General features: G+C 48.9%; 3 protein-coding genes and 1 long non-coding RNA gene across 5 annotated transcripts in view; 2 read left to right on the forward strand and 2 right to left on the reverse strand.

Moving 5' to 3' along the window:
* Positions 1 to 15,993: 15,993 nt before the first annotated feature.
* Positions 15,994 to 49,788, reverse strand: LOC132209599 (uncharacterized). The gene is made up of 3 exons (XR_009445796.1): positions 49,674 to 49,788; positions 18,819 to 18,891; positions 15,994 to 16,256 (listed from the first exon to the last, which is right to left on the reverse strand). It is a non-coding gene; the product is annotated as an uncharacterized LOC132209599 (long non-coding RNA).
* Positions 26,303 to 30,077, forward strand: LOC132209598 (actin-3-like). Its single transcript, XM_059646279.1, has 3 exons — positions 26,303 to 26,412; positions 26,533 to 26,681; positions 28,552 to 30,077. Exons 2-3 carry the CDS (start codon positions 26,556 to 26,558, stop codon positions 29,554 to 29,556), a joined length of 1,131 nt encoding a protein of 376 aa, XP_059502262.1. The 5' UTR covers positions 26,303 to 26,412; positions 26,533 to 26,555; the 3' UTR covers positions 29,557 to 30,077.
* A 1,019-nt stretch (positions 49,789 to 50,807) lies between the features above and the next one.
* Positions 50,808 to 112,947, forward strand: si:ch73-173p19.1 (uncharacterized). 2 transcript variants are annotated; one of them, XM_059646277.1, is made up of 17 exons: positions 50,808 to 50,924; positions 56,956 to 57,062; positions 60,667 to 60,836; positions 64,539 to 64,657; positions 65,613 to 65,762; positions 71,317 to 71,863; positions 72,947 to 73,069; positions 75,070 to 75,172; positions 76,222 to 76,433; positions 84,949 to 85,191; positions 93,900 to 93,998; positions 97,404 to 97,597; positions 98,933 to 99,107; positions 99,861 to 100,017; positions 100,926 to 101,079; positions 101,964 to 102,075; positions 110,074 to 112,947. In XM_059646277.1, the coding sequence occupies exons 1-17, from the start codon at positions 50,901 to 50,903 to the stop codon at positions 110,253 to 110,255; spliced, it is 2,871 nt and encodes a 956-aa protein (XP_059502260.1). In that variant the 5' UTR covers positions 50,808 to 50,900; the 3' UTR covers positions 110,256 to 112,947. The 2 variants fall into 2 exon arrangements, with proteins under 2 accessions (XP_059502260.1, XP_059502261.1); XM_059646278.1 differs by having other exon boundaries at positions 64,542 to 64,657.
* A 10,366-nt stretch (positions 112,948 to 123,313) lies between these two features.
* asic1c (acid-sensing (proton-gated) ion channel 1c) overlaps positions 123,314 to 144,179 on the reverse strand; it is a 101,260-nt gene continuing 80,394 nt past the window's right edge. The window contains exons 7-11 of the mRNA XM_059646282.1: positions 143,482 to 143,635; positions 142,469 to 142,560; positions 129,166 to 129,245; positions 128,994 to 129,065; positions 123,314 to 126,524 (exon numbers count right to left, since the gene is read on the reverse strand). Coding sequence (XP_059502265.1) covers positions 126,420 to 126,524; positions 128,994 to 129,065; positions 129,166 to 129,245; positions 142,469 to 142,560; positions 143,482 to 143,635 — 503 coding nt within the window. The 3' untranslated portion in view covers positions 123,314 to 126,419. The remainder of the gene's footprint in view (positions 126,525 to 128,993; positions 129,066 to 129,165; positions 129,246 to 142,468; positions 142,561 to 143,481; positions 143,636 to 144,179) is intronic.

Raw genomic sequence — 144,179 nt, forward strand, 5'->3', positions numbered from 1 at the left:
AGTTGAAAAAACCTACTTGACCCTGCCCTGACTCATCTACTTGTCATGGATGCTCCCATCCCTGACAGTACTGGTAGGGGTGAACACAATAATCCTTGTGGAGAAAAGCCCTGCTTTCACATCGAGGACAGCAAACTGTCCATCAGATTGTGCAGCACTAATTGCGAAGCATTTAGGACAGAATAGCAACTCGAAACGGGCATCCACGAGCCAATACCATGAACAATAGCAGAAATGTATTCAGTCATAATCTGTAACAACATAGTTTGACATAGTTCCCACTTTACCTTTACAATCAAGCCAGGCAAAGCTACAATACTGGACTACTTGTATGCCAAGAAGGAGATGCAGCCTGTGTTACACAGGCTGAGTAATTCCACATTTGAAATTCAAATTCAGTGTGAATCTGGTATTAAAATCTTGGAAACTATGTAGTGATATCAAAAGTTTCATCCCACCGTCAGACTGATAATGGGCTACTCTTTAAATCAGTCTCATGCTTGGACAAGCACATTCATCAAGGACGTACACCGCAGTATCTCACTCCACTGCAAGCCCACGGATAACCTCATGATGCTGCACCTCCCTAGCTTCCACCTTAAACAGATTAAGACAACCATCCCCTACAGACAAGCCCTATATATACGCAGGATCTGTTTGGATGAGGAGGAACACGACAGAAACCTGAAGGTATTGAAGGACGCTGTCCATAGGAACAGGATACGATGCTCAACTAATTGATCCCCAATTCCAACATGCCGCAGTGAAAAATCGTAATGAGCTCCTCACAAGACAGGCACGGGATGTGTCTGATAGGGTACCTTTTGTCATCCAGTACTTCCTGGGAGTGTAGAAACTGCGCCATGTTCTTCACTACCTTCAACACACTATCGATAACAATGAGCATTTCGCCAAGATCTTCCCTACGTCTCCAATTCTCGCCTTTAAACAACCTCCAAGCTTAAACAGACCATTGTCCACTGCAAACTACCCAGCCTTCAGGACAACATCAACCACAATATCACACAACCCTGTCATGGCAACGTCTGTAAGACATGTCAGATCATCGACGTGGACACTGCCATCACACGTGCGATCACCAAAGTATATGGCAAATACTCATGTGACTCAGCCAACACTGTCTATCTCATACACTGCAGGCAAGGATGCCCCGAGGCTTGTTATATTGTTGAGACCACGCCGACACTACGACGGCGGATAAACGGGTACCTCACAACAATCGCCAAGCAGGTATGTTCCCTCTCAGTGGGGGAACACTTCAGTGGTCAAGGACGTTCAGCCTCAGACCTTCAGATAATTGTCCTCCAAGGCAGACTTCAGGATACACAACAACAGAGTCGCTGAGCAGATGCTGATGGCCAAGTTTTGTACCCATGAGGAGGGCCTCAACTGGGATTTTGTGTTAACATCACACTACAGGTGATCCCACCGCAATACATACAGACACACACCATCTTAGGGTTTGTTTAATACATTGTCATCAGTGGTGTGATCCTTTGATCTTTTATATTGTAAATTCAGTGTCTGATAGTACCTCTCTCACTAACACCCGATGGAGTAAGGCTCGGAAATTTTGTGTTTTCAAATAAACCTGTTGGATTATGATGTGGTGTCACGTGATTTCTGACCTTGTCCACCCCAGTCCAACACTGGCACCTCCACATCATCAATAAAGTTGCCATAGTCCCAGAAAACTATGGCAAAACTTAGTTGAGCAACATGGTGGCTCAGTGGTTAGCACTGCTGCCTCACAGTGCCAGGGACCTGGGTGCAATTCCACCCTCGGACGACTGTCTGTGTGGAGATTTCACATTCTCCCCGTGTCTGCGTGGGTTTCCTCCGGGTGCTCTGGCTTCCCCCCACAGTCCGAAGATGTGCAAGCTTGGTGGATTGGCCATGGGAAATTGCTCGTAATGTTCAGGGATGTGTAGATGAGGTCAGTTAGGGAAATGGGTCTGGGTGGAATGCTCTAAGTGCCAGTGTGGACTTGTTGGGCTGAAGAGCCTGTTTCTGCACTGCAGGGTTTCTACGAAAACCATCGAAGTGGGGAATTTCAATGTCCACCCCCAGGAGTGGCTCAGCAGCAGTACTACTGATCGAGCTGGTCAGGTCCTAAAGGATGATAGCTGCTAGACTGGGCCTGCGGCAGGTGATGAGGTCTCCAACAAGAGGAAAAAACAGACTTAACCTCGCCCCTTACTAATCTCTTAATTGCAGATGTATCTATCCATGACAATATCAGTAAGTGTGGCTGCCACCTAGTCCTTGTAGACATGAAGTCTTGCCTTCACATTGAGAATAACTACCGGCATGTTGTGTGAGACTATCACCGTGCAGACTTTGAACAGATCCAGCAACATGAGACTGGGTATCCATGAGGTGCTGTGGACCATCAACAGCAGCAGAATTGCGCTCCATTACAATCTGTAACCTCATGGCCCAGCAGATCCCCAACTCAGCCACTACCATCAAACCAGGAGATCAACCCTGGTTCAATGCAGAGTGCAGGAGAGCATGCGAGGAGCTGAGGTGTCAACTGGTGAAGCTACCAAGTAGAACTACTTGTGTAAGTGAGAAACAGAGCTGAACGATCCTACAACCAATGGATCAGATCTAAGCTTTGCAGTCCTGCCACATCCAATTGTTAATGGTGGTAAGTCAATGAAACAGCTAACAAGGAATGTCTCAAAAAGTATCCCCACCCTCAATGATAGGGGGTGCAAAAGATAAGGCTGAAGCATTTGCATCTGTGTCCAGGCTCATAGAATCCCGACAGTGCCCAACAAGTCCACACCAACCCTTAGAGCATTCCACCCAGACCCAAAAATCTACACATCCCTTGATTGAGCAATTGAGCATGGCCAATCCACCTCGCCTGCACATCTTTGGACGCTGGCAAGAAACCAGAGCACCCGGAGGAGACCCACACAGACACGGTGAGAATGTGCAAACTCCACACAGTCAGTCGCCCGAGGGTGGACTCAAACCCGGGTCCCTGGTGCTGTCAGGCTGCAGCGTTAACCACTGAGCCACCGCGCCATCCCTAAACCCCCCTGAGGTTTCCAGCATCACAGGCGCCAGTCTTCAACAAATTCACCTTCAACATTCATCCCTCTAGCATCTCAGAAGCAGCATGGTGCATCATCCACATTTTGAACTGTGAATATTCACCAAGGCTGCTAAGATAAAATCTTCCAAATCCACAATCACACAGACAGACAAGAACAGCAACCACAGGAGAACCACTACCTGCAAGTTCCTGTTCAAGCTACTCATCATCCTCTGTTGGAAATATATCACACTCCTTCTCAAGGGAAATTAGGAATGGGTAATAAATGCCACTGGCAGTGGTGCCCATATCCTAAGAAATTATAAAAATAAAATGGCTGTCCTTGAAGCATAGGGTAGTTATCTCTGGTGTCCTGGTCAATATGTGTCCTTCCATCAATGTGGCTAAAAACATGGTATCTGCTCATTGTCACTTTATTGACTAATTTAATAGTGCTCAATAGAGCAATTAACAATTGGTAGAAGGGCCATCGTGGATAGTCGATTGGGGAGCTCACAGGAACCTGAGAGTGTGAACAGCAATCAAGGAGTCTACAATGTGACATAGCCATAGTCCCACCCTCTCACTGGAGAGCTACAATTTGATTTGATTTCATTTATTGTCACATGTGCCTAAATAAAGTGAAAAGCTTTTATTTGTGAGCAGTACTGCAGACCACAGTGAGTAAGGATATACAGATTATAGGGTAAAAAAAAATTTGGGCAGAACAAGGCATACAGTTTACACTGTATCAGAGATAATGGGAACTGCAGATGTTGGAGAATCCGAGATAACAAAGTGTGGAGCTGGATGAACACAGCAGGACAAGCAGCATCTCAGGAGCACAAAAGCTGACATTTCGGGCCTAGACCCTTCATCAGAGAGCTGCGATAGGGTTAGGGTTATTATACAGTTTACACTGCACTGGCATGCGCTAGACAAGATCAGCGGTAACAAAGTATGGAGCTGGATGAACACAGCAGGCCAAGCAGCATCTTAGGAGCACAAAAGCTGATGTTTCGGGCCTAGACCCCTCTTCAGAAAAGGGGTTAATAAAGTGTGAAGCTGGGTAAACACAGCAGGCCAAGCAGCATCCTTCAAGGGTCTAGGCCCGAAACATCAGCTTTTGTGCTCCTGAGATGCTGCTTGGCCTGCTGTGTTCATCCAGCTCCACACTTTATTATCTTGGATTCTCCAGAATCTGCAGTTCCCATCATCACTTCAGAAAAGGGGGATGGGGAGAGGGTTCTGAAATAAATAGGTAGAGATGGGGAGGTAGATAGAAGATGAATGGAGGGGAAGATAGGTGGAGAGGAGACAGACAAGTTAAAGGGGCGGGGATGGAGCCTGTAGAGGTGAGTGTAGGTGGGGAGATAGGGAGGGGATAGGTCAGTCCGGGGAGGACAGACACGTCAAGGAGCGGGATGAGGTTAGTAGATAGGAAATGGAGGTGTGGCTTGAGGTGGGAGGAGGGGATGGGTGAGAGGAAGAACAGGTTAGGCAGGCAGGAACGAGCTGGGCTGGTTTTGGGATGCAGTGGGGGAGGGGAGATTTTTAAGGTTGTGAAATCCACATTTTCACTGCATCCCAAAACTAGCCTGTAGATGCATGTAGATGGAGGTGTGTTTTTCTCCTTTCTTTCCGAAGCCAATAATCACTTCTTCAGTTTTGCTGATATTGAGAAAGAGGTTGTTCTCATTGCACCACGTCACAGGTCCTCCGTCTCTTTCCTGCATTCTGACTCGTTGCTGTTTGATATCTGTCCTACCACGGTAGTGTCATCAGCAAACTTGTAGCTGGTGTTTGCTTGGAATTTGGCAATACAGTTATGTGTGTACAGGGAGTACAGTAGGGGGCTGAGAATGCATCCTTGGGGGGCTCCAGTGCTGGCAGGTTTAACCTGAGGGTCATTACAAGTGAGTCAAGGGTGAGGCCAAGAAGGGGGGGAGCCTTCATGATGAACTCAGCTGGAGGAGGAATTGAACCCACACCACTGGTGTCACTCTGCATTGTAAACCAGCTGTCCAGCCGAGTGGGCTAGCCAAATGGCCTAGTCCTGTATCCAATTTATAGGTTTACTTGTGCTATTTGTGGGATCTTGCTGTGCATAAATTGCCACTGCATTTCCTACATTACAATAGTGGTGAGACTTCAAAAGACACCCTGAAGTGGACGGTGCTATAGAAATGCTATTCTTTCCACATTGAACAGATTAGGTGAAAATGGTGTGGCTGGTTGGCTGACAGTAAGTCTAGGTCGTCCCTCGTTATTTATAACCAGCACCCGTTATCGGTTAAGCCTTGCTATCTTTCTTTCTGTTTCCTGTTTGTGTTGTAGGCTCCTTTGTGTTCCCTGAAGCTAGTTAATTTTTTTGTAAACCCGAAATGTCGACTTTCCTGCTCCTCTGATGCTATCTTGCCTGGTGTGTTCCTCCAGCTCCACACTTGTATTGACTCTGACTCCAGCATCTGCAGTTTTTGCCATCTCTTAATTTTATTTCTAGCCTGGGCCATGGATTCTCCTTGACCCTGGCCATTTCTCCCAGTGTTCAATGCAAAAGGCTCACCAAGACCTGTCTTAGACAGGGAACTTTGACAGGTAGTTGAGATAACATGGTGTGAAGCTGGATAAACACAGCAGGTCAAGCAGCATCAGAGGAGCAGGGAAGCTGGCGTTTCGGGTCGAGACCCTTTTTCAGAAATGGGGGAGGGGAAGGGGATTCTGAAATAAATAAGGAGATGGGGAGGGGAATAGAAGATGGATAAAGGAGAAGATAGGTGGAGAGGAGATAGACAGGTCAAAGAGGCAGGGGAGGAGCCAGTGAAGGTGAATGTAGGTGGGGAGTTACAGAGGTGTGGGTCGGTCCAAGGAGGACAGACAGGTCAAGGAGGCGGGATGAGGTTGGTGGGTAGAGATGGGGATGGGGCTTAAAGTGGGAGGAATAGTTAGGGAGGCAGGACGAGCTGGGCTGGTTTTGGGATGCGGTCGGGGGAGGGGAGATTTTGAAGCTTGTGAAGCCCACATTGATACCATTGGGCTGCAGGGTTCCCAGGCGGAATATGAGTTGCTGTTCCTGCAGCTTTCGGGTGGCATCATTGTGGCAATGCAGGAGGCCCAGGATGGACATGTCGTCTGAGGAGTCCGGGGTGGGGGGGGGGGGGGGTACAGTTGAAATGGTTCGCGACTGGGAGGTGCAGTTGTTGGTTGTGAACTGAGTGACAGTGTTCCGCAAAGCAGTCCCCAAGCCTCCGTTTGGTTACCCCGATATACAGGAGGCCACAATAGGAATAGTAGATACAGTATATCACATTAACAAACATGCAGGTGAACATCTGTTTGATGTGAAAAGTCTTCTTAGGGCCTGGGATGGGTTGAGCGGGGAGGTATAGGGGCAGGTGTAGCACTTACTTCGGTTGCAGGGAAAAGTACCAGGGGTGGTGGAGCTGGAGGGGAGTGTGGAGCGGACAAGGGAGTGAGTGGTACGTGAGGATGAGGAGGACTCTGTTTTGGTTATTACTGCGGACAGGGAGCGTGAGGGATGAGTTGCGGGAAATGCGGGAGACATGGTCGAGGGTATTTTCGACCACTGTGGATGGGAAGTTGCGGTCCTTGAAAAAAGAGGACATCTGGGATGTCCAGGAGTGGAATACCTCATCTCGGGACCAGATGCGGCGGAGGAGAAGGAATTGGGAATAGGGTATGGCCTTTTAGCTATATTTTCCACAATACAGCATAACTGTATTTCAAAACTATTTCATTGACTGTGAACCACTTCCAGAGAAGAGGGAACGTGCTACAGTAACAAACACGTAAATTCTTTGTAATAAGTTCTGGTGGGGAGAACAAATTGCTCAGATTTAGATATGAAGTTTGGAAAAGGATATGCTACCCAGCCCAGCACGCAAACCTGGTTTGAAGAGCAGGAGGCTAACTTCCTCAAACCCCTGCCCTCACCATCTCCATTCTACAGACATACACTGATAGGGTGGAGATCGAAATGCAAAATGATTCCAAAAATGTGGGCGACTTGAAAACTACCTCAAACAGCACCAATGACAGGTGAACACAAGTTGCTACCTTTCACAGTGCCTCGGGGTAAAGAACCTGTCCTTGTGTAAGAAGCAGCTACATTCAGCATTCCATACCTTATATGGCAGAAAATGTAAGCCCAACGGATTATCGTTGTAAGAACGCCAGACGGGTATAGGGACTGATGGGATGCTCCAGGTAAAAGACTTAGTAAATGGGTGAATGCAATTCCAGCCTCTAAAGGAGATTAAGCACATTCTTCAGCTAGTCAGCTTCCTGAGGCTGTTCTACCATTCAATGGCTGATCTGTATCTAAATTCCATTTAGCTGCCTTTGCTCAAACCAAGCAAAAATCTATCAATCTTAATCTTAAAAGCTTTTATTTACTGTCAGCTGATTCCTGATATCCCCCCTGACCTGCCTGGCTCAATTTTTCATGTTGTGCCCCTTGTTATTGAGGTTGACACTGGGGAAGAGAGATTAATTCTGTCTACCCTATCGATGCTTTGAACACTTCCAGCATCTCAAATAGCTCTTCCAGCATCTCAAATACCTCATCCTTAATCTTCTAAGGGAATACCAACCTAGTGTCCTTAAACTCCTTCACAATTTAATCCTTTTATCCCCAGCATCATTTTGGGTGGACCAGTGCTACATCAATATATCCATCATTAAGTCAATATATTAATCATGAAGTCCGCAGGACTGACTGCAGGGATCACGCTGAGTCTGACCAGAACACTACATCAGGGTCCCAATAAGAAACAGGAGCAATGTTATGTGCTCTCTTTTGGACATGAACCTCAAAGGACAACACTCCATGAGCCATGTTGATTGCCTTTCATGGGTCAGCGCAATAAGAATTTACGGGACATTTTTACCTCTGACAGCCAGAAGGGAGTGGTGCAATTTATGGAGTGCCAGATTTCTCAATCTCTGTGGTTTGTTCTTGAGCAATGCCACAGAAAATCAAGGCATCCACACATGTCCACATGAAGGTGACAGATGTTGATACTGTATTACAAAGTTGCTGGTGCCCTCTAGAACACTTTGTGTTGCCAAAGTTTCAAGAAAATGCTGGCAAATGGGACAATGTCAGTTTAGGATATCCGGTCGACATGGAGGAGTTGGACCAAAAGGTCTGTTACCCTGCTGTATGGCTCTATGACTCAATAAAGTTTCACTTGGCTGATAATACATCAAAGAACTGCAAATGCCAGAGATCTCAAACACACATAGATACAAATTGCTGAAGAAACTTCAAAACACTTCTTCAGTTCTGAATAAGGAGCACTAGATTTCAAACATCATCTCTGTTTTCTCTCCACAGATGTTGCCAGAACTGCTGAGTTTGAAATACTTCCACAGAGACAGGTATCCCATCATCAAGTTATTCTTTATTAACATGTGGAGAGTCCTTGATACTGATCCAACTTCCTCAGAACCACTTCTCAGAGAGGGGGATGGGGTGAGGGTTTGCTTTCACTGGTGCATCTGTAGAAGCTGGTGAGGGATCTTATAGACATGCCACATTTCCTGAGCTGCCTGAGGAAGAAGAGATGTTGGAGATAATGGGAACTGCAGATGCTGGAGAATTCCAAGATAATAAAATGTGAGGCTGGATGAACACAGCAGGCCAAGCAGCATCTCAGGAGCACAAAAGCTGACGTTTTGGGCCTAGGCCCTTCATCAGAGAGGGGGATGGGGAGAGGGAACTGGAATAAATAGGGAGAGAGGGGGAGGCGGACCGAAGATGGAGAGTGAAGAAGATAGGTGGAGAGAGTATAGGTGGGGAGGTAGGGAGGGGATAGGTCAGTACAGGGAAGACGGACAGGTCACGGAGATGGGATGAGGTTAGTAGGTAGATGGGGGTGCGGCTTGGGGTGGGAGGAAGGGATGGGTGAGAGGAAGAACCGGTTAGGGAGGCAGAGACAGGTTGGACTGGTTTTGGGATGCAGTGGGTTGGGGGGAAGAGCTGGGCTGGTTGTGTGGTGCAGTCGGGGGAGGGGACGAACTGGGCTGGTTTAGGGATGCAGTAGGGGAAGGGGAGATTTTGAAACTGGTGAAGTCCACATTTATACCATATGGCTGCAGGGTTCCCAGGCGGAATATGAGTTGCTGTTCCTGCAACCTTCGGGTGGCATCATTGTGGCAGTGCAGGAGGCCCATGATGGACATGTCATCTAGAGAATGGGAGGGGGAGTGGAAATGGTTTGCGACTGGGAGGTGCAGTTGTTTGTTGCGAACTGAGCGGAGGTGTTCTGCAAAGCGGTCCCCAAGCCTCCGCTTGGTTACCCCAATGTAGAGGAAGCCGCACCGGGTACAGTGGATGCAGTATACCACATTGGCAGATGTGCAGGTGAACCTCTGCTTAATGTGGAATGTCATCTTGGGGCTTTTTGACTCCTCCCACTTCCTACAGACTAAGGGGGTGGCCATGGGCACCCGCATGGGCCCCAGCTATGCCTGCCTCTTTGTAGGTTACGTGGAACAGTCCCTCTTCCGCACCTACACAGGCCCCAAACCCCACCTCTTCCTCCGGTACATTGATGACTGTATCGGCGCCGCCTCTTGCTCCCCAGAGGAGCTCGAACACTTCATCCACTTCACCAACACCTTCCACCCCAACCTTCAGTTCACCTGGGCCATCTCCAGCACATCCCTCACCTTCCTGGACCTCTCAGTCTCCATCTCAGGCAACCAGCTTGTAACTGATGTCCATTTCAAGCCCACCGACTCCCACAGCTACCTAGAATACACCTCCTCCCACCCACCCTCCTGCAAAAATTCCATCCCCTATTCCCAATTCCTCCGCCTCCGCCGCATCTGCTCCCACGATAAGACATTCCACTCCCGCACATCGCAGATGTCCAAGTTCTTTAAGGACCGCAACTTTCCCCCCACAGTGATCGAGAACGCCCTAGACCGCGTCACCCGTATTTCCCGCAACACATCCCTAACACCCCGCCCCCGCCACAACCGCCCTAAGAGGATTCCCCTCGTTCTCACACACCACCCTACCAACCTCCGGATACAACGCATCATCCTCCGACACTTCCGCCATTTACAATCCAACCCCACCACCCAACACATTTTTCCATCCCCTCCCCTGTCTGCTTTCCAGAGAGACCACTCTCTCCGTGACTCCCTTGTTCGCTCCACACTGCCCTCCAACCCTACCACACCCGGCACCTTCCCCTGCAACCGCAGGAAATGCTACACTTGCCCCCACACCTCCTCCCTCACCCCTATCCCAGGCCCCAAGATGACATTCCACATTAAGCAGAGGTTCACCTGCACATCTGCCAATGTGGTATACTGCATCAGAGATAATGGGAACTGCAGATGCTGGAGATTCCAAGATAATAAAATGTGAGGCTGGATGAACACAGCAGGCCAAGCAGCATCTCAGGAGCACAAAAGCTGACGTTTCGGGCCTAGACCCTTCATCAGAGAGGGGGATGGGGGGAGGGAACTGGAATAAATAGGGAGAGAGGGGGAGGCGGACCGAAGATGGAGAGTAAAGAAGATAGGTGGAGAGGGTGTAGGTGGGGAGGTAGGGAGGGGATAGGTCAGTCCAGGGAAGACGGACAGGTCAAGGAGGTGGGATGAGGTTAGTAGGTAGCTGGGGGTGCGGCTTGGGGTGGGAGGAAGGGATGGGTGAGAGGAAGAACCGGTTAGGGAGGCAGAGACAGGTTGGACTGGTTTTGGGATGCGGTGGGTGGGGGGGAAGAGCTGGGCTGGTTGTGTGGTGCAGTGGGGGGAGGGGATGCACTGGGCTGGTTTAGGGATGCAGTAGGGGAAGGGGAGATTTTGAAACTGGTGAAGTCCACATTGATACCATATGGCTGCAGGGTTCCCAGGCGGAATATGAGTTGCTGTTCCTGCAACCTTCGGGTGGCATCATTGTGGCAGTGCAGGAGGCCCATGATGGACATGTCATCAAGAGAATGGGAGGGGGAGTGGAAATGGTTTGCGACTGGGAGGTGCAGTTGTTTGTTGCGAACTGAGCGGAGGTGTTCTGCAAAGCGGTCCCCAAGCCTCCGCTTGGTTTCCCCAATGTAGAGGAAGCCGCACCGGGTACAGTGGATGCAGTATACCACATTGGCAGATGTGCAGGTGAATCTCTGCTTAATGTGGAATGTCATCTTGGGGCCTGGGATGGGGGTGAGGGAGGAGGTGTGGGGACAAGTGTAGCATTTCCTGCGGTTGCAGGGGAAGGTGCCGGGTGTGGTGGGGTTGGAGGGCAGTGTGGAGCGAACAAGGGAGTCACGGAGAGAGTGGTCTCTCCGGAAAGCAGACAGGGGAGGGGATGGAAAAATGTCTTGGGTGGTGGGGTCGGATTGTAAATGGCGGAAGTGTCGGAGGATAATGCGTTGTATCCGGAGGTTGGTGGGCTGGTGTGTGAGAATGAGGGGGATCCTCTTGGGGTGGTTGTGGCGGGGGCGGGGTGTGAGGGATGTGTCGCGGGAAATGCGGGAGACGCGGTCAAGGGCGTTCTCAATCACCGTGGGGGGAAAGTTGCGGTCCTTAAAGAACTTGGACATCTGGGATGTGCGGGAGTGGAATGTCTTATCGTGGGAGCAGATGCGGCGGAGGCAGAGGAATTGGGAATAGGGGATGGAATTTTTGCAGGAGGGTGGGTGGGAGGAGGTGTATTCTAGGTAGCTGAGGGAGTCGGTGGGCTTGAAATGGACATCAGTTACAAGCTGGTTGCCTGAGATGGAGACTGAGAGGTCCAGGAAGGTGAGGGATGTGCTGGAGATGGCCCAGGTGAACTGAAGGTTGGGGTGGAAGGTGTTGGTGAAGTGGATGAACTGTTCGAGCTCCTCTGGGGAGCAAGAGGCAGCGCCGATACAGTCATCAATGTACCGGAGGAAGAGGTGGGGTTTGGGGCCTGTGTAGGTGCGGAAGAGGGACTGTTCCACGTAACCTACAAAGAGGCAGGCATAGCTGGGGCCCATGCGGGTGCCCATGGCCACCCCCTTAGCTACCTAGAATACACCTCCTCCCACCCACCCTCCTGCAAAAATTCTATCCCCTATTCCCAATTCCTCCGCCTCCGCCGCATCTGCTCCCACGATAAGACATTCCACTCCCGCACATCCCAGATGTCCAAGTTCTTTAAGGACCGCAACTTTCCCCCCACGGTGATTGAGAATGCCCTTGACCGCGTCTCCCGCGTTTCCCGCGACACATCCCTCACACCCCGCCCCCGCCACAACCACCCCAAGAGGATCCCCCTCGTTCTCACACACCACCCCACCAACCTCCGGATACAACGCATTATCCTCCGACACTTCCGCCATTTACAATCCGACCCCACCACCCAAGACATTTTTCCATCCCCTCCCCTGTCTGCTTTCCGGAGTGACCACTCTCTCCGTGACTCCCTTGTTCGCTCCACACTGCCCTCCAACCCCACCACACCCGGCACCTTCCCCTGCAACCGCAGGAAATGCTACACTTGTCCCCACACCTCCTCCCTCACCCCCATCCCAGGCCCCAAGATGACATTCCACATTAAGCAGAGATTCACCTGCACATCTGCCAATGTGGTATACTGCATCCACTGTACCCGGTGCGGCTTCCTCTACATTGGGGAAACCAAGCGGAGGCTTGGGGACCGCTTTGCAGAACACCTCCGCTCAGTTCGCAACAAACAACTGCACCTCCCAGTCGCAAACCATTTCCACTCCCCCTCCCATTCTCTTGATGACATGTCCATCATGGGCCTCCTGCACTGCCACAATGATGCCACCCGAAGGTTGCAGGAACAGCAACTCATATTCCGCCTGGGAACCCTGCAGCCATATGGTATCAATGTGGACTTCACCAGTTTCAAAATCTCCCCTTCCCCTACTGCATCCCTAAACCAGCCCAGTGCATCCCCTCCCCCCACTGCACCACACAACCAGCCCAGCTCTTCCCCCCACCCACCGCATCCCAAAACCAGTCCAACCTGTCTCTGCCTCCCTAACCGGTTCTTCCTCTCACCCATCCCTTCCTCCCACCCCAAGGCGCACCCCCAGCTACCTACTAACCTCATCCCACCTCCTTGACCTGTCCGTCTTCCCTGGACTGACCTATCCCCTCCCTACCTCCCCACCTACACCCTCTCCACCTATCTTCTTTACTCTACATCTTCGGTCCGCCTCCCCCTCTCTCCCTATTTATTCCAGTTCCCTCCCCCCATCCCCCTCTCTGATGAAGGGTCTAGGCCCGAAACGTCAGCTTTTGTGCTCCTGAGATGCTGCTTGGCCTGCTGTGTTCATCCAGCCTCACATTTTATTATCTTGGTATACTGCATCCACTGTACCCGGTGCGGCTTCCTCTACATTGGGAAAACCAAGTGGAGGCTTGGGGACCGCTTTGCAGAACACCTCCGCTCAGTTCGCAACAAACAACTGCACCTCCCAGTCTCAAACCATTTCCACTCCCCCTCCCATTCCCTAGATGACATGTCCATCATGGGCCTCCTGCACTGCCACAATGATGCCACCCGAAGGTTGCAGGAACAGCAACTCATATTCCACCTGGGAACCCTGCAGCCATATGGTATCAATGTGGACTTCACCAGTTTCAAAATCTCCCCTTCCCCTACTGCATCCCTAAACCAGCCCAGTTCGTCCCCTCCCCCCACTGCACCACACAACCAGCCCAGCTCTTCTCCCCCACCCACTGCATCCCAAAACCAGTCCAACCTGTCTCTGCCTCCCTAACCGGTTCTTCCTCTCACCCATCCCTTTCTCCCACCCCAAGCCGCACCCCCATCTACTTACTAACCTCATCCCACCTCCTTGACCTGTCCGTCTTCCCTGTACTGACCTATCCCCTCCCTACCTCCCCACCTATACTCTCTCCACCTATCTTCTTCACTCTCCATCTTCGGTCCGCCTCCCCCTCTCTCCCTATTTATTCCAGTTCCCTCTCTCCATCCCCCTCTCTGATGAAGGGTCTAGGCCCGAAACGTCAGCTTTTGTGCTCCTGAGATGCTGCTTGGCCTGCTGTGTTCATCCAGCCTCACATTTTATTATCGAAGAAGAGATGTTGTTGTGCCTTTTTGACTGTAGCATCTACGTGAGAAGTCCAGGACAGGTCAACAGTTATTGTCACTCTGAGGAACTTAACGTTCTCTACCCTCTCAATCTCAGTTCTGTTGATGTAGATGGGGACGTGTTCTCCTCGTTTCTTTCTGAAATCATTCAGCATTTGGCAATGCAGTTGTGGGTGTATAGGGAGCACCGTAGGGGGGCTGAGGACACATTCCTGGGGGTGCCAGTGTTGAGTGTTATTGTGAAGGAAGTGCGGTTATGTATTCTTACTGATTGCGATCTGTGGATCAGGAAGCTGGGGATCCAGTTGCAGAGGACAGAGCTGAGACCAAGGTCACGGAGTTTTGAGATCAGTCTGGAGGGAATAATGGTGTTGAAGGTGGAGCTGTAATCAATGAGCAGGAGTCTGATGTAGGTGTCGGTGTTGTCCATATGTTCCAGGGATGAGCACAGGGCTAGGGATATGGCATCCTCTGTGGACCTGTTAAGTCAGAGGCAAATCATAGGCGGTTGAGGCAGGTTGGGAGACAAGTTGAGAGATAATGGGAACTGCAGATGCTGGAGAATTCCAAGATAATAAAATGTGAGGCTGGATGAACACAGCAGGCCAAGCAGCATCTCAGGAGCTCAAAAGCTGACGTTTCGGGCCTAGACCCTTCATCAGAGAGCTCTCTGATGAAGGGTCTAGGCCCGAAACGTCAGCTTTTGTGCTCCTGAGATGCTGCTTGGCCTGCTGTGTTCATCCAGCCTCACATTTTATTATCTGGGAGACAAGTTGATGTGGGCTATGAACAGCCTTTCAAAACACTACACAATTATTGAGGTCAGAGCCACTGGGCAATAGTCATTAAGACATGTTTACATGTGCTTTCTTAGGTACAGGGATAATGGTGGTTTTCTGCTTGTAGGAGGGAGAGGTTGAAGATGTTGGTGAACGTGTCTGCTCGTTGGTCCACACAGGATCTGAGTGCTCAGTCGGGAACACCGTCCGGGTCTTTCACTTTTCTTGGGTTGACTCCTAGGAAGAGCAATCTGACATCTGCAGCAGTGACTAAGGGAATAGGTGTGTCTGGGGCTGTCAGGGCACGTGGCACCAGGGCCACTGGCATTCTGCTCAAACCGAGAACAGAAAGCATTGAGCGCATCAGGGAGGGATGTGTCTTTGTCTGTTATCTTAGTCTGTTTCATTTTTGTCTTCCTTTATTCATTCACAGGATGTGAGCATCACTGGCCAGGCAGCATTTATTGCCCATCCCTAAATGCCCAGAGGGCAGTTTAGAGTCAACCACATTGCTGTGGGTCTGGAGTCACATGTTGGCCAGACCAAGTAAGGATGGCAGTTTCCTTACCTCAAGGACATTTGTGAACCAGATGGGTTTTTCCAACTATCAACAATGGATTCACGGTCATCATTAGATTCTTAATTCCAGATACTTTTATTGAATTTAAATTCCACCATCTGTCATGGCAGGATTTCAACCTGGCTCCCCAGAATGTTTCTGGATTAACAGTCCAGCAAGAATACCACTAGACCATTGCCTCCCCTTTTTACCCTGTAATGTTGTTTAGCCTTTGCCATAGGTGGCAGGAGTTTGTTTGGTAGGTTTGGGCCTTTAACTTGGCTCGGTAATGCCTCTTGACATCCCTGATGGCTTTGCAGAGGTCATATCTGGATTTTCTGCATTGGTCTGGGTCTCCAACATGATTGCTGCATGTCTGGTCAGCGGATTTCCTGGTTCATCCAATGTTTCGGTTTGGGGAACACTCGGATTGGCCTGTTTGGTTCACAGTCCTCCATACATTTGCTAATGAAGTCCGTGATGGTGCTGGCATACTCGTCTAGGTTTTCCACTGACTGCTTGAACACCATCCGGTCCACTGATTACAAGCAGTCCCGGACACCGTCTTCCATGGCCTCGAACCAGCATTGTGGAGCAATGGCTTGCTGGAGTTGCTACATCTGAGCTACAGAGAGTGTTGATCAGGAAGCACACCCCACCACCTTTCAACTTACTCAATGTCACTGTGGGGTCCATGTGGTATACGGAGAACCTGTCAAATTGTAGGGCACAGTCAGGAATGGCAAGGGTGAACACACGTCTCTGTGAAGCAAAGCACACAACAATCTCTCAGTTCCCTTTGGTAGGTAAATCTAGGTCATTTCTGAGGAAGGGTCACCGGTCCCGAAATGTTAACTCTGATACTTTCTTCACAAAGGCTGCCAGACCTTTTCAGCTTTTCCAGAAACTTCCATTCTTGCTCCTCATTCACAGCATCCGCAGTTCTTTCGGTTTTTAAATCTAAATCTGAGTGCATCCATTCTGTGTCTAAAACCCTGAACATTTGCTAGGAGTATGCTGGGGAGGAGGGTCTTGGAACCTGTCTCAGAGGGTGGTGAATCTAAGGAATTCTTTACCACAGCTGTCGAGGCTGGGTCAGTAAATATATATTCAAAGCTGAGATAGGCAGGTTTTTAATTATTATGGGAATCAAGGGTTATGGGGAAAAAGCAGGAAAATGGACTGCAGATTATTAGATTAGCCGTGGTCTCATTCATTTGTGGAGCAGATTCAAAGGGCTGAGTGGCCTACTTGTGCTCCTATGTCTTATGGTCTTAATGTACGTTACAAATACAGTCTACATGACTAATGGACATCAACTTCAGGAAGTGTTGCATTGACACATGTACAACTACGCTACTGTAATGCCAGCTAGATTGATCACCTTCCCAAAGAGTTTCTGTTCACATGCAACCAGGATGATGTTTAGCTGAGATGCTGCTTGGCCTGCTGTGTTCATCCAGCCTCACATTTTATTATCTTGGAATCTCCAGCATCTGCAGTCCCCATTATCTCTGATGTTTAGCTGAGTGTACAATCTGCAATCTGAAGACCATTTTTAAATTGCAAGACAAGTAACCAGGGATATTTGGTAAAATGAAAGCAAACTAATGCCAATGCTGCAGATCTGAAATAGAAAATGAAAGTATTGGAGAACCTCAGGATCTGTGGAGCGAGAAACAAAGTTAATGTCTAAAGTCTAATACGGCTCTTCCTTGGAATTGGAAGGGGTTGGAAAATTATGTTTTTTTAATGCTGTTGACAAAGGGGACGAGTGGCTGGAACATATGGTCATGTGGCCAGGTGGTAATTTCACTGGACTAGCAATTCAGAGCCTAAAGTTAAGGTCTGGGTTCAAATCACACCATGACAGATGGTGAACTGTGAACTCAAAAAGAAAATTTGGAATGGTGACCGCGTATTCACTGTCAATTGTTGTAAAACAAAATCTGGTTCATGATTGCCCTTTAAGGAAGGAAATCTGTTCTGAGGAAGGGTCACTGGGCCCAAAATGTTAGCTCTGATTTCTCTCCACAGATGACACCTGAGCTTTTTTAGTAATTTCTGTTTTTGTCTCTGGCATCTGAGTTCTTTCATTTTTTACTTAATTTGCCATCCTTAACCTGGTCTGACCTACACGTGACTCCAGACTCACAGCAATGTGGTTGTCTCTTAACAGCACTCTAGGTGATTACAAATGGGCAATAATTGTGGGGCTAGCCAACGACACCCATGTCCCATTAACAGGTTGAAAAAAATTGCAGGTAGTAAGGGAGATGAAAGTGGGTGCCATAATTGTTACTTATTGCGCAGGTGGGGAAGTGACCCAAGTGAGTGAGTAGGCAGCATGGAGAGCATGACGCGTTAGTGCTGTTGCGGGTTGGGGTCGGTGACAGTGAGTCAGGGTAGATGTTAGTGAGAGTGATGGAGCGTGAGCTTTGGTGGGAGGTTGGCACTGTAGCAGATATATAGTGAGTGTGAGGTACTAGAGTATCTGTTCTATATTCTATGTTCTTAACTCAGTCAAAAAGATTAAGATTTAGCCCATAGTTGTAAAAATGTCGATCATGCCAGTGTAAATTGTCATTAAACCAGATGGTAAATCAGCAGTACTCTCACAGTCACCATTTGACTAGCTTTTAGTTTCAAGTTTATCAACTGGATTGAGAGTGCTCGAGTAGCTGTGGTGAGATTTGAACACAAATACCTAGGCCTCAGAACTAGAAATCCAGTGACAATGCCAGCTGTCAGTGTTGTGTCAGTCTGAGTGTGTGTGTGTAACTCGTATTTGAGAGAGTATGTATCTGAAGTATGTGTCAATGTGATTGTATATGTGTCTCATTATGTGTAAGTATGAGCTAACGTGTGAGAGTATGTGTCAGTGTGACTGTGCGTGAGTGTTCATGTGTGTCACAATGTGCGTGGGAGTGAATTTATGTGTATATGTGAGTGTGAGTGTGATTCTGTGAACGGGTGGTTGAATGTTAATTAGAGTGTGTGTATGTGTGTGCATGTATAAGGGAAGGCGAGTTAATGCATGACTGTGCCTGAGACCGTGGGTGACTGTGTGAATTAGAGTGTGTCTGTGAAGCGAAGAGGGTGGGAGATACAGTAACATTTTGACGTAAATTGTGAGGTCTCACAGTGCAGTTTGTACAGATTGCCCAGGGAACACTGCTCCCTGCAAGTTGAAAACAGCCCAGATAATAAAGTTTACACCTTGAGCATTCCCATCCCCCGTTATCATCCTATTTACCATCAGACATATGACATCCTGCTGTGCTTGAGGTTTTTTCCAAATAAGGTATGGAATGCTGAGTTTACCTGGTGCTTATGCTGGCAGGTTCCTCCCCTCCCTGCATTCTGCAGCCACACCTTCCCAACTCTCTGATTCATTCTGTCAAAAAAAAACAGGGAAGAAAAAATTAGTTTCAGAAACAGGAACCATGAAATATTGAAACAAAACCAGAAATTTCTGGAGTAACTCAGTACATCTGACAGCAACTACGGGAAGAAATCACAGTTAACCACTGTCACATAAGGTCCACTGGTTTTTCGAACATCGTTTAGGGAGGGAAACATACTGTCCTTACCCATTCTACCTGGTCCCAGAGCCACATCTGCTTGGCTTGCATTATAGTGTCTGAAGTGGCCCAACAATTTGCTGAACTGTATTGAAAACAGGGAAAGTAGGGACAGGCAACGTTGGCCTTTCCAGCAATACCTATCTCAGGCATGAATAAAAACACACAGACCAATTAGAAATAACAATACCTACGGACACTTGGGTTATGCTCCACAGTTTAATGCCCCCTTCTCACATCAGAAATGTAAACAGATCTAAGTTGGGGGTCCACATGAGCCTCCTTCCATCCCTCCTCATTAAGTCTACAGTCAAAGAGTCTTACAGCACAGAAAAGGCCCTTCTGTTCATTGAGTCTGCACCAACCTATCTATACTAATCCCACTTGCCAGCACTAAGCTCATTGCCGTGAATGTTGTGACATTCAGGTACTTGTCCAAGTAATCTTTAAAGGTTGTGAGGATTCCCTCTTCCACTACCATCCCTAGCAGCGCATTCCAGATTCACATCGCTGTCTGGATGAAAAAAGACCTTTCCTCAAATCCCCTCTAAACCTGCCCTTCATCTTAAAATTATGCCACTTCATTACTAACGCTTCAAGTAAGATGAACAGCTTCTTCCTATTCATACTGTATATGACCATTACAATCTACTTCTCAATCAGGTCTCTGCTCTAAAGACAAAAACCCAAATTTATCCATTCTCTTTTCATCACCACAATGCTCCAATCCAGGACGTAGCCTGGTGAATCTCGTCTGCAGCCCCTCCAGTGCAATCTCACCCTTCCTTTACTGCAGTGACGAGACCTGAACACAGTAGTCCAGTTGTGGCCTAAACAAAGTTTTGTACAGGAACAAAAACAAGATTGCTGGAAAAGTTCAGCAGGTCTGGCAGCATCTGTGAAGGAAAAAGCAGAAGGGTCACCGGACCCGAAATGTTAACTCTGTTTCCTTCCTTCACAGCTGCTGACAGGCCTGCCGAGCTTTTCCACCAAGTTTGTTTTTGTCCCCGACTTACAGTATCCACAGTTCTTTTGTTTTTTATAAAGTTTTGTACAGCTCTACATAATCTCCCTACTCCTACAATCTTTGCCTCGACTGGTAAACACAAGTGTCCTATATGCCTTCTTAATTACTTTATTAACCTTTCCTGCTGCCTTCAGAGATCAATGGACAAGTACCTCAAGATCCCTCTGTTCCTGTGAGCTTCCTAGTGTCCTACCATTCATTGAGTACTCCCTTGTCTTGTTAGTTCTCTCAAAGTACACCACCACACACTTGTTAGCATTAAATTCCATCTGCCACTGACCAACCCATTTACATCTTCCTGTAACGTAAGACCTTCTTCTTCACAATTAGTTGGCCAATTCTTGTGTCTGCTAATGGACTTATCATCCACCCATATTTTCTTCTGTATCTTTAATATATATTTCACAAACAATAAGGAACTCAGCATAGATCCCTGTGCTATGCCACTGGACACCAATCTCCAGTCACGCAAACAGCCTTCCACCACCACCCTCTGTCTCCTACTGTTAAGAAAATTTTGGATCCATCTCACCCAATAACCCTGAATCCAAGATAACAAAGTGTGGAGCTGGATGAACACAGCAGGCCAAGCAGCATCTCAGGAGCACAAAAGCTGACGTTTCAGGCCTAGACCCTTCATCAGAGCTGATGAAGGGTCTAGGCCCAAAACGTCAGCTTTTGTGCTCCTGAGTTGCTGCTTGCCCTGTTGTGTTCATCCAGCTCCACACTTTGTTATCTTGGATTCTCCAGCATCTGCAGTTCCTATTATTACCCTGGATCCAATGTGCTTTTACCTTCTTCATCAATCTTCCATGTGGGACCTTGTCAAAGGATTTGCTGAAACCCACATAAACTATGTAAAATGCCCTACCCTCATCTACACACTAGGTCACCTTCTCAAAAAATTCAATCAAATTTGTTAGGCATGTGACAAAGTCATGCAAATCATTTCTAACTATTGGCAAGTAAAATACAATTATCATCACATAGCTCTAACATTTTAACTTTATTTGTTTATTTTTCTATTTCTGTAACTAAGATTTTGTATCTAGACACTTCGTACCTAAGATGGCACTGTGTGGCAACACTGTGCACTTTGCCCTGTACTCTTGTACCCCAAGACAATAAAACCTAAATCCAAATCTAAATCTATTTCTGATGAAATCATGCCTCTCCCAGTAGAAAGTAATCACCTGCTTCAGAATTTAGTAGCTACCCTTCAAAATACATTTCAATGGTTACATTGTGCTGTGGGACTTTGGGAAGTCAAAAACCTGGGTCTTTGCAGAAGCTTTATTTACATAACAATGTGATTGCTATCAGGGTAGTTAATGACAAAAACAAAGTTGCTGGAAAGGCTCAGCAGGTCTGGCAGCATCTGTGGAGGAGAAAACGTTTCAGCTCCGGTGACCCTTCCTCAGAACTGATGCTACCAGACCTGCTGAGCTTTTCCAGCAACTTTGTTTTTGTTCCTGATTTACAGCATCTGCAGTTCTTTTGGTTTTTAATTACTTAATGAGCCAGGTGGGAGTTAAGGAAGAATGTTGTGATCTGGGATGTGCTGTATGAAAGGAAGGGGAAGGTTAGGGTATGTAGAAGCAAGTTGTGTTACAATTATCAAAAATAAATTGTCGAAATACAAGTGAAGAAGAAAACTCAAAAGGGCCATTGGGAACTCACACCAGCTGGACAGCTTTTCACAGAGCCGGCAAAGATGGTATGGCGTTCTTCTGAGGAGTAGGAAAGCTGACGTTTTGGGTTGGGACTCTTCTTTAGAAAATTCTGAAGAAGGGTCCCGACCTGAAACGTCAGCTTTCCTGCTCCTCTGATGCTGCCTGGCCTGCTTTGTTCATCCAGCTCTGCACTGTGTTATCTCTGACTCCAGCACTTACAGTTCTTACTATCTCATGGCATCCTTCTGAGCTGTACTCATCTGGATGTTTAAAACACTGACTTAAATGTGCCTTTATACAGCACTTATAATAAACTGAAATGTTGCAAGGAACTTCATAGGAGTGACTATCAGGATAAATTATATCCATCTAAGGCGATATTCTGTCAGATGTACACAGGTTGAGGCAAAGAGGCCAGTTTTAAGTATTATCTTAAAGCTGGAGTAAAGAGAGAGAACGTGAAAAGTTTAGGGATGGAAATCACATGTAAGGAGACAATCACCAAAGATGCAACAATTAAAATACAGAAGAGTGACCAGACTAGCCAAGTTCAGAGATCTTGGTGAGTTCAATTTGACTGATTACTTCAGATGGAAAGTCAAGAGTACACTGTGGTTAATGAAGAAGGGTCCTGACCCAAAACGTTGACTTTCCTGCTCCTCTGATGCTGCCCGGCCTGCTGTTTTCCTCCTGCCCCACACTGTGTTGACTCTGACTCCAACATTGGCAGTTCTTCCTACCTCTACACTGGTTAAGGCCTTCAGGGCTGACTGGTCAGGATGATATTGTGACTCCAGTCACTCACTGACAGCCTTTTGAAGTGGCACGCAAGGCCTTCAGTTGCAATAGGCTCATACAAGTATTAGCCACATTAGTTCAAAGTGCTTGGCCCACCACCAGCTTCTCCAGAGGGAACAGGGACAGTAGCTCAGTGGTTAGCATTGCAGCCTCACAGTGCCAGGGACCTGGGTTTGATTCCAGCTTCAGGTGACTGTCTGTGTGGAGTTTGCACATTCTCACTGCGTCTGTGTGGGTTTCCTCTGTGTGCTCCAATTTCCTCCCACAGTGCAAAGACGTGTAGGTTAGGTGATTTGGCGATGCTAAATCACCCATAGTATTCAGGGATGTGTAGGCTAGGTGGGTTAACCATAGGGAATGCTGGGTGGATGGGGTGGGATGCTTTTTGGAGGGTCAGTGTGGGCTCAATGGGCCCAATGGCCTGCTTCCACACTCCAGAAATTATCTGACTTCTAAATAAATGCTGCTCTCAGCAGCTACTGACAACCACAGCTGGGGAATGAATGAAAAAGAAACAGTGCTGCTGTGGAAACCAATTAGTTTGCCTCGTGTCCAGTTTCATTTAGGGATCTCATGAGCTGGAATCTCTCTAGAAACAGAGGACGTTGTGTAAAGTTAGCTAGGTGCTCTCTATTTAGCCTGTTCCTTTAAATATCAAGGTGTGGCTGAGCAAGTTCTGCAGGTAGATTACCATTTAAGGTAAATTCTGTACAGCTTGTGAGTCAGTGAGAGGAATGTGCGTACTTTAACCCGTTGTGTGCTGGAACACTTTGCTTTATAGCGATTGCCATTGCACTAACACTCACTGCTCCCCAGGTCTTTGGGACTAAAATTTGCTGGCTACAAGAACATATTGCCAGCCCACAGTGAACTGTCATTCTTTCCATCAAAATACACACAGTGAATAGTGAGCATGAGAGGAGCCCACTCTCTGGTGAGAATCACCACAGTCACCAATGAACAACACTATGTTCGATTTCCCCAGCTCTTATCTTGTTGAAGGAGACTGAAGATAATTTAAAGCTGGCTTACTCTTTCTTTGCTGGGTTTACTTAACACACAACAGGAATAAAAGATCAGGACTTATGATCCACATCTGTCAGCCCCAAGACAAGAGTATTCTTTAGCTCTTACAGACGGTGAATATGTGGCCAGATAAGCTGCTCCAAATTCCATTCTCCTAACACCATGCCCAGGCTCACAGCCAACACTGGGCCCAGATACACCAACACTTCACTTGTAACATTCTCACTTCTATTTTCAAGTCCCTCCACTCCTATGACTGTCCCCTATCTCTGTAACTTCTTTAGCACCACAACTCTCCACAGTATCTGCACTACAGCCAAATCTTGGACATCTCCCCAATGTTAATCAGTGCACCTTTGTCAGCCATGGGCACCCGCATGGGCCCCAGCTATGCCTGCCTCTTTGTAGGTTACGTGGAACAGTCCCTCTTCCGCACCTACACAGGCCCCAAACCCCACCTCTTCCTCCGTTACATTGATGACTGTATCGGCGCCGCCTCTTGCTCCCCAGGGGAGCTCGAAAACTTCATCCACTTCACCAACACCTTCCACCCCAACCTTCAGTTCACCTGGGCCATCTCCAGCACATCCCTCACCTTCCTGGACCTCTCAGTATCCATCTCAGGCAACCAGCTTGTAACTGATGTCCATTTCAAGCCCACCGACTCCCACAGCTACCTAGAATACACCTCCTCCCACCCACCCTCCTGCAAAAATTCCATCCCCTATTCCCAATTCCTCCGCCTCTGCCGCATCTGCTCCCACGATGAGGCATTCCACTCCTGCACATCCCATATGTCCAAGTTCTTCAAGGACCGCAACTTCCCCCCGCCACAGTGGTCGAGAACGCCCTTGACCGCATCTCCCGCATTTCCCGCAACACATCCCTCACACCCCGCCCCCGCCACAACCGCCCAAAGAGGATCCCCCTCATTCTCACACACCACCCCACCAACCTCCAGATACAACGCATCATCCTCCGACACTTCCGCCATCTACAATCCGACCCCACCACCCAAGACATTTTTCCATCCCCACCCCTGTCTGCTTTCCGGAGAGACCACTCTCTCCGTGACTCCCTTGTTCACTCCACACTGCCCTCCAACCCCACCACACCCGGCACCTTCCCCTGCAACCGCAGGAAATGCTACACTTGCCCCCATACCTCCTCCCTCACCCCCATCCCAGGCCCCAAGATGACTTTCCACATTAAGCAGAGGTTCACCTGCACATCTGCCAATGTGGTATACTGCATCCACTGTACCCAGTGTGGCCTCCTCTACATTGGGGAAACCAAGCGGAGGCTTGGGGACCGCTTTGCAGAACACCTCCGCTCGGTTCGAAATAAACAACTGCACCTCCCAGTCGCAAACCATTTCCACTCCCCCTCCCATTCTTTAGATGACATGTCCATCATGGGCCTCCTGCAGTGCCACAATGATGCCACCCGAAGGTTGCAGGAACAGCAACTCATATTCTGCTTGGGAACCCTGCAGCCCAATGGTATCAATGTGGACTTCACCAGCTTCAAAATCTCCCCTTCCCCCACCGCATCCCTAAACCAGCCCAGTTCGTCCCCTCCCCACACTGCACCACACAACCAGCCCAGCTCTTCCCCTCCACCCACTGCATCCCAAAACCAGCCCAGCCTGTCTCTGCCTCCCTAACCTGTTCTTCCTCTCACCCATCCCTTCCTCCCACCCCAAGCCGCACCTCCATCTCCTACCTACTAACCTCATCCCACCTCCTTGACCTGTCCATCTTCCCTGGACTGACCTATCCCCTCCCTACCTCCCCACCTATACTCTCCTCTCCACCTATCTTCTTTTCTCTCCATCTTCGGTCCGCCTCCCCCTTTCTCCCTATTTATTCCAGAACCCTCACCCCATCCCCCTCTCTGATGAAGGGTCTAGGCCTGAAACGTCAGCTTTTGTGCTCCTGAGATGCTGCTGGGCCTGCTGTATTCATCCAGCCTCACATTTCATTACCTTTGGCAGCCATGGATTTACTAGTCTTGAAATTCGCTCCCTACTCCACTCCTCCTTTGAGGTGCTCCTTCAAAAACCCACCTCTTTCACTAAGCTTTATGTGGCTGAGTATCTAATTCAGTTTGATAATCATTCCTGTGAAATATTTCAGTGTTTTAAATGCATGAACCAGCATCATTGCACGTTGCTGCTCATACCAGTGTCCAGGGGATGATTGGTGATAATGGGAACTGCAGATGCTGGAGAATCCAAGATAATAAAATGTGAGGCTGGATGAACACAGCAGGCCCAGTAGCATCTCAGGAGCACAAAAGCTGACGTTTCGGGCCTAGACCCTTCATCAGAGATCTAGGTCCGAAACGTCAGCTTTTGTGCTCCTGAGATGCTGCTGAGCCTGCTGTGTTCATCCAGCCTCACATTTTATTATCCAGGGGATGATTCCCGAGTTTAGCATCACCTTAGTGACACCAAGGGAATTGTGGATTTAGGGAGTCCTCCCACTAAATGGTTAAATCCAATTATAAATATTAATTCAAGTGGAAAATGAATACCAAATTAGGCTGGGGTAGGATGTTTTATGTTTCAAGGTGTGAATAATACCAGGAAGTCACAAAATAATTACATGATTGGATTCTTTCCCTGTGGCTGAATTGAGCTCCACCCACTTGTACATCAATGGCTGGTTTGTAACAATCACTGCATTTCATTGGTTGGTTGCTTCATGTGATGGGAATTTGGGTGGAGATTCATGCTCTTTAAAGAAAGTGGCTCAATAAAGAAGCACATCTGCTAGCCTGGAAGCAGTACAATCCTTTTCCAGAAGGTGATGTGAGGCTATTGTTAAGTTGTGCCAGTTGCTGGTATCCCTGAGAGTTGTAAACTCTGTAAATTGTTCTTAAGTGGGCATCAATTTGGTCTGTAATGGTTTTTTTTCCTCTTTCAGTCACCTCCTGCAGATTCTAAGCCATGGCTGAAGATGAGATTGCAGCTCTGGTGGTTGACAATGGGTCTGGGATGTGTAAAGCTGGCTTTGCAGGCGATGATGCTCCCAGGGCTGTGTTTCCCTCCATTGTGGGACGTCCCCGTCACCAGGTAACTTTCTTTTTAAGATGAAGTGCTTTGGAAAAGCTCCTCATTCAGTAAAACTAAAATGCCAACTGTCTACTGCTTATTCGAAGTCCTTGTAGTCACTAAAGCTATAGTGCTGAATGTTTACTGAAATAGGAAAGTGAGCAGAGCTGACTTGTACTTCCCAGTCAACTTCACTTCACCTGTTTAGTGATGGGAGACTTGTCTTTAAGTGTGGGATGTAACTGACTTGTATTTCTGGGGTGACTTGAGGGTGGGGGTGGTGGCAAGGGTTTGATTTGAGACTGTTAAGGTTTGTAATGGGACCAAGACTTTACCTCCCATCACTTTCAACATTGAATTACTTCATGAAGTGACTTGAGTCTGTCAAAGCTGTGACAAAAACACAAGATTTGTTTCTTGGTACCTTAATCCTTCTAAGCTTCAGTACCTGTTCCAAGTTTTAAAAACCAACCCTTCTGATGCTCCTTGCACCCTAGTCTATATCCCCAGAATGCTCAATGTTCCTTTGATAGCCATTCTATAACTGCCAAGATTGTGTCACTTTATATGGCACTTGGAATGGTGGGTGTTAATTGATGTTGGCATTAATTAGCTTTCCCCTTGGTGTAGGTGAGGGTTCCTCAGCTTGAGGAAACTGACAGGCAGTTTATTTTAGTAATGGTCTGTCCTATAGATAAGCTCCATTCTGTGCTGTCAGAGGTGCCTACTTTTCTTTATTAAGATTAAGTTGGAAGTTCTGAATCTCCACTGATACTAGACCTGCCTGGAGGTGTCAAGTATTCACCTGATTCTTAGTCAAAGTCCCTTTGAAGACATTCTGAACACTGGCTTGCTTACAGTTTGTGGGATGTTCTGACTGAAGTGGCTACACTTCAGTATACTTTCTACTGACTCTTAGTATACTTTAGAGGTATCATGTTGAATACAAATTTAAACTGTAGACATAATCAAGTCAGAACACCAGGTTAGTTCAACAGATTTTGAGCTCACAAGCTTCTAGAGCACTAACACACTCACTGGGGGAGTTCACCTAACAAAGGAGCAGTGATTTTTGGGGGGTGGAGTTGACAGCCAAATGGACTATAACCTGGTGTTCTGACTTTGTCCACCTCTAGTCCAATGCTACCACTTCTCCATCAGTGCAGAACATAATTAACTTAATCAGTTTACCACTGTAGGATTGGAACTCTTGGCTCTGTTTACAAGCTATTTTAGCAGTAATAAAATATGGCAAGTGTTATTACAGAATCTCTAGCTCACATACATGCAGTCCTATTTCTGAGCCTCAATCTAATTGCTAAGAATGGGCAAGGTTTGCCCAACTTCTGTGAATTTGCAGGGTTAGGGGAAAACTTGCACTTCTGGGTAACTGCCATAAATAAACTTAACAATTTATTGAACTTCCATCCCTCCAACATGAGGATAATAATACAACTCTGATGTAAAATGTGCATTGTCACAATACAAAAGACTACCTTGGTTAAACAGATTTGCTAATCCACTTCTTAGTGTAGAACTTTCTCACCAAATTTAAGTTATAACTAATCCCTGTACTAGGGAGGGAGATCTAGTTGGTCCTGTATCTAAGATCCTGTTACTTTACTTGGTGTAAAGTTGGATCCTGGCTAAACATTACTCACTTGTGAATTGTCTATTAATCTCTAGGTGTAATAACAAGCTACAACATGATCCTAATCCTATACAAATAAATTCATAAACAACTTTATAGCCCAAGACTAGCACTTTCAGTCAGACAGTTTGTACATTTTTAAACAAAATTCAAAAGTGATTGGATTTAAGAAACAGTAATAGGGTGTGAATTACTATAAGTGCCTTGAGTACTATCTGATTGTTTTATTTCTCCATCTAGGGTGTGATGGTGGGAATGGGTCAGAAAGACAGCTATGTTGGAGATGAAGCCCAGAGCAAGAGGGGCATTCTGACCCTGAAGTACCCCATTGAACACGGCATTGTCACCAACTGGGATGACATGGAGAAGATCTGGCACCACACCTTCTACAATGAACTGCGAGTGGCCCCAGAGGAGCATCCTGTTCTCCTCACAGAGGCACCCCTCAACCCCAAAGCCAACAGGGAGAAGATGACCCAGATCATGTTTGAGACCTTCAACACCCCAGCCATGTACGTTGCCATTCAGGCCGTGCTGTCCCTGTACGCTTCTGGCCGTACGACTGGCATTGTGCTAGATTCTGGTGACGGTGTGTCCCACACCGTGCCGATCTATGAAGGGTATGCCTTGCCTCATGCCATCCTGAGGCTGGACTTGGCTGGTCGGGATCTCACTGATTACATGATGAAGATCCTGACTGAACGCGGCTATTCCTTCACAACCACAGCCGAGAGGGAGATTGTGCGTGACATCAAGGAGAAACTTGCTTATGTGGCCCTGGACTTTGACTCTGAGATGCAGACAGCCAGCTCCTCTTCAGCCTTGGAGAAAAGTTACGAGCTCCCTGATGGCCAAGTCATCACCATTGGCAATGAGCGCTTCAGGTGTCCAGAAGCCTTGCTCCAGCCCTCCTTCATTGGTATGGAATCCCCTGGTATCCATGAGACCACATATAACAGCATCATGAAATGTGATGTGGATATCAGGAAGGATCTGTATGCTAATACTGTCCTGTCTGGTGGAACCACTATGTTCCCTGGTATTGCTGATCGGATGCAGAAGGAAATCACAGCCTTGGCTCCGAGCACAATGAAGATTAAGATCATAGCTCCACCAGAGAGGAAGTATTCAGTATGGATCGGAGGCTCCATCTTAGCTTCTCTGTCCACCTTCCAGCAAATGTGGATCAGTAAGCAGGAGTATGATGAGTCTGGTCCCTCTATTGTCCATCGCAAGTGCTTCTAACTTGCTGTAGGGACCAGAACTGTCTTGTGACCCTGCCTCATTCCTTAAACTTTTTTTGTCTGACAGGAATTCTATGGTCTAACTTTCACCTTGCCACAAACCTGCTTGTATCCAAGGTCCTCTTTGACCATCATATTTTCAGTAGCAAGTGTGAAACTTTGAAGCCTGCTTCCTGTCAAAAGACAAGACTATGGATTGTCAATTGTCTTGCATGAGTCATTCCAAACTATCCTCTTGATTACAATCAAGATAACTATAAAGCAGTGACTCTCTAACTGAGAATTTGAGACTCATTAAGGGCTTCCAATTGTTATACTGATAGTAACAGATGTATTACATTTGTGCTCCATTAAGACAAACTTGAATCTCCTGGAAGTTACAGCTATAACATATCAATAGCTCATGATCAGTTTGAAGTTTTTGGATGCTGGCAATTGGGAGTAAGTGTTAATTCCCTCAATGAAATATTACACTTGTTTATAACTGTTCAATTGTAGAATAATAAAATGGATTTTTGGTCACCAATGTCTTGTTTCAATCATTACTTGCTCTGGTTTCAATTGCTGAATGTCATTCTCTAGAATCTGGGCTTTCTTTGGAAGCAACGAGAATTGGCAAATTCAGCCCTTTGAGCATGCTCTGATCAGCTTGGCCTGACCCTGCTTTATCCCTATAATTCTTTTGATCCTCTAACTTTTTTGACATTCAGGTTTTTTCCATAAGTGCTTCTGGCAAAAATTCTACAAACTTGCTCACTGCTTTGGCTGAAATTTCTTCATTCAGCCTTGGGCCTTAAGTAGGGCCCATGTGGGTACAAGGATGACTCTCTCTCTCATCCACGAAGCCCATTAGGCTGACTAGCCTGGAATTCCTAGCTTCCTTCTCTTCTCTCCTTAACTGACACCCCCACCCCCACCAAAAAAACACCAATTATGTTAGCTACCTGTCACAGTGGAAGAGCTATTCTGAAGTCTATAGAATATCTTGGAAGATACCCCAACAATGCATTCACCCCTTTCCAGGGCCAGTAGGCACTGCAGATGCTTGAGAATCTGAGGTAAGGTTTAGAGCTGGATGAACACAACAAGCCAAACAGGAAGGTGGATTCTGAAGAAGGGTCTAGGCCTGAAATGTCAGCCTTCCTGCTCCTTGGCCTGCTGTGTTCATCCAGCTCTACACCTTGTTATCTCCCCTTCCAGGGCCACCTGCTTAAGGAAGCAACTGAAGAAGCCACCATGGTAAGTTAGTTACCCACATGTTCAGTCATGATATTGGTACCCTCCTCTTAACAAGGTAGATGAAAAACCCACCATGATAAAGTAGATTTTGGAATTAATGGCTTGATTCTCTTAGACAATAAAATACACGCCCTAAACAAGGAGGGAATTCATTTAGGAAAATTATCCAGAGTGCCTGGTTGCCTGCCACATCACACCACTGCTCTTGTTTGCCAATATTTCTCTTTCTGGCCTACCGCAGTGCTCAAGTGAGGCAGATGAGCTGGAGGAGCATCTCCCACAGGATTTGCATGTATGTCAAAAGGCATTGACTGATTAGAGATGGTCAATGTGGCTTTGTGCATGGGAAAGTAATCAAGTTGATTGAAAGGTTTTAGTTTGAAGCAGTAACAAAGACAATCAATCAATGGGAACAAAGTGGTAGATTTTTTTAAATTTGCTCATGGGATGAGGGTGATGCTGGCCAGGCAGCATTTATTGCCCATCCCTCTATATCCCTCTATCCCTGATTGCCTGGAGGGCAGTTGAGTAAACCACATTGCTGTGGGTTTGGAGTCCTATGTAGGCCAGACCAGGTAGGGATGGTAGTTTTCTGACAATCAGCAATGGATTCATGGATGGATTAGATGCTTGATTCCAGATATTTGTTGAATTCAAGTTCTACCCTCTGCTGTGGTGGGATTCAAACCAAAGTCATATTACCTGGGTTTCTGGATCAACAGTCTTGCGATAATACCACTAGGTCACTGCTTCCCCATGATCTGTTTGGAGTTCAGCAAGGCATTTGACAAAGCTTATCATGGTAGACTGGTTAACAGGGTTAGATCACATAGAATACAGGGAGAACTAGCCATTTGGATACAGAACTGGCTGGACAGTGGTTGCGGAGGCTTGCATTTCAGACTGGAGGCCTGTGACCAGTGGTGTGCCACAAGGATCAGTGATGGTCCTAGGTTGCCTCCAGTGCCACAACAATGCCACCCAAAGGTTGCAGGAACAGCACTTCATATTCTGCTTGGGAACCCTGCAGCCCAATGATCTCAATGTGGACTTCACAAGCTTCAAAATCTCCCCAACCCCGACCTCATCCCAAGACCAGCCCAGGTCATCCCTGTCTCCTTAACTTGTCCGTCTTTTCTCCCACCTACCCACCCCTCCCTCCTCACTGACCAACTCCTATCCCAACTCTCTACCTTCTAGCCTCATCCCTGCCTCCTTGATCTGTCTGTCCTCTCTCCACCTATCCGACCCTCTCTCCATCTTCCATTATTGCCTCCCTCTCTAGTTATTTCAGAGTCCACTTCCCTTCCCCTATTTCTGAAGAAGAATCCAGACACGAAACGTCAGCTTTCCTGCTCCTCTGATGCTGCCTGCCTTGCTGTGTTCATCCAGCTCTACACCTTGTCATCTTAGTGATGGGCCTGCTGCTTTTCTTCATTTACATAAATGATTTGGATGTGAACATAGGAGATATGGTTAGTAAGTTTACAGATGACACCAAAATTAGAGACGAAGTGGACAGTGTAGGTTACCTCTGTATAATGGGACCTCAATCAGATGGGCCAAGGTGTGGCAGATGGAGTTTAATTTAGATTAAATGCGAGCTGCTGCATTTTGGAAAGGCAAATCAGGGCAGAACTTATACACTTAATGTTAAGGACCTGGGGAGTGTCACTGAACAAAAAGACCTTGGAGTGCAGGTTCATAGTTCCTTGAAAGTGCAGTCACAGGCAGGTAGGATAGTGAAGAAGGTGTTTAGTATATTTGCCTTTATTGGTCAGTTTACTGAGTATATGAGTTGGGAGATCATGTTGCAGCCGTACAGGACATTAGAACATTTTTGGAATACTGCCCGCAATTTTGGTCTCCATCCTATAGGAAAGATGTTGTGAAACTTGAAAGGGTTAAGAAAAGATTTAGAAGGAGAGTTGAAGGCTTTGATCTATAGAGAGAGACTGAATAGCCTGGAGCTATTTTCCCTGGAGTGTTGGAAGCTGAGGGGTGACCTTATAGAAGTTTATAAAGTCATGAGAGATATGGATAGGGTAAACAGGCAAGATCATTTCGCTGGGGAGGGGATGTCCAAAACGAGAGGGCATAGGTTTAAGGTGAGAGGGAAAGGTTTAACAGGAACCTAAGGGGCAATGTTTTCACACAGAAGGTGGTGCATGTAAGGAATGAACTGCCAGAGGAAGTGGTGGAGGTCGGTACATTTACAACTTCTAAAAGGCATCTGATGGGTGCATGAATAGGAAGGGTTTAGAGGGATACAGGCCAAATGCTGCCAAATGGGACTGGATTAATTTAGGATATCTGGTCGGCATGAATGAGTTGGACTGAAGGGTCTGTTTCCATGCTGTACAGCTCTATGATTCTTCCGCCCAGGTACCTCACAGCTTCAGAAAAATATCAGAATGTGAATACCCTCTTCCTTGCTTTTAACTTTCCCCTCAAACCTCTAGGTTCTGTCCTGTATCAAGATAATAAAATGTGAGGCTGGTTGAACACAGCAGGCCAAGCAGCATCTCAGGAGCACAAAAGCTGACGTTTCGGGCCTGGACCCTCTCTGATGAAGGGTCCAGGCCCGAAACGTCAGCTTTTGTGCTCCTGAGATGCTGCTTGGCCTGCTGTGTTCAACCAGCCTCACATTTTATTATCTTGGAATCTCCAGCATCTGCAGTTCCCATTATCTCTGTCCTGTATCAGTTGTTTTGAGCACAGCCAGCCCATTTTCAACCATATACAATCATCATTACCACGTCCGGCAATTTTGTCTCCTTGATTTAAAAGGGAGCTGAGGGGTAACGTTTTTACAAACGGTGCTGTATGTCTGGAACAAGCTGCCAGGAGTAAGTGGTAGAGGCAGGTACAATTACAACATTTAAAAGAAACATAGAACATTACAGCACAGTATAGGCCCTTCGGCCCTTGATGTTGTGCTGACCTGTCATACCGATCTCAAGCCCATCTAACCTACACTATTCCATGTACGTCCATATGCTTGTCCAATGACGACTTAAATGTACCTAAAGTTGGCGAATCTACTACCGTTGCAGGCAAAGCGTTCCATTCCCTTACTACTCTGAATAAAGAAACTACCTCTGACATCTGTCCTATATCTTTCACCCCTTGAATTAAAGCTATGCCCCTTCGTGCTCGCCGTCACCATCCTAGGAAAAAGGCTCTCCCTATCCACCCTATCTAACCCTCTGATTATTTTATATGTTTCAATTAAGTCACTTCTCAACCTTCTTCTCTCTAACGAAAACAGCCTCAAGTCCCTCAGCCTTTCCTCGTAAGACCTTCCCTCCATACCAGGCAACATCCTAGTAAATCTCCTCTGCACCCTTTCCTGCTTCCACATCCTTCTTATAATGCGGTGACCAGAACTGTACGCAATACTCCAAATGCGGCCACACCAGAGTTTTGTACAGCTTCGCCATAACCTCTTGGTTCCGGAACTTGATCCCTCTATTAATAAAAGCTAAAACACTGTATGTCTTCTTAACAGCCCTGTCAACCTGGATGGCAACTTTCAAGGATCTGTGTACATGGACACCGAGATCTCCCTGCTCATCTACAGTACCAAGAATCTTACCATTAGCCCAGTACTTTGCATTCCGGTTACTCCTACCAAAGTGCATCACCTCACACTTGTCTGCATTAAACTCCATTTGCCACGTCTCAGCCCAGCTCTGCAGCTTATCTATGTCTCTCTGTAACCTACAGCATCCTTCATCACTATCCACAACTCCACTGACCTTAGTGATAATGGGAACTGCAGATGCTGGAGAATCCAAGATAATAAAGTGTGAAGCTGGATGAACACAGCAGGCCAAGCAGCATCTCAGAAGCACAAAAGCTGACGTTTCGGGCCTAGGCCCTTCACCCTCTGATGAAGGGTCTAGGCCCGAAACATCAGCTTTTGTGCTCCTGAGATGCTGCTTGGCCTGCTGTGTTCATCCAGCTTCACACTTTATTATCCACCGACCTTAGTGTCGTCTGCAAATTTACTAACCCATCCTTCTATGCCCTCATCCAGGTCGTTTATAAAAATGACAAACAGCAGTGGACCCAACACCGACCCTTGGGTACACCACTAGTAACTGGTCTCCAGGATGAACATTTCCCATCAACTACCACCCTCTGTCTTCTATCAGCAAGCCAATTTCCGATCCAAACTGCTATATCTCCCACAATCCCATTCCTCCACATTTTGTACAATAGCCTATTGTGGGGAACCTTATCAAACGCTTTGCTGAAATCCATATACACCATATCAACCGGTTTACTCTCATCTACCTATTTGGTCACCTTCTCAAAGAACACAATAAGGTTTTTGAGGCACGACCTACCCTTCACAAAACCGTGCTGGCTATCCCTAATCAAATTATTCTTTTCTAGATCATTATAAATCCTACCTCTCATAACCTTTTTCAACACTTTACCAACAACTGAAGTAAGGCTCACTGGTCTATAATTACCAGGGTTGTCTCTACTCCCCTTCTTGAACAGGGGAACCACATTTGCTATCCTCCAGTCTTCTGGCACTATTCCTGTAGACAATGACGAGTTAAAGATCAATGCCAAAGGCTCGGCAATCTCCTCCTTGGCTTCCCAGAGGATCCTAGGATAAATCCCATCCGGCCCAGGGGACTTATCTATTTTCACACTCTGTACATTTGGACAAGTACATGGATAGGCAATGTTTACAGCAATATTCAATATTGAGTCCAGAAGGCTATAGAGGACAAAGAGGGGGTGATGAACGGGGACCGTTCAGGCTGCTTTTCCTCCTCGGACCACCTCCCAGTCATGAACTACTTCAACTCCCCCTCCCACTCCTTGGACAAAATGCCCATCCTGGGCCTCGTCCAGTGCCACAATGATGCCACCTGAAGGCTGGAGAAACAGCACCTCATATTCCACCTGGGAACCCTGCAGCCCAATGGTCTTAATGTGGACTTCACAAGCTTCAAAATCTCCCCACCCCCTACCTTATCCCAAGGCCAGCCCATCTTGGGCCTGCCTCCTTGATCTGTCCGTCTTCCCTCCCACCTACCCACTCCTCCATCCTCACTAACAACCCCCATCCCAATTCCCTACCTACACTCACCCTTTACTGGCTTCATCCCCACCTCCTTGACCTGCCCGGCTTCTCTCCACCTATCTGCTCCTCTATCCACCTTCAATCATCGCCTCCCCCTCTCTCTATTTATTTCGGAATCCCCTTCCCCTCCCCCATTTCTTAAGAAGGGTTCAGAGCCGAAACATCAGCTTTCCTGCTCCTCCAATGCTGCCTGGCCTGTTGTGCTTACCCAGGTGTACACCTTGTTATCTCTTTCTTAGACCTGCTGCAGCGTTCCCGCGAGGCTTAGCACAAGCTGGAAAAACAGCACCTCATTTTTCGCATGGGAACCCTTCAACCTTCTGGGCTCAATATTGAGTTTAACAATTTTAGGGTTTGAAATACCTTCTCGCATGTCTTCACCCCAAACCCCACACACCAGGCCTTGTTATTATATGATCTGCTATTACACACAGCCTCTTGTTAGCCACTAATAGTCCTCATTAGCAGCCATTTGTTCTCCAACGCTAACCATTATCCATTCATTTCTCTGTCCAACTGTTCACTCTTTGAGCTCTATCTCCACCTATCATTTACTCTTTAGCCCCTCTCCCTACCCTATATTCTGCATTAAAACCAGCTTTCTCAGAGCTACCATCAGAGGAAGGGTGACTAGACCCAAAAATTAACTCTGATTTCTCTCCACAGATGCTGCCAGACCTGCTGAGTTTTTCCAGCAATTTCTATTTTTGTTTTTGATTTCCATCATCCGCAGTTCTCTTGGTTTTCCTATAGAAATTTATAGTCAGTTTGTATGTTCCTGGCAAGCTCACTCTCATAGTCTACTATTCCCCTTTTAATCAATCTTTTTGTCCTTTGCCAAAATCAGCTGTGAAACGGCAAAGAGGTGGCTCATGTAGAATGTACACGAGTTTAATATTGCCCTTACTCAGTCTGGCTTGTATGTGACTCCAGATCTGTAGCAATGTGGTTGAATTTTAACTATCCTTTAAATCAATTGAACAAGTCGTTCAGTTTCAGGGCATTTGGGAATGGATAATTCATGCTGGCTTTGCCCACATCCTGTGCGAAAAACACCATCACAGATGTCTGAATGTCCTTTTTTCCTGTTATAAATTCTATGCGCACCACAAATTGGCAAACAGTAGAAAACAAAACGTTTTGAGGCATACGATGAAAAGTTGGAGAGACTGAGACAGGCCTGAACATGGGCCAGTGACACATACAGGAAGGAAGAGTGTGTGAGACAGAGAGAACCCCGAGGGCAAGAACCTGCCCCAACGGAAACTGCAGAGACACTTCACATTCCTTACCTTATATGGAAGAAAACTCGAGCACACGAGAGTGTCGTTTATAGGTGTGGCATGCGAGAGAACGAGTAAATGACATGGTAATATCGGAAAGAGATCTCAATCAGGAGCCTCAATGTCCCTTCCAGAGAAGAGTTTCAATGGTCGAGAACTAGCAATTCCAATCTGGTGCGCTTAGATCCGTGTTACATTCACAACTGGTTGGAAACATTGAATTGGTCTTTGCAATCAATGAGTTTTAAAATTTAGACTCTGTTGTAATGTAGCCAATTTGCACACAGTGAGATTCGAAAAAAATGCAATGTGCCATATGTCCCGCATTTATGTTTTTTTAATGACTGAAATTCCCATTTTGGCCAGAACGCTGGGGCAAACATTGACCTCTTCTTCAACAGAAATATTGGCCTCAAATCAATTACATCCACTGGCATGAGACAGCAGACAGGGCCTTGGTATAACGTTCAGAAAATATAAGATGGTACCAATACAGCATTGCTTTCACAATTTACAAAATAGTGTGTTCGTACCTCAGCACTGACCACCAACAGTGCCCGCTCCCTCAGCACTGACCACCAACAGTGCCCGCTCCCTCAGCACTGACCACCAACAGTGCCCGCTCCCTCAGCACTGACCACCAACAGTGCCCGCTCCCTCAGCACTGACCACCAACAGTGCCCGGTCCCTGAGCACTGACCATCCGACAGTGCCCGCTCCCTCAGCACTGACCACCAACAGTGCCCGCTCCCTCAGCACTGACCACCAACAGTGCCCGGTCCCTCAGCACTGACCACCAACAGTGCCAAATCCCTCAGCACTGACCATCAACAGTGCTCGCTCCCTCAGCACTGACCACCAACAGTGCCCACTGCCTCAGCACTGACCACCAACAGTGCCCGCTCCCTCAGCACTGACCACCAACAGTGCCCGGTCCCTGAGCACTGACCATCCGACAGTGCCCGCTCCCTCAGCACTGACCACCAACAGTGCCCGCTCCCTCAGCACTGACCACCAACAGTGCCCGGTCCCTCAGCACTGACCACCAACAGTGCCAAATCCCTCAGCACTGACCATCAACAGTGCTCGCTCCCTCAGCACTGACCACCAACAGTGCCCACTGCCTCAGCACTGACCACCAGTGCCCGCTCCCTCAGCACTGACCAACAGTGCCTGTTCCCTCAGCACTGACCCTCCGACAGTGTCCGCTCCCTCAGCACTGACCCTCCGACAGTGTCCACTCCCTCAATACTGACCCTCCGACAGTGCCCGCTCCTCAGCACTGACTCTCCGGCAGTGCAGCGCTCCCTCAGCACTGACCCTCCAACAGTGCGGCACTCCCTCAGCACTGACTCTCCGACAGTGTGGCGCTCCCTCAGCACTGACCCTCCAACACTGCCCGCTCCCTCAGTACTGACCCTCCAACAGCGCGGCATTCCCTCAGCACTGACCCTCCAACAGTGCCCGCTCCCTCAGCACTGACCTTCCAACAGCGCGGCATTCCCTCAGCACTGACCTTCCGACAGTGCCCGCTCCCTCAGCACGGACTCTCCGACCATGCAGCACTCCCTCAGCACTGACCCTCCGACAGTGTCCACTCCCTCAATACTGACCCTCCGACAGTGCCCACTCCCTCAGCACTGACTCTCCGGCAGTGCAGCGCTCCCTCAGCACTGACCCTCCAACAGTGCGGCGCTCCCTCAGCACTGACTCTCCGACAGTGCGGCGCTCCCTCAGCACTGACCCTCCAACACTGCCCGCTCCCTCAGCACTGACCCTCCAACAGTGCGGCATTCCGTCAGCACTGACCCTCCAACAGTGCCTGTTCCCTCAGCACTGACCCTCCGACAGCGTCCGCTCCCTCAGTACTGGCCCTCTGACAGCGTCCGCTCCCTCAGCACTGACCCTCTGACAGTTTCCACTCCCTCGGCACTGACCCTCCGACAGTGCCCGCTCCCTCAGCACTGACTCTCCGGCAGTGCAGCGCTCCCTCAGCACTGACCCTCCAACAGTGCGGCGCTCCCTCAGCACTGACTCTCCGACAGTGCGGCGCTCCCTCAGCACTAACCCTCCAACACTGCTCGCTCCCTCAGCACTGACCCTCCAACAGCGCGGCATTCCCTCAGCACTGACCCTCCAACAGTGCCCGCTCCCTCAGCACTGACCCTCCAACAGCGCGGCATTCCCTCAGCACTGACCCTCCGACAGTGCGGCATTCCCTCAGCACTGACCTTCCGACAGTGCCCGCTCCCTCAGCACGGACTCTCCGACCGTGCAGCACTCCCTCAGCACTGACCCTCCGACAGTGCCCGCTCCCTCAGCACTGACCCTCCGACAGTGCCCGCTCCCTCAGCACTGACCCTCCAACAGTGCCCGCTCCCTCAGCACTGACCCTCCAACAGTGGGGCATTCCCTCAGCACTGACCCTCCGACAGTGCTACATTCCCTCAGCACTGACCCTCCAACAGTGCGGCATTCCCTCAGCACTGACCGTCCGACATTGCGGCATTCCCTCAGCACTGACCCTCCGACAATGAGGCATTACCTCAGCACTAACCCTCCAACAGTGCTCCCTCCCTCAGCACTGACTCTCCAATAGTGCGGCGCTCCCTCAGCACCGACCCTCCGACAGTGCCCACTCTCTCAGCACTGACCCTCCAACAGTGCGGCACTCTCTCAGCACTGATCCTTTGACAGTGCAGTACTCCCTGAGTATTAGCCCTCTGACAGTGCGGCACTCCCTCTGATCTTTTGACAGCGTGCAGTCCAATAGATCTGTATCTTAGATCCATAGAATCATTGCGGTGTCCAGTATGGAAACATACGGACCAAATATTGAACTACAGGAGCAACCATCCCAACACCCACAAACGAAGCTGCATTAGAACATTATTCCAACGAGCCACCACACACTGCAGCACAGAGGAACTACGCGTAGCAGAGGAAAATCACCGATACAGCGTATTCAAAAAGAATGGGTAACCTATGAACACAGTCCACCGATTCCTCAGCAATAAACCCAAACAAACAGACAAAACAGGCTCAGAAACCATAGCCACTCTCCCCTACATCAAAGACATTTCCGAAATGACTGCCAGACTACTCGGAACCCTTGGCATCAGGGTAGCCCACAAACCCACCAACACACTAAAGCAGCAGCTAATGGACTTAAAAGACCCTGTACAGACAACAAATAAAACGAACGTCATCTACAAAATACCTTGCAAGAACTGTGACAAACACTACATTGGGCAAACAGGCAGAAAGCTAGCCACCAGGATACATGAACATCAACTAGCCACAAAACGACATGACCCACTATCACTCGTATCCTTACATGAGGAAGGACATCACTTTGATTGGGACAACACATCCATCCTAGGACAAGCCAAACAGAGACATGCACAAGAATTCCTAGAAGCATGGCATTCCAACCGGAGCTCCATCAACAAACACATTGACTTGGAGCCAATCTACCATCCTCTGAGAAAAAGAACAGGAAACAACATCACCAACACAGGAAATGACATCACCAACCCAAGGAAACCTAACCAGATAAATAGAAAGCGGGACATAACACCAGCGCTTCGTCGGAGGCTCACTGATGATGTTACCTAGAATGGTGACGAAACGTCTGGGAACAAACCGGCAAGCTCAGTGAACCAGCTTACATCTGGACCACAATAAAGACCCACTCTTTTGTGGACCGAGAGAAGGAGATCGCTGTCTTGGAGGTGAAAGGAGGACGTCGGGTTGGCTGTGCACCCTTGCGACCAGTGGATCTTAATGCTGGCTTCGGCCTAACGCTGGTTCAGGGGAGCAGCCAACCTGCAACGATGGCTGCGGCAAGTGCTCATGCCCCAGGTCAGGGGGTCCGGAACACCATCCGTGTTTCTGTAAAGAAGGTGGATGAAGGTGCACCTGTGGACTGCACCTTCTTCGTGAAGAGGGTCCTGTTGGACTGTTGTGGGTTCGCTGCTGTGGACATTTACTGCCTGCAGGATTTCCCCGGAGGAGGTTTTTACGACCTGACCTTCAGGAGTGCCAAGCTTTGCGAGCGCTTCCTGGAGGTTTTCAAGGAGAAAGGAGGTGAGGGCCCCCTCTCTGTATTGACCACTGTCCCGCTGTTTGTGATGCCAGCGCAGAGGAGCTATATGGTGACTGTACATATGTACAACCCGCATGTGCCAGCAGTTGATGTCCTGACCTTCCTCAGAAGGTACGTGAAGGTGGAAGGGGACCTAACTGACATCATGGACCCCTTTGGCATCTGGACGAGTAAGAGGCAGGTCAAGGTGACGCTGAGGATGGGCTCGGACGGGAACATTGTACATCCACCGTCCAGCTTCACGATCGGCGGGAGCAAGGGCTACCTGACCTATGCAGGGCAACCTAAAGTCTGCCATGCCTGTGGTAGGTCAGGTCACGTGGCGGCCGACTGCAAAGCAGGGAGGAGGGACACCTTGCAAAGGATTGCCCACAAGAGAAAAGCTGCAACCTTTGCGGGGAAGCGGGCCACCTCTATAGGGCATGCCCGCAGTGGGAGACCACCTACGCCCAGGTCGCCGGCAGGGGCAATGCGGGGCCAGCCCCCCCCCGGAGGAGAGGAAGGCACCAGGGCCCAGCAAGGACCCCACTAATGTGCAGGAGGGCCAGGTCGTGCAGGAGGGCCCAGCCCCGCAGGATGGGCCCGAGGCCAGCAAAGCGCCCCTGCAGGCTCCGCTCCCCGCCGACAACCCGGAGTCGATGGAGGCGGCGACAGGCGACCCAGGGAAGTGGACGACGGTCCAGAAAGCGAGAAGGAAGGTGTGTCGACGGGCCCAGGAACCGCAACCATCAGGCGGGAAGAGGCAGCTACAGGGGGGCTATAAGAGCTCCTCTGACGAGGGGGATTCGGAGAGGGCCCGCCTGAAGCAGAAGTTAAAGATTTCACGGGAGAAGGAAAGCAGCGCCCCACTTCCAGGTGACGGGAGGCGTCCTGAGGCTCCCTCCGACACCCAGTGAAGTGCCGCTGGGGCACTGGAGGACCCCCCGGAACTTCCAGGCGGGAAGGAGGAAACAGCGTGTCCCCAGCCTGACCCAGAGCCGGACCCTCCTGCCTCCGCCCCCCCGACGGGGGGATGCCACCCGGAAGGCAGCACAGACTGTTTCCTGAGCCCGGAGAGTGTCCAGCAGTTAGCCCGGGCAATGGGCATGAAGGGACAGATGGAGGGACTGGACCTTGGACTTGGGGAGGGTACTGCGGTCACTGCCCACAATGGGGGTACGAGTTGCGAGCATTAATGTGCGCAGTGTCAGGTCCACCGCAAGATGAGTGTCCATGCTGGCCTACCTGACCACCGCCAGGGCGGACCTCCTGTTTCTGCAGGAGTGCGGGATACCGCACCTCGGCAGGTACGGGAAATGGTCCAGCACCTGGACCTGTGGGCCTTCGATCTGGTCGGGGGGTAACAACTGTCGCGCCTCGGGCCTGGCTATTCTGCTGCGGGGGCATGACTTCACCATCTCTCAAGTTCAGGAGGTGGTGGGGGGGGCGCCTCCTAGTGGCTGACATCACCTACAGGAACGCTCCCCTGAGGCTGATCAACATGTATGCCCCAGCGGTATGGAGTGAGCAGTTGGCCGTCCTGCAGCAGCTTCCACCCCTGCTGGCTACGCCCAGGTCGGTCATCCTAGGCAGATACTTCAACTGCATCATCGATGCAGATGGAAGATCCGGCATGGGAACAGCGGGTGGGGGGAGTCAACTGGACGTCACGTCCAGATTCCTGATGGGCACGGTGAAGGTCGCCAAGCTGCTCGACGTCTTCAGCACCCCTGCAGACGGAGCGCAGCGGAGGTACGCCTGGTCGCGGCCAGACGGGTCTATTCGCTCAAGGATAGACTTCCTGTTTGTGTCACGGGCGTTCGCGGTCAGGTCCAACGGCGTCAAGCCGGTGTTCTTCTCTGACCACTGCCTCCTGCTAGCCGACTGTCACTTACAGGACAATCAGCCGGCTGGCAAGGGGACGTGGAAGCTCAACACGACTCTGTTGACCCCAGAGAACGTCGAGGAGCTTAAGAGGGAGTACGCCGGTTGGAGAACCATGAAACCCCTCTTTGAGTCTCCAGGTGACTGGTGGGAGACGGTGAAGGAGAACATCAAGAGGTTCTTTGTCCTCAAGGGTGTTCGGAAGGCGAGAGAGAGGCGGGGAAAGCTGTCGCGACTCCAGAAAAGGGTGCAGAACCTGCTCCTTCTGCAGTTGATGGGGGTCGATGTCACGGAGGACCTCCGCGAGGTGAGGGGCCAGCAAGCCTCGCTCTTCACCGCGGAGGCCTCCAGGATAATCTTCCGGTCCAGGGTCCGCTCCGTGGAGCAGGATGAGACATGCTTGCGTTTCTTCTTTCAGAAGGTGCACAAAGAGAGCTCTGTGCTTAGCCGGCTGAAGGAGGACGTCGTCTCGGCCCGACATTTTGAGGATCAGCAGATCCTTCTATGCCGGACTGTACGACACGAAGCCCATGGATAGCACGGCCTCCGAGTCGTTCCTGTCGTCCATCACGGAGGTCTTAGACGACGGCACGAGGGAGTGGCTGGACCGGCCGATATCCCTGGACGAGCTGACCACAGCCCTCAAGTCCTTGGAGAGGAATAGGACTCCTGGGAGCGACGGCTTACTGGTCGAGCTGTATTCCGCTCTGTGGGACCTGGTCGGCCAGGACCTGCTGGAGGTGTACGATAGTGCGCTTCGGGCAGGGGAAATGTGCGAGTCCATGAGGAAGGGCATCATCACCCTCATTTACAAGAGGAAGGGGGAGAGGGAAGAAATTAAGAATTGGCGTTCCGTTTCACTATTGAACGTAGACTACAAAATCCTGGCCAAGGTCATTGCCAACCGGGTCAGGTCTGTCCTGGAGTCGGTGATTCACTCTGACCAAACCTGTGCTGTGCCGGGCAGGAAGATCGCCGAGAGCCTCGCGCTCATCAGGGATATGATCGCCTACGTACAGGACAGACGGGTGGACACCTGCCTCGTCAGCCTGGACCAGGAGAAGGCCTTCGACAGGGTCTCTCATGCTTACATGAGGGACGTCCTCTCCAAATTGGGGTTCAGGGAGGGCATCCGCAATTGGATCCGGCTGCTCTACGCCAACAACGTTAGCGCAGTCTCGATCAACGGGTGGGAATCGGACAGTTCTCCTGTCAGATCTGGAGTCAGGCAGGGCTGCCCACTCTCTCCTGCCTTGTTCGTGTGCTGTGTGGAGCCCTTCACCGCATCCATCAGGAAGGACGTGAGCCTGAAGGGCGTGACTATCCCAGGCAGCGGAGGCCTTCAGGTCAAGACCTCCCTGTACATGGACGATGTTGCCGTCTTCTGCACCGATCGTCGGTCGGTGAGTAGACTATTGGACATCTGCGGCCAGTTTGAACTGGCCTCAGGTGCCAAAGTCAATCGGGGTAAGAGCGAGGCCATGTTCTTCGGGAACTGGGACGACCGCTCCTTCATCCCCTTCACCGTCAGGACGGACTACCTGAAGGTGCTGGATGTTTGATTTGGTGGAGCTGGGGCATGCACTAAGACTTGGGAGGAGCGTATCACCAAATTGAAGCAGAAGCTGGGCAGGTGGACGCTCCGGTCCCTCTCCATCGCGGGTAAGAACCTGGTTGTCAGGTGCGAGGGGCTTTCGGTACTGTCGTATGTGGTGCAGGCCTGGCCTATTCCCTGGACCTGTGCCGCTGCAGTCACCCGGGCCATCTTCCACATCATTTGGGGTCGAGGATGGACCGGGTCCGCAGGGACACCATGTACAAAGGCCTGGAAAATGGGGGAAAGGGCGAACCGAACACCACCCTCACCCTGACGGCTACCTTTCTGTGAGGCTGCATCAAGCTGTGCGTAGATCCTCAGTACGCAACACCAAGTGTCACTACTTACTGAGGTTCTACCTGTCCCTGGTGTTGCGAAGGATGGGCCTGGCCTCGTTGCCGCGGAACGCTCCGAGTAGTTGGACCGTCCCGTACCACCTGTCCTTTGTGGAGAAATTTTTGAAAGGAAACACCTTTGACCACAAGGCCGTCAGGCAGTGGTCAGCACGTAGTGTCCTCGAGACCCTTCGGGAAAAGGAGAGGGTAGATCCCGTCGCGTGGTTCCCCACGCAGACTGCCAAAGTCGTTTGGCAGAATGCCTCATCGCCAGAACTTTCAAACAAGCACAAGGACATTGCTTGGCTGGCGGTGAGACTGGCTCTGCCAGTGAGATCCTTTATGCATGCCCAGAATCTCTGCGCCACCGCACGCTGCCCTCGAGGTGGCTGCGGCGGGGACGAGACTGTCGATCACCTCCTTCTGGAGTGTGCCTATGCACAGGAGGTCTGGAGGGGGATGCAGTGGTATTTGTCGAGGTTTGCCCCGAGCAGCTCCGTGATGCGGGACTCCGTGCTTTACGGGCTGTTTCCCGGGACGCACGCCGAGACCAACATCAACTGCGCCTGGAGGATATCAATGCGGTGAAAGACGCTCTTTGGTCTGCCCGCAACTTGCTGGTCTGCCAGCTGAAAGAACTGACCCCAACTGAGTGTTGCAGACTGGCGCACTCCAAGGTCCAGGACTACGTGCTGAGGGACGCGCTAAAGCTTGGGGCAGCCGCCGCTAAGGCGCAGTGGGGAAAGACCATGAAACCCCTCGTCCAGTATAGAAAAAAGGGCCCTATCTGGTAACTGGGCCCAGCTGGCGCCTTCCCCAACTGGTCGGGGGCCAACTGGGACTGTGCGGGGTGACGACTGCCGGCTATTTTCTTTGTTTTGTTTTTTTTTCCTCTGTTTTGTTTTTTCCTTTAGTTGGTGTATGTACCCCCTGGGTAACCTGGAGCGGCTTGCATGACTGGGTAGGTGAAGGGTCTAGGCCCGAAGCGTCAGCTTTTGTGCTCCTGAGATGCTGCTTGGCCTGCTGTGTTCATCCAGCCTCACATTTTATTATCTTGGAATCTCCAGCATCTGCAGTTCCCATTATCTCTCCGGTGTATAAATATGTTTTTTTTTGTACATCTTATGAATAAAGTATATTTTTTCAAATTAAAAAAGTGACGAAACATCTGAAAACGAACCTTCCAGCTCAGCGAGCAAACTCACATCCAGAACCTCAACCTGAGCTACAAATCTTCTCAAAACTCGATGGAAACAAGTCTTTGGCGAACTTGCCCATGCTGCCCATTTTTCACAATTTAAACTAGACCTATTTGCCAGAGATAATGGGAACTGCAGATGCTGGAGAAGCCAGGATAACAAAGTGTGGAGCTGGATGAACACAACAGGCCAAGCAGCATCTCAGGAGCGAAAAAGCTGACGTTTCGGGCCTAGACCCTTCATCAGAGAGGGGCATGGGGTGTGGGTTCTGAAATAAATAGGGAGAGAGGGGGAGGTGGACCGAAGATGGAGGGAAAAGAAGACGGGTGGAGAGGAGAGTATAGGTGGGGAGGTAGGGAGGGGATTGGTCAGTCCAAGGTGGACGAACAGTTCAAGGAGAAGGATGAGGTTAGTAGGTAGGAAATGGAGGTGCGGCTTGAGGTGGGAGGAGGGGATAGGTGAGAGGAAGAACAGGTTAGGGAGGCAGGGGCAAGTTGGGCTGTTTTTGCATTGCAGTGGGGGGAGGGGACGAGCTGGGCTGGTTTTGGGATGCGGTGGGGGAAGGGTCGATTTTGAAGCTTGTGATGTCCACATTGGTACCATTGGGCTGCAGGGTTCCCAAGCGGAATATGAGTTGCTGTTCCTGCAACCTTCGGGTGGCATCATTGTGGCACTGCAGGAGGCCCATGACGGACATGTCGTCTGAGGAATGGGAGGGGGAGTTAAAATGGTTCACGACTGGGAGGTGCAGTTGTTTGTTGCGAACCGAGCGGAGGTATTCTGCAAAGCGGTCCCCAAGCCTCCGCTTGGTTTCCCCAATGTCGAGGAAGCCACACCAGGTACAGTGGATACAGTATACCACATTGGCAGATGTGCAGGTGAACATCTGCTTAATATGGAAAGTCATTTTGGGGCCTGGGATGGAGGTGAGGGAGGAGGTGTGGGGGCAAGTGTAGCACTTCCTGCGGTTGCAGGGGAAGGTGCCGGGTGTGGTGGGGTTGGAGGGGAGTGTGGAGCGGACAAGGGAGTCACGGAGAGAGTGGTCTCTCCGGAAAGCAGACAAGGGTGGGGATGGAAAAATATCTTGGGTGGTGGGGTCGGATTGTAGATGGCGGAAGTGTCGGAGGATGATGCGTTGTATCCGGAGGTTGGTGGGGTGGTATGTGAGGACGAGGGGGAATCCTCTTAGGGTGGTTGTTGCGGGGGCGGGGTGTGAGGGATGTGTTGTGGGAAATGCGGGCGACGCGGTCAAGGGCGTTCTCAACCACTGCTAGGGGGGAGGTTTGCGTCCCCTCCCCCAACTGCATCCCAAACCAGCCCAGCTTGTCCCTGCCTCCCTAACCTGTTCTTCCTCTCACCTATTGCCTTCTCCCACTTCACGCCGCACCTCCATTTCCTACCTACTAACCTCATCCCGCCTCCTTGACCTGCCTGTCCTCCCTGGACTGACCTATCCCCTCCCTACCTCCTCACCTATACTCTCCTCTCCACCTACCTTCTTTTCTCTCCAGCTTCGGTCTGCCTCCCCCTCTCTCCTTATTTACTTCAGAACCCACTCCCCACCCCCATCTCTGATGAAGGGTGTAGGCCCGAAACGTCAGCTTTTGTGCTCCTGGGATGCTCCCCAGGGGCCTGACATTGACTGTGTAAGTCATGTCCTGTTTTGACCGACCAAAATGCAACACCTTATGTTTACACTAATTAAACTCCATCTGTCATTCCACTGGCCCCAGTTCATCAAGATCTCACTACATTCCCAGATAATCTTCTTCACTGTCCACTATACCACCAATCTTGGTGTCATCCACAAACTTATTAACCATATCTCCTGAATTCTTATCTAAATCATTTACATACACTGTCAAGTAACAGTGGACCCAGCACTAATCCTTGCGGCACACAACTGGTCACAGGCTTCCTGTCTGAAAATCAACACTTCAACACCGCCACGGTCTTCTACCATCAAGCCAATTTTGAATCCAATTGGCTAGCTCTCCCTGGATCCTGTGAGATTGAACCTTACTCAACAACCTACCATGTGGTACTTTGTCAAAGGTCTTGCTCAAGTACAACATCTACTGCATTGCCCTCATTTACTTTCTTGGTTAGCCCTTCAAAAAACTCAATCAAATTCATGATACATGACTTCTTATGCACAAAGCCATGTTGAGTGTCCCAAATGAGTCCTTGTCTCTCCAAATATCCGTAGATCCTGTTTCTCAGAATCCCCTCTAACAACTTACCTGCCACATACATTAGGCTCACCGGTCTGTAGTTCCTAGGCATTTCCCTGTAGACTTCCTTGAATAACGGCACATCAGCCGCCCTCCAATCTTCGGGCACTTCACCAGTGACTGTCTATGATACAAATATTTCTGCTAGGGGTCCCACAATTTCCTCCTTCGCCTCCACAAAGCCCTGGGATACATTTAATCAGGTTCCTGTCTCTGACTGTTCTTTCATTAATGCACTGGGTGTATTAACTAGAATAATGGGCTTGGAAAGTTTTGGAGGGATAATGTGCCAGGAGCTGGCAGGTGAGACTAGTTTAGTTTGGGATTATGTTCTGCATGAACTAGTTGGACCCAAGGGTCTGTTTCCATGCTGTATGACTCAATGATTCAGTGGCCTCAATGTTAACTACAGGGCACGTCCATGCTGCTTCAATATTGAATCCCATCCTCCCAGTTCCCGCTCAGCAACGTCTAATTCTGAGCACCGTCCTTTAGGAATGCTCTGAGACCTTGGAAAGGGTGTGGGGGAGATTTACTGGACAAGGACAAGGGCTGAGGGGCTTCAGTTAATGTCCAGACACTGGTTGGGCTCTTCATGAAGTAGAGAAGGTGGGGCTGAGATTTGATAGAAATTTTAGCTCTTTGTTTTGAGAATCCATTTGCAGAATTGTAGGCATTGCTGATTAGGCCACCATTTATTGTCTGTTCCTAATTGCCCAGAGGCCTTTAAGAGACGACTACATTGTAGTGGGTCTGGAGTCACATGTAGGCCAGACTGGGTAAGGATGGCGTTTTCCCTTGCTAAAGGACATGAAGTGGCAGTAGGTTGAGACAGAGAGTGAGAAAGAAACAGGGGGAATGGTTTCAATGTTGAGAGGTCACAGTCTGGAGGCAGTCCTTCTCCGTAAGTCCTGCAGACTTCCAGAACTTTCTGCTTCTCATCTCACATTTCTGGAATAATCCACCGGTTGAAAATTAAAATCCTTGTGGCTACATTGTGAGGTAAAAAGTCGGTCCCAGATGAGTCCTCCCCAACCCATATCATGGCAAATTGCCCAAATACATAGAAGTAAAGGACTTCATTATCAGGGCGAGGCCCAAAGGAGAACAAAAATGTTAATATTACATTTCTCTAGCACCAAGCACAAACCTGGCCTCCCAACGGCCCTCACAGGAAATGGTGAAGCATTGACATCTACCAGATGATATAATGGCCCTGGCTCAGAGCAGGAGGAACAAGGCGCTACCCCATCAAAATGTGAGGGGGCAGGAGAGGGGCAAATCACGTCAACAGGAGCAGGGGGAGGTGCCTGTGTGATTGACAGGAGCAGGGGGAGGTGCCTGTGTGATTGACAGGTACAGGAGCGGTGCCCGTGTGATTTACAGGTACAGGGGGCGGTGTCTGTGTGATTGACAGGAGCAGGGGAGGTGCCTGTGTGATTGACAGGAGCAGGGGAGGTGCCTGTGTGATTGACAGGAACAGGGGCAACGTCTGTGTGATTGACAGGAGCAGGGGAGGTGCCTGTGTGATTGACAGGAACAGGGGCGATGTCTGTGTGATTGACAGGAACAGGGGCGATGTCTGTGTGATTGACAGGAGCAGGGGAGGTGCCTGTATGATTGACAGGAACAGGGGCGGTGCCCATGTGATTGACAGGAACAGGGGGCGCTGTCTGTGTGATTGACAGGAGCAGGGGAGGTGCCTGTGTGATTGACAAGAACAGGGGCGGTGCCTGTATGATTGACAGGAACAGGGGCGGTGCCCGTGTGATTGACAGGAACAGGGGGCGCTGTCTGTGTGATTGACAGGAGCAGGGGAGGTGCCTGTGTGATTGACAGGAACAGGGGCGGTGCCTGTGTGATTGACAGGAACAGGGGGCGGTGCCCGTGTGATTGACAGGAACATGGGAGGTGCCTGTGTGATTGACAGGATCGGGGGCGGTACCTGTGTGATTGACAGGTACAGGAGCGGTGCCCGTGTGATTTACAGGTACAGGGGGCGGTACCTGTGTGATTGACAGGTACAGGGGCGGTGCCCGTGTGATTTACAGGTACAGGGGGCGGTACCTGTGTGATTGACAGGTACAGGGGCGGTGCCCGTGTGATTTACAGGTACAGGGGGCGGTACCTGTGTGATTGACAGGTACAGGGGCGGTGCCCGTGTGATTGACAGGTACAGGGGGCGGTGCCTGTGTGATTGACAGGTACAGGGGGCGGTGCCCGTGTGATTTACAGGTACAGGGGGCGGTGCCCGTGTGATGGACAGGTACAGGGGGCGGTACCCGTGTGATTGACAGGAGCAGGGGGCTGCTCCGCGTTGTCCGGTGTCCGGAGGCCGCGGTCGGATCTCAGGTCCGTTTTCCCTGAGGTGGCGGCCATGGAGCAGTCGGGAGCCCCCGTGGTGAGTGACTGTTCCGCGGATGTCGGCCTGAGGCGGGGAAGGGGTAGGCCCGGCCTCTAGAAGTACGAGAGCCCGCGGAGGAGCAGGCCTGAAAGGGCCTGAGCCTAATCCCCAGAGCCCAGGGGCACAGCTACTCCCCTCCTGCACCGGGTTAGAATCAGAGCAACACTGTCCCCATCAAACACTCCCAGGACAGGGTCACAATGAGCTTAGGTACAGAATTTCCACTGAAGAGATAGGAGCAGAATTCGGCCATTCGATCATGACTGATGTGTTATGCATCAACCCCAGTCTCCTGCCTTCTCCCATTAACCCTTGATCCCTTACTGATGAAGAACCTTCTTACCTTCATTCCCCCAACCCATTCTCCCTTAGATACAGGGCCCAAAACTGCTCGCAATATTGCATGTGTTCTGACCAGAGCCTTGTACAGCCTCACAAATCACACAACACCGGTTATGGTCCAACAGGTTTATCTGAAACACAAGTTTTCAGAACCTCACTCCTTCCTCAGGACACGTTGTGCATCCCAATCCAACACTAGCACCGCCATATCATGGTTATACAGCCTCAGCACTACATCCCTGCTCTTGTATTCTAGCCCTCTTGCAATGAATGCTAACATTGCATTTGCCTTCCTAACTGCCAACTGAACATTCATATTAACCTTAAGACAGTTCTGAGCTAGGACTCTCAAAGCTGTTTGTGCTCTGGATTTCTGAAGTCTTTCCTAGTTTAGAACGTAGTCTACGGCTGTATTCGTCCTACCAAAGTGCATAACCTGATACTTTCCCACATTGTATTCCACTTCTTTGTCTACTGTTGCCTGTTCAGGTCCTTCTGCAGCCTTCCTGCTACTTCAACACTACCTGCCCCTCCACCTGTCTGTCTGCTATCTACAAACTTAGCAACAATATCTTGAGTTCCTTCCTCTAGATTGTTCATAGATTATGTGAACGTTGTGGTCCCAACACTGAGCCCTGCAATCTGGCCTCTGACATTAATCAACCTGATGGGTTTTTCTGACAATCTGTAATGATTTTATGGTCATCTGTAGATTCTTAATTCTAGATTTTTATTACTGAATTCAAATTCCACCATCTGTTGAGGCGGGACTCGAACCCGGGTGTCAGAGGAAAACTGTCCTCTAGTCGGACTTGTGCCTGGCACGCAGGAAGATGGTTGTGTTGGAGGTCAGTCGTCCCAACTCCAGGACATGTCTGCACAGGCTCCTCAGGTAGTGACCTAGGCCCAACCATCTTCAGCTGCTTCATCAATGATCTTCCCTCCATCATAAAGATTGAAGTGAGGATGTTTGCCCATGATTGCACAATGTTCAGCTCCATTCTCAACTCGGACAGCGAAGCAGCCCATGTTCAAATACAACAAGATCTGGACTGTGTCCAGGCTTGGGGTGTCAAATGGCAAGTGACATTCACACCACACAAATACCAAAAGCAATGACCATCACCAATAAGAGACAATTAATCATCACCCCTTGACATTCCATGGAATTACCATCGCTGAATCCCCCACTATTAACATTCTAACCAGTCCATGCTGAGCATAATGCTGAACTAAACTAGACCCAACTGCCTATGCTTGTCCCAAAGCACTCCAAACTTTTCCTGTTCATGTACTTATCCGAAAGTCTTGTGAACTGTACCTGCATCCACCACGTCCTCAGGAAGTTCATTTCACCCAACGAGCCTCTGTCTGTAAAAAAGAAAAAAATCATTTTCTGAGGAAGGGTCTAGGCCCGAAACATCAGGTTTCTTTTTCCTGTGATGCTGCTTGGCCTGCTGTGTTCTTCCAGCTCTACTCCTTGTTATCTCAGATTCTCCGGCATCTGCAGCTCCTACTATCTCCAAAATTTCCCCTCATGTCTTCTTAAAATCTTTTTCCTCTCAACCTAGAAATATGCCCCTGGTTTTGAAATCGCCCACCCGAGGGAAAAGACAGCTGTCATTCACCTTATCTGTGTCCTGCATGACTTTGTAAACCTCTGTAAGGTCACCCTCAATTTCCTACACTCCAGTGAATAAAATCCCAGCCTATCCAGCCTCTCTTTAGAACACAAACATTCCATTCCTGGTAAATTTCTTTTGAATCTTCTCTAGTTTAATAATATCCTTCCTACAACAGGGTGACCAAAACACAATACACCAAAAGAGACTGTATCAACGTCCTGTACAACCTCGCATAGCATCCCAACACCTGTACTCAAAGGCCTGAGCAATGTCGGCAAGCATACACCTTCTTTTCCATGTGATTAAAACTTCAAAGAATTATGTATCTGAACCTCTCAGTCTCTGTGTTCTACAAAACCACCCAAGGCCTGACTCTTAACTGCATAAGTCCTGCCCTTGTTTGTTTTATTAAAATGCAATATGTTGCATTTATCTAAATTAAGCTACCTCTGCCACTCCTCACCCTGTTGACCCATTTGATCAAGATCCCTTTGTAATCTTAGATAACCTTCTTCACTGTCCACTATATCGCCAATCTAGTGTCATCTGCACATTTACTAACCATGCCTTCTGTATTCTCATCTAAATCATTTATATGAATATCAAACAAAAGTGGACCCAGCACCGATCCCTGTGGAACACTGCTGGTCACAGCCATTCAGTCTGAAAAACAACCCTCTATCATCACTTTCTGACTCCTCTTGCGAAGCCAATTATGTATCCAACTGGTAAGCTCACCCTGACTCTCTTGTGACCCATTGGAACCTTGTCAAAGGCTTCACTAAAGTCTAAGTAAACAAATGTACTGGTCCACCCTCATCAGTCTTCTTGATTACTTCCTGAAAAGGCTCAATCTAAGTTTGTGAGACAAGATTTCCCTCACACAAAATCGTGCTGACTATTCCTAATCATTCCTTGCCTGGCCAAATGCATGCAAATCCTATCTTTCAGAATCACTTCCAACAACATATCCACCACTGATTCCCAGAGTTCTTCTTACATCCTTTATTAAACAAAGGCACAACATTAGCCACTCTCCAGCCATTCCGCACCTCACCTGTAGTTATAGATGATATAAATATTTCTGCTAGGGCCCTGCGATTTCCTCCTAACTTCAAAATCCTAGGATACATTTGATCAGGTCCCAGAGGTTTAGCCACCCTTCTGTTTTCAAATATCTCCAGCATGCCCTCTTCTGTGATGTGAACTGTTTTCAAAACATCAATATTTATTTCCTTGAGTTTCCTACTCTCCGTTTCTTTCTCCACAGCAAAAGTGGTGTGAACATTTCAGCCAGAGAGTGGTGGGCTAGCAGTGGAATTCATTGCCACGGAGTGCAGTGGAGGCCGGGACATTAGATACCTTCAAGGCAGAGATTGATAAATTCTTGATCTCACAAGGAATCGAGGGCTACGGGGAGAGTGCAGGGAAGTGGAGTTGAAATGCCCAGCAGCCATGATTTAAATGGCGGAGCGGACTCGATGGGCCGAATGGCCTTACTTCCACTCCTATGTCCTATGGTCTTTATGGTGAAATATTCATTTAATATTTCTCCCAACTCCTGAGGTGGACATCCTCTGATCTATAAGGGGTACTACTCTCTTTCTATTTGCTGTCTTGATGTTAATGAATTTGTAGAATCTCTTTGGATTATCCTTAACCTTATCCGCCAATGCTCTCTCATATCACCTTTTTGCCTTCCTGATTTCTCTTTTAAGAATGCCCCTACACTCTATACTGTTAAAGAGATTCGTTTGACCCCAGTTGTCCATAATTATTGATTTTTTTTTTATTCTTGACTTAGAAGCTCAATATCCTTATTCATCCATGTGTCTGTAATCCTGCAAGCCTTACCCTTCACTATCAGGAGCGTAATGCCTCTGAACTCTTGTTATCACACTTCTGAAAGCCTCTGACTTGTCAGTTATCCCTTTATTTTGTAAACGGTCTCCTCCAATCAACTTTTGAAAGTTTTGTCTTTACCATTAAAATTTGCCTTAATCCAGTTTAAACCTTTAACATTTATTGAAGGTGTTCCTTTTCCATAACTATTTTAAAACAAATACATTTATGATTACTAGATCCAAAGTGTTCCCCTGCAATCACTTCAGTCACTTTCTCTGTCGTATTACCCAAGATAAGGCCTAGTTTTGCTCCTTCTCTAGTAGGTATATTTCCATATTGATAAAGAGACTTTTCTTCAGCATATTTAACACATGCTTCACAATCCAAATTTTTCATAGTATGTTAGTCTCAACCAATGTTTGGAAAATCAAAATCATCTACTATTACAACCTTATTATTCTTACGTATGCCTGAGGTTATAAACACAGTAACTACAAGAGCAGGTCAGAGACTAGGAACACCGCAGCGAGTAACTCACCTCCTGACTCCCCAGAGCCTGTCCACCACCTACAAGGCACAAGTCAGGAGTGTGATGGAACACTCCCCACTTGCCTGGATGGGTGCAGCCGCAACAACACTCAAGAAGCTCAACACCATCCAGGACAAAGCAGCCGCTTGATTGGCACCACATCCACAAACATCCCACTCCCCCCACCCCTGACACTCAGTAGAGCAGTGTGTACCCACAACTACTTCTGTCTAGAAGGACAAAGGCAACAGATACGTGGGAACACCACCCCCACCAAGTTCCCAACTAAGACACTCACCACCCTGACTTAGAAATATATTGCTGTACCTTTCCTGGGCATTGGTGATCCAGATGGGTTTTTATAACAATTGACAATGATTTTATGATCATCATTAAATTCTTAATTCAAATTCTACCTTTTGCTATGGTGGGATTCAAACCCGAGTCCCCAAACCATTACCTGGATCACTGGATTAGGAGTCCAGTGATAATACCAGATGGCCATTGCTGTTCCACGGTCTTCCCTGCTATGCTCCCCTTCCAATTAACTCTGACCAGCTCCTCTCTCCTGTCTTTGTACTCTTCGTTACTCAATTGGTAATACCATTATATCTGATTCCAGCTTCACCCTCTCAAATTCCAAGGTAAATTCTGTCATATGGTCACCACCTTTACCTTAAGTTCTCTCATCAAATCTGTCCCATTTCTCATTGAGGGGAGGTGATGGCCTAGTGGTATTATTGCTGGACTGTTAATTCAGAAACTCAGGTAATGTTCTGGGGACATGGTTCGAATTCTGCCATGGCAGATGGTGGAATTTGATTTCAATAAAATTGTGGAATTTAGAGCCTAATGATGACCATGAGTTCAATGCTGAATTGTTGGGAAAAACCCCATCTGGTTCACCAGTGCCCTTTAGGGAAGGAAGCTGACACCCTTATGGTCTGACCCATGTATGAATACCAGACCCACAGCAATGTGGTTGACTCTTAACTGCCCTCTGGGTGATTAGGGATGGGTAATATATGCTGTGTGAGCCAGTGATACCCATATCCCATGAGTGAATTTTTTTAAAAAACTCACTAAGTCCAGAATTGCCTGTTCCCTCTTAGGCTGTATCCCAAACTGTTCCAAAAAAAAACCATTTCATAGACGTTCCACAATTTCTTTTTCTTGGGATTTGTGACCAACCTGTTTTTCCTGGTCCACCTGCACATTACGATAACATGATTATTGTAGTTGTGCCTTTCTTACACGCCTTCTGTATCTCCTGATTATTTCCTTCCTCATATTGTGACAAGTGCTGGGAGACCTGTACACAATCCCCATCATTGGCTTTTTTCCTTAATGGTTCCTCAACTCTACCCACACAGACTCTACACCTTCTGACTCTTTTTACGAGGAATTTAGTTTGGTTTCTTACCAACAAAGTAACTAGCATTTGTAGCTGGTTCCTATTGCCCTTGAGAAAGTGGGTGGTGAGCTGCCTCCTTGTACCGGTACAGTCCGCCATTTTGACCCACAATGGTCTTAGAGAGGAAATTGCAAGATTTTGACCGTTGTAACAGCTTCTTGTTCCTCTACGTCTCTGGGATCTGGAGAATGATGAAAAGTTGCTGGGAATGCTCTGCATTGCTGTCCCCACAGTGTAAAACTTGTTTCTCTTTCTGTTCCTGCTTTCTGACAGACGATCAATGACTTGTTCCTTGCTCTGTATGAGATGGGATTTGAGGAGCATCGGGTCCAGGCTGCACTGCAAGCTGGAATCTTCAGTGTGCAGGAGGCCACTGAATGGTAAGCTACTGACCTGACACGCTGCATGAAACTTTTCTCATTGCTTACAGTTATAACATGAATCAAAAAAGTAACAGTTTACATTGGTATAGTACCTTCCATGGATTAAACAACTTGAGCACAACAGCAAAACAGAGACTAGGAATACTGCGGTGAGTAACTCATCTCTTGGCTCCTTAAAGCCTGTCCACCATCTACAAGGCACAAGTCAGGAGTGCGATGGAATACTCCCCACTTTCCTTGATGGGTGCAGCTCCAATAATACTCAGGAAGCTTGACACCATTCAGGACAAAGCAGCCCGCTTGATTGGCACCACACCCACAAGCATCCCCTCCCTCCACAACCCAGTAGCAGCAGTGTGTACCATCTACAAGATGCTGTATGGAACTTCATGAAAGATTCTTAGCACCTCCAAACCCACAACCACTTCTTTGTAGAAGGACAAGGGCAGCAGATACAACCCACAAATTCCATTCCAAGCCACTCATCAACCTGATGTGTTTGTATGTTGCTGTTCCTTCACTGCTACTGGATCAAAATCCTGAAATGCCCTCTGTAAGGGGATGATGGATCAACCTAGAGCACATCGACTGCAGCAGCTCAAGAAGGCAGCTTACCCCACCTTCTCATGGGGCAGCTAGGGATGGGCTATAAATGCTGGCTGAGCCAGTGACCTGGCCCGTGACGCTGTGAGTGAATAAAGAAAAGCTGTCCACGGCTCTGTGAGGCAAGATGTTCCAAAGTCTCACAACCCTCCGAAGGATGAAATTCTTCCTCATTTCAGTCTTAAGTTGGCATCCCTTTGTTCTGAGACTATGCCCTCTGGTACTAGTATCTCCCATGGGGGAAAACAACCTTTCAGCATTTACCCTGTCAAGGCACTTCTCATTGATATACATCGGATTCTTATCACCTCTCATTCTTCAAATTCCAGTGAGTAGAATACCAAACTGTTCAGCCTTTGCTCAAAAGACAATACATCCATATCAGAGAACGTCCTCATGAACCTTCTCTGAACTGCCTCCAATGAAATATCTTCCCTTGAATAAGGGACCAAAACTGCTCACAGTACTCCCATGTGGGCTCAGCAGCACTATGTACAGTTGCAGTAAGACTTCCCCACTCTTATACTCCAACCCCCTTTTGAAATAAGGGCCAACATTCCATTAGTCTTCCTGATTACCTGCTGCACCTGTGTACTAGCTGTCTGTGTTTCAGGTACAAGTCCCCTCAAGACTGTTTCTGTTGCAGCTTTCTGCAGGTTTTCTTCCTTCTAAAATGAATAATTTTGTGTTTTCATACCTTACAATCTTTTTCCAATTTTTTGCCCACTTACTGAACCTATTAACATTTCTCTGTAAACTGTTTGCAACCCTCTCACAATGTGCTTTCCCACCTGTATTGGTGTCATCTGAAAATTTGGCAATGGTACAGTCACTTTCTTTGTCCAAGTCATTACTGTATTGTGTAAATAGTTGTGGTCCCAGCACTGATCTCTGTGAGACCCCACTGGGCACAAGTTACCAAAGTGAAAAAGAACCAGTTATCCCACTCATTGTCTCCTGCCCATGAGCCAATTCTCCAACCATGCCAATGTAGTACCTTGAACATCATGAACACTTACGACTGGATCTTTTGTGAGGTTTCTGGTCAAATGCTTTCTAGAAATCCAAATACAACACACTGCTGGCTCCCCTTTATCCACTCGGATTGAGTCTTCCTCAGAAAACCTAATACATTAGAGCCAGACATGATTTCCCTTTCATGAAGCCGTGCTGAACTCTGCTTGATTAGATTATGATTTTCCAAATGTTCTGCTATTCTTTAGTAATTGATTCCAGTACTTTTCCAACAATAGACATTAGGCTAATCGGCTGATAGTTGGCTGCTTTTTGCCTCCCTCCCTTTTTGAAGAGGGATGTTAAATGGCAGTTCACCAGAATCCAGTGATTTTTGGCAATTTAAAACTAGACCAGGTATGACTTTATCTTCTGAAGAAAGGTCTAGGCCCGAAATGTCAGCTTTCCGGCTCCTTTGATGCTGCATGGCCTGCTGTGTTCATCCAGCTCTACACCTTGTTACCTCAGTTTCCCCAGCATCAGCAGTTCCTACTGTCTCTGAAGGTTTGTATCTTGCTCTTTTTCAGTAAAACAATCTTTAACCAAACTTTAGGAACGTAGAAGACAGGAGCAGACATAGGCCATTCAGTTATTGAAGCCTGCTGCTCCATTCGGTATGATCATGACTCTGCAACCTGTTCCTGCTTTTGCCCCATAGCCTTTGAATCCTTTTGCTTCAAGAACTATGTCTAATTCCTTCTTTAGAACATTCAATGTTTTGGCCACAACTTTTTGTAGCAGAGAATTCCACCACTCTCTGCATGAAGACATTGCCCACTCACCTCACTACTAACTGGCCTACTCAGTATCCTTAGACTGTGATCCCTGGTTCTGGAATCTCCCATCATCAGGAACATCCTTCCTGCATTTGCACCATGTAGTTAGAATTTTCTATAAGGGAACCCTCCCCCCACACCAAATCATTCTTCTAAAGTCTAGTGAACATATCCAAACCATATGTCAGCCGTGCCATCCCAGGAATTGTACTCCCTCTGTGGACAGAACATCCTTTCTCAGATAAGCAGATCAGACTGCATGCAGTATTCCAGTTGTGGTCTTACCAATGCTGTGTATAATTTCAGCGACATCCCTGATCCTCTGGTTAAAGTTAAGTCCTCTGGCTATGAAGGCCTACAGACCATTTGCCTTCTTAACTGCCTGCTGCACCTGCATCCTTACTTCCAGTGACTGATGTACAAGGACACCCAGTTCCTCATATTTATCCAAATTATACTTCATATGTCATGCATTTGCCCTCTCGGTCAGCTTGTCCAACTCACACCTTGTACAAATTGATCACCTGACCCAACACCTCCAATTGTGTCTCAGTATCGACATTTGGTCCATTCTCACTGCTGCTTTGGGGCATGTTACTGTATTGATGTACCTGTACAAATGGAAGTTACAGTGTAGGCAAGGGCTGAGAGCTGTAATGTCTTGCTACTATCCCCTGTCAGCTGGCCTGTCAACACTAAGGATGATGTTACTAACTCACTTTGAACCGTTACCTTGAGGTAGATCCACTGACAGAAACCATTGTTTTTCAGAAATGTGGGTAAGTAATGATGAACGATTTACTCCTCATGCATATCTGTCCAGTGAGGAAATGCTGCTGTTGGAGTTACTGCCTTTCAGATGAGGCATTAAACCCAGGGCCTGCTTGCCCTCTCTGCTGGATAGCAAAGATCCCATGTTCATTGATTTGAAGAAGAGAGGAGGGGAATTCTCTCCAGTGTATTTGGCCAATATTTATTCTTCAGTAAGCATCACTAAGAAATTAGCAGATCTTTACCAAATTGGTGGCTGTGGGATTTGCAGTGCACCCATCGTCTGCAACAGTGAATGTCTTCCTGAGTTGTGTCATTAGCTGTGAAGTGAGTGTGTGTGTGTGTGTGTGCTCGGATTCTGTGTTAAGCCTTCACATCCTCCATGCTCTTTGGCTGACATGCTGCTGTTGTATTACTTTGTTTATGATGTTTCACAGGTTGCTCCAAGGGGGAGATTGCACCAAACATGGTCAGGAGTCGAGGGGTTCAGTCCCTGGGGCAATGTCAGCATTTAACCCACCACTTACTCAGGGACTGACTCCAACCTTGACCAAAACTACAGTCAACCAGAGATACATCTCGCCTGACCCACAGCATCCACCTAAAGGTAAAACCGGAGGATTGGGGCAGTAGCCAAGTCTTTTTAATTATTTGTTAGCATTATTTCTAAGCATAGGAGTGTTAAATACTGATTTTCAATCATTTGTTCAAGCATAAACTGGGTGAGAGACCCACTCTAGACCAGCTCGAGTCAACATTCTGTGGACTACGGAAAAAGGAGCGTTTATGGCATTTTAACTGCATAGGCATCCTATTTTGTAAATTCTGAACTTGTTTCATACTAAGAAATGGATGCTCATTCTAAGTCATAGCTTAATATTGTTAATGTCTCCTACACCCATTCAAGGACCCATTAATCCTATCATAGCCTGGTACTGTTTTCATTGACTTGTTAAATCCCTGTCTGTACATGCATTCTGACTCCAGGACCTCCCTGATGTTGTTTTGTTAATACAAGCTCTAATGGTACAAGGTTTGCTGACAAGTTCCTGCTGACATTGGCCTTTAGGGTATACACGTATTGTCTGTGCATTCGTTTTCTGCCACAGAAGATGAGCTTACATTCCAGCTACCTCTAATGGCATGTAGACATTGCTGACACAGCCCAGCATTTATTACCAATCCCTAATTGCTGTGGGCCTGGAGTCTCATGTAGGCCAGACCGGGTAAGGACAGCAGATTCCCTTCCCTGAAGGGTATTAATGGATCAGATAGGTTTATATGACAGTTGCCAATAGGCTAGTTTTTAATTTGAAATTTTTATTGAGTTCAAATTTCAGCAATTACCAGAGCAGGAGTTGAATCCCTGTACCCAGAACATTACCCTGAAGCTCTGTGATATACCACAATGACAGAGCTCCCTGAATTACCACATGACAGAGAATGGAATACCTGGAGATTACACTGTTGGGGGGAGTGGTGCAACGTTTGGGGGGAACAAGAAATAACTCTTGGGATGGGAGTAACAGAGCAGACGGAAGGAGCGAATTTCCAGTATGGGGGCTTGGGGGAGAGCAGGGACTAAGATGGGTTACTGGCACTGAGATGGGGGTAGGAATAATTTCTTTTTCATTTGTCTGATCCTGGGATGTGGGCATCACTGCCTGTGCCAGCATTTATCGCACGTCCCTAGTTCCCCTTTTGTAAGGTGGGGGTGAGCTGCCTTCTTGAATTGCTGCAGTCCCACGTGCTGAATGTTGACCCACAATGCGCTTAGGAAGGGAATTCCAGGACTTTGACCCAGCAACACTGAAGGAGCAGCGATACATTTCCAGGTCAGGATGGTGAGTGGCTTGGAGGGGACTATGCAGGGGCTGGTGTTCCCATGTATCTACTCCCCTTGTCCTTCTAGATAGAAGTGATCATAGATTTGGAAGGTGCTTTGGTAAAGGATCTTCAGTAAACTTCTACAGTGCATCTTGTAGACAGCACACACTGCTGCTACTGAGTGTCGGTGATGGAGGGAGTGGATGTTGAAGGTGGTGGATGACGTACTAAGGAAATGGATGGTTGATTGTCTCGAGTGTAGTTGGAGCTGCCGTTACCAAAGTTAGAGAAGGTCAGATTATGAGCTACAATCAATGCATAGAACTAAACTCTAGCGCTGTGATCACTCCAGTGCCACATTTAAAATAATACTCTCCCTTCAAAAACATGTGAGATAATATCAGCTCTCAATGTTCCTGTATCAGATTTCTTGACCACTCTTGGTAAAGACAGCCATTATGTTAGATGTTTATTATGAAACAATTATATGAAACAAAACAGAAATTGCTGGAGAAACTTAGCAGTTCTGGCAGCATCCGCAGAGAGATAGCAGAGTTAATGTTTCGGGTCCAGTAACCCTGCATCAGAACATGTGTGAGATTATTCAGTGTTTATTATTAATATTTCACTGGCACAAAGAACCCAATATCATCCTATTGGCTCCACGTGGTGATTCAGGATAGATGTGGCTTTAAGGTCTCCCCACACTGACCCAGTACCCTGCCAGAACTGCATATTGTGAAGATGATCTGGTACTGTGCCAGTGTGACTTTTATTTCTTCCCCTTTGTTGATGTTGCACCGTCTTTCTGCCCAATTGGCTGCTTTGCATTGGTGTGCTGAACTAGTTAGGTCACACATGGAGATCTGTCCCTGGAGTTCACTAGTCACACGGTGACACACTCATGGTTGCTGGCTCCCTTTTACAGTTCTTCCTGCCTTGTGTTGTCTGGCGTGTGACAATGGAGGTCCATGGGATCTAGATCACATCTCCATATTTGAAGTGATCATGTATTCCTCTGGCTCAGTCCAGCCTGGGTTCTGTTTATTATAGCTGAGCCTCACAAAACTTGCAGTCCAAATCAGCAAAGGGACCTTCTTGGCTATCTCAAGGCTCTGCTGAACACAAGTTTGTGCAGGCTTCCAGTACTGAATTCCAATACGTTCACTGCACACAGTCACATAGTTAAAAACTCAGGTTTTTGAATAGATACGTTTAATCAGTTTGCTCAGACATGTTAAGACACATCTCTAGAGCAGATGGGACATGAACACAGGCCTTCTGCCTCAGTGGTAGGAAACATTCCCACCACAACTGATATAGCTCGCAACTTAATGTTTGTAAGGATGGTAAAGGCATTAACCCTCATAAGATTGAAGAACTATTTAGATGTGCACTTGTGATGCAAATGCTTTTACGGCTATGGTACAGGAAAATGTTGAACCCCTGTATTAATTGTGTAAAGACGGTGACTTCTTATTTTTGTGATTTTGTTTAAAGTGTGCATCATAATGAGAGAGACAGGTTTTAAAGGATTACTGTATGTTCTGAAAAATAAGTAACCTGACTGTCATGACCAACAGCACTTAAAAAGCTGTCTGAACAAGCAGTAATTTGAAGTTTAAGTTACAGACAATAGAGCCAAGGAATTCTGTTTTCAGATAGAGCTTTGGTTGGCAATGGGAAGTTTATTGGTTTATGGACTAGTGACCAACTATTGATGACAGGTGCCATTTGCTTGTCAGCAATTGAGAGATTGATTTTTTAGGTAACTGAACAACATCGGGGTAGGAGTGAGATACAAATAATTGATCAGATTACTAACGGCTGAGGAGTTATCTCTGTTTTCTGCAGTGAGTCATTTTAGACCTGAAGAAAACTAGTTTATCTTTCAATCAGCAGTTGTTGTAAGCTGTGACTTTTAATTGATAAGTCAGTGACCTATTATAAGTGAACCAGCCACCCAGTGCTTCTTGCAAACCAGTTGGAAAGGGAATGTCAAGACAGAACAGTTTGATCAGCAAGAACCAACTCAGCAGACGTGTGTGCAAAGACAACTGATCTGTTTTCCTCTGTCCATGTTTTTTGTCCTGTATATATGTGTTTATGAGAGAATTTATAATAGGGTTTTAATTTGTGCTGTTATGTGGCAGTCATTTACACTGTTTACCTGTAGCTAAAATCTAATTACTTGTAATGAGTAGCAATCCTTGTTAAGTACAGAAACCTGATGAGTGCTTTCAACAACCTGGGTCTTAAAAATCAGGTTAATTGAGGAATTTTGTGCCTTTAACTATTTAACTTTAACTTTAAAGTCTTTAACTGTTATGTACCTCTGGGAATAGCAGGGATTGATTTCTAGCATATTCCCCCAGTCAGGCATGACAATACCCTGTCTTCACCTATTGTTATCATGTAGTCTTTCTCTCTGGCCTCCAATCTCTGACAGTGCGGATTGTTTTATTCTGTAACTTTGGTTTAGCAGCACCTTACCCAGCGTTACCCCTGTCCAGGAGAAATCCCAACCTTACGGAGTTTGAGGAGCAGCAGAGGGAACAATTCACTCAGCAAATTAAAGCCGAGAGGAGGAAGAAACAGAAGGTAAGTGATAAAGATGCAGTGAGTTCTTCTGACTTGCCTCCCTCCTCAGTGCTCAGCAATGGTTTCTCAAATGGGAGGATACTGGACCTCCCTAGATGGATATGCCAGGCTGGATATCCTGTTCTGTAACCAATCTGGGACTCGGTAACAACAGTATTCTTTATTTATCCTATTTTTCAGGGATTGTCTTAAAAGAATAGTCTAAACAATTCAGATATCAGTGGTTACAAGGAAAATGGCCATGAGGAATGCCAGGTCAGCCATGATCGTATTGATTGGCTTGAGGGGCCAAACAGCCTACGCCTGTTCCTATTTGTTATGATCCTATGGTACATCAAACGCGCACAGGCTGAATGATCCATGGACCTTTCATGATATTCTCTATTGGAATTTGAGCATTTGTTGCTAGGTCATTTCAGAGGACAGCAAAGAGACAGCCACATGACTGTGGGTCTGGAGTCACTGTAATTCTGTCTAGGTAAGGGCAGGAGACATTAGTGAACCTGATGGCTTTTATAACAATGGGTGAGGCGAGCTTTATATTCCAGACTTATTCAATAAATTCAAGCTCTATCATCCATGCCCTGAGAGTATTAGCCTGGCTGTATGGATTACTAGCCAAGGGATATTTCCCATTTGCCACCATTACTCGCCCAATGTTGCTGGAAAGAAACTAGTTTGCGGGGCTGCAGCGAGGATGCAGGGAGGCTGGAATGAGTGAATTGTTCCTTCACAGCCAGTTTAGACAATATGTATGAATGGTTTCATTCAGTGGTATATTGTTGCAGAGAGTCAATAAGCATTTAAATCTATCTCCCAAGGTTTTTCTGACTGCAAGAGTGGGCTGACCTATTGCTAGGATTAAGAGGCTGAAAGGGTTTTGCCCAGCAGGGTCAGAAGGAGGTGTGAACAGTTTTCTGGGATAATCAATCTGTTGTTTGATTTGCTGTTCCAGGACCATGAATTGGCGTTGAAGAGAATAGCTGATGATCGTGAAAATCTGAAAGCAAAATCAGCTCCTACTTGCCAGCCCAAACCCCTTCAACAGGGTCAGACGTTAGAGGGTAAAGTTCAAACTGCAGTAGAAGACCATTGTATTCTTGTGGTGAGTTTTTCTAGGCCTGGAGACAATAAGAACTATAGATGCTGGAGGCCATAGTCTATAGGTGTGGGGCTGGAAAAACACAGCATGTGAGATAGCATCCAAGAAGCAGGGCCTTCCCTGGTAGTCTAGTGGTTATGATTCAATGCTCTCACTGTCGCGGCACGGGTTCAGTTCCTGGTCAGGGAAGTCCCGTTGTCCTTCGCTAGGGTGGCACGGTGGTTCAGTGGTTAGTACTGTCAGCGCACAGCACCAGGGACCTGGGTTTGATTCCACCTTCGGGTGACTGTCTGCGTGGAGTTTGCACATTCTCCCCGTATCCGCGTGGGTTTGTTCCAGGTGCTGCAGTTTCCTCACAGTCCGAAGATGTGCAGGCTAGTTGGATTGCCCATAGTGTTCAGGGATGCGTAGATTAGCTGGGTTATAGGGGGATGGGTTTGGGTGGCATGCTCTGAGGGTCAGTGTGGACTCGTTGGGCTGGAGGGCCTGTTTCCACACTGTAGGGATTCTATGATTTGGAACAGGTTAAGTCAATGTATCAAGCCACACCGTTGACTTACCTGCTCTTTGGGTGCTATCTGATCTGTGCTTTTCTAGACCTGAGTCCATTTGCCATCTGAAGCTCTCATTTGTACTGTTTTGTTGCTCTGATTTGCCCTCAGATCTCGTTCCTCCCACAATCCAAACATTGCCCACCCCAAACACCCTTCCCCATGCCCTATCCACACTGCACTGCGACGGAGATTTCTCAGACTATCTGACTGGTGTAATGAGGGAGGGAGTAAGCAGCCTACACATTGTGGGGTTGAAGTGTACTTGGCAGGGTTGTGGGAGAGAATGGAACCTCCTTTCCCGATCCCTGTCAGAGAATTTGCAGAAACACTGGGAGAAACAGCCCCCAACCTCAAGACATGGCAATCTCTGGCATTTATTGACACTTCCTATTTATTTCAGGAAAGCAGTAGCGAGACATCTTCACCTCCTGGGAGCAGTTCATAGAGTCATAGAACATAGAACATTACAGCACAGTACTGGCCCTTCGGCCCTCGATGTTGTGCTGACCTGTCACACCAATCTGAAGCCCATCTAACCTACACTATTCCATGAAAGTCCATATGCTTGTCCAATGACGACTTAAACGTACTTAAAGTTGGCGAATCTACTACCGTTGCAGGCAAAGCGTTCCATACCCTTACTACTCTCTGAGTAAAGAAACTACCTCTGACATCTGTCCTATATCTTTTACCCCTCGATTTAAAGCTATGCCCCCTCGTGCTCGCCGTCACCATCCTAGGAAAAAGGCTCTCCCTAGCCACCCTATCTAACCCTCTGATTATCTTATATGTTTCAATTAAGTCACTTCTCAACCTTCTTCTCTCTAACAAAAACAGCTTCAAGTACCTCAGCCTTTCCTCGTAAGACCTTCCCTCCATACCAGGCAACATCCTAGTAAACCTCCTCTGCACCCTTTGCAAAGCTTCCACATCCTCCTTATAATTTGGTGACCAGAACTGTACGCAATACTCCAAGTGCGGCCGCACCAGAGTTTTGTACAGCTGCAGCATAACCTCTTGGTTCCGGAACTTGATCCCTCTATTAATAAAAGCTAAAACACTGTATGTCTTCTTAACAGCCCTGTCAACCTGGGTGGCAACTTTCAAGGATCTGTGTACATGGACACCGAGATCTCTCTGTTCATCTACACTACCAAGAATCTTACCATTAGCCCAATACTTTGCGTTCCGGATACTCCTACCAAAGTGCATCACCTCACACTTGTCCACATTAAACTCCATTTGCCACGTCTCAGCCCAGCTCTGCAGCTTATCTATGTCTCTCTGTAACCTACAACATCCTTCGTCACTATCCACAACTTCACCGACCTTAGCGTCGTCTGCAAATTTACTAACCCATCCTTCTACGCCCTCATCCAGGTCATTTATAAAAATGACAAACAGCAGTGGATCCAACACCGACCCTTGCGGTACACCACTAGTAACTGCTCTCCAGGATGAACATTTCCCATCAACTACCACCCTCTGTCTTCTTTCAGCAAGCCAATTTCTGATCCAAACTGCCATATCTCCCACAATTCCATTCCTCCTCATTTTGTACAATAGCCTACTGTGGGGAACCTTATCGAAAGCCTTGTTAAAATCCATATACACCACATCAACCAGTTTACTCTCATCTACCTGTTTGGTCACCTTCTCAAAGAACACAATAAGGTTTGTGAGGCACGACCTACCCTTCACAAAACCTTGCTGACCATCCCTAATCAAATTATTCTTTTCTAGATGATTATAAATCCTACCTCTTATAACCTTTTCCAACACCTTACCAACAACTGAAGTAAGGCTCACTGGTCTATAATTACCAGGGTTGTCTCTACTCCGCTTCTTGAACAGGGGAACCACATTTGCTATCCTCCAGTCATCTGGCACTATTCCTGTAGACAATGATGAGTTAAAGATCAATGCCAAAGGATCAGCAATCTCCTCCCTGGCCTCCCAGAAGATCCTAGGATAAATCCCATCCGGCCCAGGGGACTTATCTATTTTCACACTCTGTAGGATTTCTAATACCTCTTCCTTGTGAACCTCAATCCCACCTAGTCTAGTAGCCTGTATCTCAGTATTCTCCTCGACAACGTTGTCGTTTTCTAGAGTGAATACTGTTGAAAAATATTCATTTAGCGCTTCCCCTATCTCCTCTGACTCCACACGCAACTTCCCACTACTATCCTTGATTGGCCCTAATCTTACTCTCATCATTCTTTTATTCCTTAAATAGGTGTAGAAAGCCTTAGGGTTTACTCTGATCCTATCCGCCAACAGATTCTCATGTCTCCTCTTGGCTCTTCTGAACTCTCTCTTTAGGTCTTCCCGGCTACCTTGTAACCCCTTCGCACCCTAACTGAGCCTTCACATCTCATCCTAACGTAAGCCTTCTTCTTCCTCTTGACCAGAGATTCCACCTCCTTCGTAAACCACGGCTCCCGCACTCTACAGCTTCCTCCCTGCCTGACAGGTACACACTTATCTAGGACACACAGGAGCTTTTCCTTGGATAAGCGCCAGATTCCTAATGTGCCCATCCCCTGCAGTTTCCTTCCCCATCCTTCGCTCCCTAAATCTTGCCTAATCTCATCGTAATTGCCTTTCCCCCAGCTATAACTCTTGCCCAGTGGTATACACCTATCCCTTTTCATCACTAAAGTAAACATAACAGAATTGTGATCGCTATCACCAAAGTGCTCACCTAGTCCCAAATCTAACACCTGGCCAGGCTTATTACCCAGTACCAAATCTAATGTGGCTTTGCCCCTTGTTAGCCTATCTACATACTGTGTCAGGAAGCCCTCCTGGACACACTGGACAAAAACTGACCCATCTATAGTACTTGAACTATAGTGTTCCCAGTCAATATTTGGAAAGTTGAAGTCCCCCATGACAACTACCCTGTCTCTCTCACGCCTATCGAGAATCATCTTTGCTATCCTTTCCTCTCCATATCTGGAACTATTCGGAGGCCTATGGAAAATTCCCAACAGGGTGACCTCTCCTTTCCTGTGACCTCTCCTAGACTCAAAGGGGTACAGCACAGAAAAAGGCCCTTCAGTCTATCAAACCCATGGCAGTAAAAAAAACCACCAACTACTCTAATCCCAGTAGCATTTGGCTGATAGCCTTGTATGTCTTGGTATTGCAAGGGCACGTCTAAAATATTTCTTAAATTTTCTTAGAATTTCTGCCCCTACCACCCTTACAGGCATTGATCTCCAGATTCCTACCACCCTCCAGGTGAAAACATTTTTCCATGCATCTCCTCTAACCCTCCTGCCCTTACCTTAAATCTATCCCTCGGTCTTTGGTCCGTCTGTCAAGGGGAAAGTTTCTTCCCGTCTACTCTGCCTGTGCCCCTTATAATTTTACACAGCTCAATCCTGTACCTCTCAAACTTCTCTGCTCCAAGGGAAGCAACCCCAGTCTGTGCAATCGCTCTTCAAAATTAAAACTCTCCAGCCCAGGCAGCCTCCTAGTAAGTCTCCCCTGCATCCTCTTCAGTGCGATCACATCCCGCCTATAATGTGGGTTCCACAGCTGCACACTAGTCTAGCTGTTGCCTAACCAATGTTTCATATAGTTCCTGCTCTTAAACGTTACACCTCAACTAATAAAGACAAGTATCCCATTTACCCCCTTAACGACTATATCCACTTGCCCTGGTACCCTAATGTACCTGCGGACACGCACACCAAGGTCTCTTTGATCCTCGGTGCTTCCCGGAGTCTTACCGTTCATCAGTGTTCATTTGCCTTGTGGTTCCTACCCAAGTGTGCCACCTCAAACTTATTCAGATTAAATTCCTTTGCTCTTGGTCAGCACGCCGATATTCTCCTATAATCTAAGGCTATTCTCTTAACTGTTTACCATCCCATCAATAACCATGCCATCACAGAGTTACTGATGAGCTCTCACACATTCGAGTTTAAGTAATTTACATAAATCACAAATAGCAAGGACCCCAACACTGATCTCTGCAGAACCCCATTGGACACAGGCTTTCAGTCTCAAAAACATCCTGCAACCATCACCCTCTGCTTCCTACTGCTCAGCCACATTTCCTTGGATCTCAAGGGCTCTTACCTTGTCCATCAGTCTCCCAAGCAGAACCTTGTCAAAGCTGAAATCAAAGGAGACTGCGTTGAATGCATTGCTCCCTCATTCTCTTTGCTTTAAGAGGTTTCTCCAGTTTGATTTATTGGTGATTACTATATGTCTGTGCCTTCAGGCTGATCTGTTTCCAGATTCAATTAATTATGGGTACATGGGAATGTGAACTGATGCAATTAAAGAACAGGAACAGGCCCTTCGGCCCTCCAAGCCTGTGCTGACACATTTTGCCCTTCCATACTGAAACTGTCTTCGCTTAAGGATCTGTTCCTCAGTTCTCTTCCTAGTCATGTGTATGTCCAGGTGCCTCTTGAATGCTGCTCTTGTGTCTGCTTCCACCAGCTCCTCTGGCAGTGCATTCCAGGCACTCACCCCTCTTTGTGTGGAAAACTTGCCTCTCACATCTCTTTTAAACATTCCCCCAACACCCCTGCCTTGAACCTGTGTCCCCTAATAATGACCTGTCCATCCTGGGAAAAAGCCCTGTACATTCTTCTCTGTCTATGCTATTCACACCTTTTAAACTTGTATCAGGTCACCCCCTCAACCTCACGTGTTCCAGTGAAAACAAACCGAGTCTATCCAACCTTTCTTCATCACTAAAATCCCTCATACCAGGCAACATCCTGGTAAACCTTTTCTGTACCCTCTCCAAAACATCCACGTCCTCCTGGAAATGTGACCACAGCTGTACACAATATTCCAAATGTGGCATAACTAAAGTTCTATAAAACTGCTGCATAATTTATGTCCTTTTACTCAATGCCCCTTCCAATGTAGGCATGAATCAGACATAATCATTTTAAACAGTAAAGCAGGCTTGAAGAGCTGAGTGGCCTAATCCCGTAATCATACTTCTGCTTTGTCGTTTATTCCGTCAGATCAGGCTTCCATCCGGACATGTGCTCCGGGAGCGTTTCCGACAGGACAGCACACTGCAGAGTGTGAAGGACTACGTCACACAGCAATTCCCCGATCTTCAGAATATTGATCTACTACAAGGTTTCCCAAAGAGGCATTTCACGGACAAAGACCTGGGAAGTACATTGGGAGCTTTAGGACTGAGTCCAAATGCCACGCTGTGTGTGCGGGATGAGCAGCAGAGAGCTATGCTGCAGCGAAACCAGCCTCCAGGTGCCTACACATTGACAACAGCCATTGTTCCCAATGCAGGAACCCCAGCATCTAATGACCGTGTGCAGACTGCTCCCCCTCTGCCAGAGAGCCAGCACCATGGTCTGCCAAGGACAGCTGCGCTGCGTTCCTGGGGGCGAGGGCAGCCACTGGGGTCCATGCCCATACAGGACATGGCTGCCCCTAGCATGGAGGAACCACGACCTGCTTCAGGTCAGGTACAGCAGCCGGACCTCTGGAATGCCAGGATACCAGCACTAGTGGAATGTCCATCAAGATCAGCACATTTCTGGGGTAAGGAAAAATCGCGAGGCTCTGGGTTTCCACGATGCCTTTGGAAAGTGTCTGTGCTGTGTCCTTCGCAACAAAAGAATTGCCAGCAAATTCTGCACAGAGCATTATTAAAGCGAGGAAACCCAGGAACAGATTATTAACATCACCCTCTATATTGTCCCCCCTCTTTAAACAATCCCAGGACATCAACAGCACTGAATTAGATACAAAGTAAAGTTCTCTCTCCACTGAGATAACACGGTGTAGAGCTGGATGAACACAGCAGGCCAAGCAGCACCAGAGGAGCAGGAAAGCTGATGTCTCTAGCCTAGAACCTTCTTCAGAAATGATTTCTGAAGAAGGGTCGAGGCCCGAAATATCAGCTTTCCTGCTCCTCTGGTGCTGCTTGGCCTGCTGTGTTCATCCAGCTCTACACCGTGTTATCACAGATTTTCCAGCCTCTGTAGTTCCCACCTTCTCTCTATTCTGTCGCCATCAAACACTGCCAGGACATGGACAGCACAGGGTTTGATACAGAGTAAAGTTCTGTCTACACTGTCCCCAGCAATCGATCCCAGAACTGGGACAGCACGGGGTTAGAGACAGAGTAAAATTCCCTCTATACTGACCCCCCCCCCCCCCCCCCCCCCAATCAAACACTCGCAGAACAGGGACAGCACAGTGTTAGATACAAAGTAAAGCTTCCTCTACACTATCCTTCATCAAACACTCCCAGGGCAGGGATAGCATGGGGTTCATAGAGAGTAAAGCTTCCTCTACAGTGTCCCTCGTCAAACACTTCCAGTACAGGAACAGCATGGGTTTGATGCACAGTAAAGTTCCATCTACACTTTTAAATTGAAACTGAAGCCCCATTTGCACTGTCCACACCAAACACGCCAAGGGCAGATAAAGGATGGGGTTGCAGAGTAAAGCCCCTTTTGATTCTTTCAAACTATTAGTAAAGCTGCCTGTACGCTGTCCCTGGCATGTCGGAGAGATGAGTTTGAAGGGGTTTTATTCTGAAGTGCGTTACAGGTGAGCTCTGAATCTGAACCACGTTGCCGCTTTGTGATACCCTGACCACTGTTTGTTTTTGTGCAGGTCGGGGATGGAAGCTGGCAGCGGGTGAGCAGGGAGAATTACTGAGCAACGATGATGGACAGGCTGATCGCAATGTTGGGCAAGTGGAGAACGTCATCTCAGAGGATCAGCTCATTCCTCCTGGTCAGTCAGCTGGCTGCACAAGATACAATAATGACCTATAGGTTCCAGCTAGTTGGGCAAGTAGGAGGCCGATACAATTCAATGTAGTAATATGCCAGCTCCTTCTGGTGACAGAGAGGTAGAAACATAGACGGGTCAAACTAGCGTGGGAGGGTCAAGAAGATGTAATATATTTGATTCTAAGTTTTCATACATACCAGATATGAAATTTTGTGACAGGCTGCCAGAGGCTCAGGCTAATGCTCTGAAGTTATGGGTTCAAATCTCACCATGGCAATTCCTGGATTTATCCTGCAGTGGGGCGCTGAATAAACCAGGAAATACTGGAGGCTTGTAAGGAAGGTACAGCAATAATTACGGGTGATTGAATGATGCATATATATTGGATTAATTAAATTGGCAAAGGTAACTTCAAGGGAGAGTTCACTGAATGTATTAGAGATTGTTGCTTGAAGCAATATATTGGAAACCAACCAGGGAGTAGGCTATTCTCGATTTAGGGTTGTGTAATGAGGAAGGACTAATTAATGATCTCATTGTGAAGGTTCCACTAGGGATCAGTGATCAAATTCAGTTGGAGGGTGAGAAAGAGGAGTCCCACACTACTATTCCGGTGTTATACACAGGTAATTACACAGACATGAGGACAGGTGTAGCCTGCATTGAAAGACTAAAAGGTAGGGCAGTTAATGAACAGTCAAAGACATCTAAGGAGGTATTCACTTCCTCCCAACTAAAATATACTTCAGACAGGAATAAAGGTTTTAAGGAAGGGGGAAAAAACCTGGGTAAGCCAGGAAGTTAAAGACAGTAAAGGGGAAAAAAATACTAAGGTGTACCATATTGTTAATGTCATAGAGGCTGGAGGATTATGACCCTTTTTAAAGACTTTTAAAGGGTTCCTACAAAAGTGCAATGGCTAATTTGAAAGGAAACTAGTGAAAACTATAGAAATGGACAGTGAAAGCTTCCATATGCTTATAAAAAGGAAGACAGGAGCTAAAGTAAGTATTGGTCCCTTGGAGGACAAGATGGGAGTTAACATTAGGCAACACAGAAATGGCAGTCACTAAATCGATATTTTGCCTCCGTTTTGACAGTGGGTGACGCTGAGATTATCAAAAAGGAGGAATTTAAAAGAATTGCCAACTCTGGGGGATAGAAAAGTACTGAACAACTTACTTGGATTAAAGACAGACAAGTCCCCAGGATCTGACAATCTACATTTTAGGACCTTAAAGGAAGTGGCAGTAAAGATAGTGGTTCCATTGGTTATACTATTCTAAAATTCCCTGGATGCGGGAAAGGTTCCAATGGATTTGAAAAAGCACAAATGCAATGATTAAAAACTTACTCAAAACGGAGGGAGGCAGAAAGTAGGAAACAATGGACCAGTTAATTTACTGTTTGTCATTGGGAATTTATTAGAATTCATTGCCAAGGAAGTTATGATAAGGCATTGAGAAAGTCAAAATGCAATCCATCAGAGTCAATGTGGTTTTATAAAGGGTAAATCATTTTTGACTAGTTAGCTTGAAATTTTTGATGATTTGGGCAGGATTTCAGGCCTGTTGACCTACCCTGCACAGCTTTGGACTGTGGGAGGAAACTGGAGCACCCGGAGCAAAACTACACAGATGCTGGGAGAATATGAAAACTCCACACAGACAGTCGCCCGGAATCAAACCCAGATCCCTGGTACTGTGAGGCAGCATGCTAACCAGAGCCACCTTGTCACCCCAGAGGTGTGTAGAATGTTGATAAGTAAGAGGATGAAAGGAAATTATAGGTAGACAGGAACGTGGAGTAATCAGATTATCCAGGATGTTATTGAATGACAGAGCCTGTTCAAGAAGCTGAGAGACCTGCACTGTGCCTTTCTTGTGATGTGACGTTGTCATGGTGTCCGGTGTGTCTATGGCTGTTTTAGAAAATGGAGCTGAGAATAGTGTCAAAGTATGATCATATGAGACCGTAACAAAAATTTTCTTTAATCTCAGTGCTAGCCTTTGACCCAGAAGTCATCTTTCGCCAAAATGGAAACCGAATTCGCAGTGGGTTTGAGCCTCAATACCAGTGGCCGAACCAGGGCAACCGTCTCAGGTGGGTGCAAGAGATCATCAGGGGTTCCTCTTCAATCAACTCAAGGTGCATTTATATTTTAATGACACAAAAACATCCTGAGACGCTTCAGAGCAGAGGTCCTAAAACACAGTATGGCATCACTTTGGGCAAGGTGGTTTGGAGAAGAGACTTGCAGCCAGCAAAGCATAGACTCTGCCCCAGACCCATCAGCATTTGCTGAAGGGGACAGCTTAGAGGGAGCTTTCAGTCTAATTCTGTACTGTACCAGTCCTGGGAGTGTTTGATGGGGACAGGGTAAAGGGACCTTTATTCTCTATCTAATGCTCCTGTACCAGTCCTGAGGGTTTTTGATGGAACGTTGAGGACTTGAAATTAAAAGAGTTACATTTCCTAGTGTAGATTTCCCATGAACATGGGTCTGAAATAAGAATGGAGCTTTATCAGCAGTCCTGTGTGAGAACGAAAGACTCAATCTAAATCCGAAGTCAGCCTCCCCCCTTTCTGACAGGGTGCATTTGTGTGTTTTTAATTCATTCATGGGATGAGGGCATCATTGGTCAGGCCAGCATTTATTACCCATGTCTAATTGCCCAGAGGGCAGCTAAGAGTCAACCACATTGCTGTGGGTCTGGAGTCACATGTAGGCCAGATCAGGGAAGGATGGCAGTTTCCTTCCCTAAAGGGCATTAGTGACACAGACGGGATTTTCTGACAGTAGGCAATGGATTCATGGTCATTATCATCAGACTCCAGATTTTATTAAATTTATATTCCACCACCTGCCAGGTTGGGATTCGAACCTATGCCCCCAGAACATTACTTGGGTCTCTGGATTAACAGCTCAGTGATAATACCGCTAGGCCATTACCTCCCCTATGTAATTCTGCATGGAGTCTCTGATACTGAAATCACCTCTATCCTGGAACTAACCACATACGCTTCTTCCCGTGAACCCACTGGGATCCCAGGGTCTGACCATATACTTCTTCCCCTGAACCCACTGGGATCCCAGGGCTTGATTGCATGGAGTTCCTGGAATGCACTGATGCCAGTTGTCTTTGTGCCAGGGATGCCCAAGAGGAGGCAGCTAATCAGGATGGCCAGAGGCCGCAGGATCTACCGACGGAGGCTGCCCAGGCTGCCATGCAACGTCTGAACCGAGCTGGGGAGCACGAGCCCAGTCCCTCCGTACCGTCCTCTCAGAAGAAGCAATGTCGGGCCACGCCAATGCCCTCACTTTTCAAGATGGCAACCAGATGCGCCATAGCGCTGATGACAGGTGCATACGGGTCAGAGGGTACCGTTCAGTGTCTTACTCTTTTCACGGTGGTATCAAGTGAAAGGGAAATGCAGGTTACAATGCAGGTCATATTTCAAGTTGTTGAAGATTTGCTAAAGAAACATCTGCAATCCAGGGCTGTCTAAAGAAAAGATTGGAGGCATTTGGACTAGTGCTATGGCAGGAGGGACACGTGCATGGTGGAGTCTGTACCTGGAGAGGAGGAGAGACCTGTACATGATAACACCCATGCACAGAGGGGTGTGTGCATGGAGGGATCCTGAGACAGGGGGGTCTGTAGAGGGAGAGACCCATACACAGAGGGGCCTGTACATGGAGGGACCCGCACTCTCGGGCTTGTACATGGAGGGACCTGTACTCAGGGGCTTGTACATGGAGGGACCCACACACACACAGGGGCTTGTACATGGAGGGACCCATACTCACAGGGGCTTGTACATGGAGGGACCCGCACTCTCAGGGGCTTGTACATGGAGGGACCTGTACTCACAGGGGCTTGTACATGGAGGGACCTGTACTCAGAGGGGCTTGTACATGGAGGGACCCGCACACACAGGGGCTTGTACATGGAGGGACCCCTACTCAGAGGGGCTTGTACATGGAGGGACCCGCACACACATGGGCTTGTACACGGAGGGACCCGCACTCGCGGGCTTGTACACGGAGGGACCCGCACACACAGGGGCTTGTACATGGAGGGACCCGCACACACAGGGGCTTGTACATGGAGGGACCCGTACTCAGAGGGGCTTGTACATGGAGGGACCCGCACACACAGGGGCTTGTACATGGAGGGACCCGCACACACAGGGGCTTGTACATGGAGGGACCCGCACACACAGGGGCTTGTACATGGAGGGACCCGCACACACAGGGGCTTGTACATGGAGGGACCCGCTCTCTCGGGGGCTTGTACATGGTGGGACCCGCACTCTCAGGGGCTTGTACGTGGAGGGACCCGCACACACCGGGGCTTGTACGTGGAGGGACCCGCACACACCGGGGCTTGTACATGGAGGGACCCGCACACACCGTGGCTTGTACATGGAGGGACCCGCACACACCGTGGCTTGTACATGGAGGGACCCGCACACACCGGGGCTTGTACATGGAGGGACCCGCACACACCGGGGCTTGTACATGGAGGGACCCGCACACACCGGGGCTTGTACATGGAGGGACCCGCACACACGGGGGCTTGTACATGGAGGGACCCGCACTCACGGGGGCTTGTACATGGAGGGACCCGCACTCTCAGGGGCTTGTACATGGAGGGACCCGCACACATAGGGGCTTGTACATGGAGGGACCCGCTCTCTCGGGGGCTTGTACATGGAGGGACCCGCACTCTCAGGGGCTTGTACATGGAGGGACCCGCACACACCGGGGCTTGTACATGGAGGGACCCGCACACACCGGGGCTTGTACATGGAGGGACCCGCACACACCGTGGCTTGTACATGGAGGGACCCGCACACACGGGGGCTTGTACGTGGAGGGACCCGCACACACCGGGGCTTGTACATGGAGGGACCCGCACACACCGTGGCTTGTACATGGAGGGACCCGCACACACGGGGGCTTGTACATGGAGGGACCCGCTCTCTCAGGGGCTTGTACGTGGAGGGACCCGCACACACAGGGGCTTGTACATGGAGGGACCCGCTCTCTCAGGGGCTTGTACGTGGAGGGACCCGCACTCACAGGGGCTTGTACATGGAGGGACCCGCACACATAGGGGCTTGTACATGGAGGGACCCGCACACACGGGGGCTTGTACATGGAGGGACCCGCTCTCTCGGGGGCTTGTACATGGAGGGACCCGCTCTCTCGGGGGCTTGTACATGGAGGGACCCGCTCTCTCGGGGGCTTGTACATGGAGGGACCCGCACTCTCGGGGGCTTGTACATGGAGGGACCCGCACACACCGGGGCTTGTACATGGAGGGACCCGCACACACCGGGGCTTGTACATGGAGGGACCCGCGCACACCGGGGCTTGTACATGGAGGGACCCGCACACACCGGGGCTTGTACATGGAGGGACCCGCGCACACCGGGGCTTGTACATGGAGGGACCCGCGCACACCGGGGCTTGTACATGGAGGGACCCGCGCACACCGGGGCTTGTACATGGAGGGACCCGCGCACACCGGGGCTTGTACATGGAGGGACCCGCGCACACCGGGGCTTGTACATGGAGGGACCCGCGCACACCGGGGCTTGTACATGGAGGGACCCGCGCACACCGGGGCTTGTACATGGAGGGACCCGCACACACCGGGGCTTGTACATGGAGGGACCCGCACACACAGGGGCTTGTACATGGAGGGACCCGCACACACAGGGGCTTGTGCATGGAGGGTCCTGTACACGGAAGGACTTGTATACCCAGGGCCCTCATGTATACAGAGGGACCTGTACACACAGGGTCCTGTTCACAGAGGGACCTCTACTTGGAGGGACCTCTACCTGGAGGGACCTCTACTCAGAGAGCCATGTACGTGGAGGGGCCCATACACGGAGAGACTCGTACATGGAGGGTCCTGTACATGGAGGGGCCCATACACAGAGGTTAGGATGGAGCCGTGTGTGGAGGGGAGGAGCGATCTGTACTCAGAGTGGAAGGAAGAGCCTGTGGAAGATGAAAATGTTGCACCTCTGCAGGACCAGGAATAATATCGTTTCTGGGAGATTTGCTGTTGCTGTTGGAGAAGGTTTAAACTAGATTGGCAGGTGTTAGGAGCCGAAGAGTAAACTTGGGTTGCAGTTCGCTCCTAGACTAGAGGGAAACAAAAATAATAACAGTAAATAGAAAAGTAGAAATGAAAAATATGTGACGGTAAGACTCCAATAGGATCGGAATGGGGAATATTGTTGAAAAGGCTGAATTCAAAACACTCTATATTAATATACACATTGTCTGTGGAGATAGGGTTACTACCACTAGGCCATTCGGGCCCTTCCGAAAGAAGTATATATTTGCCATGGAGAGAGTAGGTTGGGATGTGGTATCTTGACTGGGACACCCTTTATAACCTGCCTGTAATTGTCAAGAGGGCCGTTAAAAGTCACCTGCATTACTCTGGGTCTGGATTAACATGTAGGTAAGGATGGTACATTTCCCTCCTTAAAGAACATTAATGAACCACATTGGCTCCTTAGACAGCACCTTTCAAACCCTCAACCACTTCCATCTAGAGGGACAGAATCAGCAGATGCATGGGAACACCACCCCCTGTAAGTTCCCCTCCGAGCCATTCGCCGTCCTGAATTACCTCACTGTCGCTGCATCAAAATCCTGGAATTCCCTCCCTAAGGGTGTTACCGATTTACAGTGGGTCAAAAAGGCAACTCACTACCATTTTCTTGAGGCCAAATGGACAATAAATGCTGACCCAGCCAGTGACACCCAGGCCACAAGAATGAATAAAAAGAACAAGATATTTCTGGAGATTGACATCAAGAAAATTGGAGACATTGTAGGCGAGTGCTTTCGCTAATCAGCCATGATCCAAAATGGTGGGGTCTGCTTCATGCCCTCCTGTGTGAAAAAGTAGAGGGAGCTTTACTTTCAGTTTAAAAGAGTAGAAGAAGCTTTACTTTCTATTTAAAAGAGCAGAGGATGCTTTAATCTGTCTGTAACCTGTCCTGTCCTGGGAATGTTGATGGTGACAGTGTAGAGTGAGCTTTATTTAACCTGTCCTGGGAGTGTTTAATGGAGACACTGTTTAGGCAGCTTTACTTTCAGTTAAACAGTGGGGAGATCTTTCAGTTTAAAAGAGTAGAGGGGCTTTACTTTACATATAGCCCTATGCTGATCCTATCTTGGGAGTGCTGGGGACAGTGTAGCTAGAGCTTTACTCTATATCCAGATAAGGAGGGTTTAATAGAGATGTTTCATGTAGGCTGAATGCTCTTTATGTTTTTTTATCACAAAGATCGTTCGGCCTCTGTGCCTGTCCAGTTAGTCACATTCCTCTGCTTTACTCTGGAACCTTGGAAATATTTTCTTTTTCATGTTTATCCTGCTGTCTTGTGACAGCTGTGCCTGAATCGGCTTCCACCATCGTTTCAGGCAGCACATCCCAAACCATGGCTTTGCTGTTCAAAAATCTACTTGCTCATTTCACACTGGCTTCACTTGACTGTCATCTTATCCCTGGGTTCCTTGGTTACTATCTTCCTGCCAGTTGATCGTCACCACTGGGAATTTTGAACAACCGACAAAAACTTCCCTAGTCCAGAAACAAAAGAAGGCTGCCTGAACGCTGTCCTCATCGAACACTCCCAGGACAGGGCCAGCACGGTGATAGAGAATAAAGCTCCCTCCACACTATCCCTATCAAACACTCCCAGGACAGGCCCAGCACAGTGATAGATGGAGAATAAAGCTCCCTCCACACTATTCCTATCAAATACTCCCAGGACAGGCCCAGCACGGTGATAGATAGAGAATAAAGCTCCCTCCACACTATCCCTATCGAACACCCCCAGGACAGGACCGGCACAGTGATAGATAGAGAATAAAGCTCCCTCCACACTATCCCTATCAAACACTCCCAGGACAGGGCCAGCACGGTGATAGATAGAGAATAAAGCTCCCTCCACACTATCCGTATCGAACACCCCCAGGACAGGCCCAGCACGGTGATAGATAGAGAATAAAGCTCCCTCCACACTATCCCTATCAAACACTCCCAGGACAGGGCCAGCACGGTGATAGATAGAGAATAAAGCTCCCTCCACACTATCCCTATCAAACACTCCCAGGACAGGGCCAGCACGATGATAGATAGAGAATAAAGCTCCCTCCACACTATCCGTATCGAACACCCCCAGGACAGGCCCAGCACGGTGATAGATAGAGAATAAAGCTCCCTCCGCACTATCCCTATCGAACACTCCCAGGACAGGCCCAGCACGGTGATAGATAGAGAATAAAGCTCCCTCCACACTATCCGTATCGAACACCCCCAGGACAGGCCCGGCACAGTGTTAGATGAAGAACAAAGCTCCCTCCACACTATCCGTATCGAACACCCCCAGGACAGGCCCGGCACAGTGATAGATAGAGAATAAAGCTCCCTCCGCACTATCCCTATCAAACACTCCCAGGACAGGCCCGGCACAGTGAAAGATAGAGAATAAAGCTCCCTCCACACTATTCCTATCAAATACTCCCAGGACAGGCCCAGCACGGTGATAGATAGAGAATAAAGCTCCCTCCACACTATCCCTATCAAACACCCCCAGGACAGGCCCAGCACGGTGATAGATAGAGAATAAAGCTCCCTCCACACTATCCGTATCGAACACCCCCAGGACAGGCCCGGCACGGTGATAGATAGAGAATAAAGCTCCCTCCACACTATCCGTATCGAACACCCCCAGGACAGGCCCAGCACAGTGTTAGATGAAGAACAAAGCTCCCTCCACACTATCCGTATCGAACACCCCCAGGACAGGCCCGGCACAGTGATAGATAGAGAATAAAGCTCCCTCCGCACTATCCCTATCAAACACTCCCAGGACAGGCCCGGCACAGTGAAAGATAGAGAATAAAGCTCCCTCCACACTATTCCTATCAAATACTCCCAGGACAGGCCCAGCACGGTGATAGATAGAGAATAAAGCTCCCTCCACACTATCCCTATCAAACACCCCCAGGACAGGCCCAGCACGGTGATAGATAGAGAATAAAGCTCACTCCACACTATCCCTATCAAACACCCCCAGGACAGGCCCGGCACGGTGATAGATAGAGAATAAAGCTCCCTCCACACTATCCCTATCAAACACTCCCAGGACAGGGCCAGCACGATGATAGATAGAGAATAAAGCTCCCTCCACACTATCCGTATCGAACACCCCCAGGACAGGCCCAGCACAATGATAGATAGAGAATAAAGGTCCCTCCACACTATCCGTATCGAACACCCCCAGGACAGGCCCGGCACGGTGATAGATAGAGAATAAAGCTCTCTCCACACTATCCCTATCAAACACTCCCAGGACAGGCCCGGCACGGTGATAGATAGAGAATAAAGCTCCCTCCACACTATCCCTATCAAACACTCCCAGGACAGGGCCAGCACGGTGATAGATAGAGAATAAAGCTCCCTCCACACTATCCCTATCAAACACCCCCAGGACAGGCCCAGCACGGTGATGGATAGAGAATAAAGCTCCCTCCACACTATCCGTATCGAACACCCCCAGGACAGGGCCAGCATGATGATAGATAGAGAATAAAGCTCCCTCCGCACTATCCCTATCAAACACTCCCAGGACAGGGCCAGCACGATGATAGATAGAGAATAAAGCTCCCTCCACACTATCCCTATCAAACACTCCCAGGACAGGGCCAGCACGATGATAGATAGAGAATAAAGCTCCCTCCACACTATCCCTATCAAACACTCCCAGGACAGGCCCAGCACGGTGATAGATAGAGAATAAAGCTCCCTCCACACTATCCCTATCAAACACCCCCAGGACAGGCCCAGCACGGTGAAAGATAGAGAATAAAGCTCCCTCCACACTATCCCTATCAAACACCCCCAGGACAGGCCCAGCACGGTGATAGATAGAGAATAAAGCTCCCTCCACACTATCCGTATCGAACACCCCCAGGACAGGGCCAGCACGATGATAGATAGAGAATAAAGCTCCCTCCACACTATCCCTATCAAACACTCCCAGGACAGGCCCAGCACGATGATAGATAGAGAATAAAGCTCCCTCCACACTATCCGTATCGAACACCCCCAGGACAGGGCCAGCACGATGATAGATAGAGAATAAAGCTCCCTCCACACTATCCCTATCGAACACTCCCAGGACAGGCCCAGCACGGTGATAGATAGAGAATAAAGCTCCCTCCACACTATCCCTATCAAACACCCCCAGGACAGGCCCAGCACGGTGATAGATAGAGAATAAAGCTCCCTCCACACTATCCCTATCAAATACTCCCAGGACAGGCCCAGCACGGTGATAAATAGAGAATAAAGCTCCCTCCACACTATCCCTATCGAACACCCCCAGGACAGGCCCAGCACAGTGATAGATAGAGAATAAAGCTCCCTACACACTATCCCTATCAAATACTCCCAGGACAGGCCCAGCACATTGATAGATAGAGAATAAAGCTCCCTCCACACTATCCCTATCAAATACTCCCAGGACAGGCCCAGCACAGTGATAGATAGAGAATAAAGCTCCCTCCACACTATCCCTATCAAATACTCCCAGGACAGGCCCAGCACAGTGATAGATAGAGAATAAAGCTCCCTCCACACTATCCGTATCGAACACCCCCAGGACAGGCCCAGCACAGTGATAGATAGAGAATAAAGCTCCCTCCACACTATCCCTATCGAACACCCCCAGGACAGGCCCAGCACAGTGATAGATAGAGAATAAAGCTCCATCCACACTATCCCTATCAAACACTCCCAGGACAGGCCCAGCGCGGTGATAGATAGAGAATAAAGCTCCCTCCGCACTATCCGTATCGAACACTCCCAGGACAGGCCCAGCACGGTGATAGATAGAGAATAAAGCTCCCTCCGCACTATCCCTATCAAACACTCCCAGGACAGGCCCAGCACGATGATAGATAGAGAATAAAGCTCTCTCCACACTATCCCTATCAAACACTCCCAGGACAGGGCCAGCACGATGATAGATAGAGAATAAAGGTCCCTCCACACTATCCGTATCGAACACCCCCAGGACAGGCCCAGCACGGTGATAGATAGAGAATAAAGCTCTCTCCACACTATCCCTATCAAACACTCCCAGGACAGGCCCAGCACGGTGATAGAGAATAAAGGTCCCTCCACACTATCCGTATCGAACACCCCCAGGACAGGCCCAGCACGGTGATAGATAGAGAATAAAGCTCCCTCCACACTATCCCTATCAAACACTCCCAGGACAGGGCCAGCACGATGATAGATAGAGAATAAAGGTCCCTCCACACTATCCCTATCAAACACCCCCAGGGCAGGCCCAGCACGGTGAAAGATAGAGAATAAAGCTCCCTCCGCACTATCCGTATCGAACACCCCCAGGACAGGCCCAGCACGATGATAGATAGAGAATAAAGCTCCCTCCACACTATCCGTATCGAACACCCCCAGGACAGGCCCAGCACGATGATAGATAGAGAATAAAGCTCCCTCCACACTATCCCTATCAAACACTCCCAGGACAGGTCCGGCACAGTGTTAGATAGAGAATAAAGCTCCCTCCACGCTATCCCTATCAAATACCCCCAGGACAGGCCCGGCACGGTGATAGATACAGAATAAAGCTCCCTCCGCACTATCCCTATCGAACACCCCCACGACAGGCCCGGCGCGGTGATAGATGCGGACTAGGAGGGCATGCTTTAAGTGCGCTCTCCGTTAGTTTTGATGTGCGTGTTGCTGTGCGTGTTGCCGTGCGTGTTGCTTGTTTCACTGTTGTTTTTTGTATCTTTGCAGCTCCCAGTATGCAGTACAGCCGAAGTCTGGCCTGTTTGACGCCTGAGCTTGCTGAACACCTCCTCCTGCACATGATCAACCAACGATTGCTTCGACCCAAATCCATTGAACTCTTTTTCGGATGCCAGATCCAGAAACTCGTCCTCAACTGCTATCCATACACTACCAATGACCTGCTCCGGCAGCTACGAGCCTTCCAGTCTCTCAGACACCTCAGCCTCACATCCTGTCCTCTCATCACAGGTACTGCTCCAAATCTTAACTCTTTCACATCTCGTTGTGCTACTGCCCCACCGTCTGCTTCCAAACCTTCTTCCTGTCCTGCAGGGCCATTTTAACAGTTGGCTAATGTCTCTCAGCTTGAGACCCAGTGGTCGAAGCTAATTTTCTGCGCATGTAGGTAATGAGGGGATGTGATGGCCTCGTAGTATTACCACTAGACCGTTACTCCAGAGGTCCAAGTAATGATCTGGGGACCCAGGTTTGAATCCTGCTGTGGCAGATGGAATTTGAATTCAACAATATCTGAAATTATGAATCAAATGACTGTTGTTGATTGCTGGAGAAGCCACCTGGTTGACTAATGTCACTCCAGATCCACAGTAATATGGCTAACTCTGAAATGCCCTCTGAGATGGGACATAAATGTTGTTCTCGTGGGTTCAAATTCCACTATTGAGGATTAAGCTCTTTTACTCTTTTCAGCGTAAGGTGTAGTCATAGAGACCAGTTTGCCCTGAAGTCCTGTCATGACCCATCTTGCTCCAGAAATCCTTATAATTGCTGGAAATGCTCTGCAGAGAGTTGGCGGCTTGCTGCTGCCACCTAGAGCCTAAGAGATAAACTGCAGCTTCCACATTTCCACAGAGGCCTGAGGATGCTGGAGCTATATGTGCCATGGGGTCGGAGCATTAGTTTTCTCATTTACTCCATTGAGCCAGCACATCAGTTGTGGATAGGGACCGTGTGTCTCTGCATGCTGGCATCCACTTACTTCCCATCCACAGGGAGACATTATGATGAGCTCCCTGGCCTGAAGTGTGTTTGATGAATTTCATGCAATCCAGTGAAACATCAACTTGTTTAGACTATCACAGGACTGAGAAGGGGCTTCTCGAGGACCTTTTCCTGTCCATATTTGGCCTTAGTTCTTGCATACACTGCTCTAGAGATGGTGCCAGTGCTGCAGAGCCTGTTTTGCATCTCCACTGTAGTATGCCTTTGGAAGAAGGACTGGAGAGCAAGATGCGTTGCAAGTATTTTAGTGACACAGGACTCTATGGTCTACCGGCTGTTTCCTGGTTTTGAGGCAAATATTGACTGCACTTGGAAGACCATTGACTTGGTGAAAGAGGCTCTTCGGTCTGTCTGAAATGCCTTGGTCTTCCAGAGCAAAGAGCTGACTGCAAGTGAGTGTTGTAGATTGGCGTATTTCACATTCCAGTTCTCTATGCTAAGGGAAGCACTGAAGCTTGGGGTAGCTGCCACCAAGGTGCAGTGGAGAAACATCATTGTGTAAGACCTTTCCACCGCAATTGTTTTAGGGGATGTACTCCCTGAACAATGCGGCGGTCCCTCAGCACTGACCCTCCGACAGTGTGGCGCTCCCTCAGCACTGACCCTCCAACAGTGTGGCGCTCCCTCAGCACTGACCCTCCAACAGTGTGGCACTCCCTCAGCACTGACCCTTCAACAGTCTGATGCTCCTTCAGTGCTGACCGTCTGACAGTGTGACACTCCCTGAGCACAGACCCTCTGAGAGCGCAGCACCCCCTCAGCACTGACTGTCTGACAGTACAGCGCTCCCTCAGCATTGATCCTCCGACTGTGTGACGCTCCCTCAGCACTGACCCTCCAACAGTGTGGCTCTCCCTCACACTGACCCTCTGATAATACAGTGCTCCCTCAGTGCTGACCCTCCAAAATTCGGTGCTCCCTCAGTGCTGACCCTCCAAAATTCAGTGCTCCCTCAGTGCTGACCCTCCAAAATTCAGTGCTCCCTCAGTGCTGACCCTCCGACAGTGCGGCTCTCCCTCAGTGCTGACCCTCCGACAGTGCGGCTCTCCCTCAGTGCTGACCCTCCGACAGTGCGGCTCTCCCTCAGTGCTGACCCTCCGACAGTGCGGCGCTCCCTCAGTGCTGACCCTCCGACAGTGCGGCGCTCCCTCAGTGCTGACCCTCCGACAGTGCAGCTCTCCCTCAGTGCTGACCCTCCGACAGTGCGGCTCTCCCTCAGTGCTGACCCTCCGACAGTGCGGCTCTCCCTCAGTGCTGACCCTCCGACAGTGCGGCTCTCCCTCAGTGCTGACCCTCCGACAGTGCGGCGCTCCCTCAGTGCTGACCCTCCGACAGTGCGGCGCTCCCTCAGTGCTGACCCTCCGACAGTGCGGCTCTCCCTCAGTGCTGACCCTCCGACAGTGCGGCGCTCCCTCAGTGCTGACCCTCCGACAGTGCGGCTCTCCCTCAGTGCTGACCCTCCGACAGTGCGGCTCTCCCTCAGTGCTGACCCTCCGACAGTGCGGCGCTCCCTCAGTGCTGACCCTCCGACAGTGCGGCGCTCCCTCAGTGCTGACCCTCCGACAGTGCGGCGCTCCCTCAGTGCTGACCCTCCGACAGTGCGGCGCTCCCTCAGTGCTGACCCTCCGACAGTGCGGCTCTCCCTCAGTGCTGACCCTCCGACAGTGCGGCTCTCCCTCAGTGCTGACCCTCCGACAGTGCGGCTCTCCCTCAGTGCTGACCCTCCGACAGTGCGGCTCTCCCTCAGTGCTGACCCTCCGACAGTGCGGCTCTCCCTCAGTTGCTGACCCTCCGACAGTGCGGCGCTCCCTCAGTGCTGACCCTCCGACAGTGCGGCGCTCCCTCAGTGCTGACCCTCCGACAGTGCGGCGCTCCCTCAGTGCTGACCCTCCGACAGTGCGGCTCTCCCTCAGTTGCTGACCCTCCGACAGTGCGGCTCTCCCTCAGTTGCTGACCCTCCGACAGTGCGGCGCTCCCTCAGTGCTGACCCTCCGACAGTGCGGCTCTCCCTCAGTGCTGACCCTCCGACAGTGCGGCTCTCCCTCAGTGCTGACCCTCCGACAGTGCGGCTCTCCCTCAGTGCTGACCCTCCGACAGTGCGGCTCTCCCTCAGTGCTGACCCTCCGACAGTGCGGCTCTCCCTCAGTTGCTGACCCTCCGACAGTGCGGCGCTCCCTCAGTGCTGACCCTCCGACAGTGCGGCGCTCCCTCAGTGCTGACCCTCCGACAGTGCGGCGCTCCCTCAGTGCTGACCCTCCGACAGTGCGGCTCTCCCTCAGTTGCTGACCCTCCGACAGTGCGGCTCTCCCTCAGTTGCTGACCCTCCGACAGTGCGGCGCTCCCTCAGTGCTGACCCTCCGACAGTGCGGCTCTCCCTCAGTGCTGACCCTCCGACAGTGCGGCTCTCCCTCAGTGCTGACCCTCCGACAGTGCGGCGCTCCCTCAGTGCTGACCCTCCGACAGTGCGGCTCTCCCTCAGTTGCTGACCCTCCGACAGTGCGGCGCTCCCTCAGTGCTGACCCTCCGACAGTGCGGCTCTCCCTCAGTTGCTGACCCTCCGACAGTGCGGCTCTCCCTCAGTGCTGACCCTCCGACAGTGCGGCTCTCCCTCAGTGCTGACCCTCCGACAGTGCGGCTCTCCCTCAGTGCTGACCCTCCGACAGTGCGGCACTCCCTCAGTGCTGACCCTCCGACAGTGCGGCTCTCCCTCAGTTGCTGACCCTCCGACAGTGCGGCTCTCCCTCAGTGCTGACCCTCCGACAGTGCGGCACTCCCTCAGTTGCTGACCCTCCGACAGTGCGGCTCTCCCTCAGTGCTGACCCTCCGACAGTGTGGCTCTCCCTCAGTGCTGACCCTCCGACAGTGCGGCGCTCCCTCAGTGCTGACCCTCCGACAGTGCGGCGCTCCCTCAGTGCTGACCCTCCGACAGTGCGGCTCTCCCTCAGTGCTGACCCTCCGACAGTGCGGCTCTCCCTCAGTGCTGACCCTCCGACAGTGCGGCTCTCCCTCAGTGCTGACCCTCCGACAGTGCGGCTCTCCCTCAGTGCTGACCCTCCGACAGTGCGGCGCTCCCTCAGTGCTGACCCTCCGACAGTGCGGCTCTCCCTCAGTGCTGACCCTCCGACAGTGCGGCTCTCCCTCAGTGCTGACCCTCCGACAGTGCGGCTCTCCCTCAGTGCTGACCCTCCGACAGTGCGGCACTCCCTCAGTTGCTGACCCTCCGACAGTGCGGCTCTCCCTCAGTTGCTGACCCTCCGACAGTGCGGCTCTCCCTCAGTGCTGACCCACCGACAGTGCGGCTCTCCCTCAGTGCTGACCCTCCGACAGTGCGGCTCTCCCTCAGTTGCTGACCCTCCGACAGTGCGGCGCTCCCTCAGTTGCTGACCCTCCGACAGTGCGGCTCTCCCTCAGTTGCTGACCCTCCGACAGTGCGGCTCTCCCTCAGCACTGACCCTCCGACAGTGCGGCGCTCCCTCAGCGCTGACCCTCCGACAGTGCGGCTCTCCCTCAGTGCTGACCCTCCGACAGTGCGGCTCTCCCTCAGTGCTGACCCTCCGACAGTGCGGCTCTCCCTCAGTGCTGACCCTCCGACAGTGCGGCTCTCCCTCAGTGCTGACCCTCCGACAGTGCGGCTCTCCCTCAGTGCTGACCCTCCGACAGTGCGGCGCTCCCTCAGTGCTGACCCTCCGACAGTGCGGCTCTCCCTCAGTGCTGACCCTCCGACAGTGTGGCTCTCCCTCAGTTGCTGACCCTCCGACAGTGCGGCTCTCCCTCAGTTGCTGACCCTCCGACAGTGCGGCTCTCCCTCAGTGCTGACCCTCCGACAGTGCGGCTCTCCCTCAGTTGCTGACCCTCCGACAGTGCGGCGCTCCCTCAGTTGCTGACCCTCCGACAGTGCGGCTCTCCCTCAGTGCTGACCCTCCGACAGTGCGGCTCTCCCTCAGTGCTGACCCTCCGACAGTGCGGCACTCCCTCAGTGCTGACCCTCCGACAGTGCGGCTCTCCCACAGTGCTGACCCTCCGACAGTGCGGCTCTCCCTCAGTGCTGACCCTCCGACAGTGCGGCTCTCCCTCAGTGCTGACCCTCCGACAGTGCGGCTCTCCCTCAGTGCTGACCCTCCGACAGTGCGGCTCTCCCTCAGTTGCTGACCCTCCGACAGTGCGGCTCTCCCTCAGTTGCTGACCCTCCGACAGTGCGGCTCTCCCTCAGTGCTGACCCTCCGACAGTGCGGCTCTCCCTCAGTGCTGACCCTCCGACAGCGCCCGCTCCCTCAGTGCTGACCCTCCGACAGTGCGGCTCTCCCTCAGTGCTGACCCTCCGACAGTGCGGCTCTCCCTCAGTGCTGACCCTCCGACAGTGCGGCTCTCCCTCAGTTGCTGACCCTCCGACAGCGCCCGCTCCTTCAGTGCTGACCCTCCGACAGTGCGGCTCTCCCTCAGTTGCTGACCCTCCGACAGCGCCCGCTCCCTCAGTGCTGACCCTCCGACAGTGCGGCTCTCCCTCAGTGCTGACCCTCCGACAGTGCGGCTCTCCCTCAGTGCTGACCCTCCGACAGCGCCCGCTCCCTCAGTGCTGACCCTCCGACAGTGCGGCTCTCCCTCAGTGCTGACCCTCCGACAGTGCGGCTCTCCCTCAGTGCTGACCCTCCGACAGTGCGGCTCTCCCTCAGTGCTGACCCTCCGACAGCGCCCGCTCCCTCAGTGCTGACCCTCCGACAGTGCGGCTCTCCCTCAGTGCTGACCCTCCGACAGTGCGGCTCTCCCTCAGTGCTGACCCTCCGACAGTGCGGCGCTCCCTCAGTGCTGACCCTCCGACAGTGCGGCTCTCCCTCAGTGCTGACCCTCCGACAGTGCGGCTCTCCCTCAGTGCTGACCCTCCGACAGCGCCCGCTCCCTCAGTGCTGACCCTCCGACAGTGCGGCTCTCCCTCAGTGCTGACCCTCCGACAGTGCGGCTCTCCCTCAGTGCTGACCCTCCGACAGTGCGGCTCTCCCTCAGTGCTGACCCTCCGACAGCGCCCGCTCCCTCAGTGCTGACCCTCCGACAGTGCGGCTCTCCCTCAGTGCTGACCCTCCGACAGTGCGGCTCTCCCTCAGTGCTGACCCTCCGACAGCGCCCGCTCCCTCAGTGCTGACCCTCCGACAGTGCGGCATTCCCTCAGTGCTGACCCTCCGACAGTGCAGCGCTCCCTCAGTGCTGACCCTCCGACAGCGCCCGCTCCCTCAGTGCTGACCCTCCGACAGTGCGGCATTCCCTCAGTGCTGACCCTCCGACAGTGCGGCGCTCCCTCAGTGCTGACCCTCCGACAGCGCCCGCTCCCTCAGTGCTGACCCTCCGACAGTGCGGCATTCCCTCAGTGCTGACCCTCCGACAGTGCGGCTCTCCCTCAGTGCTGACCCTCCGACAGTGCGGCTCTCCCTCAGTGCTGACCCTCCGACAGCGCCCGCTCCCTCAGTGCTGACCCTCCGACAGTGCCCGCTCCCTCAGCGCTGACCCTCCGACAGTGCCCGCTCCCTCAGTGCTGACCCTCCGACAGTGCGGCTCTCCCTCAGTTGCTGACCCTCCGACAGTGCGGCTCTCCCTCAGCACTGACCCTCCGACAGCGCCCGCTCCCTCAGTGCTGACCCTCCGACAGCGCCCGCTCCCTCAGTGCTGACCCTCCGACAGTGCCCGCTCCCTCAGCACTGACCCTCCCACAGTGCCCGCTCCCTCAGCGCTGACCCTCCGACAGTGCCCGCTCCCTCAGTGCTGACCCTCCGACAGTGCGGCTCTCCCTCAGTGCTGACCCTCCGACAGTGCGGCGCTCCCTCAGTGCTGACCCTCCGACAGTGCGGCTCTCCCTCAGTGCTGACCCTCCGACAGCGCCCGCTCCCTCAGTGCTGACCCTCCGACAGCGCCCGCTCCCTCAGTGCTGACCCTCCGACAGTGCGGCTCTCCCTCAGTGCTGACCCTCCGACAGCGCCCGCTCCCTCAGTGCTGACCCTCCGACAGTGCGGCATTCCCTCAGTGCTGACCCTCCGACAGTGCGGCGCTCCCTCAGTGCTGACCCTCCGACAGTGCGGCTCTCCCTCAGTGCTGACCCTCCGACAGCGCCCGCTCCCTCAGTGCTGACCCTCCGACAGCGCCCGCTCCCTCAGTGCTGACCCTCCGACAGTGCGGCTCTCCCTCAGTGCTGACCCTCCGACAGCGCCCGCTCCCTCAGTGCTGACCCTCCGACAGCGCCCGCTCCCTCAGTGCTGACCCTCCGACAGCGCCCGCTCCCTCAGTGCTGACCCTCCGACAGTGCGGCTCTCCCTCAGTGCTGACCCTCCGACAGCGCCCGCTCCCTCAGTGCTGACCCTCCGACAGTGCGGCATTCCCTCAGTGCTGACCCTCCGACAGTGCGGCGCTCCCTCAGTGCTGACCCTCCGACAGTGCGGCTCTCCCTCAGTGCTGACCCTCCGACAGTGCGGCGCTCCCTCAGTGCTGACCCTCTGACAGTGCGGCTCTCCCTCAGTGCTGACCCTCCGACAGTGCGGCGCTCCCTCAGTGCTGACCCTCCGACAGTGCGGCACTCCCTCAGTGCTGACCCTCCGACAGTGCGGCACTCCCTCAGTGCTGACCCTCCGACAGTGCGGCTCTCCCTCAGTGCTGACCCTCCGACAGTGCGGCTCTCCCTCAGTGCTGACCCTCCGACAGTGCGGCTCTCCCTCAGTGCTGACCCTCCGACAGTGCGGCTCTCCCTCAGTGCTGACCCTCCGACAGTGCGGCACTCCCTCAGTGCTGACCCTCCGACAGCGCCCGCTCCCTCAGTTGCTGACCCTCCGACAGTGCGGCACTCCCTCAGCGCTGACCCTCCGACAGTGCGGCTCTCCCTCAGTGCTGACCCTCCGACAGTGCGGCTCTCCCTCAGTGCTGACCCTCCGACAGTGCGGCTCTCCCTCAGTGCTGACCCTCCGACAGTGCGGCACTCCCTCAGTGCTGACCCTCCGACAGCGCCCGCTCCCTCAGTGCTGACCCTCCGACAGTGCGGCTCTCCCTCAGTTGCTGACCCTCCGACAGTGCGGCTCTCCCTCAGTGCTGACCCTCCGACAGTGCGGCGCTCCCTCAGTGCTGACCCTCCGACAGTGCGGCTCTCCCTCAGTGCTGACCCTCCGACAGTGCGGCTCTCCCTCAGTGCTGACCCTCCGACAGCGCCCGCTCCCTCAGTGCTGACCCTCCGACAGTGCGGCTCTCCCTCAGTGCTGACCCTCCGACAGTGCGGCTCTCCCTCAGTACTGACCCTCCGACAGTGCGGCTCTCCCTCAGTTGCTGACCCTCCGACAGTGCCCGCTCCCTCAGTGCTGACCCTCCGACAGTGCGGCTCTCCCTCAGTGCTGACCCTCCGACAGTGCGGCTCTCCCTCAGTGCTGACCCTCCGACAGTGCGGCTCTCCCTCAGTGCTGACCCTCCGACAGTGCGGCACTCCCTCAGCGCTGACCCTCCGACAGCGCCCGCTCCCTCAGCGCTGACCCTCCGACAGTGCGGCACTCCCTCAGCGCTGACCCTCCGACAGCGCCCGCTCCCTCAGTGCTGACCCTCCGACAGTGCGGCTCTCCCTCAGTTGCTGACCCTCCGACAGTGCGGCTCTCCCTCAGTGCTGACCCTCCGACAGTGCGGCTCTCCCTCAGTGCTGACCCTCCGACAGTGCGGCTCTCCCTCAGTGCTGACCCTCCGACAGTGCGGCTCTCCCTCAGTGCTGACCCTCCGACAGTGCGGCTCTCCCTCAGTTGCTGACCCTCCGACAGTGCGGCTCTCCCTCAGTGCTGACCCTCCGACAGTGCGGCTCTCCCTCAGTTGCTGAGACTGGTGTGGATTATGGTTGTGGTTGTTGTTGAGAAGAAGATGGCGCTGGATACTGTAGGATAATGGAACAGCCTCACTCTCACTCTCACTCTCTGTGTATGGTGTTACAGATTCCGGGCTGGAGGTGGTATCGAGTTTACAGAGACTGCAGCAGCTGAATCTGGCAGCCTGTGTGAAGCTTACTGATCACTGTCTGTGCAGCCTAAAAGGTCAGTCTCCAAACCCCATGGGGGAATCTGAGTGAGGTGGCCTTGTGGGTCACCACCAGCTGAATGCTTTACCTTGGGATTCAGGTCTACTTAGATTTGGTTGGAGGGGGTGTTAATACTCAGTGCTGGTCCTAGAGAAGGCACGGCAAAGCAGCTGGGCCACGGGATGTTGGACAGAGGGGGCTTTTCACATTGCGTGGTTTTTAGCAGGGATGTAGCGGTGACCAGCGATGGACGTTGCTCAGAGCAGGATGTCAGGTGGCTGAGGGGCTAATGGGAGCACACTGGGAAAAGGGATGGTTTCTGAGGGGACATGGAGAGCACATTAGTTGCACCTTATTGGCACTCTTTATCTGTGCAAGGGCAGAATCTCTGCCTCTCTGCATTGACCCCCTGTCTCTGCTCTGGATAACTCTCTCCCTCTGGGCACAGGTTGCCTATCCATACTCCACATAACTCTCTCTGTGCACAGGTTCCCTGTCCCTGTTCTGGGCCAGTCTCTAGCTGTCTTCTCCCTCTGTTGAGCTAGAATCAGAATCTGAAGAATGAACCTGTCAGTGGGATATGGGTAGTGAGGCTAGAATCTCATGCAAACCAGAGAAGTACGTTCCTATTTCAGCAACACCAAGCCATCCAACTTCTCTACATGATTGAATACTTCACATAAAGCTCTTTTCCACTGCTCCAGGGAGATTTCATGAGATGGCAGTGTAAGAGTGAATACACTTCTTGCAATGGGACAGCATTGGCTCCAGAAAGTTGCCAGGGTCACCTACAGGGTGGATGTCATCAGTGTATGGGAGGCTGAAGCTAATTTATTAACCTTTCTCTGGGAAACTGCTGCGACATTTCAAACAATAGTTTTTTTTATAATTTGGAATTAATATCAGTGTTTACTGTAATATTTACACAGTGTTTGAGTATATCCCTCAGTGTGATAATCAAACAGTCAGCAGTGTTTGAATATAACCCTCAGTGTGATATTCACACAGTCTGTAGTGTTTGAGTATATCCCTCTGTGATATTCACAGTGTGCAGTGTTTGAGTATATCCCTCTGTGATATTCACACAGTCTGTAGTGTTTGAGTATATCCCTCTGTGATATTCAGTGTGCAGTGTTTGAGTATATTCCTCAGTGTGATATTCACACAGTCTGTAGTGTTTAAGTATATTCCTCAGTGTGATGTTCACAGTGTGCAGTGTTTGAGTAGATCCCTCAGTGTGATATTCACAGTGCGCAGTGTTTGAGTATATCCCTCAGTGTGATAATCAAACAGTCTGCAGTGTTTGAATATAACCCTCAGTGTGATATTCACACAGTCTGTAGTGTTTGAGTATATTCCTCAGTGTGATGTTCACAGTGTGCAGTGTTTGAGTATATTCCTCAGTGTGATATTCACAGTGCGCAGTGTTTGAGGATTATCATCAGTGTGACATTTACAGTGTGCAGTGTTTGAGTATACCCCTCAGTGTGATATTTACAGTGCGCAGTGTTTGAGTATATCCCTCAGTGTGATACTTACAGTGTGCAGTGTTTATGGATTATCATCAGTGTGACATTTACAGTGCGCAGTGTTTGAGTATACCCCTCAGTGTGATATTTACAGTGCGTAGTGTTTGACTGTATCCCTCAGTGTGATAATCAAACAGTCTGCAGTGTTTGAGTAGATCCCTCAGTGTGATATTCACAGTGCGCAGTGATTGAGTATATCCCTCAGTGTGATAATCAAACAGTCTGCAGTGTTTGAATATAACCCTCAGTGTGATATTCACACAGTCTGTAGTGTTTGAGTATATCCCTCTGTGATATTCACAGTGTGCAGTGTTTGACTATATCCCTCAGTGTGATATTCACATAGTCTGTAGTGTTTGAGTATATCCCTCTGTGATATTCACAGTGTGCAGTGTTTGACTATATCCCTCAGTGTGATATTCACATAGTCTGTAGTGTTTGAGTATATCCCTCTGTGATATTCACAGTGTGCAGTGTTTGACTATATCCCTCAGTGTGATATTCACATAGTCTGTAGTGTTTGAGTATATCCCTCTGTGATATTCAGTGTGCAGTGTTTGAGTATATTCCACAGTGTGATATTCACACAGTCTGTAGTGTTTGAGTATATTCCTCAGTGTGATATTCACAGTGTGCAGTGTTTGAGGATTATCATCAGTGTGACATTTACAGTGTGCAGTGTTTGAGTATACCCCTCAGTGTGATATTTACAGTGCGCAGTGTTTGAGTATATCCCTCAGTGTGATATTTACAGTGTGCAGTGTTTATGGATTATCATCAGTGTGACATTTACAGTGCGCAGTGTTTGAGTATACCCCTCAGTGTGATATTTACAGTGTGCAGTGTTTGACTGTATCTCTCAGTGTGATAATCAAACAGTGCGCAGTGTTTGAGTAGATCCCTCAGTGTGATATTCACAGTGCGCAGTGTTTGAGTATACCCCTCAGTGTGATATTTACAGTGCACAGTGTTTGAGTATACCCCTCAGTGTGATACTTACAGTGCACAGTGTTTGAGTATATCCCTCAGTGTGATATTTACAGTGCGCAGCGTTTGAGTATACCCCTCAGTGTGATATTTACAGTGCGCAGTGTTTGAGTATACCCCTCAGTGTGATATTTACAGTGCGCAGTGTTTGAGTATACCCCTCAGTGTGATATTTGCAGTGCGCAGTGTTTGAGTATACCCCTCAGTGTGATATTTACAGTGCGCAGTGTTTGAGTATACCCCTCAGTGTGATATTTACAGTGCGCAGTGTTTGAGTATACCCCTCAGTGTGATATTTACAGTGTGCAGTGTTTGAGTATACCCCTCAGTGTGATATTTACAGTGCGCAGTGTCTGAGTATATCCCTCAGTGTGATATTTACAGTGCGCAGTGTTTGAGTATATCCCTCAGTGTGATATTCACACAGTGCGCAGTGTTTGTGGATTATCACTCAGTGTGATATTCACACAGTGTGTAATATTTGAGTATATCCCTCTGTGATATTCACACAGTGCGCAGTGTTGGAGTATATCCCTCTGTGATATTTACAGTGTGCAGTGTTTGAGTATATTCCTCAGTGTGATATTCACAGTGCACAGTGTTTGAGTATATCCCTCTGTGATATTTACAGTGTGCACTGTTTGAGTATAACCCTCAGTGTGATATTCACACAGTGCGCAGTGTTTGAGTATATCCCTCAGTGTGATATTCATACAGTGTGCAGTGTTTGAGTATATCCCTCAGTGTGATGTTCACACAGTCTGTAGTGTTTGAGTATATTCCTCAGTGTGTCATTTACAGTGCGCAGTGCCTGAGGATTATCACTCAGTGTGACATTTGAGTTTGAGTAAACGAGGCTATGATTGGGTGCCTGACAGTTTGTTCTGCGTTTTGCTCTTTTCAAGGTCTAAATTTTCTTTCTCACCTGGTCCTGGACCAGACCAAAGTAGGTGATTCAGGCATGACAGATTACCTGGTGTGTGCAGCTTCATCACTCGTTCACCTCAGTCTGAATCAGACGGGCATCACAGAGAGAACGCTGACAGTGTTACCCAGAACTGTCCCACAGCTCCGGTTCCTCAGCATCAAACAGACCAAGGTCGGTGAGCCTGTGCTAACAATGCTGCATTCTGATCTACTCCCTGGAGGAGCAACGTTAGGAGATGAGCTGATTCCAATCCGTGTCTAATTCCTCATTATCCTCCAGAGCTTTTTAACTGTTTATAGTATCATAAAATCTCTACAGTGCAGAAGCAGGCCATTCAGCCCAACAAGTTCACACTGAACATCTAAAGAGCATCCCACCCATGTTCATGGCCCTACCTTATCCCTGTAACCCTGCATTTTCTATGGCTAATCCACCTAGCCTACACATGCCTGGGAACTGTGGGCCATTTCCCGTGGCAAATCCACCTAACCTGCCTCTTTTTGGACTGTTAGAGAAAACTGGAGCACCAAGAGAAGACCCAGCCAGGCACAGGGAAGAATGTGCAAATGCCACACAGACAGTCAACGATGTTTGGAATTGAACTTGCGTCTCTGACGCTGTGAGGCAGCAGTGCTCACCCTAACCATTGAGCCACCCTGTCGCTCCTTAGCTGGCAAAAATCTGGCATCTCAATCTTGACTTTTTCCTCAGCAGTTTTTGGCTGGGGGAGAGGAGTCAGTTCCAGATGTCCTTTCCTGTTTAGGTGAGTGGGATATTGGTTTCAAGGTTAGAATTGGAGTGCTAGTGCTGGTCCTGATCCCGAACTTGTGGTCAGTGCTGGACAAGTGGGAGAGGACAATGTGCGTTCACCTGTCACAGCCCGTCCTGCCTGTTTCTGTGAGGAAGGGGCAAGAATTATGGTCGTCCCAGGCAGTTGGCACACTCGGGAGTTTGGAATGAGGCTTTGAGAGTCAAACTTACATTGGTGACCTGTGATCTCTCTCTTCTCTATCTCTGTAATGTCCTGCAACCCCCAAAATTGTCTACACTGCATCACTCTAGCCTCTTGAGCATCCCCTGTTAATCACTGTGCTATGAGTACCTGGGCCCCTAGCTCTGTAATGCCCGCCTCAATCTTGATTCCACCTCTCCATCTCTCTCCTGCTGTAAGATGTTCCATAAAACCCATCTCTTTGACTAAGTGTTTGGTCAGAGTTCCTTATTTTCCTTCCTGTGTTTTAGCGTCAAGGTTGTTTATCTAACACTGTGTGAAATACTTTGCAATCTTTTTCAACATGCACGTTTCCATGTTAATGCAAGTGTCTGTTTGTGTAAGTGGGGGCACCATTAAATATCGTATGTAAAATGTGTACACATTTGTGAAAACCCGAAGTGTGTAACACCACTGAATGTGTGTTGTCCCTTTGTGTTGGAACAGGGCTGGGAGGGTGTTTTACTCTGTAACCAGTTCTACTTGCTGCTATTTCTACCTGTCTCTACCTTCAGGTTTGTGATGTGTCAGCCTTGAAGGATCTACCAGTTCTACACACCCTGCACCTGGATAACTTGGACATCACAGAGACCTCGCTGAAGGCACTCCGCTGTCACCCCACTCTCTCCTCACTTAGTGTGTCAGGACTGCAGGCACTCAATGGAGACACCACACTGAAGATTATCTCAGGTTTGGTGGTGATAGACTCAGCCAAGATCTGATTGAGCAATTACAGACTCAAAACTCACCCTGGTGTTTCACAATCTGACATCAGCTGAACTGATGAAGCATTCTCACCACAGTCAAACAGCTGTTATCTGTGTATCTAACCCCATGCTGTGTCTGTTCTGGGAGTGTTTGATAGACAGTGTAAAGGGAGCTTTATTCCATATCTAACCCCCTACTGTTCTATCCTGGGAGTGTTTGATGGAGAACATAGAACAATACAGCGCAAAACAGGTCCTTCGGCCCTCGATGTTGCGCCGACTTGTGAACTAATCTAAGCCCGTCCCCCTACTCTATCCCATCATCTGTGCTATGAGTACCTGGGCCCAAGCTCTCTAATGCCCACCTCAATCTTGATTCCACCTCTCCATCTCTCTGCTGCTTTAAGATGTGCAGAGGAAGCTTTAGTTTCAGTTTAAAAGAGTTTGGAGAACTTTACTCTGTATCTAACCCTAGGCTGTCCCTGTGCTGGGAGTGATGGGACAGTGTCGAGGGAAAGTTCCCTTCGAGTTAAAGGGGGAGAGGGACTGTCACTGTATATGTTTAGTCTCTGTATGTACAGAGGCTCTGATTGTGAGTCTGATGGTAATTGTACTGTTGCACAATATTAAAGTCTTCCCCTTAATGCTGCAATGTTTCTGTGGTACCGGTGAACTGGATAGATTATTGTAGAAAGCACGCACACAGTACTCACACGGTTCCCACCTCCTCCTGCAGGTCTAAAGCTGACTCATCTGAAGCTCCCAGACAGACATACGGTTAGCGACTCCGGACTCCATTTCCTGTCTTTTCTGGAGCAACTGACTGAGCTTGACCTCACTGACTACACCCAGGTCACAGACCAAGGCATCAGCTACCTGGGCAGGCTGCTGCGGTAACCATTTACCTGTTATTCACCCCCTTCTCCACTGGGGATTGCCACAGCCAGTTGGGACCATATGTGCGAGGGGTCCAGGACAGGTGCCAGGTGGTTCTAACACTCTCTAGTTATACCCTGGTACATCGGGCTGAGGTGTGTGTGTGTGTTGTGTGTGTGTGTGTGTGTGTGTGTGTGTGTGTTGTGTGTATGTTTGTGTGTGTGTTCATACCGTGTGTGTGTGTGTGTGTGTGTGTGTGTGTGTGTTCATACCATGTGTATGTGTTTGTGCCCATTCCCTGTGTGTGTGTGTGCGCACGCTCATGCCTTGTGTATGTGTGTGAGCGTGTGCCCAAGCTGTGAATGTGTGCCCACGCCCTGTGCGTGTGTGTTTGTGCCTGCGACCCTGCATGTGTGTCTGTGTGGCGAGTGCACGCATTTGTGGGATTGTGTGTTTGTTTGAAAGGTTTGTGTTGTGCTCGAGAAGCAGCTTACTAATGCATATTCCGCCTTGGCAGCTGACAACCCAATAGCCTAAAGTGGACTTCACCAGTTTCAAAATCTCCCAACCCCGACCCTGTCCCATCACCAACCCTCCCTCTCAACCCCACCTCCTTGAACTGTCCATCTTCCCTCCCACCTATCCACCTCACCTATCCCACTGACCAATCCCCATCACTTCCTACTTGCACTCACCCATCACCATCCCATCTACCTTCCCCAGCCACACCCCTCCTTTCTCTATTTATTTCTGCACTCCCTTTTCCCTCCCCGTTTCTGAAGAAACCAACCTGAAACATCAACCTTCCTGCTCCTCTGATGCTGCCTGATCTGCTGTGTTCCTCCACCTCCACATTGTGTTATCTCTGACTCCAGCATCTGCAGTTCCTACTATCTCTTGCTAATGCTGCCCTCTGCTTGTGCAGGTTGGTGAAGCTTTCCCTGAGTAACACCCTGGTTACAGACGCTGGGTTAGTTCACCTGCAGCCACTGAAGAACCTCGAAGAGCTCTGTCTGGACCGCACGAGTATAAGCAGCAAAGGGGTGGCTAAGTGCATCAGGAACCTGCCTCGTTTACAGGTCAGAGACAGAGCCCAGATACACAGGCACCCACCATCCACCCACATGTACTCGCACCAATACACATATCCCACCCAGCCCCCATGCAGGCCCAGACCCACACCCACACCCACACGCACACGCACATGCACACGCACACCCCGCGCACACCCCACACACAAAGACACACGCTTCCATACACGCCTCCACACACACACACACACACACACCCATACCCCCACAATGCCTCACACACCCTGCATGTGCGCACACACACCCCCCTAACTAACACCCTCCACACACAAACCTGCACAATCTTTCACCCACACATTCATAACCTTCCCACACATATACCCTCAAACACACACTCAAACACACACACACACACACACACACACACACACACACACACACACACACCCTCCATACATGCGCATGACCCATCCCACACGTACACATCCCCCAAATAGAGACACACACACACAGTGGGGGTAATTGAGGAGGGGAGGGGATGGCGAGAAGTCGAAACCCAGGAGGAAGATAGAGGGGACAGCGGTCAGGTGGGCAGAGAGGTGCCGAGTTGGGATGGGAGATGATGGAGAGATTTGGGGAGTGGGATGGGGTAAGGTGGGGGTATTGTGGGAGGTGAGGAAGGGAGGGGTTTAGGCAAGCTGTGAGGAGGGAAGTGGTTGAGTTGGTGAAGGGGAGAGGATTAGGGCCGTGGGAGGGGTGGAGGGCAGAGGATTCGGGGAAGTGTGAGGAGTGGGAGGGGGGGTGCAACAGATGGGGAGGCAGTGGAAGGAGGTGTGAGGGGATGGAGGTGCTGGTTACAAGATTGGGGGGGAGCTGCTTCCACTGCTGCTGGGGCCATAGTGACTGACATGTGTCTCTGTTCCCTCCGGCAGGTCTTGAGTTTAGCATCAACGTGTGTTGGGGACAGTGTGGTGAGCCACGGCCTACTGCACTGCAGACAGCTGCTCAAAGTCAACCTGAGTCGCACACGGATCACCGACCGAGGTACGTGGCACAGCACCCGGACATGTCCATCCAGCTCACCGCCCCCACCCCCTACCACCCGGACCTGTCCGTCCAGCTCACCGCCCCCACCCCCTACCACCCAGACCTGTCCATCCAGCCCACCACCCCCACCCCCTACCACCCAGACCTGTCCGTCCAGCTCACTGCCCCCACCCCACACCACCCAGACCTGTCCGTGCAGCTCACCGCCCCCACCCCCCACCACCCGGACCTGTCCGTCCAGCTCACTGCCCCCACCCCCTACCACCCAGACCTGTCTGTCCGGCTCACCTCCCCCACCCCCTACCACCCAGACCTGTCTGTCCGGCTCACCTCCCCCACCCCCCAACACCCAGACCTGTCCGTGCAGCTCAATGCCCCCACCCCACACCACCCAGACCTGTCCATCCAGCTCACCGCCCCCACCCCCTACCAACCAGACCTGTCCGTCCAGCTCACCGCCACCACCCCCTACCACCCGGACCTGTCCGTCCAGCTCACCGCCCCCACCCCCTACCACCCAGACCTGTCCGTCCAGCTCACCGCCCCCACCCCCTACCACCCGGACCTGTCCGTCCAGCTCACTGCCCCCACCCCCTACCACCCGGACCTGTCCGTCCAGCTCACTGCCCCCACCCCACACCACCCAGACCTGTCCGTGCAGCTCACCGCCCCCACCCCCCACCACCCGGACCTGTCCGTCCAGCTCACTGCCCCCACCTCCTACCACCCAGACCTGTCTGTCCGGCTCACCTCCCCCACCCCCCAACACCCAGACCTGTCCGTGCAGCTCAATGCCCCCACCCCACACCACCCGGACCTGTCCGTCCAGCTGTCTGCCCCCACCCCACACCACCCACACCTGCCCGTGCAGCTCACTGCCCTCACCCCCCAACACCCAGACCTCTCCGTCCAGCTAACCTCCCCCACACTCATACCTCACCCAGATCTGTCCGTCCAGCTCACTGCCCCCACCAACCTCACCCTGAACTGTCTGTCCAGCTCACTGCCCCCACCAACCTCACCCTGAACTGTCTGTCCAGCTCACTGCCCCCACCAACCTCACCCTGAACTGCCCATCCAGCTCACTGCCCCCACCAACCTCACCCTGAACTGTCTGTCCAGCTCACTGCCCCCACCAACCTTACCCTGAACTGCCCGTCCAGCTCACTGCCCCCACCAACCTCACCCTGAACTGCCCATCCAGCGTGCTATCTGCCCACACCCCACCAACCCCACCCTGAAATCTGTCCAGCCCACTGCCTGCACCCATCCCCCCTTCATCTGTCTGCCATCATCCCACCCATACATAATCTCTCTCGCTCGCACTCTCGCATACATTCTCTCACACTCCCACACACTCAAACAACTCGCTCGAACACACACAATCACACTGTCTCACGCACACTCTCGCACACTCACACACACACACTGTCACACACATTCTCTCTTACACACTCTCTCACACGCACACTGTCTCACACACAAACACACTGTCTCTCACACACACGCACACGCTCTCTCACACGCACACTCTCTCACACGCACACACTCACGCACACTCTCTCACACAAACACAACTCTCACACTGATACTCTCTCTCACACACTGTCTCACACGCACACACTGTCACACGCACAGTCACCCACACACACTCTCACGCACTCTCTCTCACGCACGCACGCTCTCTCTCTCTCTCTCTCTCTCACTCTCTCTCACACACACACACACACACACACACACACACACACACACACACACACACACACACACACACACACACACACACTCTTTCTCGTGCACAGTCTCTCACACGCAGTCACACGTACACTGTCTCGCACATGCACACTGTCTCGCACACTCTCTCACATGCATGGCCACTTTCTGACACGCACGCACACTCTCTCACACACGCGCGCACTCTCTCCCTCACGCGCACTCTCTCTCACGCGCACTCTCTCTCTCACGCGCACTCTCTCTCTCACGCGCACTCTCTCTCACGCGCACTGTCTCACACAAACACAATCTCTCACACAAACACAATCTCTCACACAAACACAATCTCTCACACAAACACAATCTCTCACAAACACAATCTCTCACACAAACACAATCTCTCACACAAACACAATCTCTCACACAAACACAATCTCTCACACAAACACAATCTCTCGCACAAACACAATCTCTCGCACAAACACAATCTCTCGCACAAACACAATCTCTCGCACAAACACAATCTCTCGCACAAACACAATCTCTCGCACAAACACAATCTCTCGCACAAACACAATCTCCCTCACAAACACAATCTCCCTCACAAACACAATCTCCCTCACAAACACAATCTCCCTCACAAACACAATCTCCCTCACAAACACAATCTCCCTCACAAACACAATCTCCCTCACAAACACAATCTCCCTCACAAACACAATCTCCCTCACAAACACAATCTCCCTCACAAACACAATCTCCCTCACAAACACAATCTCCCTCACAAACACAATCTCCCTCACAAACACAATCTCCCTCACAAACACAATCTCCCTCACAAACACAATCTCCCTCACAAACACAATCTCCCTCACAAACACAATCTCCCTCACAAACACAATCTCCCTCACAAACACAATCTCCCTCACAAACACAATCTCCCTCACAAACACAATCTCCCTCACAAACACAATCTCCCTCACAAACACAATCTCCCTCACAAACACAATCTCCCTCACAAACACAATCTCCCTCACAAACACAATCTCCCTCACAAACACAATCTCCCTCACAAACACAATCTCCCTCACAAACACAATCTCCCTCACAAACACAATCTCCCTCACAAACACAATCTCCCTCACAAACACAATCTCCCTCACAAACACAATCTCCCTCACAAACACAATCTCCCTCACAAACACAATCTCCCTCACAAACACAATCTCCCTCACAAACACAATCTCCCTCACAAACACAATCTCCCTCACAAACACAATCTCCCTCACAAACACAATCTCCCTCACAAACACAATCTCCCTCACAAACACAATCTCCCTCACAAACACAATCTCCCTCACAAACACAATCTCCCTCACAAACACAATCTCCCTCACAAACACAATCTCCCTCACAAACACAATCTCCCTCACAAACACAATCTCCCTCACAAACACAATCTCCCTCACAAACACAATCTCCCTCACAAACACAATCTCCCTCACGCGCCGGCTTTCTGTCTCACACATGCCCGCTTTCTCTCTCACACACGCCCGCTTTCTCTCTCACACACGCTGTCACACACGCCCACTTTCTCACATAAACGCACTCTCTCTCACGCGCGCGCACACACACTCTCTCACGCACGCACACTCTCTCACGCACGCACACACTCTCACGCACGCACACACTCTCACGCACGCACACACTCTCACGCACGCACACACTCTCACGCACGCACACACTCTCACGCACGCACACACTCTCACGCACGCACACACTCTCACGCACGCACACTGTCTCTCTCACGTGCACATTCTCACACACACGCACCCTGTCTGTCACGCGCGCACACACTCACACTCTCACACACTGTCTCACACAGAGGTAATAAGCAGATGGTGAAGTTGAATTTAATAAATATGTGCAATTACAAGTCTAATGATGACTGAATCCACTGTCAATTGTCAGAAAAACCCTTTTGTTTCACTAATGTCCGTTAGGGAAAGAAACTGCCATCCCTACCCGGTCTGGCCTATGTGTGACTCCAGACCCACTGTGATGTGGTTGACTCTTAACTGCCCTCTGGGCAATTAGGGATGGGCAATAAATGCTGCCTGGCCAGCAATGCCCTCAACCCGTGAATGAATAAAGATAAAAAAACTCATACTGTCTGACTCTCTCTCTCTCTCTCTCTCTCTCTCTCATGCATGCGCGCACACACTCATGCGCGCGTGCGCTCTCTCAATCACACACATAGACTTTCTCACACACCCACAAGCATTCCCATTAAATTGCTTTCTTTGATGTGAACTTCGATACCGTGTTGGGCATGAACTTCCAGCACTTGCTGGTCACACAGAACACAGAACAGTACAGCACAGTACAGGCCCTTCGTCCCAAGTTGTGCCGAACTTTACTCTAATCCTAAGGTCTATCTAACCTCCACCCCTACCTTATGCTATCATCCATATGCCTATCTAGTAGCCGCTTAAATGCCCCTAATGAGGCTGACTCTACTACCTTCTCTAGCAATGCATTCCACTCCCCGACCACACTCTGAGTAAAGAACCTACCTCTGACGTCTCCCCTATATCTACCTCCACTCACTTTAAAACTATGCCCCCTCGTAACAGCTACCTCCACCCTAGGATAAAGTCCCTGGCTGTTTACTCTATCTGTACCTCTGATCATTTTGTACACTTCTATCAAGTCACCGCTCATCCTTCATTCGAAAGAGAAAAGCCCTGGCTCTTTCAACCTTTCCTCGTAAGACCTTCCCTCCATTCCAGGCAACATCCTGGTAAATCTCCTCTACGCCTTTTCCAACGCTTCCACATCTTTCCTGTAATGAGGTGAGCAGAACTGGACACAATACTCCAGATGTGGCCGAACCAGGCTTTTGTGTAGCTGGAGCATAACTTCACGACTCTTGTACTCAATCCCTCTATTAATGAAAGCTAACACACCATACGCCTTCTTAACAACTCTATCCACGTGGATGGCAGCTTTCAGGGAACTGTGAACATGAACTCCAAGTTCCCTCTGCTCCTCCATACTGCCAAGAATCTTTCCATTAACCCTGTACTGTGCTTTCAAGTTTGTCCTTCCAAAATGAATCACTTCACACTTTTCAGGGTTAACCTCCATCTGCCACTTCTCAGCCCAGCTCTGCAGTCTATCAATGTCCCTTTGTAACCTAGAACAGCTCTCTGCACTGTCTACAATGCGACCCACCTTCGTATCGTTTGTGAACTTGCTAATCCAGCCTTCCACTCCTTCATCCAAATCATTTACAAAAATCACAAATGGAAGAGAACCCAGAACAGATCCTTGTGGTACACCACTCCTAACTGAGCACCATGTTGAATATTTTCTGTCCACTACCACCCTTTGTCTTCTAAGGGTCAGCCAATTCTGAATCCAATCTGCCACATTTCCCCCATCCCATGCCTCCTTACCTTCTGCATGAGCCTACTATGGGGAACCTTATCAAATGCCTTACTTAAATCCACGTATACTACATCCACTGCTCTACCTTCATCCACGTGTTTGGTCACCTCTTCGAGGAATTCAATAAGGTTTGTGAGGCATGAGCTACACCTCACAAATCCATGCTGACCATCACAAATCAAACTGTGCCTATCCAAGTGATCACAAATCCTGCCTCTCAGAGCCCTTTCCAATAATTTTCCCACCACTGACGTAAGACTAACTGGCCTGTAATAATCACTGTACACTGTCACTGTACACAGACTCTTGGAGTGGCTTCATAACATGCACAACTTTGAGGGAACATTGGTGCTCACACATGCACACACTTACTCCAAACCAAACAAGATACAGAATGTATTATCAACAAGATGGAGTGCAAAATTTGCCAAGGCTCCTTAGATAACACCTTCCCATCCCACAACCATTACTGTCTAGAAGGACACGAGCAGCATCTTTGTGGGAACACCACCCCCTGCAGGTTCCCTTCCAAGGCACTCACCATCCTGACTTTGAAATATATCGCTGTTCCTTCAGTGTCACTGGGTCACAATCCTGGAATTCACTTCCTAAGGGCATTGTGGGTCAACATACAGCACATGGACTGCATTGGTTCAAGAAGGCAGCTCACCCTCACCTTCTCAAAGGGCACCTAGGGATGGGTTGTAACTGAGCTAGTAAACACAAACATCCATAAGCCTATAGGATATAGGAGCAGAATTAGGCCATTCACACCATTACGTCTGGTCTGCCATTCAAGAGTGACTGATATGTTTCTCAACCCCAGTGTTCTGCTTTCTCACCATAACCCTTGATCCCCTGACTGATCAAGGAACTATCTATCTCTGTCTTAAATGCACTCAATGACTTGGCCTCCACAGCCATCTGTGACAATGAGTTCCACAGAGTCACCACCCTCTGGCTGAAGAAATTCCTCCTCATCTCAGTTCTAAAGGATCGTCCCTTCACTCTGAGGCTATGCTCTCGGTTCCTAGTCTGTCCTACCAGTGGAAGCATCTTCTCCTTGTCCATTCTATCCAGGCCTCTCAGTATTCTGTAAGTCTCAAGACCCAGAGTCTTCAACTGCTCCTCATCTGACAAGCCCTTCATCCCCAGGATCATTCTTGTAAATCTGCTCTGGACCCCCTGTAATGCTAGCACATCCTTCCTTAGATACAGAGCCCAGTATTCCAAATGCAGTCTGACCAGAGCCTTGAACAGCCCCAGCAGTGCATCCCTGCTCTTGTATTCTAGCCCTCTTGAAGTGAATGCTGAATTTGATTTCCTAACTGCCATCTGAATTTGCATGTTAATCTTAAAAGAATCCTTAACAAGAACTCCCAAGATCCTTTGTGCTTCAGCTTTCCGAAGCTTTCCTCCATTTAGAAAATAGTCTGCGCCTCTATTCTTCCTACCAAAGCGCATAACTTCACACGCTCCCATATTTCGCACGGCCTGTGATACACACACATTGTGCAAGTGAATAAGAAGTGCACTGTGCTCAGGAGGAACCGGTGACATTACAGCTGGGCTTCCTGTATTCCTCTCCCACACAATATTTACAGTGCAGAAGAAGGCCCATTCGGCCCAGCTACTGTCGGTTTCCTGAGCTCATCTCTGACCCTATCACTGACTGATTGGTAGAGGTGGATCACAGTGATTGAGTACCTAGTCTAGTTTTGTATCTTGAGACCGTCAGAATTGTAGACTGAAAATCTGTCAATTATTACTGACCAGTAACTGTGATGTTCCTGTTCTGTGTGATGGAGATGTTGTTGCAAACATTTCGAAGCTCCATCTGCATGATCTGCACTGTACCTTCTTGCTGTTTATTGTCCCGACAATTCCAAGTCTTACCAAGCTTGGACCTGCCTTTTCTTAAAAATCCAAACTGAAGGGCTCAAGTTTTTGCTCTTTCATGTGGTGTTGCCCATTTTTCGCAGTTTAGCAATTTGTAATTTAATCTGGATAACGCTTTTAGCCTGAAACTAGTAGTCTGTACAGATCAAAGGATTTGTGTGTTGGGGACCCTGTGAATTAATGTTCCATTGTAAGGTGACATGCTCAGTGCTGACAGGAAACCAGGGATGAATTAGGTTGATGGAATTTTGCCTGAATCCTGGAAAGGCCAGTTAGCCAGGAGCCTGGGTTGGAAAGAGCCATGATGGGGATTGGGGTGAGTTGTGTTTGCAGTTTTTGCACTGCTTGCAATTTTGACTTGCACAGTCTCTGAGAGAGCAGGAGAGAGGTCTGTGCAGAAAGGGCTGCTATACAAAATTAAATGACTTGGATAAATATTGGGGCTGGTTCTGTTAGAACAGAGGAGATTGAGGAATAAAGCTAATTGACAAGAGAGGCCTGAGGGGGCCAAATGGCTTAATAGTGCTTCAGTTTCTTGTGTTCTTTAAATGAAGGATGGGGATGGAGTTGGTAGAAAAAGGTGTTTGCAGTTACTGACAGATGGAGAAAATGATGAAATAAACAAGAATTAGAATGGAGAACAGGAGGCCCTCTTTTTGAGTCATAAGAGGCTGAATTTTAGTGCCTAAGCTAGTGACAGCATTGAAGAACAAGTGAGATGAATGATTAAAGGTGTAAGAACAGAGATACAGAGTAGGAATATGTTACTTCTGGTGAAAATGTTCTGCTGCCAGTTCCTCTGCTGCCATATCTTAGCAATGCTGTAGAAGCTGCGTCCTGAACTCTGCTGGACTGGCCGAAGGCTGGGACTGATCATTCTCTCAGACTCCCAGAGCTGACTGATGCCCCTCTGTGTGCTCTGCTTTCCAGGCCTGAGGCACATCAGCCAGACCAGTGTGAGTCAGCTGAACCTCGATGGGACAGGAGTCACACTGCCCGGGATCAGCAGCCTCGTGGCATCCTGCCCTGGCATCACCAGCATCCGGATCAACAACCTGCGCACACTCTCCCCTGACCAGGTCTCCGACGATGAGCTGACAGCTGAGGATTGATGGCCTGGCCGGAGGAGAAGGGAGGACGGTAACTGACTTCTCCGCACAAACCTCCCCCATTGTTCAACAAAAACGGGTACCGGGAGTGAGGAGCCTCACTCTGTATCACTCAGAAACTATTTGGGAAGGAACTTCCTCACATTTAGCCTGATATTCATTCAGTTGCTGCATTCTGGTTTGCTTTCGCATTCCCCTATCAAAGCCCTCAATGTTACATCCAGTCAGATTCCTGAAGCAGCCCACCCATAAAAAGACAACTCCAAATATAGAACTATATTTAATCCCATACTGTCCCTGTCCTGGGTGTGTTTGATGAGGACAGTGAAGCGGGAGGTTTACTCTCCATCTAACCCTCTGCTGTCCCTGAACTCAGAGTATTTGAGGAGAATGGTTTAGAGGGAGCTTTATTCTGTATCTAACCTCATGCTGTCCCTGAGCTTGGAGTGTTAATGGGAACAGTATAGAGGAAGCTTTACTCTCTGTATAACCTCGTGCTGTCCCTCTGGGATTCCTGTATTGGAAAGTGTTCTGAATGACACTGGCTGCAGTCCATGTGCTGCTCCTTCACTGCTCTCCAGCTCTGCACTGTAAGCTTCATTTCTCTGGTCTCTAGGTTTGCTGTTTTCTGGATCACGAGATTGATTTCTGCTGATGAGGAGAAGTCTGTGTCTTGAGTTATGCCCCTTCCATCATCAGCTTTCATTGGGAGCTCCCAGTTATGATTGGGCCGGACTGGAAGGAGAGGTAGTTTTACTCCTAATGGCACTTTGCCGTTAACTGTGCTTTGATTGATTTGTTTTTCGAAGAGAAATGTTTCATGACTAAAGGCTAACTTGGAACCTACTGTGTGTAGACTGTTTATTTGATCTTTTGGACACAGAGAGTGTCCTGCCTCAGCCAAAGTTCAGTGTTCGGTCTCTTTTTCTCTCAGAGCATCTGATGTAAAGCCTGTTGTGGGACTGACATTCGGTGATACTCAGTAATACATGCCCTGCAGTTCCTTGTTATTTTCATTCTGTGTTATGTAGTCACAGAGTTTTTAACCGCTCATAAAGGGACCGTTTTAGCCCCTCCAATCCATCAAACATGCATCCACTGTAATTCTGTCTCCTGGCACTTGGCCCGTAGCCTTGTATATTACGGCATATAAGTGCACTTCCAAATAATTATTCTCAATGTTTTGATGATTCATACCCCTCCCACGTTTCAGATACCCAGCACCCAGTTAGTGAAAAACTTTTTTCCTCAAATATCCTGTAACTTTCCTATTCCTTAATTGAAATGACGCCCCCTAGTTACTGAGCATACAAAATCCCAGGCCTTTGATATACTATTGATATGAACACTTCAAAATTAAAATTAGTTTCAACAAATTCTGGTAAAACCACCCAATTTCTGGTCCTAAACTTTTACAAGATTTTCCTTAATGTCTATTTCTAGCAGAGTGGGGAAGCCGAACTTCTTAAAACCCAACATCAAGGTATTCACTAACTGTCGTCTTCTAATGTACTAAGGGGAAAAGTTTTTGTCTATCTGCTGTGTGCCTGTCCCTCATAACTTAGTACACCTCAGTCAGGCCCTTTCTCAGCCTTCTTTGCTCTAAGGAAAGCAATCCCAGCTACACCTCCCAGTCACGAACCATTTCACCTCCCCCTCCCATTCTTCAGACGACATGTCCATCATGGGCCTCCTGCTGTGCCACAATGATGCCACCCGAAGGTTGCAGGAACAGCAACTCATATTCCACTTGGGAACCCTGCAGCCCAATGGTATCAATGTGGACTTCACCAGCTTCAAAATCTCCCCTCCCCCCACTGCATCCCAAAACCAGCCCAGCTCATCCCCTCCCCCCACTGCATCCCAAAACCAGCCCAGCCTGTCTCTGCTTCCCTAACCTGTTCTTCCTCTCACCCATCCCTTCCTCCCACCTCAAGCCGCACCTCCACTTACTACCTACCACCTCATCCTGCCTCCTTGACCTGTCTGTCTTCCCTGGACTGACCTATCCCCTCCCTACCTCCCCACCTATACTGTCCTCTCTACCTATCTTTTCTCTCCATCTTTGGTCCACCTCTCCCCCCTCCCTATTTATTCCAGTTCCCTCTCCCCATCCCCCTCTCTGATGAAGGGTCTAGGCCTGAAACGTCAGCTTTTGTGCTCCTGAGATTCTGCTTGACCTGCTGTGTTCATCCAGCTCCATACTTTGTTATCCCAGCCTATCTAGTCTGTCTTTTTAGCTGAAACACTGTATCCTAGGCAACATCCTGATCAATCCGAACTCGCTATCCTGATCAATCTCCTCAGCACCCTCTTCAGTGCATCATATTCTTCCGATAGTGTGGTGGCCAGAACTGCATACAGTACTCTAGCTGTGGCCTAACTAACATTATATATATATAAAACCCTTTTGCTCTTATATTCTGTATCTTGTCTAACCTTCTATGGACATATATACCACAGTCCTTTTGACCCTCTGTATTTCCAGAAGTCCCACCATACTCTGTGTCTGTTCTAATTGTAAGAAGGTCAGCCAGGTGGACCTCACGTTTGGAGCTGTTCATCTGGTCCCAATCAGGGAGCCCCAGCTGACAGGAGCATCAGAGGCTCTGTTCACCATGAGAGCTGGCTCTGAGGAAGCATACTCTTAATGTCAGGTACTATACATGTATAAATAAAGGGCAACTTTGTGGCAGGATACTGGCCTGTGTGGAGTTATTTCAGTCATGATGAGCAAAAACATATGCTCCTGAAGAAATTTGCTCTTAATAGTTGTCTTTGACTTGGAGATAAGCATTTAAGGCATGATGCTGTTACTTGGGAGGCTTGACTCATTCAATCCCACGTTGTTTTTTTCGAGGCAAATGAAAACCGATGAGTAATTCTCCTGGCAGCTTGTGGACCCACAGTTTTTTCAGTTATTATGACCCTAACGTTACCTGAGGCACCAGATACTAAAAACTTTAAAGAATTGACGGATTTGATTAAGAAATATTATGACCCCAAGCCTCCTCTAATTCTGAGAAGCTATCAGTTTTACTCGTCACTTCAATAACCAGGGGAATCGTATTGGGATTCTGACAAGATTAAGACGACCCTCAACAAGATATTGAGAGACCATTAAATATGTTGGATTAATGATGTAACCATGCGAAAGCACCTACTAGCTGAATCCCACCTGGACTTCAAACAGACACTGCAACTGGCTTTGTCATCAGAAAATGTGGTAAGTGGAGCATATGGGTGACAGGATGTTCTGATGGGAGTGGATGCCCTCACCAGTCTCTGACTGAGTTTGGGAAACACAATTCTGTAACATCACTCAGGACATATCCTGAACAGAGGAACTTTAGGTCAGCCCACTGCAAAACCCCAAAACAAAACCAAGCTTTGGCCAAACAGTTAACATTTTTTCAGGATCTGGGCCAGAAGGCTATTGTAGTTGCTGCTGCTATGTGGAGTCAAGGCAACAAGATGAGTCCCACTAGACCTAAATTGGAAAGGCCACATTCATCTGCCTTGGAACAGTTAAATTGCTTAGCAATGTCCAAATCAGGACCAGTTAAAACAAACAACTGGTTAAGTGGTTGCCCATTTCTGCAGTGATTACAAAACCAGTCTGTGACAGAATTCGCTCTGGACTGTACCTCTTAATTTTGTGTAAGACCTAGGCTAGACTGAAAATCTATAATGAGGAACCTCTACAGATTAAGGGTTAAACTTCAGTTCCAGTCTCTTATGAGAAACTGTGGCTCAGTTACCACTGATTGTAGAAAAAGGCTTGGGCCAAGCTGGATGGGGCAAAGATTTACCTTGATTGGCTCAGCATTTTTCAATTAGAAAATGACTGTCTGAGTGAAGCCCTAATTGAATAACCAGAGTTTTTCAGGAAGGTCTAGGGATTATCAAAGAAGCCAAGGCCACCTTGCATGATGACTAGGAAGCAATTCCACGATTCTGCAAGGCCCGCCCAGTGCCATTTGCCTTTGTGTAGAAGTACAGGGAGGAATCAGGAGGTTGGAAAGCGAAGGAATTACCAAACCAGTTCAGTTTGTGGAATGGCCAGCACCTGTTGTACGGATTGTGAATCTCGACAGGAGGGTTCGTCTTTGTGGGGATGTTAAACAAACGGTAAGCTGCCTTTTGCAGCTGGATAAATATCCAATCCCTCGCATAGAGGACTTATACGTAAAGCTGGTTGAGGGGAGGAGGATGGTGCTGTGCTTCACAAAGTTGGACATGAGCCATGGTGTTTACTATTGCAGTTGGATGAGGATTCCCCAAAGTATGCTACATTTAATACCCAGAGGGTTTGTACCAGTATATGAGACTGCCAGCTAGGGTATCATCAGCCTGTGCCATTTTCCAGCAGACATTGAAGAACATTTTCCAAGGTCTACCTGGTGTCGCCATTTACCTGGATGACCTACTAACAACAGAGAAGACCAACAAGGAGCACTTAGTGAACTTGGACATAGTCCTTAGACATTTCTGCAAGGTGGTTGTATACCTTAGAAGAGAAAAATATTTGTTCTCGGCACTTGGATCACAGAGTTGAGACGACCAGTTTACACCTGTTGGAAGATAAAGTGAGGATGATCAAAGGTGCCCTGGCTCCCACATCCATACTGGAGCTTAGGGACTTACCTTGGATCGGTGAATTATTAAGGAAATATAATACATAACCTGGCCTTCATCGTGGCACTTGCTATTGATAAAGGGGCAGCCTTGGTAATGATCTCATAGCCAAGATGTAGCCATTCAAGGAAATGAAGAAACAACCATAATCATCTCATGTTGGCACACTGTGACCCCAGGCAAGATGTGGTGCTGACATGCAAAGCCTCCCCATACGTTATCACGGTGGTATTGGCTCACAGACAGTCCAATAGAGATGAATGCCCAACAGCATACGCTTTCCAGACTTTGGGTGATGCAGAACACAAATACATCCAGATAGAGAAGCAAGGTTTGGAGGTCACCTTTTTTTGTGGTAATGTTCCACCAATACGTTTACAGACATGAATTAGTAATAATAATGGATGACAAACCCTGCTAGGACTACTCAAAGAGGACAAGGCAATACCGGCCGTAGCTTCAGGCTGAATTCAGCAATGGGTTCTAATACTATGTGCACACATTTACAAGTTGGAACACGGTCCAGGAGGGCAAGTAGCAAATGTGGATGCTTTCAGCCACCTCCCACTGGCTGGTGCTGCTACTCGGACAAGTGTCCAAACTTGTTTTACACTTACTGGACACCTTTCTGGTCACCGATGACAATATTAGACTGTGGACACAAAAAAAATTGGGTCTCAGTAAAACTAGAACAGCTGGCAGTAATGGGGGAAACAAAACGACTGCCACAATTAGAATTGAAACCTTTCTGGACCCAGAAGACCAGATAGAGAGCGGCGTATTATTACAGGAGCAGGAGTGACTGTCCCAAGCGAAGTTCTCTGCCAGATACTGACCGAACTCCACCAGGGTCACCTCTCCAGTGGAGTCTAAAATGAAGATGTTGGTGAGAGGTTATGTCTGGTGGCCTGGATTGGATGCAGACGTAGCTGCGTTTGTGGGGCAGTGCCCAGAGTAAAAATCATTGCCTGCAGTGTGCCCACATTTGTGGTAATATCCAGGTAAAAGCTGGACTCGGTTACGGGTCGACTATGCTGGCTGTATCATGGACTCAACAGACTCAGTGCTCGTCATCATTGTAGATGCCCACTCAAAGGCTGAACGTGCACAGAGTACATTCACCAAACATGGGGATGACAATAAAAAAGCTGTGAGTATCTTTTGCAGTACACAGATTCCCGGGAGTGTTGGTCACAGACAACATTTACCAGATGGGTTTTCGAGTTTCTCCAAAAGCCAGATGGCATTCGGCATATAAGGACAGCTCCATACCATCGATCATCCAATGTCTGGCCAAACTTTGAAGGCAGGCTGAAGGAAACAGCCTACAACTTCACTTAATACCAAACTGCCCTGGTTCCTATTTGAATATCAGACCACCCCTCCTGCAACTACAGGCATAGCTCCAGCTGAGTTGCTGATGGGCAGGAGACTCTACACTAGGTTAAACCTGATCTTCCCGGACCTGGTGTGAGGGTGAAATGGCATCAGGAATACCCATGCTGGACACAGGACGCTGCTGAGTGAGAGAGACAGTTTGCTTCAGGGGTTGAAGTTTGGTACTGAAAATACAGAAATGGGCCTGCACCGGTCAGAGGAATGGTCAATGTGAGGTCAGGTCCCATGACGTTCAAAGTTCCGGTAGGTGAGGTCGTCCTGAACAAGCACGTGGACCACATGAAAGCTGCAAACTCATAAACAGAGTAAAATATACCTGGTCCCTCAAAACAGTTGGAAAGGCTGTTGGAATCCGTGAGTTCTCACCCTCAATCTAGCATCGAAAATACCTCAGAGACTGTGAAGGACACAGTGCATGTCGCAGACTCAATGCTTTTATCAACTTTCATCCCCTGAAATAAATTGTCCTTCCACCTGAAGACAGGAGAGCATTTCTTCTCAGATGCTCTGGATGTAAGAGACAGGCTACAGTTTGGTGCAAGGCACCCACACCCAAGGCTAACTCACAGGAATCAGACTGGTGCAAAATTGCCCCAGCATAGGCCTCAAGAAAAAGAACAGGCCTATGTCCTCAAACTTAGAGGGGGAGGGATGTAGTGATTGTAAGAAGGTCAGCCAGGTGGACCACATATAATGGGAGTTCTCTGATTGGGGCAGTTAACCCGGTTCAATCAGGGAGCCCTGGCTAACAGATATAAACAGGAGTGTCAGAGATTCTGTTCATTCTGGGAGCTGGCTCTGAGGAAGCTAGACCAGTGTCAAGGACTGTGCACATGTAAGTAAAGGGGGACCTGGTGATGGGATACCAGCCTCTTTGGAGTTATTTCAATGCCACTCCCTTACCTGCAAGTCCTCCCAGAATGCATCATCTCACAGTTCTCAGGAATGGATTACATTTGTCACTGTTGAGACTGTCTGAGCAGCCTGCCTACATCACCCTATTGCCTAGGGCTTCCCTTCCTGGGATTTACCACATTATCAATATTCATGCCATCTGTGAATTTACTGAACATACCAAATACATTCATGTCTAGATCATTAATGTATACAACAAACTACAAGAACTCAGCACCAAACTCTGTGCTACACACATGGGTTTCCAGTCACAAAAACAATCTTCAACCATTACCCTCTGTGTCCTGCCACTAAACCAGTTTTGAATCCAATTTCTCAAATTACCCTCGATACCAAGGCCTATCAGCTTATTAATCAATCTATCATGCAAAATCCTTTACCAAAGTCCAGATAGACAATTACAACTGCAATAGATAATAAAATGTGAGGCTGGATGAACACAGCAGGACAAGCAGCATCTCAGGAGCACAAAAGCTGACGTTTCGGGCCTAGACCCTTCATCAGAGAGGGGGATGGGGAGAGGGCTCTGGAATAAATAGGGAGAGAGGGGGAGGCGGACCGAAGATGGAGAGTAAAGAAGATAGGTGGAGAGAGTGTAGGTGGGGAGGTAGGGAGGGGATAGGTCAGTCCAGGGAAGACGGACAGGTCAAGGAGGTGGGATGAGGTTAGTAGGTAGCTGGGGGTGCGGCTTGGGGTGGGAGGAAGGGATGGGTGAGAGGAAGAACCGGTTAGGGAGGCAGAGACAGGTTGGACTGGTTTTGGGATGCAGTGGGTGGGGGGGAAGAGCTGGGCTGGTTGTGTGGTGCAGTGGGGGGAGGGGATGAACTGGGCTGGTTTAGGGATGCAGTGGGGGAAGGGGAGATTTTGAAACTGGTGAAGTCCACATTGATACCATATGGCTGCAGGGTTCCCAGGCGGAATATGAGTTGCTGTTCCTGCAACCTTCGGGTGGCATCATTGTGGCAGTGCAGGAGGCCAATGATGGACATGTCATCAAGAGAATGGGAGGGGGAGTGGAAATGGTTTGCGACTGGGAGGTGCAGTTGTTTGTTGCGAACTGAGCGGAGGTGTTCTGCAAAGTGGTCCCCAAGCCTCCGCTTGGTTTCCCCAATGTAGAGGAAGCCACACCGGGTACAGTGGATGCAGTATACCACATTGGCAGATGTGCAGGTGAACCTCTGCTTAATGTGGAATGTCATCTTGGGGCCTGGGATGGGGGTGAGGGAGGAGATGTGGGGACAAGTTCACCATGGACGTCCAGTCCCTGTACACCTGCATTCCTCATGGAGATGGCCTCAAGGCCCTCCGCTTCTTCCTGTCCCGCAGGCCCGACCAGTCCCCCTCCACCGACACTCTCATCCGCCTAGCTGAACTCGTCCTCACACTCAACAACTTCTCTTTTGACTCCTCCCACTTCCTACAGACTAAGGGGGTGGCCATGGGCACCCGCATGGGCCCCAGCTATGCCTGCCTCTTTGTAGGTTACGTGGAACAGTCCCTCTTCCGCACCTACACAGGCCCCAAACCCCACCTCTTCCTCCGTTACATTGATGACTGTATCGGCGCCGCCTCTTGCTCCCCAGAGGAGCTCGAACAGTTCATCCACTTCACCAACACCTTCCACCCCAACCTTCAGTTCACCCGGGCCATCTCCAGCACATCCCTCACCTTCCTGGACCTCTCAGTCTCCATCTCAGGCAACCAGCTTGTAACTGATGTCCATTTCAAGCCCACCGACTCTCACAGCTACCTAGAATACACCTCCTCCCACCCACCCTCCTGCAAAAATTCCATCCCCTATTCCCAATTCCTCCGCCTCCGCCGCATCTGCTCCCACGATAAGACATTCCACTCCCGCACATCCCAGATGTCCAAGTTCTTTAAGGACCGCAACTTTCCCCCCCAACAGTGATCGAGAACGCCCTTGACCGCGTCTCCCGTATTTCCCGCAACACATCCCTCACACCCCACCCCCGCCACAACCGCCCTAAGAGGATCCCCCTCGTTCTCACACACCACCCTACCAACCTCCGGATACAGCGCATCATCCTCCGACACTTCCGCCATTTACAATCCAACCCCACCACCCAACACATTTTTCCATCCCCTCCCCTGTCTGCTTTCCGGAGAGACCACTCTCTCCGTGACTCCCTTGTTCGCTCCACACTGCCCTCCAACCCCACCACACCCAGCACCTTCCCCTGCAACCGCAGGAAATGCTACACTTGTCCCCACACCTCCTCCCTCACCCCTATCGCAGGCCCCAAGATGACATTCCGCATTAAGCAGAGGTTCACCTGCACATCTGCCAATGTGGTATACTGCATCCACTGTACCCGGTGCGGCTTTCTCTACATTGGGGAAACCAAGCGGAGGCTTGGGGACCGCTTTGCAGAACAACTGCACCTCCCAGTCGCAAACCATTTCCACTCCCCCTCCCATTCCCTAGATGACATGTCCATCATGGGCCTCCTGCAGTGCCACAATGATGCCACCCGAAGGTTGCAGGAACAGCAACTCATATTCCGCCTGGGAACCCTGCAGCCATATGGTATCAATGTGGACTTCACCAGTTTCAAAATCTCCCCTTCCCCTACTGCATCCCTAAACCAGCCTAGTTCATCCCCTCCCCCCACTGCACCACACAACCAGCCCAACTCTTCCCCCCCACCCACTGCATCCCAAAACCAGTCCAACCTGTCTCTGCCTCCCTAACCGGTTCTTCCTCTCACCCATCCCTTCCTCTCACACCAAGCCGCACCCCCAGCTACCTACTAACCTCATCCCACCTCCTTGACCTGTCCGTCTTCCCTGGACTGACCTATCCCCTCCCTACCTCCCCACCTATACTCTCTCCACCTATCTTCTTTACTCTCCATCTTCGGTCCGCCTCCCCCTCTCTCCCTATTTATTCCAGCTCCCTCTCCCCATCCCCCTCTCTGATGAAGGGTCTAGGCCCGAAACGTCAGCTTTTGTGCTCCTGAGATGCTGCTTGGCCTGCTGTGTTCATCCAGCCTCACACTCTGTAGATCTCCCTGGCACACACTCTTGGTGTCTCACTCATTCATACTCCATCTCACCTGCATGGACTCAGAGTGGTTCTCACAGGCTGTCTCATCTCATGCACACTCCCCGTGGTCTTGTCGATGCACACAGACTCTCTCTGTTGCTGTCACTCAGAGCCTGTAACGGTAATGGCCTGTCCAGTCCTGAAACGTTGTTGTTTGTCAGAAACTAAGGACATACTGTGGTCATTTTTTTGCACAATGTGTTGGGATTATTTTACATTAGGAAACATAATGTTTACAGAGATTGAAACAGTCACTTGATTAACATAGACTTTTCTTAAAAAATGAATTGTACACAGCAAGAACCAACAAGCAGTCCAAGAAAAAGATTGGATAATCATTTTTTTTTCAGGACATTTAAATTGGCCAGGATTCAGTCTGGAACCTCCTTCCCTTCAAGTGATCCCTGTGGAAGCTTTCACATCCACATCAGAGGACAAGCAGATCTCATTTTAATGTCTCATCTACAAAACAGTGCATTCCCTCGGCACTGACACTCTGACAGCGCGGCGCTCCCTCAGCACTGCCCCTCCGACAGCGCCCGCTCCCTCAGCACTGACCCTCCGACAGCGCCCGCTCCCTCAGCACTGACCCTCCGACAGTGCCCGCTCCCTCAGCACTGACCCTCCGACAGCGCCCACTCCCTCAGCAATGACCCTCCGACAGCGCCCGCTCCCTCAGCACTGACCCTCCGACAGTGTGGCGCTCCCTTAGCACTGACCCTCCGACAGTGTGGCGCTCCCTTAGCGCTGACCCTTTGACAGTGCGGCGCTCCCTCAGCACTGACCCTTTGACAGCGCCCACTCCCTCGGCACTGACCCACTGACAGCGCCCGCTCCCTCAGCACTGACCCTCCAACAGTGTGGCGCTCCCTTAGCACTGACCCTTTGACAGCGCCCACTCCCTCAGCACTGACCCTCCGACAGCGCCCGCTCCCTCAGCACTGACCCTCCGACAGTGTGGCGCTCCCTTAGCACTGACCCTCCGACAGTGCGGCGCTCCCTTAGCGCTGACCCTCCGACAGTGCCCGCTCCCTCAGCACTGACCCTCCGACAGTGCCCGCTCCCTCAGCACTGACCCTCCGACAGTGCGGCACTCCCTTAGCACTGACCCTCTGACAGTGCCCGCTCCCTCAGCACTGACCCTCCGACAGTGCAGCGCTCCCTCAGCGCTGACCCTCCGACAGTGCGGCGCTCCCTCAGCGCTGACCCTCCGACAGTGCCCGCTCCCTCAGCACTGACCCTCCGACAGTGCGGCACTCCCTTAGCACTGACCCTCTGACAGTGCCCGCTCCCTCAGCACTGACCCTTTGACAGTGCCCACTCCCACAGCACTGACCCTCTGACAGCGCCCGCTCCCTCAGCACTGACCCTCCGACAGTGCGGCACTCCCTTAGCACTGACCCTCTGACAGTGCCCGCTCCCTCAGCACTGACCCTCTGACAGTGCGGCGCTCCCTCAGCACTGACCCTTTGACAGTGCCCACTCCCTCAGCACTGACCCTTTGACAGCGCCCACTCCCTCAGCACTGACCCTCCGACAGTGCCCACTCCCACAGCACTGACCCTCCGACAGCGCCCGCTCCCTCAGCACTGACCCTCCGACAGTGCCCGCTCCCTCAGCACTGACCCTCCGACAGTGCCCGCTCCCTCAGCACTGACCCTCCGACAGTGCCCGCTCCCTCAGCACTGACCCTCCGACAGTGCCCGCTCCCTCAGCACTGACCCTCCGACAGTGCCCGCTCCCTCAGCACTGACCCTCCGACAGTGTGGCGCTCCCTTAGCACTGACCCTCCGACAGTGCCCGCTCCCTCAGCACTGACCCTCCGACAGTGCCCGCTCCCTCAGCACTGACCGTTTGACAGTGCCCGCTCCCTCAGCACTGACCCTCCGACAGTGCCCGCTCCCTCAGCACTGACCCTCCGACAGTGCCCGCTCCCTCAGCACTGACCCTGTGACAGTGCGGCGTTGGGGCTGGTGCCACTGAGTGACCAGCCCCATTGGGTGATTGTTTCTCTCTGGCTGCATTCAGTTGAACTATTCAGTACAAGGCCAAATGGCGGATTCACCTGTTTGCTGGGTTTTGCTGTTGTGCAATGGCTGCTCCCAAAGATCTGACACTCTCACCCGGTGCGAGTTTTGCATTTATTGAAGAAAATACAATAATAAATCTCCTTCACAGTGAGCCTTTTCAAATCTCGCGCTCTCTCTCTCTCTCTCTCTCTCTCTGTCTGTCTCTCCCAGCTTGTGCTCATTATTCTTGATTGAATTCCTGGCTTCTCTTCCCAGGTCTGACTGAATCTGCATCTGGACTTGTTCACACAGCCTCCCACTCTTAGCTAATAAAATGTGAGGCTGGATGAACACAGCAGGCCAAGCAGCATCTCAGGAGCACAAAAGCTGACGTTTCGGGCCTAGACCCTTCATCAGAGGGTCTAGGCCCGAAACGTCAGCTTTTGTGCTCCTGAGATGCTGCTTGGCCTGCTGTGTTCATCCAGCCTCACATTTTATTATCTTGGAATCTCCAGCATCTGCAGTTCCCATTATCTCTCCCACTCTTAGCGTTTGGCAAGGAATACATTATCCGACACCTCGGGATTTCCTGTGGGGAAAATCTTTCAGGAGAGAGGAGATTCTGGAGAGAATTTCAGCACTTGGAAGGTAAAGTCCCGATGAGTGGAACAACTAGAACTGGAGATGTGTAAGCGAGCAGAATCCTGAAAAGCTTGGTGGTTGAGGTATTGGGGAAGGTTATGTCAGGGACTGTGGACGAGAATTTTTAAAAGCAAGTCAAGTTGCTGGATCAGTAGCCATTGTACATCAACAAGCATCAGATGCTGATGGAATAGGGAGCTAGGGTTTCCTTGAGCTCACACTTCTCAATGGTTCAAGGTTACAGCCACTCAGTGTTAAAATAATCAAGTCTGATTAAGCTGCAGAACTGACAGTGGGCCAAAGGAAAAACACCCAGTAACCAATTAAAATGGAAAGAATTTATTTTCACCTATAATTATTTTTACATAATTAGTACATTGACAATGGAGCAGAGTTTGATATGTGCTCGAGTATATCATTACTGGCATATTAATATATCTCTGACTATGTGTGTATATATTTCACAAAGGCTGGGTGGAAGGGTCAGCATGCAGGGTTACACATACAAGGGACACAAAGGGCAGCTCCATTGGTGAAGCATCCACCCAGCCCCAGACAAAAAGTCAAAAGACCGACCATAACGTCGCACAGGCCAACCCTCCACAAACTGAGAAAATGCTACCAAGACCAGACAGGGTGAACACTGGAAGGGCGTTCCCGATGGCAGGGATGCCAGAACCAGGGCTCAGAGTTGAAGGAGAACGGCTGGACCATTTTAGGACTGAGGTGAGGAGAAATGTCTTTACCCAGAGAGTGGGAGCCTGTAGAATTCTCTACTTCAGAAAGTGGTTGAAGCCATTGAGTGTTTTCAAGAAAGGGTTGATGTCGTTCTAAAAGGGAACAAAGTGCATGCGGAGAAAGCAGGAACAGGGGATCGCATTGAATGATCGTATTGAATAGGATTAGGAGCAGGCTCAGAAGTCTGAATACCCTACCCCTGAGCCGATACACTCCGGCGGCGGGGTGGTGGGAGGAAGGCAGAGGGGAAGGGTGGGAGGGAAGACTGGGTTTCTAGTCCCGACTCTCAGGTCAGCACAGAATTCTCAAAAGAAATTCCAGCTGTGCTTGGTTTGTTTGCCTCTTCCTCATAAAACCATTGCCTCAAGCACCCAAATCATTCTGGGAAGGGGTGAGGAGGGTATCGGGGGTTTGGCCCAGTCGGTGAAATAGTTTTACCCCCTCAATCTCTGGAGTAGAGTTAAAAATGGCAGGCTGGGAGGGAATCGGAGAACGATGTCAATGATACGGAGTGAGTGACTGGGTGATGTAGTGCTGTTAATTACGCACAGCTCCCTCTGTAACTCAACTCAAAACAAGGCTTAACCGCAGGAAATCTGAACCGAGGCTGGGAAATGCCAGAAATACTCAACAGGCCAGGCAGCCTCTGTGAAAAGAAACAGAGTTCATGATTCAGGTTTCATCAGTGTTTATGAATCTTTATGGTGAGGACAGAAATGAAGGGTGAGCTGTGACAGGGAAGGAGAGCTAACACACAATCTCATGAAGCAACAACCCAGAGTGGGATAATGAATGCGGGCATGGTCCAGAACAATAATGGTGTCCTGAAGGGGCTTGAGTATCTACGTAGCAACGAATTGAATGCAACGTGAATGACAAAATTAAGAAAGAAGCAAAGACAAGCCCAGCAAACACTGCAAGATAAAAGCAAAAGTTATGACCAAGAGCTATTGAATGCGATGGTGCTAAGCTGGAAGAGAAAGTGCAGATTTTCAAGCTTGAGTTTCACTGGAAAGCTGTGGATGGCCATAGACTGGAAGGTGAGAGTATAAACAAGACGGAGAATTAAAATCACAAGCCCCTCGGAAGGCTGACGCTCAGAAGTGCTCTGCAACATGATCAGCAACTCCACGCTCAGTATTTGATTTGTTCAAAGCTAGCATTTCTTGTCCATCCATAATTGCCCAGAGGACAGTTAAGAATTGCCCACGTTGTTGTGGGACTGGAGTCACAATTAGGCCAAGCAAGGTAGGGACGGCAAATTTCCTTCTCTAAAGGACATTAATATACCAGAACCTTTAACAATAATTGGCCTTGCCCATGAGAGCAGCAATCGTCTAGCTCCTTTGACAATGCCACATTGTGATTGAATTCAAAGTTCACCATCTGCCAGCGTGGGATTCAAACCGGAGTCTGCAGAAACTGCATTAACCTGCGATTCAGGCTTGCTAGGCCTGTGACATTACCACTGGGTACCCAGGCCTGCCTGTGTAGAGGAGCCACATTATGAATGGCAACTCAACATGATAAATTGACAGAAGGGACAACGAATTTGCAGCTTCACCTGCAGTATGCTTCTGGGCATCAAGAGTGAGGAGAGAACCACCAAAAGGGGTGCTGTGTCTCCTGAACTGGCACAGAGAGAAAACACACTTCCTTGTACGCGCCTCTCCCATTTACACACCTCTCTCCATTTGGCATGCACTCCCATACACCCTTTGCACCTTCCTACCTCCCCCTCACAAAGGTTGTCTGCAGAGTGTACAAGTGATCAACTGACCCAAACATGACTGATCGATTTAGGAGTTATCACCTGACATAGGAATGTTTGATTGATTTGGGTGTGATTGATTGATTGATTGGTGTAGAGTGATTGATTGATTGATGTGGGAGGGATTGACTGATTGATTGGTCTGGGAGTGTTTGATTGACATAGGATTAATTGATTGATTGATTGGTCTGGGAATAATTGATTGATTTGGGAGTGATTGATTGGCTAGGGATTGATTGGTTGATGTGGGAGTGATTGATTGATTGGTCTGGGAGTGCAGGTATCGCAGTGCGAGTGATGTCATTTGTGGCAGGCTAGGCCTCACCAGGCTCCTTGTTGCTGTAGTAATGGGAGGGACATATAGGCCTAGTCAGTGAGACACGTTCAGCACCAACATTATGTGGGAGACTGCTCGGGCTGGCGTGAATGTGTTGGTTTCCTGGAGATTCTCCCTCATGATTGACAGAGCTGCAAGCCATGGCAGTCAATGATAGGGCCCTGCCTGCGGCAGCCTCAATGCTGGAGGCTGGAGTGATGAACTGAGCCCAAGGAGTGGAGCTCTTGACTGTCCACGGTTGGTTTTAAGGGCAGTAGCAAAATAAAGCACTTATCAAGCTTTATCAAAGCATTAAAAATAAGGCCAGATAATTGGTTGTGTTGCTGTTGTTAATTGCATTGTATCTGCTGCTTCTATGCAGATGTCTGAATTTTCTGTACAATAATTACAGGAATATTAACAGTGGAAAGGAAAACTTTGAAGAGAACTCTTGACAGTCAGTGTCTCAAATGGGGGATGGGTGGACTTTGGTGATGATCCAAGGCTCCTTTGGAGCTGCTACTGTGTCCCACAGGCCTGCTGGTTCTTGCTGGTTTCACCTTCAGGCTTTCCCTGCTTTGGTTTTGAATGAGACATCATTATGTCACTGCCCAGTCTCCCTCTCCTTCTCACTCATGCATCTTCTGCCTCCCTCGAACTCCTGTTGAGGTCAGCAGGCGAACTCTTCAAAGTTGCCCAGTGCAGGGTGCCGGGGCAGCATGTTGGGGGTGAAGGCCAAGCTGTCTGAGTGGCTCCTCAGGGTATCGCAGGTACTCTACAAGAAGACGAGGCTGGTGGTTAGTGAATGCAGCGCATGTGTGTGAAGGTCAACCCAGCTTCAAAGTCTCTAGTGTCGACCCATCACTTACAAACCCCAGAGATAATGGGAACTGCAGATGCTGGAGATTCCAAGATAATAAAATGTGAGGCTGGATGAACACAGCAGGCCAAGCAGCATCTCAGGAGCACAAAAGCATCTCTGATGAAGGGTCTAGGCCCGAAACGTCAGCTTTTGTGCTCCTGAGATGCTGCTTGGCCTGCTGTGTTCATCCAGCCTCACATTTTATTAACTTACAAACCCCATTTCCCTCTGTATGAGTGGAGAGATCTTTAATATCTCTGTGTGTGTACTGGTATGTATGTGTGTGTTAGAATTTGTATGTGAGACTGCATGCAGTTTGATCCTTTGCAGTTACATTGGAGGCAGATCAGAGGGATTTTCCAGGATTGATTCCAGAGGTCAGGGATTTGTTTATGAAGAGATTGATCATTTTAAATTGATACTAGGCAAGGAGATTTAATTGAAGTATATATGTTGCTAAAGGCGATTGACAAAGCACGCAAAGAGGGGACATGTTCCCTTGTGGGGCGATCCAGAAAGAAAGATTACAATTTTAAGCAGATTTAAAACAGACAAAGAGGAATTACCTCTTTCAAAGTGTCACGAATCTGCGGAATTCACTCCCCCAGAGAGCAGTGGTGCTGAGACACTGAATACATTTAAGGAGGTGACAGACAGATTTTTAATTAGTAACGGGTCAAAGAGTTACAGCGGGCGGGCAGGAGGGTGGAGCTGATGCTGAGATGAGAGGACAAATGCGAGGTGATGCATTTTGGAAGATCAAATTCAAGGGCGAACTATACAGTAAATGCGAAAAGTCCTAGGGAAAATTGATGAACAGAGAGATCTGGGTGTTCAGGTCCATTGTTCCCTGAAGGTGGCAACGCAGGTCAATAGGGTGGTCAAGAAGGCATATGGCATGCTTTCCTTCATTGGACGGGGTATTGAGTACAAGGGTTGGCAGGTCATGTTATAGTTGTATAGGACTTTGGTTCGGCTACATTTGGCGTACTGTGTACAGTTCTGGTCGCCACATTACCAAAAGGATGTGGATGCTTTGGAGAGGGTGCAGAGGAGGTTCACCAGGATGTTGCCTGGTATGGAGGGTGCTAGCTATGAGGAGAGGTTGAGTAGACTAGGATTATTTTCATTAGAAAGACGGAGATTGAGGGGGGACCTGATTGAGGTCTACAAAATCATGAGGGGTATAGACAGGGTGGATAGCAAAAAGCTTTCTCCCCCAGAGTGGGGAACTCAATTACTAGGGGTCATGAATTCAAAGTGAGAGGAGGAAAGTTTAAGGGAGATATGCGTGGAAAGTTCTTTACACAGAGGGTGGTGGGCGCCTCGAACGCGTTGCCAGTGGAGGTGGTAGACGCAGACACGTTAGCGTCTTTTAAGATATATTTGGACAGGCACATGGATGGGCAGGGAGCCAATGGACACAGACCCTTAGAAAATAGATGACAGGTTAGACAGAGGATCTTGATCGGCGCAGGCTTGGAGGGCCGAAGGGCCAGTTCCTGTGCTGTAGCTTTCTTTGTTTCTTTGAGATCAGCCCTGATTGTACCAAAAGGCAGAGCAGGCTCGAGGGGCTGAATGGCCTGTTGCTGTTCCTAGTTCTTACTAGCATTGTGTGTGTGTGCGTGTGCACATGTGTGTGTGTATATATAGCGAGCTATGTATTTACAATTGTATTTAAAGTTGCCCTCATGTAAATGCCTGTGTATTTGAATATGTTGTGAGTGTTGACATAAAGATTTGCTTATTTATAGAAAAGTACTGGAAGAACTCAACAGGTGCTCTTTGAAGAAAGGTCACAGGACTTGAAAAGTCACCTCTCTCTCTCTCTCTCTCTCTCTCTCTACAGTTGCTGCCAGACCCCAGCTGAGTTTTTCCAGCACATTTTGTTTGTGTTTCGGGTTTCCAGCATCTGCAGTAATTAGCTTCCATCCTTGTGGGTGTATTTTGTGTCTGTATGAGTTTGCGTGTGTGTATGCAATGGTCAGTAGTGGGGGGCATGTTACAATAACAGAAATAGTTTATTTCAGACCTTCACTACTGGTTTCTCCTTGTTTGACCATCTTGGCCCATGTTGATTCATACCTTTGACAAAAATGTATTAGTCTCAGACTTCAAACTAACCATTGACCCGATATCACCTGCAGCTTGTGGCTGTCAATCCTAGGCCATCATTGCATAGCAGCGTGGCCTAATTTCAACAAGGAACATTCTCACTCCTCTGGCTTCTGGTTTCTGGATGACCTGATCAACAGAAGCAGGTTCCCTTTATTGAGCCCTATCTGCTGTCCCTGATATCTTGAAGATTCTGATCAAATCATCCCTTAACCTTCTAAATTCCAGATGGTCATATCAGCCCAGTTTGTATACACTTTTTTTTACCAGATTGTCACTGTGGCTTCTGTTCGGTCTTTTCTTGCGTTTTACAATACCAGAAACCTTGTCTTTAAAAACCTAAAGGGACAAATGAAGAGAATGAGGTTAGAACCCAAGAGGGGCAGCCAGAGAGAAAGAGGAAGAGAGACAGAGAGAGAGAGACCTGAGCCAGCCTTACCTCATACAAATAATCAAAAATTTCCAAGATGGTTAAAATACTGGCTCCAATAAACAGACCCATCTGACCCCCAATGTCACCTGGAAAAGAAAAACTCCAACATCAATAAATATTTTGATGAAACATTGCTGCAGACACTGTCAATGTGGCATAGATGAGGCACAGCATTGTTAGAAGACAGAATAAGCCAACAGCTCGAGTTGGGGATGGAGAGAGAGAGAGAGAGAGGCAGACAGAGTTTGGAGAGGGAAATAGATTGAAGATGGAAACAGAGAAAGAGACTGAGGCAGAGACAGACGTGAATGGATTTGAGCCCTCCCTCACCCCATTAGGATGGGAGTCCTGGTTACAAAGTGGAAGGCCAGGTCTCATCATAAATGAAGCCGAGTAAGGAGCCATGAAAACTTAATGCAGTATTATAGTACCTTGGTAGCATGTCTCCTGGTGAAGCCTATACAGCTTTGGTCTCCTTACCCAAGGAGGATATACCTGCCACAGAGGGAGTGTGGTGGAGGTTCACTAGATTAGTCCCTGGAATGGCTAGATTGTCCTGTAAGGATAGCCATTGACGTCAAAACTGCATTGACTGAGTGTGGTATCAAGGAGCCCGGACAAAATTGGAATCAGGAAAACTCTCCGCTGGTTGGAATCATACCTGGCACAGTCATCTCAGCTCCAGGACACCACTGCAGGAGCTCCTCAGGGCAGTGTTTTAGGCCCAAACATCTTCAGTTGCTTCAATGGTATTCCCTCCATCATAAGGTCAGAAGTGGGAATGTTCGCCGATGATTACACAATGTTCAGCACCATTCGTAACTCCTCAGGTACTGAAGCAATTCTTATTCAAATGCAACAAGATCTGGACAGTATCCAGGCTTGGGATGAAAACTGGGAAGAAACATTTGTTCCACACAAATGCCAGGCAATGACCATCACCAATAAGAGACAATCTAACTACCACCCCTTGACAATCAATGGTGTCACCATCACTGAATCCCCCACAATCAATATCTTGGGGATTACTATTGACCAGAAACTCAACTGGACTCACCACATTAACACAGTAGCCATAAGAATAGATCAGAAGCTAGGAATCCTGCAGTGAGTAACTCACCTCCTGACTCCCCAAAGCCTGTCCACCATCTGCAAGACACAAGCCAGGAGTGTGATGGAATACTCCCCACTTGCCTGGATGGGAGCAGCCCCAACAACACTCAAGAAGCTCAACACCCTCCAGGACAAAGCAGCCGCTTGATTGGCTCCACATCCACAAACATCCCACTCCCTCCACCCGCTGACGCTCAGTCGCAGCAGTGTGTACCATCTACAAGATCCTCAGACAGCACCATCCAAACCCAAAGCCATTTCCATCCAGATGGACAAGGGCAGCAGGTACATGGGAACACCACCCCCTGCAAGTTCCCCTGCAAGCCCCTCACCATCCTGACTTGGAAATATATCACAATTTCTTCACTGTCACTGGGTCAAAATCCTGGAATTCCCTCCCTAAGGGCATTGTGGGTCAACCCACAGCACATAGACACATAGGGTCATAGAGGTTACAGCATGGAAATAGGCCCTTTTGGTCCAACTTGTCCATGCAACCAGTAATTGAGGAACTGGATCCTCAATTAATCCAGTCCCATTTGGCCCATATCCCTTTAAACCCTTCTATTCATATGCACATCCAGATGCCTTTTAAATGCTGTAATTATACCAGTCCCCACCATTTCCTCTGGCAGCTCATTCCATACAGGCACCACCCTCTGCGTGAAAAGGTTGCCCGTTCAGTCCTTTTTAAATATTTCCGCACTCACTTTAAACCTATGCCCTTGAGTTTTGGACTACAGCGGTTCAAGAAGGCAGCTCACCACCCCCTTCATAGAATCATAGAATCCCTACAGTGTGGAAGCAGGCCATTTGGCCCATCAAGCCCACACCAATCGTCTGCATAGCATCCTACCCAGATCCACCCCCTGCCCTGTCTCTGTAGCCCATGGCTAACCCACCTACCCTGCACATCCCCTGGACAGTATGGGCAATTTAACATGGCCAATCCACCCTAACATGCTCATCATTGGACTGTGGGTGGGAAAAGAACACCTGACGGAAACCCATGCAGACATGGGGAGAATGTGCAAACTCCGTACAAATCGTTGCCTGAGGGTGGAATCAAACCTGGGTCCCTGGCGCTGTCAGCCTCTGAGCCAATGTACCACCTTCTCAAGGACAACTAGCGATGGACTAAAAATGCTAGGCCTGCTGGTGACACCCACATCCCACATCTGAGTGAATTAAAAAAAAAAGACAAAACTGGTTATCAACTTTGCTTATTAGAGCAGTAATATATTCTTCCCGCCCAGTTCCAGTCAAACACACACAAACAGAACAAATAAGACAGTACCGATCTGCAGAGATTAGATGTTTTCTCTTTTAGAAACTGTGGGTCAAGGATCTGAACATTAAGCTGAAATGGGAAGATGTCTCACTGTTCCCTGAGTTTCCTTTTGATGATGTGGAAATGTTGACCACTGGAGAGGGGTGAGAAATCTTCAGACCAGACATCAGTACAGGTAGAAAGTCCAAGCCAGATGTCACATGACACCAGGTTATAGTCCAACAGGTTTATTTGAAATCACAAGCTTTCCTCCATCAGGTGAACCTCACCTAGCGCACACCCTGTGCTACTTAACCTCTATGCCTCTCAGTCTTTTTGATTTGTACATCTTTTGCTTACATCTGCCTGTACCGCTCATAACCAAAGCCTTTCACTGTATTTTGGTACACATGACAATAAATAAATCAATCAATAGATATTTTCTAATCAACCTGTTCAGAAATTAAATTACACATCTCTACAGCAAGTGGGTCTTGAACCCTGCATCAGAGGTGAGGACAATACCACAAGGGCCCTAGAATCTCAGGTGTACTTTACTGAGAGAGAGAGAGAGCCTTCAGCTTGTCATGCTTTAAGGTTCATTCTCACCTTTTCAGGAGAGACACTTGCTTGGTGCACACTTTGAAGATTTTCGCCATTCACTAATATATCCAATTCTTGAGAAAACAGAAAGTAGTACCAGAACAGTGTTGCTCAGCAGCTTTCAGCATGCAGGTCTCTGAGCCAGGCCCTACCAGTATGTCTTGCCATTAACTTAAACTCTTATCTCTCTCAAAATTGCTAATCTTCTAGAGTGACTGTAATATGGTAGTATTCTTCGTTAAGATGGAGAGTTACACAATTAAATCTGAAACTAGGGTCCTCTACTTAGAGAAAGCTAACTGTTACAGCATGGGGCATGCATTGGCTGATGTATGGTGGCCAGAGAGACTTAAGAGGTTGGTGGTGGATAGGTAATGGCAGACATTGAAAGAACAAGATCAAGATTGAACTAGGTCACCTGGGCACTGTGGGTCTTGCAGCTGCTTCTGAGATCGCAAGCTTAGTTAAAGATTTATTATAGGTTCTTTTTTACATTTATTGTATTTATTACTTTTACTAATATAAGATTTTTATTCATTGTGTTTCATTAACATTCCAAGAAAAGAACAAAAAAAGTGATTTTTTTTTAAACAAACTTCCTTTACGAACAAACTTTTATGTTTCTTTATTCTAAATTCATGTCGACATGTGTTTTAGAGGGTTTTGAAAAGATTTGTAGAGTGTTTTTTACATTGCAAAGGATTTTCATTTGAAGTCTTTTTTAAATAAGTTGTGTTTTCATCTCGAAGAGTCCTACATGTGGGCAGTTCTGGAGAATTTTTTTTTCCGTTGAGGAATTTATTGAAGAAGAGTCATTTTTATTCAGTTATTCAGCCAAGTAGTTGATATTATTTAAGTTTTATACGTTATATATATTTTAAATTTTTCCATTTTAACATGATTTTCTGTAGGTAATGAAAGGCAGTTTATTTTATGTATAAAGTGTTGTAGAAACCTTTTTTAGGCTTAATGCTATTAAGGCCATACACAAGGTAAAGAGTGAGATGACTAGTAGATTTAGAAAGGTTATTACGCAGCAGGATCAGTCAGATAGATGGGTGACTGTCAGGAAACATGAGAAGGCAGTTCCAAAGTCTCCGGTGGCTATTCCTCTATCAAATAGATGTTCAGTTTTTAGAACAGTAGAAGGGGATAGTCTCTCCGAGGAAACTGAAACAGTCAGTTATTGGACACTGGGGACAATTTTTATGTTAGACAGCATTTGACGAGATTTAACAGTATTATTGTTCTAGAGGGCTCTCCTGTCAGGGGCAGAGGCAACAGATTCTGTGGCAGTGAACATAAATATAGGAGTAATTTTTGCTTTCCTGGAGCGAGGATTAAGCACATTTCTAAATGTTTCAAGCATATTGTTAAAGGTGAGAATGAGAAGCCAGATATTATTGTACACATTGGTAGGAATGACATGTTTAGGGAAAAGATTAAAGCAGCACAGAGTAAGTTTAAAAGGTTAGGTAGAAGACTAAAGAATAAAACCACAGTGGCACAGAGGTTGGCACCGCTGCCTCACAGCGCCAGGGACCCGGGTTTGGTCTGACCCTCAGGTGACTGTCTGTGTGGAGTTTGCACATTCTCCCCATGTCTGCGTGGGTTTCCTCCGGCTGCTCCGGTTTCCCCCCACAGTCCAAAGATGTGCAAGCTAGGTGCACCGGCCATGCCAAATTGCCTGTAGTGTTCAGGGGTGCGTAGATGAGGTGGGTTATAGGGGAATGGATCTGGGTGGGCCGTTCTGAGGGTTGGTGTGGACTTGTTGGGCCAAAGGGCCTGTTTCCACACTGTTGGGATTCTATGATCTATTATTTTCTGTTTTACTCCTAATACCAAATGCAAACGAGAGAAGTAACAACAGGCTAATGGAGGTAAATTAATGCCTGAAGAGCTGGGATAGAAAAGACCTGTTCAAAAAAGATGGCTCTAACCTAAAGTGGAAAGGGACCGATATCTCAGCAGGGAGATTTGCTGGTAGCATTAAGGGAGACTTTATTCTGATAGAGAAGACAAGCGGAGGAATTCTAAGCAGCAGTGTAAACAGAAGGATTGATGGGGAAGATTCTGAATTTGAGGACAGCAAGTCAATTAGAAAAGAAAGACAGGAGAGAGTCAGAGTATGTAGTAACTCTGAAGAACTAAATTGCATTTGTTTCAATGGAAGAGGTCTTACAAGTAAGGCTGATGGACTCCGGGCATGGGATTGGGACGTCATAGCTTGACAAAAACTTGCATGAGAGAGGGAGAAGGCTGGCAGCTCAGCGTGCCTGGTTTTAGATGCTACAGGAAGCATAGAAAAGGAGACTAGAAAGGCTGGTTTGTGGAGATGGTGGGTGGTGGCGTTTTTGATTAAGGAATACATTACAGTTGTAACTAGGGAAGATATTTCTGAAAAACCGTCCAGTGCAAATATATGGGTAGAAGTTACAAATAGGAAAGGAAAGATCACTTTGATGGGATTGTACTATTGACCCTCCCACCAATAGTAAGAGAGAAATTGAGAAACAAATATGTAGGGAAATCTCAGATATATGTAAGCGTAATAAGGTTGTAATATTGGAGGATTTTAATTTTCCAAACATTGACTACAACTACTACAGTGGTAAAGGTTTGGTGAAGAATTTGTCAAATGTGCTCAAGAAAATTTTCTTTATCAGTATGTGGATGCTCCTACCAGAAAAGGAGCAAAACTAGAGCTTCATTTGGGCAATAAGGCAGGGCAGGAGACTGGAGTAAAAGTGGGGGAACACTTCTAGTCTAGCAAGCATAACTATTAGTTCCATAAAAGTTAAAGTTTTAATTGGAGTAAGGCAAATTTTAGTGGTATGACATAAGAACTTTCAAAAGCTGATTGGAGTAAACTGTTCACAGGTAAAAAGATGTCTGACAAATGGGAGACATTCAAGTGTGCGATGATGAGAGTTCACAGGCATTTTGTTCCTGTTAGGATGAGAGGTAAGGCTGGTAAGATTAAGGAACAGTGGATAAATAAGATATTGAGGTTCTAGTCAAGAATGAAAGAAAATCTTATTTTAGATATAAACAACTTGGTTCAATTGAAACTCTTAATAAATATGAAGAGTGTTGGGACATTCAGGGACAAATCAGGAAGACAAAGAAGGGACATGAGATAATATTGGCAGATTAGGTTAAGGATAATCCAAAGAGATTCTATATGAAATACATTAAAAGCAAGAGGGTAACGAGGCAGAGGATATGGCCCATTAACAATCAAAGACTTTGTTTTGAGCCCCAGGACTTGGGAGAGATACTAAATGAATGTTTCCTATCAATTTTTACTGTGGAGAAAGAAATGGAGTTTATAGAAAGCAGAGAAATAAACTTTGATGTTTTAAAACGGTTCACATTACAGAGAGGAAATTTGGAAGGTCTTAGAGAATATAAAGGATACATCTCCTGGACCTGATCTAATGTATCCCAGAATGTTACGGAGTGTAAGGGAGGAAATTACAAGTCCCTTTGCAGAAATATTTGCATCATCTATAACTACAGGTGAGATGTCTGATGACTGGTGGGTGGCTAATGTTGTACCTCTGTTTAAAAAAAGTTGCAGGGGGAAAGCAGGGAACGATAGACCTGAGAGTCTGACTACGGTTGTGGGTAAGTTGTTGGAGGAGATTATAAAAGATAGGATTTATGGACATTTAGAGAGGCAGGTATCAATTAGGGATGGTCAGAATGGTTTTCTGTGAGGAAAATTGTGTCTCACAAACTTAATTGAGTTTTTTGAGGAAGGCACCAAAAAGATGAGTGAAGGCAGAGCAGTAGACATTGTTTACAAGTAGTTCTCCTATAATGTATTAGTTGCGTTCTTGTGTGACCTCACGCTACAGAAAATCACCATAGAAAATTGTGTTATAGGGAAATCGCTGTAGAGTATCACTGTAACTGTGCAGCAGAAAGTTTGTGTTATCCAAATAGCATCCACCTTTCATCAATCACATAACAGCCAATTCACATTAACGAAACGCACATTGCAGAACTGCCTGCATTCAGATTTTAGTAAAGCCTTTGACAGGGTTCCGCACAGTTGGCTAATGAGTAAAGTTAGCTCAAGAGATAATGGGAACTGCAGATGCTGGAGAATCCAAGATAACAAAGTGTGGGGCTGGATGAACACAGCAGGCCAAGCAGCATCTCAGGAGCACAAAAGCTGACGTTCCGGACCTCGAGCTCACATGGGATTCAGGGTGAGCTTGCCAATTGGATTCACAATTGGTTTAACAGCAGGAGACAGGAAGTAATGGTGGAGGGTTGCTTTTCAGACTGGAGGCCTGTGACCAACGGTGCTGCACGGGGATCGGTTCTGATTCCTCTTTTGTTTGTCATTTATATAAATAATTTGGATGAGAATATAAAAGGTATGGTTAGTAACTTTGCAGATGACACCAACATTGGTGGCTGGTAGACAGTGAAGAAAGTTTTCTAAGATTACAAAGGGATCTTGATCAAATGGGTCAATGGACTGTAAAATGGCAGATGGAGTTCAACCTGGATAAATCTGAGCATTGCATTTTTGTACAACAGACATGGTAGGGCCTTTGGTAGTGTTGTCGAGCAGAGGGATCTAGGGGTATGGGCACATAATTCTTTGAAGTTTGTGTCACACATAGACAGGATAGCTCAAAAGGCATTTAGCACACTTGCCTTCATTGTTCAGCCCTTTGAGTACAGGAAATGGGAAGTTATGTTGAGATTATACAGGATGTTGCTGAGGCCTCTTCTGGAGTATTGTGTCCTGTTCTGGCCACCCTGTTATAGGAAGGATATTAGTAAACTGAAGACAGTCCAAAAGAAATGTATCAGGAAGATGCCAGGAATGGAAGGTTTGAGTTATAAAGAGAGGCTGGATAGGCTGGGACACCTTTCACTGGAGCGTAGGAGGTTGAGGGGTGACCTTATAGAGGTTTATAAAATCATGAGGAACATAGATAAGTTAAATGGCAAGGGTCTTTTCCCTAGGATGGGGGATTTCAAAATGAGGGGGCTCATTTTTAAGGTAAGAAGAGAGAGATTTAAAAAGGGCTTAAGAGGCAATCCTTTTACAGAGAGGGTGATTCACATGTGGAATGAACTTCCAGATGAAGTGGTGGATGCAGGTTTAAAAGACCATTTGGATGGATACATAAATAGGAAAGGTTTGAAGGGATGTGGGCCAGGAGCGGGTGTGTGGGACCAGTTTGGTTTGGGATCATGTTCAGCATAGTCCAAAGGGTCTGTTTCCATGCTGTACGACTCCATAACATATGGATGACCTTCAGCAATTGTATGTCCCTATCTGGGAAGGTGGCTGAACCATGGCTAACAAGGTCAATCAGGAACAGTGTTAAAGCCAAAGGACAGGCACATACATTGGCCAGAAAAAGCAGCAAAGCTGAGGACTGGGAAAAATTGAAAATGCATCAGGGGAGGACACAGGGTTTAATTCGGAAAGAGAAATTAGAATATGAAGGTAAGCTTGCAGAAAACATGAAAACTGACTGCAGAAGCTTCTGTAGACATTTGAAGAGAAAAAGACTGGTGAAGGCAAGTGTAGAATCCTTGCAGTTAGATTCAGGTGAATTCATAATGGAGAACAAAGAGTTCTCAGACCAGTTGAACAAATAGTTTGGATTTGTCCTCACTAAGGAGGACACAAATAACATTCAGGAAATGGTAGGGGACAGAGGGGCAAGCATGAAGGAGGAACTGAAGGAAATCCTTATTTGTCAGGAAATGATAGTGGGAAAATTGATGGGATTAAACCCAATATATTCCCAAGCCTGAAGCTCTGCATCCCAGAGTACTTAAGGAAGTGGCCCTAGAAATAGCAGGTACATTGGTGATCATTTTCCAGGATTCTGCAGACTCTGGAAGAATTCCAACGGACTGGAGGGTAGCTACTGTAACCCAACTCTTTAAAAAAGGAGGAAGAGAGAAAATAGGAAATTATAGGTCGGTTAGCCTGATATCAGTGGTGAGGAAAATGCTGGAGTCAGTTATTAAGGATGTAATAACTTTGTGTTTGGAAAGTGGTGACAGGATCGGTGCTAGTCAGCATGGATTCACTACAGGGAAATGATGCTTGACAAATCTTGTAGATAATGTTTTGAGGATGTGATCTGTGGAGTGGCCAATGGTGGATCAGTAGATGTTGGATATCTGTACTTTCAAAAGGCTTTTGACCAGATTCCACACAAGAGATGAGTAAGGAATGGTATTGGAGGCAATTTATTGACATGGATAGAGAGCTGGTTGGCAGACAGGAAGCAGAGATTTGGAATAAACAGGTCCTTTTCAGGGTGTCAAGCAGCGAAGAGTGGGGTACCGCAGGGTTCAGTGCATGGAACCCCAGCTGTTCACAACATACATTAACAATCGGGGTGGGGGGTTTCAATGAAATATGACCAAGTGCGCAGGTGACACTCAGCTGGGGGGCAGTGTGTGCTGTGAGGAGGATGCTAGGGGCTGCAGGGTGACTTGGACAGACTGGCTGGGTGGGGAAATGCAATATAATGTGGATTAATGTGAGGTTATCCACTTTGGTCACAACAACAGGATGGCAGATTATTACCTGAACGGTGGTAGTTTAGGAAAAGGTGAGGTGCAATGAGACCTGGGTGTGATGGTGGAACAGTCGCTGAAGGATGGCATACAGGTGCAGCAGGCAGTGAGGAAAGCTAATGGCATGCTGGCCTTCACAGTGAGACGATTTGAGTATCGGAGGAAGGAGGTCATGCTGCAGTTGTACAGGGCCTTGGTGAAGCCACACCTTGAGTATTGTGTACAGTTTTGGTCTCCAAGTCTGAGGAAGGACATTCTTGCTATTGAGGGAGTCTAGCAGAGGTTCACCAGACGGATTCCTGGGATGGCAGGACTGGCAATATGGATCGACTGGGCTTGTACTTGCTGGAATTTAGAAGCATAAGGGGGGGATCGCGTAGAAACATACACAATCCTAATGGGACTGGACAGGCTAGATGCAGGAAGAATGTTCCCGATGTTGGGGAAGCCCAGAACTAGGGATCACAGTCTAAGACTAAGGTGTAAGCCATTCAGGATTGAGATGTGGAAGAATTTCTTCACTCAGAGAGTTGTGAACCTGTGGAATTCTCTCCCGCAGGAAGCTGTTGGGGCCAGTTCATTAGGTATATTCAAGATGGAGCTGGACATGACCCTTGTGGTTAATGGGATAAGTGGGTATGGGGAGAGGGCAGGAATGGGATACTGAGATTACATGATCAACACGATCGTATTGAATGGGCGTACAGGCTTGAGGGGCCGAGTGGCCTACTCCTGCTCCTGTTTTCTATGTTTCTTTGTTTTTTTCCAAAATAACTCATATAAGTAGCAGGTGAGCTACAGCTCATGCTATCTATCTGACTTCTTGCAAATGTCTCCTTGCAAATTCCTTTTTCATCTGGAATGTCCAAATAGTTCCCTATTCCAAGCCCTTGTGGTTCTTCAATGAACTCTCTTTTGTTTGCCATGTGAGTCAGTACTGAGTGAACATGGTAACATTCAGGCAATAGGTAGCCCTAAGAGGTTGCTGCTTCCAACTTCTCCGAAATATTATTCGATATCAATTTTGCTTAGGGACCAAAGGGAGGACTTATTGTCAGGCTTTCAATTGGTCACTGAAAATATTTCAGAGGTCACGGAAAAACAGTTCTGCTTTGCAATTGCTTGGAGTTAGAGACACATAGAGACAGAGGTGGGTGCCATATTGTAAGGAACTGTTCGGCTGTGCTGCTAAACAAGCAACTTACAGCTCTCAGCCTGTGCTGGAATTCAGGAACAGCTCTGTGAGTCGGTAGGTATGACTAAGTATTGGAGTTAAGATTCAGGTAAAATGTTGAGAGCTTTGGGCTGTTGTTAATAGCTTTTGCAGTTGTATGCAAGGTTAGAGCTGAGTGTCATTCAAGATGACAGCATAGGAATGGCGTGTAGTGGCTTGGGGAAGGTCACCGATGAGGGAGAGCTGGCATTGTGCCTGTAAAGTGCTGGAGTGCAGTTTTATTTCGGAATGCAGGGGACCACAGGTGAACTACACGAATCAGAACCAGAATATACCTGCACTTGGAGATTTGGTACGGGAAGTTGTGTTTGACAACTCTCTGATTGAGCTTTTTGAGGAAATGACCAGGAGTGCTGATGGAATGCATTTGATGTGCTCGGATTGGACTTTAACTGTAATTTTGACAAGGCCCCTCATGGTAGAGTGAACAAGAAAGTAAGAGTGCAAGGGATCCAAGGCAATGTGGCCGGTTGGATCCAAAATTGGCTGTAAGGCAGGAAGCAGAGTGTGACTGTCGAGGATGTCTCTGTGACTGGGAGTCTGTTTCCTGTGGGGTTCCACAGGACTCAGCCCTGGGACCTGTGTTGTTTGTGATATATATTAGTGTTTTGATTTTAAAGATAGGTATTTGATCGAGAAGTTTCTAGATGACACAAAATTGGTCAATCAGGTTGTAAGTAATGAGGGGGATAGCTGTAAATTGCTGGGATTGCAGAATTCCACATCAGTTTTGAAATATCCCCTTGGCCTCATCCCATGACCAACCCTCCCTGTCATCCCTGCCTCTCTGACCTGACACAACCTGTCCATCTTCCCTCCCACCTATCCACCTCACCCATTCCACTGACCAATCCCCACCACTCCCTACCTGCATTCACCTCTCAACATTCCCACCTTCCTTTCCCAGCCCCACCCCTCTACTCTATTTATTTCTGAGACCCCTTCCTACTCCCCCATTCCTGAAGAAGGGTCCTGAGCCAAAACGTTAACTTTCCTGCTCCTCTGATGCTGGCTGGCCTGCTGTGTTCCTCGAGCTCTATACGGTGTTGTACCTGTAATGCTGTGCCACTTTATCTTATGAAGCAGTCTTTTGTGTGATACTTTGTCGAATGCCTTCTGCAAATTCACATACACCATATCCACTGGTTCCCTGTTACCCACTGTGCTCATAGTAACCTCAAAGAATTCCATTAAACTAGTTAAACATGACCTATCTTCCATGAACGTAAGCTGTGTCTACCTGTTGGGACAATTTCTAACCAGATGGCCCGCTCTTTCTTCCTCGATGATACATTCAAACATTTTTCCCACAACTGAAATGAAGCTAATGAGCCTACACTTTCCCACCTTTTGTCTACCTCTTTTTTTAAATGGCACTGTCACATTTGCTGTTTTCCAAGAATTACCAGAACTGCACCAGAGTCCACTGAATTTTGGTAAATTACCCTGAGTGTATTTGCTATTTCCCCTACCATCTCTTCTATTACTCTGGAGCGCACTCCGTCAGGGCCTGGAGACTCTCCCAACACTACCTCTTTAGTGATAATGATAGTTTCTAGGTCTTTGCCTTCCACAGCTTCCTTGCCATCAGTTATTGGCATGTTATTTGTGTCTTCCACTGTGAAAACTGATGCAAAATACCTATTCAATGCCTAGTCATTTCCTCATTTCCCATTATTAAATCTCCCTTCTCATCCTTTAAAGGACCAGTGTTTACTTTAGCCACTCTTTTTTGTTTTATATATCTGTAGGAAATTTTGCTATCTGTTTTTATAGCTGTTTGCATATGGACTGGTCTGTGTTCACGACTCTCTGTAGTTTCCTGCACTCTTGGGAAGAGCGGTTGCTGACCATGCTGTAATGTGTCCAGACAGGATGCTTTCTACAGGGCAACTGTAAGAATTGGTAAGAGTCACTATGGCCGTGCCGAAATTCCTTAGCCTCCTGAGGTAGTAGAGGTTGCTGCTGTGTTTTGTTGACCGTTGTGCTAGTGTGGGAGGTTCAGATTGCTGGTTATTGTCACCCTCAGGATCTTGATGCTTTCAACCGTCTCCATCTCAGCTCCATTGATGCAGATAGTGGAAACATTTCCTCATTTTACACCATCTGCCAAACTTGTGCCTACGATTTTATTGACGTTTTTGTCTCCCCTCGATGTTTTACTCACAACTGTGTCTCCTCCCTATCTTTGTATCACTATCAAATTTAGTAACCGTACCATCCATCTCCATCCAAGTCTTTTATACAGCGTTAAAAAGAGGGACCACGAACACTGACCCTTCATCTTGCAAACTGTAGGAACACTCATTTATTCCAACTCTCTACTTGCTGTTCATGAGCAATCCATAAACCATCCTAATATTTCGCCCCTGCCACCATGAGCTTTTCTTTTGTATAGTACCTTTGATATGGGACTTCATCAAATTCCCTCTGGAAATCTAAGCACCCTTGATGGTTAAGTATATTCAAGGCTCTCACACTGTCATCCTGGAGCCCGTTTCCATGGGAACACTCACCGAGTAATCCTGCAACTTCATAGGCCTTCTTCTGTTCAATGGTCTCATAGTTCAGAGCCTCAAAGAAAATGTCCAACACCAGAATGTTCTCCCTGAGAAACAAGACAGATAAAAGTGAGTGAGAAAGTGAGGGAGAGAGAGAGAGAGAGAGAGACAGAAGGAGTGAGAGCGTAAGGGACGGGGGAGAGAGAGAGACAGAAGGAGTGAGAGCGTAAGGGACGGGGGAGAGTCAGGGACAGAGTGTATGGGTAAGAGAGAGAATGAGGGACAAAGAGAGTGGGGACGAGAAAGAGATTGAGGGACTGAGAGAATGACTGAGTGAGAGTCAGGGACAGAAGGAGTGAAAGAATGGGAGTGAGAGAATAGAGGACAAGAGGAGTGAGACTGTAGTGGATAGAGGGAGTGAAAGAGTTGGGGAGAGAGAGAGTTAAAAATAGAGGGAGTAAGATAGTAGGGGATAGTGGAGTGAGAGAGTGATGGACAGAAAGTGAGAATGGGGAGAGAGTGTGATGAATAGAGGAGTGAGATAGTAGAGGATAGTGGAGTGAGAAAGTGGGAGGGAAAGTAAGGAGAAAGGGAGGGTGAAATAACTGAACAGAGTCCGGTATCCTGTCACGCTTTATTTACAAATGCATGTTACACAGGCTATTGCCTGTCAGCTCAGAGTCACTCCCCCTCCTGTTTATATCTGTCAGCCAGGGCTCCCTGACTGACCTCAAACAAAGATCTCATAGTCCATAAAATCCACCTGGTTCCAATCACTACAGAGGGAACGAGAGAGAGAGAGAGTGAGGAAAGGAAGGGAATGAGAGGGAGTGTGTGAAAGACACAGTTGTTAAGAGATGGAGTGAGGGAGAAAGAGGAAGACAGAGAGGGAGAAAGTGTGTGTGAGAGAGATACAGACAACAAGAAACAGCTTCTCTCATCCCCTCCCACTCCAATTCCCATTCTGCTCACTGCTTCCTATTCTCCCTGACTCACTATTCAGGCGCGCATTTTCCTGAAATACTCACATGATGTATTGCTCTGTTTTGTTAAATTTCTTGGCGAGGAATTTTGCCGAGGCTTTGCTGGGAATCTTCACCATGGAAATCTCTTTCCCAAACCGAGTCACGTTACAGGGAGTCTCACACATACAGTAATTACTGTCCTGCTCCACTAGAAACTCTGGAAAGGGGTAAGATAGAAAGAGAAGAAAATAGGGGAGGGACAGAACAGCGTGGAAAGGAGAAAAAGGCAGGAGTAGATAAAGTATGAGACAGAGATGGAGAAACGTAGCAAGCAACAGAGTGAGCGGGGAATGGAGAAAGGCAGGAGGAAGAAGATAGAGACAGAGAGAATTTATCAAAAAGAATTACAGTCAAAGAGAAGGAGGGAGAGAGAAAATAAACAGGTGGAGAAGAAATGCAAGGTGATAAATTGGGAAATGAAGGTAGAGAAAGAAGGATTGTACAACAAGATCATAAACAACCATCCAGTGACTTTCTGTTCATCTCCCTGTGTGTGGTAAGGAGGTCACGGATCAGGATCACCAGGGACTGGGGAATCCACAAGGTCATTAAATCACCCTCAAAGCTGCTGCAATTCCAACCGAAGCTACAACTGCAAACCAGTGCCCATCAGGGACGGAATCTACACGTGACTCCAGTCCCAGAACAACCAATGAAAGCCCAAGGGGGAACACAGAATGAAGTGGGAATTGACCAGAGGA

The sequence above is a fragment of the Stegostoma tigrinum genome, chromosome 5 (genome assembly GCF_030684315.1).
Source record: "Stegostoma tigrinum isolate sSteTig4 chromosome 5, sSteTig4.hap1, whole genome shotgun sequence".
Classification (NCBI taxonomy): Eukaryota; Metazoa; Chordata; class Chondrichthyes; order Orectolobiformes; family Stegostomatidae; genus Stegostoma; species Stegostoma tigrinum.

Bases quoted from the DNA above. Each gene is read 5' to 3' on its own strand.
- LOC132209598 (XM_059646279.1), top strand. From the start codon at position 26,556: ATGGCTGAAGATGAGATTGCAGCTCTGGTGGTTGACAATGGGTCTGGG. The intron at 26,682-28,551 runs GTAACTTTCTTT...TTCTCCATCTAG, and splicing joins TGGGACGTCCCCGTCACCAG to GGTGTGATGGTGGGAATGGG.
- si:ch73-173p19.1 (XM_059646277.1), top strand. From the start codon at position 50,901: ATGGAGCAGTCGGGAGCCCCCGTG. The intron at 57,063-60,666 runs GTAAGCTACTGA...GATGTTTCACAG, and splicing joins GTGCAGGAGGCCACTGAATG to GTTGCTCCAAGGGGGAGATT. The intron at 93,999-97,403 runs GTCAGTCTCCAA...GCTCTTTTCAAG, and splicing joins CTGTCTGTGCAGCCTAAAAG to GTCTAAATTTTCTTTCTCAC.